Source organism: Rhinolophus sinicus, chromosome 2 (genome assembly GCF_057876585.1).
Source record: "Rhinolophus sinicus isolate RSI-liver-muscle chromosome 2, RSI-T2T, whole genome shotgun sequence".
In the NCBI taxonomy this organism is placed as follows: Eukaryota; Metazoa; Chordata; class Mammalia; order Chiroptera; family Rhinolophidae; genus Rhinolophus; species Rhinolophus sinicus.
Window position 1 is genome coordinate 68,839,978 of NC_142502.1, and position 144,179 is coordinate 68,984,156.

The 144,179-nt window shown below is 38.2% G+C and overlaps 1 protein-coding gene across 2 annotated transcripts; it reads right to left on the reverse strand.

Moving 5' to 3' along the window:
* Positions 1-13,608: 13,608 nt before the first annotated feature.
* SH3BGRL2 (SH3 domain binding glutamate rich protein like 2) lies at positions 13,609-72,610 on the reverse strand. Of its 2 annotated transcripts, none has more exons than XM_019729572.3 (4): positions 72,154-72,568; positions 39,683-39,868; positions 22,725-22,805; positions 13,609-18,441 (listed from the first exon to the last, which is right to left on the reverse strand). In XM_019729572.3, the coding sequence occupies exons 1-4, from the start codon at positions 72,196-72,198 to the stop codon at positions 18,430-18,432; spliced, it is 324 nt and encodes a 107-aa protein (XP_019585131.1). In that variant the 5' UTR covers positions 72,199-72,568; the 3' UTR covers positions 13,609-18,429. The 2 variants fall into 2 exon arrangements, with proteins under 2 accessions (XP_019585131.1, XP_088651722.1); XM_088795596.1 differs by lacking the exon at positions 13,609-18,441 and adding an exon at positions 21,149-22,201 and having other exon boundaries at positions 72,154-72,610.
* Between the last annotated feature and the right edge of the window lie 71,569 nt (positions 72,611-144,179).

The window sequence follows — 144,179 nt, forward strand, 5'->3', positions numbered from 1 at the left end:
TTGATTCACTGGAACAAGCACATCATACACACACACACACACACACACACACACACACACACACACACACGTTGTGAAAATCAGATTGCCAATTTGTTAATTTGAAATTAGAAAATAGCTGCTAAGTAATCCAGAGTATTATATTTTCTGATCAGTACATTTTTTTCAGAGAAGTTGGACAATCTACTTGGAAAGCCAAATTATATCAAGAAGTTGTACAAGGAGAATTAGAATCAGAATGGAGGAATAAGATTATCTTCTATTAAGGCTTGAAGGAAGTGCCTGCCAAATGGGCAATCACATCATTTGTACAAACTCTGAGCTAAGAGTGAAAGTGTTATAAAGAAAACAAAGAGGAAGATATGACAGAAAACATGTATGACCAGCAAAGCTGAAAATATTTGCTATCTGGCCCTTTACAGAAAAAGTATACGGAACCCTGAGCTAGACACTGAATTATTTGATGGAAGGTACTCTCAGTTTTGCTTAGATCAATGTTTACAAACTGCATGTCACAACCCAATAGTTGGCTGTGAAATTAAGTTACTGGGTAGAAATCAGGATGTTATGGGTTGAATGGTGTCCCCCAAAATTCATGTGTTGAAGTCCTAATCTCCAGTACATCAGAATGTGGCTTATTTGGAGAGAGGGCTTTAATGAGGTAATTAAGTTAAAATGGGGCCATTAGGGTGGGTCCCAATGCAATAGAGCTGGTGTCCTTATACTTGTAAGAAGAGGAAATTTGGACACAGACCTGTACAAAGAAAAGACCATATGAAGATACAGGGGAAGATGGCCACCTGCAAGCCAAGGAGAGAAGTCTCAGAAGAAACCAACCCTGCTGATACTTTGATCTCGGGATTTTTAGCCTTCAGAAACTTTATTTTAGCCAGTGAGAGAATTTCTGTATTCTAGCTATGCAGTCTGTGATACTTTGTTATGAAAGCCCTGGGAAACATATAGACAAGAATTTTAGAAATTAAATAGAAATGAAAAATATCAGGGAGCACTCTACATTGAAAGAGTAATAACATCGTTTTCTTATAGTTATATGATTTGTTTTTGTATGTGGGGGTCTTGATATGTGATATATTCTGAATGTGGCTCATGGTCGAAAAGTTTGAAAGCCACTGGTTTAGAATATAGTAGGTGCTTGACGTCTTTGCTGAATAATACTTGCATCATACTGTCTGGGTCCCTTCTGGGGCTCACTGACAGATTTCTGCTCTTTGTCTCCCCTTCTCTATAGGACTTCTTTTTATATTGTTTCTGGTATCATGTCATGATCAGTTAGGCTATGGTCTTTTACACTGCCATGCCCCTGACTCTGCCTTAAATCAAGTTTTGCTTTTCACAAGGTCTATCGCTTCTTGATTAGTGTGGCTTCTGATCATTTTCAGAACATCCTCAAATGGCTAATTTCACTCATTCTTTGGAATGTGGTAGACATCTGGTAGTTTCATCTGATCAGTGTCACTTCTGTTATCTGGCAATAGCCCTCCCCCCACCCCCCCAGCTTTCTTGTGGGGGAAACCACCCGTCCCTACTCCAGTGGTTCTGGTAGGCTGTCCTTTAGGGTGGCATGTGACCCAGAATGGCCAGTGTCTTGCTGATATTTGACATAGGGTCCATTGAGAACCTGGAGCTGTTTTTCCTTCAGCATGAAAGCCCGTCTGTGGAATGAAGCTAGACAAGACTCATGCAGAGAGTTGGAGAGAAAGAGCCCTGGCAACATGGCTGAAGTCCCGAGATGCAGCCATGCCTAACGTGTTAACTTCAGTTCTCAAATCCGTATTCTGTTATCAGTGCTTGGATTTAACAAAACAGGTTGGTCCTATTTGTCTCACAATCAAGTATATCCTTGGGCTATAAGTTGGCTCCAGGTGCTGGCTATGTGAGCTGACTACCCAATGAGGAGCGCTGGCATGGTAAATGAGGTAGGTTTAGGGAGCGACGATGGAAGCTGGATTTAGTACCTGGTGAATTCGATTATATACACGATGCACGTGGAAAGGAGACATATAAAGTGGAAAAAACGACAGTAAACAAGTGGAGTTACATGAATGAAAACCAAGTCTGGGAGGTCTCCCTGGAGGGCCAACAATAGAATTAAGCTAATTAGCAGGCAATTTCAAAATCACTCTGATTTATGATGTTTTGTTTAGAGGAGAAAAATTATAGTAAGCAAAGATTGAGGGAAAATTAAAGACTCTTACAAGTATAATAATTAGTCTCTCATTTTCAGTTTTCATTACTTTTTAAAAAAAGAACACAAAAATTGTGGGAACAAAAGCATAGCTTCAAATCAAGTTTCAGTGAGTTATTCTAAAACTAGGAGAAGGCAAAATTAGACATGGCCCGTCACCCAAGTGTCTGTGAGGTTTTGCTGTTTACCTGCACAGCAGCTTTCCTGTGGGTTTTGCTTCCAGATCCCTGGAAACAGACATTTTTGAAGACACTGAAAATAAATGACTGTGATAAAACCATCTCTCTGTAGCTCATGGACTGCAAAGCACTAAGAAAGTATAAGAACCTGATGAAGCCCACCCAGTTTCTTCTAATGCATTAAAGAATTACCCCTAGGAGTCAAGTGTGGAGAGGTCATAGGAGGCCTAGTGCTTGGAGAGTTTCCAACGCATTGTGTAGCATGAACAGACAACTGAGAAGCAATTAGTCATGGGAGACAATAGGTGGGATTGACTCCATATACCTGCTCTTAATGAGGTAGTTCAAAATTGAAGACATTCTTAATGACTACAATTTTAAAAAGACAGTCACCCTTGTCTCCATCACCTATTCCAATTTTCTTCTGTGTTCTTCTGTAAAAGTCTTCGTAGAGCCTCTAAGACCTCTGATCTTCATTTTCTCATTTTTTTTTCTTCTCATTTCTGAGTTCCCCATGCTTCAGTTGGCTTTTATAAGATTTCTGTGAAAGCATTCTCTTTTTCAAGTGGCTTGCCTGCTTCCATGAGAGTCCTTAAAAATCACACCGGCTACTAAAAGTCCACTTGCCCCAAACGTAGATATTTTTCTTTAGTTACTTTCTACATGCATGTACTGGTCCCATTCCATTTCTTTTCACTATCTCCCAATTTCAGCAATTTTCTTCCACATTTTTATTTATTTATTTTTGGCATGTAAGTAATTAAGGAGCTCACCCCAAACTTCCAGAATCTCAAGTCGAAAGGATGTGTTCTACTGTTTGTTTGATCTGTTCTTTCTTTGAGACTTCTCTGTCTCAACTTTCCCTATAACACTTCCTACTGGTTTTCCTACTTTTGAGGGTGGTCCTTCGTTTTGTTCTCCGGGACTGCCTGAATTAACTCATCACAGCCACTGTGCTGTCCAATGGTGAGTTTAGCCACCTGAGTGTTTCACCTGCACTTCTAACTCACAGTGTACACAAGCAGCCTCATGATCACCCGTTTCTGTTGATTACATCAATCAACCAAGCCAGAAAATGTGGGTGTCACCTTTTATGCCTCCCTCTCCCCAACAGCTAATAAGACATCTCCATAGTCATGATCCTATTTCAAACCCTTCTCATCTCTGAATTAACTTTCTAATTGGTCTCCCAACCGTTGTTGTTCCCCACGTCATCTTTCCCTGCACCCCATCTTTTTCTCTCACTGCCAACTGTGATTTTCTGAAAGTGCAGATATTTTTCTTTGACACTCTTGCTTTAAATCCTTAAATGCCTTCCCTTTTTTTTTTTTAGTTTATTTTATTAAATTTATTGGGGTGGATATTGGTTACATAACTTACATAAGAACATTATATGAGTTTGAGATGTATCATTTTATAATACATGATCTGTGTGCTCCATTGTGTGCGATGCCTTCTAATAACTGTAGCAGTGCTTCTCAAACTTCAATGACTCTGAATCACCTTGGAGCTTGTTAAACATGATTTTGACGTTAGTGGGGGTGTGACTGGCACTACATGGTGCTGCTGCTCCTTGGACCACACTTTGAATAGCAAGAGCTTCAGGTTCATGTCCAAATGTGAGCAGGGACCCCTTACAGTCTGGTCCCTGCTTCACATTATAGCTGCAATTCCTGACATTGCCTGGAAAACTCGTGTGATACTTGAGTCACTCCAAACTTTCACTCTGTCTTCATCCAGTGAGCCTCATGGTTTTCTAGCCATATTTCTCATCTTTCATCAATCAGTAAAATAAGCACCAGCTGGAGATTACTCCATATTCAAAAGACAAAAAGCCAACAAAATTTCCATAACAGCAGGGCAATATGTATGTTACAAGCTCTTTAGTGTGAAATGGTTCAATAATATCACATTTGTTTCACATTTCTTAACAATTCACCTTTGAGTCTTTACTCTGGTAATCTTTTTCTCTTAATGAAAATCTTACTAAAATTTTCATGAGACCAGTGGTGAGAGAACAGAATTATATTAAGAGCTTTATGAAAAATATATATCTTTCTCTAGATATTGTCTTTTAATATTCTCATTGGATTATCAGTTGCTTATCTTCATTACAGTTTTATAGTTCATTTTTCTTTTATCATTAGAAGTGGCTAATAAAAAGGTAGATTAAAACACATTGGCTTTCTGACCAGGGTTGAAGATAATTTGCTTCTCCACGAACACTGGGAAGCAATGTTTATGTAAGAGATCACCCTCCTCTTTTTTTGAGCCCAGAACAGATATTGTAGGAAGAACAATCTCTCATAAGATAGTGAACCATTAGGTTCAGGCTCATCTCCCATCACTTCTAGCACCACAAGCCAACATCTTATTAATCATGGAAACTGCTGAGCTCTTTTACATATTTCTGTGCTTTTGCATATGCTATTTGCTTAGCTTAGAACTCCTTTCCTCACCCCCTGTAGCTAACTCTTCCTGATCATTCAGAACTAGGTCAGATGTTACCTGGATTAGGAAGCCTGAACTGATTGCCCCAGCTGAGTTAGCTTCTTCCGGAGTTACCTATGATTACCACCATTTATACTGCTCAAAAAATCCGATGTATTTGCATGACCCCCCTCCCTCCCTCTTTAGAGGCAGGGACCTTGTATCCCCTGTGCCTGGCTGGCACAGGGTTGACTTATAAGATGCTTCTGGTAGGCAGAATAATGCCCTCCTCCTCCCAAAGATGTCCACATCCCAACCCCTGGAACCTGTGACTGTGTAGCTTTCAGTTGGCAAAGTGGACTGTGCAGAATGAATGAATGATCTTGAAATGGAGTTTATCCCAGATAATTATCTGGGTGGGCCCAGTGCAATCACAAGGGTCCTTTTAAGAGGAAGGAAGAAGTGTCCGAGTCAGAGATGTGAGGTGAAAGCAGAGGTTGAGGGATGCAGCCTTCAGCTGAGGATTGCAGGCAGCCTCTAGAAGCTGGGAAAGGCAGGAAAATGGATCTTCTCCTAGAGCCGAAAGAACGGAATGCATCCCTGCCAACAACTTGATGTTAGCCCAAGACCCATTTTGGACTTCTGACTTCCTAATATATGTGTGTTGTTTTAAGCCACTGCATTCGGATTTGTTACAGCATCAATAAGAAATAAATACCTGCTCAATTAATGTGCTTTCACAGAATATATGAATAGAAAAATGCCTCGAGGCTCATCTTCTATGTCCTTGTGTTCTTTCTACCTCCTCTTTCTCCTTGAGTTGCAAGGCAAGCTGCAGGTGACGCTCTAAGACCTGACCAACAGACCTTTTACATCTATAGGTGTTTCCCCTGCTGCGCTCTGCTGGCCCAGGTGGGTCAGTGCTTGGGAAATCTTATTTGGTCTCTAGTTTTAAAAATTTCTCTAGAACTCCTTGAGACTAAGTACTGATAAATTCAAGCATAACACTTCTTGCAATCAGCCGCTGCCCTCCACCAGGTCTCCACACTCTCTCTACCTCCTCCCCTCCCCCTGCCCCCACCTGAAGACAGGAACACCTACCTCTTTTGAGAACCCAGGTTTCCTGACCCAATTAGGAAACTTTCTGAAATACTGCGAAGCATTCCTTTCCTCAGGCCTTCATTTTAAATTTAATGTGTGTGAATATGTACTGAAAAATACGCTTTTTAAAGGTAAATTTCCTTTTCACACTTAACTTCACAGGTCTTCTTAATTAATGCTCATCAGTAACACGGAGTCCACTCTATAACATGTATTCAGCTATCAGGCCGCTAGGTGTCGCCACCACCCAAGTCCTGTTATCAAAGGGCTCCTGGCTCTGTACACACCTTACCTGCTAAGCCTTTAGTATTTTTTTCAAGATTATCCAGGAGAAAAATATACATATTTTCACCTATGTTATATATACACAAGATGCATTCTTTTTCACGTATATAATCACAGAACATTGCCATTTTTCTCCGTTCCACTCTAGCTCTGGTTTTCTGTGCAAAATTCAAACTAAGAAAATAAATAGTATACGTAACTACTTTTAAATTTTATTATTTTGTTTTGTTTTCCATATAAGCACTGGGACATCCTGGATTTTGTTAGACTATCAGAATATTCGTTAAATATGCACACAGTGCCACAGACAAACAAGTGGTTTTCCTTATACAACACTGTTTCAGTGTTTTCCCTTCCTCTAGATTTGCATGTATTTTTGGAGGCTACTATGAGTTGATTTGGTTTTCAAAGCAAGGGGGAAGCAGCAAACTTTGAAGAGTGGATCATTTAGAATTCTGGAAATACTCTGAAGTCCACTAGTCACTAACATTTGTTTCTTCTCCATTCTGAAATTTTTAACATAAACGTAAATATACGGTATTTTAATTTGAAATAAGAATTCCAAGTGGGAGAATTTAAAAGGTTCAAAAAGACTGAAACCCTCCCCTCTAGTTCTGCTACTTTCTGATTTTATGAAGTTCTTCTCTATATTGCCAAATTCAGAAGACTTTTCTGTCTTGATTTCAAAACACATGACAAACTTTCACAAAAATCACCAGTTCAGTTGCTCTTTTTCTCTTTATGCTAGAATGCCTTCTTGCTTATGTGTCCTTATTTACATCTTATCATTGCTACCACTTCTGCAGTCCTACTTGTCACTCTTTCCCTGTGATTCTTCTTGTTAACCGACTTTGTAATTATTAAATATTACTTCTGATGATGGCTGCTGTAGGCCACAGTTCACAGGCTAGGCCAAGACTTAAATGCAGTAACAGGAAGGAACATTCTGTTTAGAGATCCTCCTTGCCCCTCATTTTTTATTTTTAACTAAGGTTTAGTAGAACTAAAAAATGGAGACAAGTCTCCATTAAGATATATGTTTATGTATGTATACATACGCACATATAAAAAGGAGAGCTTTCTAAATCTTACATTTAATATTTATACAGTTACTTTCTGACAACTTTGAATATAACCAAAGCGATTGCTAGGCAAAGAACTTTGACTACAATCAAGGTTATTGTACAACAAAAGAACATGCTGTTTTTATCATCCACCCACTTGCTCTATTCAAGGAAAATACTGAGCAGCAGTTAGCTCGTATTAAGGGCCCTATCTAGTTACTGCTAAACGGGAAGAATTCTGTCAGGCTTCAAAAACCAATTTGTATTGATTTCTGACTTTGGAGTTAAAATTAATAAGGAGCCCAGGAAAACCAGGACATTTCCTTGAATAGAGAAACAACCCCATGGTTATATTAGTGACTGAATTGACTGTGATAGTCACGTGTTTTTGTCTGTTTGTTTTTAAACTATGTGTATAAAACAATATCAAATTGAAAAAATGGGTAGTTACATAATACAAATATCATATTTTGGTCTGCTTTCATTGTAAGCCAGCACTAACCCTTCCATTGGGCTCTTGGAGAAATTAGAATGTTTAGTGAACTAACATTTTTGTAAATAATAAATAGTCACAAACCTCCCTGGCATCCCTATTATTAACAGGTGACAAAGTCTGAGCTTATGGAGTAAGGGTAATTAATTCCTGAAACTAACACCAACGTTACTACTGATTTACAGACACTGGTAAAACCCGTATCATAGAACTAGAAGGGAGCAGAAGCTCTCTAGCGCAGGTCCTCATGACCACAGAAATCCTTTCCACCTATGGGCTTGGTGGCATCACGATGACATCCACACTGTAAGCTCCCATGACAGAGCCACACAGGAAGTTACCTTTTTTCTCTGACCAAGTTCAGAACAGTGCCAGGGCTCTAGTATCTGTTATTCTTGATTTAGTAAACATGCCCTGATGGCACACAAACCCTCAAATACTAAGGAGAAAATCGAAACAGGAAACGGGCAAACCCAGTGACCCAGTAGTGAGCCGAGAGTGGCATTGGTAAAGAGCAGAGTGTCCTGGGCCCGCCATCTTCTGAAGCCAATTACTTTCTCAGTACAATTAATTTTTCTTTCACTTCAGGTTCACTTAAAAGTTAATAAAGGAAGGGTATCTGGCAGGATCATCTCTCTCCATCTGCCCACCTGCTTAATCACTAGCTGCGACGGACTGAGAGTCTGGGAATGCACAGAGTCACTGGATTTAATTGGATCTGGCACCTACCACTTCCTAATAACCTTCTGCCTTGTCTTCCATGAGAGGTAAGATCTTTTTAGGGTGAGTGAATCGGTCAGACTTTGCAGAGAATTTTTCCCCATTTTCTGTTTGCCACAGGAGTCGATTAAAAACAAAAAAGAGAAAGAGCCAATAGCTAAGTTCTTTATAAAAGTATTGGGTCCTCGGTATGTGTTGTTTTGGAATTAAAGAGATATTTTAGCGCTAAGCTAAGACCAATCAATGCTCTAAAAATAGTTTGGTGCATAGCCTCTGAATAACGGATTACATGGAGTCATTTCTAGAAGCTTTAAATATATACTTCAGCATCATGCTTTTTCTTTCAAATACAATTTCAACAGCTTTGTAAAACTGAGAACCCCAAAGTAAAGATGACTAGAATGAGCTTTGCATCTTCCTGTGACATTTATATTTGTGACAAGACCCTCCACAGCTTAGTTAACTGAGTTGCTAGCTCCCACAATGACATTTTGGATGCTGGACAGCAAGGCATCAGTACTGTCTATAATGCAAATTTTCACTTAAATTACCTATACTTCACAAAACACGGATAAGCCTTTGGCTCTTAATGAGCATGGCTAATTGCTGATGAGAGGTCACTAAGAGAATTCTTTTATGATACATGTCAGTTATCAATTTATCATGTTTTTAGCTCTAAATTCACCCTCCAACACGTGTTCTGTAATAATGGTCAGAATTCCTGTAGGCATCCTTGCAGTGAGCACGTTAAGCTTTCTCAGTAGAGGGTGCCGGAGGGACACTGCAGGAAGGGGGCCTTCCCCTGGGGCTGCTGCGCGGTGGGTTAGTGGTGTGGGCCTGATGGTACTGACTCGGCTGGGGGGTTCCAGAACACAGGGTCCCTCAGGGACTTTGCAGCTCTGGTCTGGCCTGATGATAACCTCCCCACAGCCTGCTGATATGGACACATGTTCTAGGTCTCCTGTCTGCACCTCCACTCCCTAAGCAAGTGCACACACCAGGCCACAGCTCATCTGGCTGCTGCCTGCACTTCCTGTTGCCAGTAACTGTAAGCCAGCCCCTCCCAGGGACACCAGGGAAACTGCCATGCTGTGGGCTGCAACTAGCACTTCTCCAAGGAGCTCTGAAGCCTGGCCTCCCTTTCAAGTTTGTCTTTCCTTGGGTATTCTCCCTCAGCCCCAGGGTAAAATATAGTTTTCTTATATCTGACAGTCACTCTTTTATCGAAGTTTGATAATTCTATTTAATACCCAATTTAAATCACTGTGTGGTGTTTCTCTCCTGATTGGTCACAGACTGATACATTTTATACTTGGCAACTGGTAATTGCCAGCAGAAAAGACATAAGGAATTGACGTTATTAGTGATACAATAAGAAGTTACTAGACTTTTAAGTACATGGCTATCTATTTAATTATCAAATAGACTTGACCATATACTAATAAAGCATGTATTTCATTTGACTGTAGGGTCAGCTTTTATGACAAATTTATTGTATATAAGTAAAAAAAGAACATACAAGTAATGCCTGTCTCTTAATACAAACCTGGCCCAAACCAAATAATATAAAACACACACACACACACACACACACACACACACACACACACACTCACAGCAGCTTCTGAGATGTTAAGCATTAAAGATTTATGCTCACAAAGAATACTGTACTTTCCTCAACATCATGCAAATGTAAACATCCATCCTTGGTATCAACAAACTCCATACAATGGTCTTACACAAGATAATCGATAATGGATCTGGTTTTTATGTCATACTTGGGCTTAACTGGTGATTGGTGTAATTATTCCCTTACTGAAATAGAAAAGGGCTTATTCTCTCCTTTCTCAGACGTTCACCAGGTGAAAGACACAAGCCGAGGTATAAAGAAGAAAAAAAAATGACTCATTAGCAGAGTTCTTGGGCTTTGGCTGGAGAGCTCATTTGGTGCCCCTATGTCTCTACTACCAAAGTCACGCAAAGGATGCTGTTCCAATCAGCAAAAAATTACAATACAAATTAAAACAATACGTATATTGAAAATACGGCCCAATAAAGGGCCATTTGCAATAAGAATGACTAATAAACAGTTTTCAGTAATGATGACAACACTGGAGAAAAACAGATCTTCACCAACACTTAAAATCCATTCTCTACTAAAATAACCCATTTTTAGAAAAACGGTTGTCTCTTTTGATAGATACAACCATCCCAATTCCCCCAACACCACCTTGTCATTTTGCCTGTTTATCTATGATTCCAACCTCATTGCAGATGTAACTGTTTATGTTTTGGGGTTCCGGAAAAGCTGTCCCTAGAGAACTGCGTCACTTTAGAATGGTCTCACTTAGAGGCAGCCTGTTCCCTAAACGAGTCAGTGATAGGGAAACCTGTCAGTGTTCAGCTTCTCATTGCTGGTTGGGATACACTATAACAACATTTATGAGGCACGTAAAATAGAACAGTAAGGGAGGCTGCAGCTGGAGTCATTCCTTCTGGTTGCCAATCTGGGCTGTAAAAATACTGCTGCTGTCATCACGTTTGCTAGTCCTCATACTAGTGAGGTAGGTAGGAGGTGGCTGGGAGCAGATTAACAGTGTTTTACTACTAAAGCCAGGAAAGAGTGAGAAAAGGATAAGTCTGGTCTAAGATAACAGAGTCAATGCCAAATTGCTGGTCTTTTTGCCTCAGCTATTGATTTCGGAGTCATCTTTGAGCCTAGATGTGGGCTGTCCCAGAGCTCAGAATCCGTGTAACATAGTGATGTTATTAGTACAGGACGTGAAATGGATTGACAGGGAGAAAAATATTATCCCAGTTTAACAGATGGGATAATCATAATCAATAAACTAAATCAAACTAGCGTGAAAAATGTTTGTCTATAATTTATCTCAGACAAGTTGTTCCACCCATCCCAAAGGCTAAATCCTACATTCCGGTGGTAGTTCATTAGAATGACAAATAATGAGCCCCAAAGCAACATGCAAAGCAGCCACAGGAAACAGATGTTTGGCATCTCTTGACTGCAAGGGCTGTGGTACAGTCACTCGCTTATTTCAGGGAAGGGTCCTAAACAAAATCATCCCCCCAAACACTCTTCTACTTAACGAGTACTGTTACCGGCAATTTACTGTAATGACAAAACTAATACAGGGTTTCCAAAAAAACTATTTTGCTAAGAAAGTAGCAAAAAGGAAATGGTTAAAACCCCTGGGCAGGGAAAGAAAGATATTTTCCTCTTAATACTCATATTCTGTTTTCATCTTTGGCAATGAGACAAGAAAGAAACTTTGAAAAAGCAGATTATCCATATGCTCTTACGAGCTCAAGTGATTTTTTTCAGATATAGAGGATTAACATTTTAGGAAATCTAGGAAAAATCCTATTAATATCCGTCACTATTGTGCAGATTATAGACGGTTATCTGTGTGGTTCATTAAATTCCCTCTTTAACAAAAGAAAAAAAATGCCACATAGCTTAGTTCACAGATGTGGGCCAATTGAACAGGGACATCAACTTTGTAAAACAATAAAGGAACAAGAGGCTGGACACACAGAGAGATGTCCCATATTATAATGGACACACATTATGCTTTATTCCAGGAAAAAAAGATCCCACCACACTACAAAAATGCTTCAATCTAGAGTCACAAAGAGAAAAATGAGAAAAGCATTTATCTTGGCAGCACTATTAGAAAATTATATTCCAGAAGAGGTTCACATTTCCTTTCATATTACAAATGAAGGAATGAGATATTTTCCCAAACCCCCCCCAAACGTTTTAAAGGTATTTATGCTTCTATTGAAAATTCAGGTAAAGAGGCTGGTACAGAACTGTACTGTCCAATAGAACTATAATGCAAGACATATATATAATTTAAAATTTTCTAGTGGCCACATTTTTTAAAAAGTGAAATTAGTTTTAATGTTTAATTTAACCCAAAATATCCAAAATATTATCATTTAAAAATATAATCAGTATAAAAACTACTAGTGAGATATTTTACATTTTTTCATACTAATTCTTCAAAATATACTGGAATATACTGGGGGTGCCAAAAAAATGTATACAAGTGGACACTTGGGTCAACGTTGCTCAAGCAGCAGTTTGCCACAATCAGAAGTGTCTGGACGCTGATGGTAACCACTTTGAGCACCTCTTGTAATTGCAGAAGTCAAACGTGACTCGTAGTCATCTTTTGTAATTGGTATATATGGCTACAATTTTAAGTTTTTTCCTTTCTTAAAATGTGTATACTTTTTTTTGGGGGGGGGCGGCACTCTCTGTATTTTACACTCATAGCACATCATAAATTCCACTAAGTACATTTTAAGTGCTCAATAGTTCTATGTGGCGTATTGGTACCATACTGGACAGCACTATTCTCTACTATAGAGCTTTCATTTCTGTTACATCAATGATGATAGATATATGCACTACAGATTTTTCAATGAAAAGTTTGGTAATAGTGAATTTTATTATAGAATCAAAAATGATGTATATTTTAGAGTATGGAGTACTGTTTTATGAAAAGGTGTAAATCTTTGTGCCATTCATCATAAGCAGTTTCGAGTTTTTAGTTAGTATGTTTTCAAATGCCGGGGCCCTTAGCGTATTAAAAATACTGTCCTCTGGTTAGCAGGAGCCTCAGAAGATAAGATTGCATTGTAGTTTCTTGTTTTTATACCTACCAGTTTCCATGCAGGAAAATATGCTACTGCCACAACACACTGGATTATAGTCACATGATCCTGATCTCTCTCAGCTTAAGGATTATTTAGTTATAAGTCCAGGTTCAATACATTTTTTTACAACATATTTTTTTAATTTATTTTTTTAACATATAACATCATTTTGGTCTATTGATGTAAGCCTATTATATATTGATATACTAAGGAAATGTGCACATATAAACATACAGGCTATATAAAGATTTTCTTCTGGTGAAATTCTATAGCAGAAAACCAAATCATAACATTAATTTCCTTACCAAATAACTGGAATTGATGAGCCTTATAATAGCTTCAAAGGAGGAACACTCCTAGAGCATACAGAGGTTTCCAAAGTACCTCTTCTCTTGGACTGTTATGCCGACAAGCTGAAAATTAGCACACACACACACAAAAACACACAATATATGCATTTAACTTTATTTTCTCCAAATAAAATAAAGTTCCACATGCTTTTCATACTTCTGGAAATAGCTTCAGAAGATTTTTCTACTCTAAATATGTTTTCTCTTTAATAGTTAAATAAGTGTTAACTGATAAAAGGTTTAAATATAAAGAACTTTTAAAAATTAATAATTAAAAATACAACACAGTAGAAAAAAGGTAAAAGACATGATGGGGCATTTCCACGTAGAAATACGAGTTCTCATAATAAAAATGCAACTTATTAGTAATTCAATATGTGCAAAATGAAATCACAATGAGATACCATCTTACACTCAGGTTGGCAAAAATTTGAGTCTGACAATCCTAAATGTTGGTGAGAATCTAGAGTACTGCAAATTCTAATACACAGGTGGGAGTGTAAGTTGATACCATTACTCTGGAAAACCATTTGGTCTTATCTATTCAAGCTGATGATGTGCTTTATTGTACAACACAGCAATTCCATTCAGGTATATATCCACTTTAGCGTACGATGTTCATAGCAACATTTCCTTTTTGTTTCCGAGAAAGATACACTTCAACAACCAGCAAGAGAAGGGAACATTGTGATATAGTCATACAATGAAATAAAGCTTAGCAGTGAAAATAAACTAGGGTACTTGTTTCAAAATGATAATGCCCAGTTGTAATAAACATAAAAAGGAAGTGACAGGATACAGTTTAATTCCATTTAGTATGATTTAAGGAAACATACATAGAGGTAAAATAATAAAGGTCAGAAAGATTAACAACACACAAGGTTCAGGAGAGGGGCTCCCACTAGCAAACAGGGGTGGGAAAGGGTCAGAAAAGAGCACACACACAGTGCCTCAAAGGAAAGACAGCAAGCTGGTGGCAGGCTGTACACAGGGGTTTATTATTCTTTATGTATGTGTGTGTGTACATATATGAAATACATGATGAAATAATTGCATGTATGAACTAATTTTAAATTGGAATGTATGTAACAAACACAGAAAAAGAAGACACAGCATGTTTCAGATGATGCCCAGCTCCTGGAGCATTAAGCACTTACCTTAACTATCATTCACCCCTTGGCTGTAAACTGTTGCTTTTGCTTCTCTGTCTCTCTTACCCTTTTGGGTGGAGACTATTGTCCTACTCAGATAGTACCCATAACATTCTAAGAGCTCAACACCTGTTCATTGAAATGATGACCAGATTAACCTGATGTGCATTTCTAGAGACTTAGGAAAACTAGGAAACTCTGGGTTACAAGTGGGCTGTGACTATTTGGCTTATTTGGTTTCATGATTTAGCACATTCTGCAAACTTACAGCCAGCCAGTCCTCTTTTATCTCCTCCTTCACCCTCCCTGTCTTGGTGTTTAAGGTTTGAAATAGTTCAGAGATGAGGTCAACCTCAGATACTGCCTTTAGAAATATTTTCTTCTGCTTTCAGAAGTGGCTGCATCAAAGGGGGCCCTGCTATTAAGGGTTGCAGTTACGCTGTTACTTGTTTTCTACCCCCAATTAGGGGAACAAATCCACCAGCTCATGGCTTCAGTGTACTCAGGAAACCACAGTTAACGATTTGAACCAACCGAGGGACCAGAGATTTTACACCATCCATGGTCCTGGTCACTGTCTGAGATGATTCTGTGGTCACCTCCCAACACACACTCTCTCTCTCTCTCTCTCTCTCTCTCTCTCTCTCTCTCTCTCTCTCTCTCCCCCTCCCTCCCTCCTTCTCTCTCTCGCTCTCTCTCCATGTGCGTCTCCTCAAATGGTCAAATGATATGTCTGCATTTTTACAATTAATCGGCAGGTATGGGGTGCACAGATGGGAACAGAAATACAGTATTCCAACTAAACAGGAAGGTTTCAACTAAATACAGAACTAAAATTAGGAAAGGTATGGTAGGGAAGATACACTCCATTTTCAGAATGTGTTTTGTCAATTTATTCCTCTTTAATGAATATAAAATCTGAGATTTCACCAATGCCTTTAGAGACAAATGCATACAAACTGAAATCTAAAAACAATAATTATGCCGAGCAAAGTGGGCCCTGATACTTAAGGAAAGCTGTTAAATGAAAAGCATTTCTAGAAAAAGCAAAACCCTATATAGCAAAATCAAATTAAACACAACAAAACAAAACAAACAAAATAGAAAGAGGCTTTGGTACCTTTCAATAACAAAGGACAAAAATAAGTTTAGTTCATTATTAAATTCATATAATATAAAAACATCTAGTGGGGGTGTTGAATAAATCTATAAAAAAGAAACAAATCTAAAATATATTAATGTCTGAGAGAAAAAAAAAAAAAATCTTCCTTTTCTTCTCTTTGATTTTAATAGAACACCAGAATTTGGAAAAACAATTATTTCCCCTACTAAATTTCCTTCTGGTCTGCATATACCTAGCAGGATGGCACTCTGTATTTTATCTCATTTTTAAATGGCATACTTTGATTTTTAGCAGCACATTTTCTTTGCCACAACAAGCCTACTACAGGAAATAAAAATTCTGTCTTGAAATGCCCTTTTGATATTACATCTATGCCTGCAATTCCCATTCAGTTCTTTCCTAGGCTTTTAAGACTGTAATTATCCCAGTCTGAAGGCAGCTAGTTAAAGGAAACAAGAAAGTCATTACATGTTTGCAATCAGCTGGTAAAATAGTATAAGCAAGGACAAAATATTCTCTGAACACAGTGTGGTCCCAGAGGGCAATCCCTCAGTACTCAGCAGAGCCTGGGTACTGAGTCAATGCCACAAACCAATGCTTCTCAGTCACTCATAACAGGTCTGGCACCAGCAGGGGCTGGTCTCTCCCATTTCGTTGTGATCAAAAAAAAAAAGTGGGGCTGCGAGTAGATGATGTGTAACTGCAGTAGTAAGTCAGCACTACTATTTAGTCAGTTTAGGAGAATCATACTTGGCCTACTATGACCATTTTAATTCAAAAGTGTTAAGACAAATCTGAGTAGCTTTCTTTGTCTAGCAAGTATGGTGCTGATCGATCCTACAACCCCAGAATTTAGCTTACAAAGCCTCAATTTTTCCCAAGTTGGTTCTTGGTGCTCACTGGCAAGAGTAGACTAAATATAAGTTAGATCACTGTACTATTAAACATTTTTAAATTGCTGTATTTTAAAAAGAAATTCTAAGTCTTATCAGAAGATTCACATACGCAAACACAATATCCAGTTTAGGGGAAAAAAAAAAAAAAATTCCTGGATAGTCCCTGGGATTCATCTAACGCAATTCGACCTGGATGTTATTTAATGCCAACTAAGCAATAATACCCATGATTTCAATAGCTTTCCTTGGAGACAAAATTGTGGATCATGTATTTGTTCCAGTCAGGTAGAAATCTGTGGCGTGCTTTTCTTCCAGTTGTAGTCCTGGGTTGCAAATCTCAGGCTGGGGTTTCAGTTTTAGCATTCAACAGGTTCTTTAGAATAGTCCACATTTAGCAAGTCAGAGGGTGAGATAACCCATGTGACAGGCCTTTAATGCTTCTGTTCTTTCAATTTCTTACAAACTTCCTGCTCAGAACCTCAACAGCAGGTCCAGCATCGGGATGCTGAGAATAGCAGAATATTTTAAGCAGCTCTCTGATAGTTTATCCTATTCAAACTGTTCCCACATTTGGCAACTAAAAACTCTATGATGCTCTGAAAATTTCCTGGACTCATATGGAATGAGAACATGTATCTACATTACTCTGAAAAATCTGTGCATTGGCCAGACATATGAACTAGCGAAGTTAGGGGACCAATAAACAATAATACAGGGGGGAAAATTAAATTGTACAGCAATGTTAGTATCTTTTAATATGCCTCATCAAGGGTTCACAAAATATATCTAACCAAGATCTTCCTTTCTCAAAAAAATATAATCCCTTCACAAAATAGAGTAAGCAGCTATTAGGGGAACTGCATTTAAAAATAAATGTGCACTCATGCATAGTAAGTTGCTAGAGCTAAAAATGCCTTCGGATATGGGTCAGATAATTTTCCTATAAATTTACTATCTAATTAGTGCACCACTTAAAATATATATTTTAAGAAGTCTTATGCATTTAGTTGAAACTTTCCCCTTACAAGAGATAAAGAAGGATCTATTTTTCAAAATAAGTTATTTCCATCCCTGTAACTTGGTTCTAATCACACATTGTTGCAACAGTGATTTCTGGAAACATCTGTAGAAGCTTGAAGAATTTATGGGGGTAAAAATTTACATTACCAAAAGGAGGCTAGAACATCCAGCCTTTTCTATAGGTCTTATGACGAAGCACTGGAATAGTGACATTTGTGATTCTGCAGCAAAAATCTTTATCCCTTTGCCAATCAGCCATTTCTTTCCTTTTTTTTTTTTCCTTTCTGATCAAAGAATTCTGACAGCCTGGCAGACTAAGTTTAAAGATACAATCTAGGCGACTTAAAGAGAAGCAGGTCTGAGCAACACTGGCATCAACTACAACCTAGGGCAGATTCAACATTTTGTCTCTCTGATGGCGCCACCCACTTATCTTTCAGTCATTAAGGAAGCACACCTGTAACAGGTTACAGTACCTCCAGGTGAGTTAGGCAACTGCAGGCAATTCTGAAAATAAGAAAAAACCCACCACAGTTTTGATTTGGTTTAAAGCAATCATGCAATCCCATTATACCCACGTCTTCCAAAAACACCTTTTCCAATGCAAGCAAAGTTATTGATGATGCATGTGGCTTTTGTCACAGTGATGCATTAGGTAAGCAGGTGTGTGCTGAGTACCAGGGGGCGCTCCAAAATGCATCTCCGTCGCCTTCTACTTGTCTTCCCTAAGGTTCTGCCTATTTATTAAAAAAGAAAAAAAGTCAGTTATTGCACCGTAGTGACAAGAAAATTCACCCTGGCAGTGATATTGTAAATGTCAGGAACAGAGATGTTGGAAATCACAGTAACTCCCATGTGACTGATAAGAACAAATTCTGGGTTTCAGGATCAGAGCCCAGATTTAAATTACACACACCTAACCTACCAAAGGTAAAAGTGGAAAGAAAACTACAGGCCCCCTCACCCAGGTGCTGGTTAAACAGTACCCCCTGAGAGGAGTCTTTTCAACAACTGCCGAGACTCCTCTCAGGGGTACTGTTTAACCAGCACCTGGGTGAGGGGGCCTGTAGAGTGTGACCCAAGATGAAGGACAGCACTGGTATGGTCATTCCTGGTGGTGCCCAATCCTCCAAGTGCCACCCTGGCCTCTCTGCAGGATGGCTCTATGATTCAACCACTAAACAGACACCTGGCATAGGCGGGCCACTGAGACCCTCTCCACTCCAGCTGGTCAGTGCCCAGGGTTTACCAGTTGCTGCATATTTTGAATATCACCCCCAGATTAGCAGGAATCCGAAAGCAGAAACTATCTACTTCAGGTCCCGCTTTGAGTCTCTTAACATAACAAACGGTAGTTTTCTACCTGAAAATTATTGGTAAAAGGCCTCCTTTACTCTTAGGTAGGCACCATGGTGGGCCAGCCACTGCTGGCTCCAGCCAGCCATAAGAGAAAGTGGCTTGCTCAGTGTTTCCATATCTTCCAGCTTCTCGAGGAAAGTAGGAAATCTGTATTTGAAATATTAGCAACCCATTTAAATTTTTTAAAAAGTCTGGACAAACTCATCCAGTCAGTGTGGCCTGGAAGCCACCATTTTGTAACCTCCCATCTTCCTCTGGACTGTCTCCTTTTGAGAACTTTCCAGAGTCTACACGGCACTTGTGTCTTTTGGGTCCTTGAACATTCTTTTCCTACCATTTCTTTTCTTTCTCTTCATGGTGTAAGAGCAATTGCAGATACTAATGGTGTTTTTGTATGTTCCCTGGCAGGCTTCCTAGTCCTGTCTTTTATGTGTGTATACTGTAGAGAGAGTAGGAAAGGAGATGAGAAAAGGGGGTGTCCATCTTGTGGTACATTACACCTGTGAATGCTGTGTCTAGGCCTTAGAGCATAGATTATATAATAAATTACAACCAAGGTAAAAAACAAACAGAAATGGGGAAAACGCTGAATTGCTCTTAAAGATAATTTTAGCTCTCTCCTATGAAGATGAAATACAAGTTGCTATTGACCCTTAAGGCCCCAGCTGGTTCATGAGAGAGGGTGGCACAAACCCTGCACCACAGGTTTCCATGCTGGTTCCATGTGCTCCTGCTCAGGTGTGACTGCCTCAGGTACCTGAAAGTGACGGGATGAATGGGTGGGGATGCTGAGCCCTAACTGCCTTTGGAATGGTCTGCTGCAATCCAGTTGACGGCATCAAGACCAACTTTAATGTGATAACCACAAGTCATGTGAGAATGCATATTTTATAGATCGTAGGTTTCCTGAGGAATTTCTGAGAGAATAAATATTTTTGAAGAATAAAAGTCTCAGCCAACAGTGTCTCTAAGGAATCTATATCTTAGGGGACAACGAGAGCAAAGAAAGTAAGCAGGCAGTATTTTTTTAAAAGGCTTTTGCATCGACAAAGATGTCCACTAGATTTATGCATCTACTACATTACTCCTACTTCAGTTTTTTTCCAGTTCTTTGAACATAAATCTAAATTATTTAAAATCTTTGGATGAAACATGTTATACAAATACTATAATTTTCCTAACCAGTATTCCAATGTTCCATCTTTATAAAAATAGTTTTAAGAACCTTTTAATATTGTATGTGTGGGTTTTCCTTCTGTTTAAAACATGTGCATGGAAACCACCCACAACCATCTGTGCACTTACTGAAGTAAAAACAAAGCAATATTCCACGTCAGCTATGAACTACACAGGTGCTGGTATATAATTTATATTACTGATAGTCACTGCCTTCCTCCCACAGGTATTCCAGAAATGGTACAAATCCTGGGTAGCCTCAAAAGACCTATTACTTACAGACATCAAAGGTCCCAGTAATGTACTTTCATTTCAATTCAATGTTAAAAATAGATACTGCAGAATTCAGTCTCTGTAAAAAACAGTCAAGACCTCAATTGCTATGTGCACCAAAACTGTTAATGTGGTTATTATCTCTGGGTGGTGGGATAACAGGCAATTTTTATTTTCTGCTTTACATTTTCTTTGTATTTTCCCAATTTTTCTAAATGAGCCTAGATTACTTTCATAAACAGCAAAAAAAAGGTTGGTTTTTTTTAGAAGGGGGAAATAATCAAAATAATACCTTATTTAATAAAAAAAGGTATTTTTCATTTTGAAATTAAATCCACGTGCTTCACAAAGTTGTGATAATATATGTCTTTTCTAGGTCTAAATATTAGAAAAGTTTGAGCCTTTTATGTTCTCTAAAAGACACTGACATAATAAACTAGCTTTAGAAACATTTTGATTAGTTTAGGAATTGTGTTTTTTTGAAGGTTGACCATTTGATATTGCAGACCATCTCCCTTTCAATGTAAATGACTTAAACATGCAAAAGGCCTTAAAATATGGTTTAATGCTGCTATTAGGTTGGTGCAAAAGTAATTGCAGTTTCGGACCGTGAATTTTAAATCATTATAACTAGGCTCAAATACATTTTTATTAATCAAAATAGTAACCATTACAATCAACACATTTTTGCCAATGAGAAATAAGTTTGTTTATTCCTGTAGCATAAAAATCTGTGCTTTGGGATTCGAAGAACTCTTGGAAAGCATTTTCTGCATCCTGCTGGTTGTGGAAGTGTTTACCCTGCAAAAAGATATCGAGATGCTTGAAGAAGTGATAGTCGGTTAGCGAGAGGTCAGGTGAATATGGTGGATGAGGCAAAACTTCGTAGCCCAATTCGTTCAACTTTTGAAGCACTGGTTGTGCGATGTGTGGTTGGGTATTGTCCTGGAGAAGAACTGGGCCCTTTCTGTTGACCAGTGTGGCTGCAGGCATTGCAGTTTTCGGTGCTTCTCATCGACTTGCTGAGCATAATTCTCAGATGTAATGGTTTCGCCAGGATTCAGAAAGCTGCAGTGGATCAGACCGGCAGCGGACCACCAAACAGTGACCATAACCTTTTTTTGGTGCAAGTTTGGCTTTGGGAAGTGCTTTGGAGCTTCTTCTAGGTCCTACCACTGAGCTGATCGTCGCCAGTTGTCACATAACATCCACTTTTCATCACACATCACAATCCGATCGAGAAATGGTTCATTGTTGTTGCGTAGAATAAGAGAAGATGACACTTCAAAACGACAATTTTTTTGATTTTTGGTCAGCTCATGAGGCACCCACTTATCGAGCTTTTTCACCTTTCCAGTTTGCTTCAAATGCCAAATGACCGTAGAATGGTTGACGCTGAGTTCTTCAGCAACTTCTCGTGTAGTTGTAAGAGGATCAGCTTTGATGATTGCTCTCAATTGGTCGTTGTCAACTTCCAATGGCCGGCCACTACGCTCCTCATCTTCAAGGCTCTCGTCTCCTTTGCAAAACCCCTTAAACCACCACTGACTGCACTATACGTTTGTTAGCAGTTCCTGGGCCAAATGCATTGTTGATGTTGTGAGTTGTCTCTGCTGCTTTACAACCCATTTTGAACTCGAGTAAGAAAATCGCTCAAATTTGCTTTTTGTTTAACATCATTTCCATAGTCTAAAATACATATAAAATAAACAGCAAGTAATAAGTGATTAGCAAAAAAACACAAAGCGAGAAGTGCGCATTAAAATGATATATGAGAACCACATTTATTTAAGAATGTATTTCAATATCAAAGGCAAATTTCAACAATGCAAAAACCGCAATTACATTTGCACCAACCTAATATTTCACAAAACATAAAGTAATGTAAACTTGCACTTTAAAACAGAAAAACACCTAGTACTACTTTCTGCTACTTTAAATTCTTCTTGGAAGGAGATATAAATTATAAAACTAAATTATAAATAAAAATAAAGTCTGATATACAGCAACAAATGAAAATTTTCTAGGAAAAAAACTGAGTTTCTTTTTATGTATTTACATGGGGCAGTCTCTAAATTGTGCCTTTGAAAAAGTGAAAGCTGAATATTCAGGAGACTATATGTACATTCCTCTAACATCTTCAATCTCAATTGAGAACAATTAAGAACAATTCAAGAACGATGAATTTTAAAACAAGAAAAGATTTACCTACCTTTGATGCCAAACGTGATTTCAGGCCTAAGAATGAAAAGACTGTGTTGCTTTCCTTTGATTCAAAAAAACTGTCATAATCCTAGAAAAACAACGGGAGGAGAAAATAAATGAAAGCAAACATTATCTTTGTATTGGTGCTTTTGACAAAGTCTTTATGGAAATAAAAAATTTACGATTGCTCCACCCAGGCCAAGGAAAAGCTACATAAATCTACTGGATTTTCTCTGCTTCTGCCTAAAAATGTCTTATAGTCTGATGATGATGTTACAAGTTTTTAATCTAAAACCTCTGACAAGATTAAAACATAAAACACTGACAACAGAATGAAATCGGAACACACTCCCTTTCCTTTATGTGCCAGACTAACACTTATTTGTGTGAAATCACTCTGCCCTGAGATTTTATTCTAGCCCTTCAATATGAAAGGCTGCCTTCCAATTCCAGTCTTGCTATTTTATCTCAGGCTTTTACAAAAATCACTGGGTAAACAGAAAGCTGTAAAGGTCTCCATGTGTCAGTGTGAGTGCTTCTATTCTGCTTTTGAAGTTTTCCACATTCTTTAAACTGTGTCTTCAGAAAGAATAAAAAAGCTCAAATAAAAACTAGAGGAAACTATATTCTCTATAACATTTACCTTTGATTTACAAACAGAATCATTTTTCTCTTCCTACTTTCACAAAAGAAGCCATTAAAGAATTTTGGTCAATATGTTCATCAATTGTTTCTTTTCAAAAGTTTGCATATATAGTACTAGTACTTAGTTTCTAAGTTGATACAAAGCAATCTTAAAATTTGGTAGAAGTCCGTTTGACAACTTTATCCTAAGGATAAATACTGTATGCAGACAAGGATCAGAATCGTTTTTAGACATCTGCTTTGTGCTAGGCGCCTTATAAGAATCCATCATTTAATCACCACCACAGCCCACCAGGTTGGAGACAGGCTCAGAGCAAAGAAAAATGTTGCCCAAGGTTGACAGCCAACACATGAGAGCCGGATTTGGGCCCAATTCTCACTGATGTTGTGAGAGTACTTTTTGTACTCTCTGACGCGTCTTGATCAAGAGGAAACCACATATGGGGCACCCTGTATATGAGTCAGTGCTAATGAATACACTGCTAAGCCACACCAGGGCTATCACAGGTACTTTTGAAACCTGTCTAGGAATCTAAATGAGAGTCAATGACTTCTAGGGATTCGCTTCTTGCAAAGCATGCCTTAGTAGTTGATAAAAACATCTTTGAATTATTTGACTGTGTAGATGCTCTCTTGTCCAAATGCGTTAGCAAGTTGAGTCTCATGTGACTTTGAAGGCAGCTTCAGCCTCAGACCTTGTACCCAATGTTCCTTCTGTAGATCTTCACGTGGTAGCTCCCTCCATCATTTATGATCAGCCCATTTAGGAAGAGAGGCCTTCCTTGACCATTCCAAGAAGGAGCAATAATACATCTTAAGATGGTGGCTCACCAAAGGCCGCCTTGAAAAATGGAGTTTTAAGCTGAAATCTGAAGAGTAGAGTTAGCCAAGTAAAGGGTGGGGGTGAGGCATTCAGGACACAGAATAGCACTGGTAAAGAGCAAAGCTGGCTAGTTTGACAGAAATCAGCATATGCCTGACTTTGTAAACAAACAAAAAGATATTTTAAATTTTATGTTAAGTACAAAAGCAAATCAATGTATGGGCTCTGAGAAAGGGAGCAGAAAGATCTAGGTTTCCTTTAAGAAAACACCTAAATTAACTGTGTGAAGAATGGCTGAGAGAGAGAACAGCAAGAAGGGAAGCAGTGGGGAAAGTAAGAAGACTGCTGTGGTAATTCAGGCAAAAGATGGTGGCAGCCGGAACCAGAGCAATAGTAGTGGCATGAGCCAGAAGTGGACAGACTGGAGATATAATTAATCATAATTGATTGTGGAACTAGTGTAGGGGGTTAGGGAGAATTAAGAATTAAAGCAGTTCTGAGCTGGGTGACTTGATAGAAAAGACCTGAGGAAAAAGACATTTGAGGGTAAGGTTGGAGTTGAGTTTCAAAATGTTAGGTTTGAGAAATTGTATGATACCCAAGTGACGAAGATATGAACTGAGCAGTTGGGGGTTCCTAGTGACTCTAAGATATTGCAGATTTTGTAGAATTTTTATGGAAAATCATATTTTTTTTAAGTAAGAAAATCTATGTCACAAATAATACAGGTCTAAATTTGATCTATAATTAAAGCAAAATCCCACGAACTGAATACATCACAAGTATTCTTTGTAACAAAGGTATTTCCAAATAGTTGAGAGACATTTAACTGATCTGGGTTCCAGAAATAATCCAGTTCGATACATACATCCTCTATCTGATCATTGGTTGCTTACATTCAATGTGGTAACAGGAGGAAGAGAGCTAAACTACGGCCAGATTTATCTCATCTTTTTAGATATCCACTATAAGAAAACTGGTATACTGTTCCTCTTCATACCATATTGTGCCACTATTTGGTCTAAATTCTTTCCCTAGGGAATCTCATTTACAGTCATGGCCCTAATTAAATTCATACCTCTAGCTCTGATTTCTTCTCAGTTCTGGTTCTATATAAACAACTAACTGTTGTTCATAGACTCTTAAACATAAGAGGGTATAACTCACAATTCATGATCTCCCTTCCACACATGAGATGGACCTCTCAGAAAAACGGCACCACCATCTAATGGGCTCCACCAGTCAGAAATCAGGGCACCATAGGACTCTTTCCTCTCTTCCCTCAACCAATAACTACCTTACATATTCCTTCAACCCCTCCAGTTTTCAACATCTGTCTCAATGCCCTAATCCAAGCTAGACTTCAGCAATAGCACCCTAATTTATCAACCTTCTCCAGTCTCACCTATTTCCACCCAATCACTCTCAAGTGAGGACAAGCTGATCTTTTAAAAATGAGAATTTGATCATACTCCCCTCTGCTTACATCCTTTTCTTCAAGATTTCTCATTGCTTTTACAGTAGATTAAAAATCTTAATATTGCATAAAAGGCACTAGGTGATCCAGCTCTGACAGTCAAGACTGGGGAGAAGAGAGGTCTTGTACTTCCACCTGCGCCAACCACCATCTGGCTCAGAATCATTTCTGGGAAACTGAGTGGTATTTATGCTCAGTCAACTGTAGATGCGATGTCCAGCCATCTACTGTCTGAGTTAAATGACTTTGATGAACTCAGCCTCTTCAGACTGTTTCTTCCTTTCTGCATCAGATCCTTCCACAGACTCCTGAAGCTTCCAAATTCTATGAAATGATGGAGCATTCAGTGGAGTTGCTCTTAAACGGGCTGTTAGCTGTGTCCAAGTGTAAAGCTGCCTACATAGTCTAGTTACTAGAGATACCTATTTGAAAAATGTACCCCTCTCTAGTTTAACTGAACAGGAAAGGGAAGAGAAAAAAAATTTTAGGACTAGTGACTTAATCATCAAAATGCTGTCCTTGTTCTTGAATTTTGAAAGGCCGTTACCTGTTTCTAGTCAATAATCTCTGATGTCAGTGTGAAATGCAGGAATGAAAAACTAATAATGTAAGAAATAAAAAATGAGAAACCATGTCTGACTCAATCTCTACAAATGTAGTGTGAATTCTACTTTAAAAGACTGAAGTGCTCACTAACATGAAAATATCACACATGTAAAAGATCAAAAGGCAAGTTACAATGAAACTTAATGTGTGTAATTCACGTTTCAGTGTTTATATTAAAAATCTTACTCTTAAAATTCTCCAAATAACAAAACTGAAAATGTGGTCAATTCTCACAAGAAAGTTTCATATGTATAATAAACAAAACATATAAAAATATATATATGCAGAGAAAATATGTAACATTATGAGCAATCCGTTTAACTAAAATGAACCAAAATGGTTCTCATAAATTTTAGTCACCAACAAAGGTACTTAAAATTTCAGATATTTAGAAATCTCAGAATGGCAACATTTCTTATTTATATAAATTCTTTTTAACTGCTTATTTCTGTCATAAAAATTATATGCATTATTTTTATTTTATGAACCTTTATAACTGTGAGCCACACGATTATAGCGAGGAGGCTTCTTACCTGAATATTGAATTGGATCCTCCCAATAGTTTAGATATTGTCACTTAAGGCAATTAACTCCTTCCAAAGTGACAAATATAATATTTGGTAATTAACTTTCAAAGCAGAATAATTTAAAGGAAATCATTTTTAAAAGTCAATGTTAGAACAGTACCTGACACACCAGGTTACCAATAATGCTTGTCAAGTGGATGAATTAGTTGTCTATTAATTACTGATTGATGTGCCATGTTTTAGGTTAATCTCATGCTAGTAACATAATGTGAGTAGGTCCTATATCTACTCTATTACCATGGGTTTTAAACAATTATGTACAAAATTACTTTCTGACATTCAAAAACTTTTGAGTGGCCTGATGAATCTCAAAGTGTAAATGGTTAAATTATTTTCTTTGTCATGTTTAGGCAAAGAGTATGTGATCGATAATTTAAAATCTAGAATTTCTTGATAGTTAATACCTCCTTTCAGGTAACAATACATTAAACAGTATGATGTGAAATAATTTAAGAGTAAAATAGTATTAGAAATTTTAAAATCACACCCTATTAAGACAAAGTTCTTATATTATGGTCTTAGGCATTCCTTAATAAAAGAGAAAGATCTGCTTTCTTATCAAATTCATTTCACTTACCAGGTTTATACAGAGGGTGCCAAAAAAAATGTATACACATTTTAAGAAACAAAAAAAAACTGTATTAAAATTGTAATAATATATACCGATAACAAAAGATGAATACAAGTTATGTGTATACATTTTTGGTACCCCTGGTATTTAAATATATATTAGGTTTAAATACTGGGGGGACCAAAAATGTATACACATGACTTGTATTCATCTTATATTATGTATAGGTTTCATCTTATATATGTATATATATATATAAAGGTTTATACTGCAAAAGTTAAAAGCATTGTATTTTAAAAAGTCACTGTAAAGTTTCTAAATAGGCATGCAGAATTCTTTATAGTCAAACACACTCTGAAGTGTTTGTAAATACACATCTCGAAATTGCACATTTCTGGACAAACAACTTTCTGTTAACTATAGAATATAATGATCATTTAATAGCATCTTTGGAGAATGATACAAACACTCAAAGCATATATATTCAAGATAAAATTGCCCAGTTTTCAAAAACTGGTACATTTTTATTACATTAAAGAAAAAGGATGAAAAATTCATTTCTAGTGTTGTCTATGAAAAGAAAAATTTCTGGACTATGGACGTGAGCATCACTAAGTACTGTGTCTAATGGAACATTTATCTAAATGCTGCAATTTTAAGAAGAATAAAGCAAGCTAAAAAGCCGTTAAAAAGAAAAAGGAAAAAATAACTTCCATCACCTATACTTCTGTTTGTGTTCAGGTGAAAACCAAAGTTAGAGACATTTATAATAAGCTCACGATAAAATCAACAACAGGTAGAGTTCACAATAGTCTCATTCTTCCAAAGAGCTTACTTAAGGACATTACCCATACACTATGATTAGACTATTATGGACTAGACAAGCATTTGAGACAAAGACCTTAAAGTTCTTTGCCCTTTCAGTGTTCCCTAAGAGAACAGTGAGGAAAACCCACAACAGCCACTCTGAAAAGCTGCACCGCTTCCCACGCTAAGTAAATGACAGTTAAGTGACAGACCCATATTATTTCTACATGCCAAGGGCATATCCAAACAGGAGGTTGCAAGGAACAAAAACAACATGTGGCCTACAAGGAAATGGTAGTAGCAATTAGTTCTAAATGAGCCAAAGCAAATTTGGTTTACCCAAAATGTTTTTTAAAAATTCTTTTTAAGACTATAAGAGCTACACTGCTGCTGCTTAAAATGGGCAGAGTCTCCTTCTTCTTCAAGTTTCTTTCAAGCCTGAGGGTATCTCTGAGCAGAATTTCTTGACAGTTAGTGCTATATCTTATTTTATAAAACCCTGAAATAGGAAGGAAAAAAGTTTGTACTTCCAATACTGGTAGGACATGTAAGATGTTAGTTGTCTAAAACAGCTTCATTCAGCAATTTTTATGCCAAATATAAAAAATATGAGTAAGCCCAAAGCTAAGAATTTTAAATCCCTAATTCATGTTTAACATTTCCAACCATACCGGTACAAGATGGCACAGCAAGCAATACATCTATCCAAGCACCAATTGAAATTGGATGGAACATTTTTTTGTGCTAAACATAGGAAAAGGAACCAGTAACAAAATATTAATAAATACCCAGAGAAGTAAATGAAAAGGCTAAACTTAATTAAGAGAATCTCTTAGTTATTCACATTCATGTCATTCTCCTTTGAGCCACAGGGATTTAGTAAAATAGGGTTATATAACCTCCTCTATGACTGCCCACACAACTAAACAGTTCCATAGAGAATAGTATTTATGTGTTTAAAACAATATAAATATGTTTATATAATAGTTACTATCGTTAAAGAGAATGTGACCGTTATAAACTTTAGCAATGCTAAATGAAGTGTGTGCGTGTATGTGTGTAAATCAAAATGGAGGAGAAATGAGAAGCAATAAGAGTGCCGATTTTTCTTCATCTTTCAAAGAGAAAAGTAAATACTGTTTACATTTTAAAATCAAGGAATATAGATATTAGTATATAAAAGAGTGGTGATAACTTAAGAACTTCATAAAAGAGGTTAGATCTTGGGAACCAGGGGGAACCATAAAGAAGGGCAGAAGAAAACTGATTCCTCACTTTTGCCCCTCCTGTCAACAGGCTTTGTTGTCCTAACATTGATATCAACATGGCCTCAGTGTTTTAACAGTTTTGTTTTCTTTTCATTGATTTTATCTGCATAACGCTCAGAGAGAGAGAGAAAATTTTTAACAAAAAGAAAACCGCCCGTTTGGATATTAGTTAATATATATTGCAAACGTGCAATTGGGGTGGCCTGAAACTGGATGAAGGTTTTCAATATTCATAGCACAAGTCATCATTTTTATGAAAGACATGTCCCAGCGACTCATCATTATAGAATGAAGTAAACATCTCAGCAGGGTGAAAATGGGAGATTAAACATTTATAGACAGAAGAATAAAAACTAGGGTTATATAGAAGAGATGAAACTGCAAAGAATATCTAATTAAATTGTTATGTTTCTAGGCATACAGCCGATCAGCAATCAGTGATAAAGAGGAATTTATATCACCCCTTCCCCACCACCCAAGGTGTCCTTTCCTAGTATCTGTAAGGATGCCATATAAGGTTATTTACAGTAAAACGTGTGAAGAAGATTCTCCTTGAGTAGATAAGTGATCTTTTAGACAGAAGGCCTTGGAATACAGATTTTCAAAGTTAGATCATGTAACTGTGGGATATGTGAGCTGCTAAAAGAGGTGGTTTCCCAAATAGATTTGACGGTATAATTTAGAAGAAGGTTCAATAAGCTTGCTTTTGAGACATCTGTTTTTCACTTTTACTAATAAAACAGGAATGCAAATGTTCAGAACCTTGACAAGGCACGACCCAACAAAACGGGGCAGCTACCTGCTCAGCTGAAAACATCTCTCTTACCCATTCACAGACCCAATTTTTGTGAAGTATGTTCTATGTTCCCAGCATTCTGATAGGAACCAGGTGCTAAGATAAATGTGCCACGGCACCTACTGTGGGTGAGCACAAGGAACTCGGAAACTGGCTGATGGCAAAGGTATAAAAAAAAAAAAAAAAAAGAAAGAAAATTCTATGAGATGAATGTCTAATGAGGCACAGGTTTGCTATGTACGGGGGAGGGGGAAAATAAACAGAATCCTAGTTAATTAGAGAAAGCTTAATAACAAGACCCGTTTGAATTGAGTTTTGAGAGAGAAATAGCACAGAATTATGTAGGAGGTAAAAATTACAGGATTTGGTAACCAACTGGGTACTGAGGTAACAAAAATGGGTGTGGGGTGACTTTTAGGACTTAGCCTTAAGTACCATGTAGATGATTGTAGCCATTAAACCCACACAAATCACATCCATATTTTAGAGACAAAGCACAACAGCCTGGGGATAACAATGAAAATTTTGGACTTTGGCTTTCCTTTTTTTTTCTTTATTGACTCTAAACAGTTCTATTAACATGTAATTACTGCAGTCAGGCTTCAACGTTGGTCAAAATTTCTGTGCATCACTAGATTCTACTCCATTTTGCCAGAAGATACACTTAATTTTCATGAAGGGAACTTGGGAAACAGATAATCCTGTGTTTCTCAAATGTAACCACTGAAGAATCCCAGGAGACAGAGGGAAATGTGAATGGACCATCTAGAGAGGGGTAAACTATGCAGATACCTGTGAGCTTAGCATGGTGTTGACAGTTTTAAAGGGTTAGAAAACAAAACAAAAACAACCAAACAAACAAACAAAAAAATGCAGCAGAGAACTAAGTGGCCCACAAAGCCTAAAATATTTACCAGGTGGCCCAAACCACAATCTAGAAGATTGGAGGTTAGATTTTAAGGCACCACAACCACCTACAAATGTGAAATTTCTTTGAAGTCTTGTTTAATATTAAAATTCATGGAAATCGTGCATCTTGCCCCATAATATATCAATAGTGTTTGTTTTTAAAAACTATGTTTTGCAATGTGCTCAAAATCTTCAAGTCACATGGCTGCTCTAGGCAGATGGTAGTGTTTATTTTGATTTTGGGCAAAAGCACCCCTAAGCCCCAAGAAATCCAACTCTGGTTTTACCAGCAACACATATGATAATCATCTTGTTTTAACTTTTACTAGTTTTCATTAACCAAGTGACTTTTGCTTGACCTTGAACCTAGATTTGGGGCTACCAACAATAACCGTATCTTGGTAACAGTATACCCCCAAAATATTTTTGTTTTTTGACAGAGGACTCTAAGGAAAGGAAGAATGGAGTAACCTAAAATGAAAATGCACTTTCTGAAATAAATTCAATTTAATGCACTCTTCAGTACAGCTTTGTCAGTTACAAACTATTGTTTCAAGTGGCTGGAGACAAACTAAATAGCCGACAGTGAGGGGATGATTAAGTTAATTATAATAATCCACCCAAGGGAATAATATGCAACCTCTAAAGAATAAGTTTACAATGACATGGAAACTATTTTTGTTAGAGAACAAAGCAGGGCATAAAGTGGTATATATAGAAGGATAAAAAATGTGATTTTATAAATTTAAATCTACTTGTAAGAAAAGGGACTATGTATAGACCAAATGTTTGCATTCTTATTAGAAAGGTAAAACTATTTTCCCTTTCTTCCTCATTCTCACTTTTCAAATTTTCTCTACTTTCATATTCATTTTAATGCTGGGAAAAAAATTAACAGTAGTGATGATGATGATGATGTTGGATAACCAATTCAATATGAAAACTTTTAAATATCTAGATGTCTTTTTCCAACAACTACTTGTGAGACCTTTAGCTGAAGGTCATTTCTTGTATTTATGTGTGGAGAAATATACATACATACACATACACACATATACACAAACATGGTTTTTCGTTTTGTTTTATTTTGTTTTAAATAAAATCATATATATGAATCAGATATTTATAAAAGTCATAATTAAGGAAGTTGGTTCTTCATGCTTCCAAAAAGATCCCCAAACACAATTAAAATATATTATCCCAAGACAATCCTCTCAAAAGTCTTACATAAACACTGCACTTGGGAATAGTACAACTATATACACTTAGGTGTTCTTGTGGTGTGCTTCCGAGCCTCCACCAGATATCGCTAACACATCACCTTGTCTCCTTATGGAGAGAAAGAAAAGAAGAGGAAACACCACAAAGAATCACTGCTGGTCATTTAGCATTTCTGCCGCCCAATGATTAGTCTAACACATCTCTAAGTCTACTTTCAGGCTCCAATTAACCAAGATAATATGGGGAAAGACAGTCATAGTTTGCCCCCAAATCAATTGCTTTAATGTTACCTTATTTGGTTAGCAATACACCCAATGAAAGCTTGGGTACAAATTTAACATTCTTCAAGTATCATCTGAAAGTGCAAAAAAGTTAATTCAATAGTTTTAAATAATCTTATAAGTTAACTCATGGAAAATGATCAAAAGGTTATTTTTCTATAAAAATAGTCTGCTGTCTCTCAGCTGAGCTGTCCTCTCTTCATTATAAGCCAGGACTTTCCATGAGTAACTCCAGCCACACTCCCACCTCTCCATCTCTTTCCCCACCTTCACCCAATGCCAAGTTGAGAAATGGTATCCTCAGTCAAACCTGCACTAACTTATCTTATGACTATCTGAATGGTTACTATGTACTTCCCCCTTGATAGTTAATCCACAAGCTGGTTAATGTGACCTTGGTTAAATGAAATGGCTGTATTCCCATTTCTTAACTACCAGTTTTTAAAAAACAAAAAATAAAAGAATAAATTAATTCAGCAAAGTTGCACAAAGAAACAACATATAAAAATTACTTGTGTTTGTATAAACTAATAATGAACAATTGGAAAAGGAAATTAAGAACATAATTGTATTGACAATAGCACCAAATGAACAAAATACTTAGGAATAAATCTAATTAACTAAGGAGGTAAAACACTTGTACACTAAAAGCTATAAAACATTGCTGAAAGAAATGAACAGAGACACAAATAAATGGAAAGACATCCCATATTCAAAGATGGGAAAACTTAATATTGTTAAGATGATAATACCACCCAAAGTGATAAAGAGATTCAACATAATCCCTATCAGAATCCCAAAGGCACATTTTTTTTCAGAAATAGAAAAAAAAAAATCATCCTAAAATTCAAACAGAATTTCAAGGGACACCCCCAAATAGCCAAAACAAGTTTAAAAAAGGACAACGTTGGAGGACTCATACTTCCTGATTTTAAAACATATTACAAATCTATAGTAATCAAAGCAGGGTTACTGGCATAAAGACAGACAGATAGACCAATGTAACAGAACATAGAGTCCAAAAAACTAAACTCTCATGTATATGGTCCAATGATCTTCAACAAAGGTGCCAGGACCTCCCAAAAGGAAAAGGACAGTCTCTTCAACAAATGGTGCTAGGAAAACTAGACATCCACATGCAAAAGAAAAGAGTTGTACTCTTACATCATATACAAAAATTAACTACAAATGAATTAAAGGCCTAACCATGAGACTCAAAATGATAAAACTCCTGGAAGAAAATGTAAGGGAAAAGCTTCATGACACTGTATTTGGCAAGTAACGATTTCTTGGATATGACTCCAAAAGCACAGGCAACAAAAGAAAAAAGACAAATGGGCCTACAACATACTTAACAACTTTTGTTCATCGAATGATATAATCAACAGAGTGAAAGATAACCTAAGAATGGGAGAAAATATTTGCAAATTAGATATCTGATAAGGGGTTAATATCCAGAAAATACAAAGAACTCTTACAACTAAACAACAAAAAATCGAATAACCCAATTAAAAAACGAGTAAGGGACTTCATTGGATAGTTTCCAAAGATGGTATACAAATGGACAATGAGCACATGAGATGCTCAACATCATTAATCATCAGAGAAATGCAAATCAAAACCACAACGAGGTGTCACATCACAACCATTAGGATGTCTACTCTCAAAACAAGAACTAGACAATAACATATGTTGGTAGGGGTATGGAGAAACTAGAATCCTTCCTTATGCACTATTGGTGGGATTGTAAAATGGCACAACCACAATGGAAAAAAGTATGGCAGTTCCTCAAAAAATTAAAACTAGAACTACCATGTGATGTACCAATTCCATTTCTATGTATATATCCAAAAGACTTGAGAGCAGGATCTTGAAGAGATATTTGCCAACCCATGTTCATAGCAGCACTATTCATATTAGCCAAGAGGTGGAAGCAACCCAGTGTCCATCAAGGGAGAAACGGATAAACAAAATGTGGTATAGACATATAGTGGAAGCCTTAGAAAGGAAGGAAATCTTGTCACATGCTTCAACCTTATAGGGTGAATGTTTGTACACTCCCCCAATTCATTTGTTAAAATCCTGATGCCCAAAGGCCTCTGAGAAGTGATTAATGCCCTTATAAAGGAGATCAAAGAGAGCTCTCTTGTCCCTTTCACTATGTGAGGTCACTGCAGGAAGTTGGCAGTCTGCAGCCAGAAGAGGGCCTTCACCAGAACCCAGCCACACTGTTACCCCGATTTTGTTCTTCCAGCTTCCAGAACTGTGAGAAATACATTTCTTTTGCTTATAAGCTACCCAGTTTGTGGTATTTCATTAGCGCAGCCTGAATGAACTAAGACATACAACATGGATGAACCTTGAAGACATTATGCTAAGTGAGATAAGCCAGTCATTAAAGGACAAATACCGTATGATTTCATTTCTATGAGGTATCTAAAGCAGTCAAATTCACAGATATAGAAAGCAGAATGATAATTATCAGGGGCTAGGAGAAGGGGACAAAGGGGAGTTGTTTAATGGGTACAGTTTCGGTTCTGCAAGATGAAAAAATTCTGCAGATCTGTTTTAGAACAATGTGAATATACTTAATATTCCTGAACTGTGCACTTAAAAATGATTAACATAGTAAATTTTATGATATATGTTTATACCAGAATAAAATTTTTTAGTAAAAATACATAAAGAAATCCATATATATATATATATATATATATATATATATATATATATATATGTATGTATTTTTGTTATTGTTGAATAGGGAAAGAGGAAAGAAATGAAAAGGGAGTTAATTTTTCCCTTTTGTGTACATGAAAATGTGTGCATTTTCATTTCTGGGACATTCCATACATGCCAGTTCCACAGCAAAATTTAAATGTTGAACATAAGGATCTGAGTTTTCTAAAATCCAAATCAGACACTAAAACCTATCAGAATAACCTAGGCGTTGGAATGTTTACCTTTAGGACCTCATTTCCAGAGAAGAACCTTGCTTGTGGAAAGGCAAGAACAACCAGTCTATGCCAATTGGGTTCTTGACTACAAACAACTAATATAGATACTGGCAACTTAAAAGGGAAGGGATTTATGGAGGTACAGTGGGGAGCTCACAGAATCCACATTAAACTGGAAGATTTAGAAAACAGGAGGAATTTCCATGACTGGGTAGCCAAGAATACACCCAGGCCACCCCCCAGGATGAGTCTCATTAGGACACCAGCCATAGCTGTGCCTGGCCCCATCGTCACTGAACACTCATTGCCACCTCCAACTGATCATGCATTTCTGCATCATCCCCTCAATGTTCAAATTCTGGGGTGGGAAGAACTGATTGGGCATGCCAGGGAACTTCCATTCAGCAGGAAATTCTTCCCAATAGACAGAATATCCACATGCTAAAGGAGAAAGAAAAGGCAATTGTCCACACTGGTTACCAAGTAGCTTGGCAACTGTTTATGTCTCAAATACTTAGCTCATTCAGTTTAAAATAAAGCAATAAGCTTCTAACCAATTCCAGGAAATAAGAGGATCTTCATGCTTACTGAATCCTGTAACTTGCAATACAGCAGTTTTCCACAGGTTATCCAGTGAGAGAAGAACATAAACGATCACTGGGTAAAGCAAGGTACACAGGAGCAGGTGGGATGAAGGAGGCCATGGTTAGTTGCCCTCTAATGATTTCCTTTTGTCAAAGTCAAATTTAGTTGACCTTGATAAGAGCAGACACTGTCTTTAAAACTCCTGCCAGAACAGACTATAAAGACAGATAGTCTGTTTGCATGTACTAGCATTACTGTTACCATCACCATGAGACTCACACTGCTCAAGCAGAGCAGATGCCATTTATTTGGCACAGTTTAATCAATATGTAAGCCTCTAGCCAGCTTCCACACAGCCTATCAAAAATTTTCCATAGACTTCATAAGGCAAAGGTACACAGAGATTTAGAAAGTCATAAAGAGGTGAAAATAAAAAAAGAATTAACTTTATTTCATATTACACTTTCATTCATTCAATACACTCCTCCATTCAAAGGGTGCTGAAGAGTTTTGCTTTTATAAAGATAGACCAAAGATGTCTTTACCTCCTTTCTCTTGAAGTCAACAAAACAACAAAGTTTAAAAACAAAACAAAAAACCCAGAAACTCCACTTTTCAAAAATAATACTAGGAGACATCTATAGCCCTGAACTGTAACACATGCAGGAAGTGGGTGGAGAAATGGTGAGCGATGTTAGAGAGCAGAGGATGATCAAACCTTAGTGTCTACAGAGGTAGCATCAACAAGGAACATGCTGCAGGGCCCCCAGAAAACATCAGGAAGTGGAGACATTGCTACTGTGAAGGTGGGGTGAGTGGGCAAAATCAGAAAACGAGGAGACTGAAAATCTGTATAAGCAGCAGTTAGACTCCCAGAGTGCCTCACTCTCCCCAAAGAGGTAGAAGGTACACTGTTAATAAATATGGCTTCAGGGAAGCAACAAACTTATAAAACACCAGCACCGAAGACAGTGAGGGTGAAAACAGGGACATGAAGGGAAAACGTGCATGACAGAGAGTGAGACCCCACCCAGTTCTCTCACCCTACAGGGCCAGAACTCTAGTAGCCAGAGTGATATTCCCAAGCAAGAGATTGAAAGGCCGTTCTCTGAAAAATTAAACCATCATCTGAGAAAAGATCTACAGACACTACTATCACTATCTGTATCGAAAATGCTGACAGGCTACCTAGTCATCCTACAGAGAATTCCAGTGGGAAACAAGCCTACAGATATATAAAGGCACAAACACTGCTTCTAACTAGCTTTCTAGTGCCCCACCTCTTAAATAAACAAAAGACAAGGATCATCAGACATCTGAAGAAAGTTTGTCATACTTGAGAGAGAAGACCATACTAAAGTGAAAAAAAGAAATTAGTGGAAACATGGACAATACTGGTAAAAGAAGAAAACGTCAAAGAAATCATTTAATACCTCCATTGAGCTAAGATCTTGCATTCATCTCATAAAATCACAATGTTATTAAAAAATAATCAGAAATAAAAAAAGAGGGGGGGAAGTTGACATAAAAATTACAATGAAAGGATTCAGAGGTAAGTTAAAGAAATCTCCCTTAAAAAAAAAAAAAAAAAAAAAAAAATCTCCCAGACAGTATAACAAAAGTTAGAGAAGTGGACAATACAAAAAAAAAAAAAAAAAAAAAGAGATAAGAATATTAGAAAAATCCATCCATGTAAGAAGTACAATATCCAAATTAACAGGCACCCCAGAGAAAGAGAACCAGGAAAAAACCCAGGGAGAAAATTTTCAAGGAAAATAATATAAGAATATATTTAACAACTCAGTCATATAATTCTTAGATTATAAGGACCTACTGAGCACTCAGCACAGTAAATGAAAAATAGCTTATATGATGGTAATTCACCAAAAAATTGTAGGAATCACTTACAAGTAAAAAAGACATCTTCAAAACTTGCATAGAAGAAACTGACAAAAACATATAAAATATCAAGGAAAACGGCATTAGAGTTCTCAATTGCAGCACTGGAAACTGGATGAAAATGAAACAAAACCATCAAAATCCTTTCCAAACTAGAATTCTATACCCAGCCAAACTACCACTCAACTATAACACCAGAATAAAGGCATTTTCATATATGCAAAGTCTGAGGGACACAAAACTGCTGGATTTTCGTTTTAAGCCTTCTAGCACTATATTTGACTAATAGCTTTATTTTGAACTGTACAATTTACACATATTTTCAACTATTATCTCATTTTGGTCTGTAGGCACAAGAGTACATTTTTTTAGGCTCTGTAATCATGAATGGGATATGGCCTTGGTTACCACATTCTTCTACTAATAAAATATGAGATCTTGATATAAAAAAATTTCCACAAAATAACCTTTATTCTTATATAATAATGTACTTAAAAAGGTTTTTAGAAATAGTCATAAATATTCTATGAAGATAGATGTTATTATCCCTTGCTTAAAGATGAGAAAATTTAGGCTTAAAGAGATCAGTGACTTTCCAAAGGTGTCACAGCCCAACATAAAATAGTACTACAACTCAAATCTATGCCTAGTGCCATGTTCAGGATTCTCCTCATGACATGTATGTAAAAATAATCTTTAAGGCATTATGTTTCAGTATCTCATTCTCCTGTATACACACAGGGAACTGTCGTTTCAAGCCACTAAAAGCACTGTTATCCCTTTTCTCCACCTTAATGACAACCCAGCTATTCATTTCACCTCAAGCACCTCAGCACTATAGCCTAGCCTCTTGCCCTTTTCCAGGCCATCCTTAAAGAACTGTACTATAGGTTCCCAAATAAACACTGACTTATATACTTAGTGGTCTGGCAAAAGGCAAATCCTAATTATGATAACAGACAGAAACTTGATTTTTTTCCCCCTTAATCTAAGAGTTAGAAGGAAAATAGATAATTACACAAAAGGGATTTCATCTTCTCATATGCTACATGTAGCAGAAAGGCAACTAATGTATTTTAGATGTTCATAATGATCCATCTGGCTCACTACCATAAAAAAAATGAAACTCTTGTTTATAATCAGCTATTAGTTTTGTTATACTATAAAGGGGAAAAGATTCAAAAATAATTATCCCTTCCAGTCTGCCCCCCCCTCCAAAATGTATTAATCAAAAAGTGTACTTTAAAATTTAGAACACAATAAAACATGCACACAGCTTCCCTTCCCACTCCCTTTTCCAAAGCAGAGACAAGGAGACTGACAGGCACACATGTACTCACATTTACACACACTGTCTGTGACATTGGACTCATATCCCTCTCTCTCAACTTCATCCTCTGTTAGACTTGTGGACATGAATGGGCATTGGGTGAAAAGGTCACAGTCCTCACTGAAAAACCCCAACTGTACTCTGAGTGACTCTGAGATCTGAGTCATGCAAAGAAATAGTGTGATGACAATCTAGCTACTTACGCCACAGTATCGGTCACCATTAAATATCTGAGGTGGGAGAGGATTGCCCTGAGCGGGCTTCTTTTCCGGGGGGATGTTTTTGTACATCCATTGCCTCTGTTCTTCTGACATTGTGATATCCACCTCCTCAAACTCTATCTTGTTAGCTTCCAGAAATCTAACCACATCTTGCTGCTTCTTCTTTATCTAAAGAGAGAAGACAAATAAGGAGACATGCTTATCTGAAACAATATGTAGATATTTCCAAATTGAACTAGATTTGATGTCTCATTGTCAGAAGTCACTGACACAAAAAAAGAGGCAATTTACACAGGCACCATGCACTGTCCACTCACTGGCTATCCAGCAGAGGTTTAAGCAAGTCCTCACAAAGTGATTTCTTCACCTACACTCCCCGGAACTCTGGGGCACAACTCAGATTAGCTGGAAGAAACAGACTATGTATATGGTGAGAGAATCATATAGTTCTCAGGGCCATCACTACTCCCACCTCCCACCCAGGAAGTTGACATTTACAGTCATGAAAGCTCTCTCTGCTCAAAACCACTTGAAAACCATGGATAGCCCATCTGAGATGTCAAAATTTCACTGATTCCAGGAAGCAGCAACATTTTTATTCCCCTCAGCAGCCTCTTTCAGATATTCCACAGCTGTAGCCAATGTCATGAAGGCACCCTTTCATCAATTCACAAGAGAAAAATGTTCTCCACTTCGAAGGTGAGCATAAACAACCAGCACCATTTCACTTTGAACTCGATTTGTTAACCCTTTTCATTCCTCTGACCTTTCATGTTTCCTTCCTCAGTCACTAGGGGTCAGGTGTGCTCTTGAAGAGGTGCAAACACATTTGTAGTTTTCAAAATGTTACGACGAATCTTCTTAGTTTAAGGGTCTATATTCACTAATGTAGATGGCGTGATAATATTCAATTTCTTAAAGACATCGCATGTAAAACATGAGCAAACAAACTTGCTTTTTCTAAATGATTCTGGAAAATCTGCACGAAGAATGGCCAAAGAAAAGAATCATTTTGAGAGGTCAGGCAGTCAGAAAGACCTCTCATCAATAGAAAATATTAATAAAATGCTTGAAGAACAAACTTTCACATACCAACTGCCTCTACCAATCCCAACTTCCCTCCAAAAGTCTCAACGACAGGTGTCTGAGGTGGAAATCTGTTACGTGCCATGAGCAACGAGGTTCTGATCACTGGGCTGAAGTCTATTGGCATAGTATGGACGAAATAAAAAGCTGACAAAATAGGACATCTTTAAGTTCAATGATATACAATAAGAGAATTACTTTATTACAAATCCAAACTGATAATAGTATTATCTTAATTTCTTGAATGAAGCCATTTTTCATTTCTTAAAAAGTTAACTTTTTTCCTTCTTCACTATAGAAATGTTATATTATTTTGAAATTTCAGCTTGGAAAAAGTATCATCCATCCTACTTAATTTCCCCTTACAACTGTACAAGGTAGATTTTATTGTTCCTGAGGTCAAAGTAGACACCTATTTTGATCAAGATCCTACTGTGTGTTCTTGTCAAGACAATAATGTCATTCTCCTATTAAAACCCTTCTGCCTTTGGAAAATGTACACATTTCTTAGCAAACAGTAAAATGTCCTTCTTGATCTAGCTCCTTTGACTACAAAAGCAATTTATTTGTATATTTAAAAGTTTGGAAATTGTAAAACAAACAAAGAGTTACCTACAATCTTATTACCCAGACTACCACTGCCAAAATTTATTAGAGAAAAGTCTCTGGATTTAATGTCCATAGATGGAGTTCTATGCATCCAGCATATTTCAAATGTTCATGAGAGTGATCAAAAATGAAACTCCTGGTGCCAGCCCGGTGGCTCAGGTGGTTAGAGCTCCGTGCTCCTAAGTCCAAAGGCTGCCGGTTCGATTCCCACATGGGCCAGTGGGCTCTCAACCACAGGGTGGCCAGTTCAATTCCTCGACTCCCGCAAGGGATGGTGGGCTGTGCCCCCTGCAACTAAGATTGAACACAGCACCTTGAGCTGAGCTGCCGCTGAGCTCCCGAATGGCTCAGTTGGTTGGAGCGCATCCTCTCAACCACAAGGTTGCCAGTTTGATTCCCGCAAGGGATGGTGGGCTACGCGCCCTGCAACTAGAAAATGGCAACTGGACCTGGAGCTGAGCTGCGCCCTCCACAACTAAGATTGAAAGGACAACAACTTGACTTGGAAACAAAGTCCTGGAAGTACACACTGTTCTCCAATAAAGTCCTGTTCCCCTTCCCCAATGAAATCTTTAAAAACAGAAAATGAAACTGCTATGCAGTCAAACCTTAGTTTTCCATATAATGTATAAATATGGACCTCTTACCCTAAAATGAGAGTACCTAAAAAATTCATATTCTCAATAGTAGGCTACATCAAAGACACACATACATCTTCTTTACTTCTTCACCCTCCAGCCTATACACATGGATCACACACACACACACACACACACACACACACACCATTTATTGCTAGACTATAATCCCCTACAGATCGATTGGTCTCTCCTTTCACAGGGTTGCACTAGGTAAAAAGAGAGGCACTTTGTCCCTTTCACTCAAAAATATATCACAAATACTGTCCCCTGTAATTAAAAGTCTTCAAAAGTATGACTTTTAATATCACCTGGCAATTCCATCATGTAGATGTATAGTTAACCATTACTCTATTGTTGGATAGTTAGCACAGTTGTAACTTTCACCACTAGAAATAACATCATTTAGCAAACATCTTTACTTATAAAAGTCTTACTGTATCTTGGGATACTATTTTAGGACAAAGGCCTATGAATGAAACTCAGATCAAAGGGCAGAGACATTTTTCAGGCCCCTGATAGACCCAGGTTTAACTGCTTTTCAACAAGGCAACATCTGACATAAAGTACAAAGTTCCACTTATAAAATAAATAAGTCCTGGGAATATAATATACAACATGGTAACTATAATTAATAATATTGTATTGTATATTTGAAAGTTGCTAAGAGAGTAGACCATCCAAGAAAAATAATTTGTAACTATGTGTGGTGATAGATATTAACTAGATTTATTGTGATGATCATTTTGCAACATACACACAACTATTGAATCATTATATTGCCTGAAACTAATATAATGTATGTCAACTATACCTCAATTGAAAAAAAACAAGGCCACCTCAGTTTACATTCCCATTAACAATATTTGAAAGTATCCATGTCTCAATGCCTTTCCTTTCTTATAGCCAATGTTTGAAAGTTATATTGAAGAAAATTAAAGTTTAAACAATGCGAGGTGATGGATGTTAACTAAACTTAACTGTGGTCATCATTTTGCAATATATACATATGTCAAACGATTATGTTGTACACTTTAAACTTATACAATGTAATATCAATTATGTCTCAGTAAAAAAGAGAAATGGTTGCTGTTCTGAAAAAAAAAAAAAAAAAAAGTCAAATGTATCATTACATACTGACAATGCTCAGGAAGCAAAAGAAAGTTCCTTACTAACAATGGTGATGATTGTCAGTACTGTAAGGAGTAAAATGTAAGAACTATATTTCTATTTTCAAAAAGGGAAGCAAGGGCAGACATGACCAGGTTTGTGTTTGAAAGACATCACTTTAATACTATGCAACCTAAAAAGAATAAAGAAGAAATTCTGTATGTATTGTCAAATTCTGTATGAAAAAGAATTTATACATATATGAAAAAAGCAACAACAAAAACAAGAAGAACTATGCGTAGACTAGGCCCACTTTTCTGAAAAGAAAAGAGAAAAATAGGAACACATTCGTATTTGCTTATATTTATGCTTTAAAACACTCTTAAAGGTTATATAAGGAACTACAAAAGTGGTTGCCTAGGGGCTGGGGGAAGGGAACTGGGTGATGGGAACAAAGTTGGAGCAAGAGTTTTCACTCTCTACATGTGTAAACTTTAATCTTTTTTTTGAACAGTGTGAAAGTGTCAATAGTCAAAAGATTAAACAGAATTTATTTTAAGAGTGAAAGAGAGACCTTCACAGCCTGAGTGGAGCAGGAGCACAGGGCCACAGAGACGCAGTGTTTTATATAAATCAAGTTTCCCAACAGGACGTGAAGGAGGACTCAGAGCATTTTGTTACTCAGCCCCCCTGTTTCCTTACACTTATAAGAAAGGCCAGATGATGAAAACAAAAATTTTAAAAAGAGCTAAAGCTAAAATTTCTAAAAAGAGCTAAATTAATACTATAGCAAATCATCCAAATAAACAAAAAGGAGACATTTAACCCAGAGAAGGAGGTTTTCATGTGGATGTTTGCGATACTAGCATCAGGAAGGAAGATGAGTCATGCCACCAAGCACTGTTTTTACGATCTGCTGAGGTGAATGTGGCCTGGAACTAGGGGAGCCCAGGCTTCAGTGGCAGGGGACAGACCAACTTAGGAGACAGGGACTTGGGAGCCGTAAGGGCCTGAATAATAGAAAGGCTTCCCACGTGGCAACAGGAAGCCATCAAGGGCACTTCACTGGGCAAAACACTGGGCAAAAATCCAGTGTTCACATAACAGTAACATACTCATATATAGTCATTTCCTTAACACAAAGAGCTTTCTTCTCCCCACGTTTCAATTGTTCTGAAACAAAGTGTACCTCACAACCAATCTCAAAATAAGTTTTGGGGGGTAAATGGAAGAGAAGAATTTGTGGGGCAATAGTGGCTGCCTTCACCCATGTCAACTTAGCCATGTATAGAAGGAAGGAAGGTACCTATAACTCCTGGTTTGTTTGCTTTAAATACACTTAGAAGCCATGACAGATAATATTAGTTATTCACCCAGAAGCCATCTCCCTTTCTTTCTTAATACAGAAGCCTGGTTTTGTTTAGGAAAGCAATGTGCTCAACTACAAAATTTGTTTACCCCCACTCCTCTGCTGTTTGGGATGATCACATGACACAGCTCTGGCCAATGAGATATATGGCAGATGTTCCTTGGGAAGGCTCTGCATAATGAACGGAAAGATAAATTCCATTTTGCCCTTTGTCCTCCTCCTGCACCCCTTGCAGAAAGGCAGAAGTGGTGCCCAGAAGTGCAGAAGCCGTTTTGCAAATGTGAGAACAAACACCATATGCTAAGGATGGCCAAACAGAATGGCAGGAGCCTGGCTCCTTGATGACATTTTACAGGTGTCACACCAATCTTGTGCAGCCTACTCTAAACCTTTTTGTATTTTACAAATAAATCCCTAATTAGTTAAGCCTCTCTTTATCAAGTTTTCTATAGTTTGCATCTAAATGCAATGCTACTTGGTTGAATTCTTAATTGCTACTTAAAATGTCTTCAGAAACACTGTAGCATGATGGATTGAAAATAAAAGTTATTACTGCACAGCAGAGCCTGGAAATAAAAGCTGTAAGACATGAATTTAACATAAGTGAAATGAGTATTTGTCACTGAATAAACAGATGAATTTTCATTATTGTTTGTAAAACAAACAACAAAGTTGTTCGACCTAAAACCAGAAAATACGAAAGCATGAAAGTTGCATTTCATCTTATCATTCAAACATATACCATTACACATCATCCAAAGGCACTTAAAGGGACCAGCAGACACTGCTAAATCTTAGGGGAGCTCACAGGTAGGCAAACTATGACCCACAGGTCAACTCTAACCCACTGTTTTTGTATGGCCTACAGCCAAAAATAGTCTATATTTTAAACGGAAAAAAACCACAATAATAGTATTTCATGACAAGCAAAAGTTATATGAAATACATATTTCAGTGTCCATAAATAAAGTCGTAGTGGAAGATAGCTACACCCATTCATTTACATATTGTCTATGGCCTTTTGTCCCACGGTGGCAGAGCTGAGTCCTAGCAACAGAGGCAGAATGGTTCCCGAAGCCTAAAGTATTTACTAGCTGCCCTTTACAGAAAAAAGTTTGCCAACCCTGGGCTAGATCCCCGATCTTCATTTCCAGCGCATAGTTCACGTTTTCAGTGAGGCCTTTCCTAACCACCTGATTTTACATTTTTACCAGCCACTCCAGAACTTTGTACTCACCTTCAGTGCTTCATTTTTCACCTTAACACTTAGCCTCTGACACACTGTATGTTTTATGTATTTGTTTGTCCACCCCCACTCCCACTAGAACATAAATCCTCCAGGGCTGGGGATTTTGCTGTTTTGTTCACTGCTGTATCCCCAGGGCCTAGAATGGTGTCTGGCACATAGCAGACATTCAATAAATATTTGTAATGAATAGCCAGGATTCTCACAAGTGGAAGGGCTACTGTAACAGTGGTGCTGATTCTCTCATCATGTAGGATTGAAATACTTTTAAGTGTCACCTCCTCAGAGAGTTCTCTTTAACCACCTTAGTTGAAGTTTTATTTAAATTTATTAAAACTTTATGTGTTTACTTGTTTTTACTATCATCTTTCTGTCTCTCCACAACGTCAGGTCTGTAAGCACAGGGACTGGCCCGCAGAAAGCCCTCAGTAAATATTAACTGAAGGGATGATTAAAGAATTCACTCCAGGGCCGAACATCAAAGATTTCCAGGTGACGTTCAAGAGATCAAACTGAGTTGGTAATTTACTTTAGGAAAAGATGTAACTGAAGGTTAGCCAAACAGAGATGTAGGCCAAACACCAGTAGTTCTCAATTAATGCTGAAGTTGTATGAATTTAAAATCAGAGTGTCTAGAATGCATGTCTAACTGTAAGTAGCCTAAATGATTCACATGAATTTCTAGACCCTGACATTGACATTGATACTGATCAAAGTTGTATGTTTAAATAAATGCTATTGTCAGTTAATTTTAAAAATTGCAAGTACATAACGTAGTATTTTATTTTGCCCAAGGGATGGCTATTGAGAATTAAGCAAATATGTTGGTATTCCCCTAACTCTGGCTCCAGCTGTTGTAGGATTCCATCACCCTTAACCACTTCCACCAAAAATCTCCAGGAGCTCTGAAGCAAGCTCCTCAGATGTGCTTCAAAGCAGCCTTCTTTGTAACTGCCAGTCTAAATGTACCCCGCCCAACCCAAATTCATGTTGAAACCTAACCCCCAAAGTGACGGTATTAGAGGGTAGGGCCAATGAGCAGTGATTATGAGGGCAGAGCCCTCACAAATGGGATTAGTGTTCTTATAAGAGTCCTTGCCCTTTCCACCACGTGAAGACACAGCAAGAAGCCCTCAGTCTGCAACTGGGAGGAGGGCTTTCAGCAGAACCCAACCATGTTGGCACCCAGATTTTGAACTTCCAGCCTCCAGAACTCTGAGAAATAAATCTCTGCTATTCGTAAGCATCTCCCACCACAGTCTATCGTTATTTTGTGATAGCAGCCTGAATGGACTAAGACAATAAATCTTCACCCTTTCAACTCCAGACCCTGCAGGACCCACATCTGCTAAGTACCCCAATGCCTGCACCCAAGCCCTGGTGACCCACCCTCCCAGGTGCCTGGGCGATAAGCTGTCTGGGCTGGTGCAACTGAATCTGCTGATGCAGCACAGACACTCAGTGACCCATGGAAAGCTGTGTAGACACTTGTGGCTTTCAATGGCAACCTCCCGGCTCCACAAGTCCCTAGGAAATGGATCAGAGGACAGGCTAAATAAATTACATTGCACTTGACTTAGACTTACACCCTAGTCTGTGGCACTGACATCTAAGGAAACTTGCACTTCTCCATTCTCTTCTTACAGGGTTAGTTATTTCTCAGAAGGCTGCCAGTTAACTTATGTAATGAAGCAGCCCCTGCCAGATTCCTTCCACAGGCTTCTGGACATGTCTAGTCATGTTTGAATTCCAGGTGTACATAGTTGATGCAGCACCCTGGGACCTTGGGATCACTAATAAACAAACAATCAGGTTGAATTAAGGTAGATTTTTTAATTAAATTGAGATTTAATATGTGAGCAATTGTGGGAAAGCAAGTTTAAAGACAAACGTACAGATGGAGGACGAGGAAATTTTAAAAAGAGTATATATTTTAGAATTAGACTATCCTAATTTTAATTATGGTCCTGTCAGTTGAATAGCCTTGGAGGAATCACTTAGCTTCTCTCTCAAACTCAGTTTCCAAATCTGTGAACTGAACCCAATATCTTTTTTTCATCACTTTATGGCGAGGATGAAGTAAGAAAAGAAATAAACAACAATAGGCACTTGCTCCGTTGTTTCACTCCTTCAAACATATCAGCTTTTCTTTCTTGCCCCGGATGTAGCCTTCTACAAAAAGTATAAATGACCTCTGGGTACTTTCAAAGCCTTTGGGTATTCAATGCAACAGTTCTTTATTTCACCTATGTTCACACTTCAAATGCAGTTTTCTTTTTTCTGACCTGAGGTAAGGCTGATTAAGGCCTTTTATGTATCTCCCATGGAAAAAGTCAAAGACAGGCAGAGGAAAGAAAAAAGGACAGATTTTCTTATCATTTGACAAAATTTACAAAGGAGAGGCTGGATTGGACTAGCAGAGGTAGATGGCCCTGAAATAATTCCTTCTTTCAACTAAAAAGGATAGAAAGGACTGATGATCTTTCCCTTGTCAAAGACCCCAGAAACTTTCCATTGACTGAGTAGGGTACCTCAAAAATATATCATTTCATGGCATATTCTTTAACTAATACCCCACATTGGACTCACTAGGCTTTATATTGTAATAAAGAGGATGCAGATGGCAAATATTGTGGCAGACACTAAGCTAGTTATCCCAAAGCTATTTGTTACCTCTGCTGTGAAGGCTGGAAAACTAAAGCCCCAGTTTTCCCATCTACCCTTGCAGCTGGGGCAGCCATGTGACCCAGATCTGGCCTTTGAGATGTGAGCCAAATTCCACGGGGTGGAGCTTCTGGACCAGGCTTTGCTCTCTTGTTGAAGCAGATGGATTAAGATGCTAGGGCCCCCTGTGTCTGCAGCTACTCCTTCCTGCTGGGAACCCAGGTGGGAGGGCTACAGATGCAGAGGCAGCCTTTCCATTGAGAGGCAACAAGCATCAAGAAAAGGCCAACCAAGAGAATACTAGAAACACAAGCCCTGCACAAATCAGCCTCCAGGCTTACCAGGAGAAAGCAAACACTTGCATTCATTTAAAGTCATATTAGTCAGGCTCTCTTTTACAGAAAAACACATTCCTGACTAAAACTCACCAATATTTTTCATTGTTGGGTAGTAAGGTGGGTGGGTGTAGAATAAGCCCCAATAAGCCATCTGCTATCAACATTCTAATGCTGTTTAACTAAACATGAGATTACACATAAAGTACCGTGTCTCTAGTGTCCATTTCAGTTTATCTTACTTGAAAGCAAATACCAGGTTACCAAGCCAAAGATAACAATGAGAGAGACTGTCTTGCAAAAGATTGAAACTTGAGTTTTAGGGAATCAGTGTCAGAAAGATGGATTATGAAATAAATACAGGGTAATTTTTGAAAGAACTGTTATTATGTTATAAATGAAGCAATCTAATTTTAATAATGGAAAAGATTGTGCTTTTTCGTCTATGTATCATTAGCACAGTCCCTGGTACACACACTCAATATGTTTGTATTAGACATGGAAATATTATTGAACTTTAATAAATACTTTTAACATCTTTTTAACCAGTTAATATTTAAGGTCCTGTTTTCTTAACCAACTAACATTGGTTTCTTTTTTCTATATTTATAATATTAAGTCATCTTTTTAATGAAAAAAAATTTTATTGAAAAAAACCCATAATCTTATCATTCTGAAGTTATTTTTTGTATTACCTTCCAAGGAGTCAACAATTGGAAACATACTTTATATAGTTGCTACGACATACATATTTTGGGGTAGGATGTTGTGGACCTTCAAGTTGTAATATTGATCATTAGCTCACATTGTTCTAAGAAAAACTTTTTGAAGAGAGAAAAGGGAAATTTTTTAATCATTAAAAAATAAAATTAGGAATATTGTTTCAACTATATCCCATCACTTTAACTGCTATTTTGTGGACATTTTATAATACACATATTTTATTAGTATAGTAATATATGCATAAAATTTACTTAAAATATACATATATTGGGGCTATATCTTCAAATAATTTTTTTATTATTGGGGTATGCAATCAAAAAACTTTGCAGACCACTGTACTAGAGAACTAGGGGACCAGGAGAAATGCTGGTGTGCAAACAACAAGATTATATATTATTTCCTTTTATAATGTTTAGAAGCTTTCAAGCCAGAAGGCAAATCTCTATTCCAAACATGTGAGAATTATTAAACACTATTATTCTCATTTTTCAGTGCCTTTTTTCTTATACCAGGTTTTAAAAGTCAGTTTATAAATTACTACCTTGCAAAATCCGCAAAAATGGAGTGGAAAAAAAAAATCCCACTGTGTTTTCTACAAGTATGGCTTAAATTTTGATATCCTTTGCCTGGAAGCATTCTAGCATACCTATGAACAGGGAAATTACTAGACTCACAAAGAAATCCTAGAAAACTAACCAGTTTCACTGTAAATATAGAAATATGTATACTATACTGCTAATATATTTTCTAAATGAGACAGTAATAAATCTAGAGGCAGAACAATTACCATTGTTCTTCGATTAGAATGATGCTCATTTTCCATTTGCACCTATGTATTTTGGGAAAGTATCTTTTCAACAATATAAAAGCAGACCTTCAAATTGCAGTATTGATCATTAGCTCACATTGTTCTCACTAAGAAAAACTTTCTGAAGACAGAAAAAGGAATTCTTTTAATCATTAAAATATAAAAAAAAATTTTGATAGCAACATTAGCACATCCTAATGTGCTTGAATTAGGCAAAATGAAGACATCATGACATCTAGCAATATCCTTTATAATCTATTTTCTCTTCATACTTATACTTCTGCCCTTGAAGACATCACATACTTCCAGGACTTAATCTATCACCTCTATGAAGATATAACCAAAATTTGCATTTTAAAATTGACCTCTTTTACAAGATCCAATCTTATAGTTCCAAAACCTTTCTGGAAATTTATGCTTAAATGTCTCACCATCATCTCAAACTTGACTGGTAAAACAAAACAACAAAAATAATGATAACCTTGTTGTCACAAGGTCAAGCCATCATTCACCTCCTTCTCCTAACTTTTCCTATTAACAATACACAACTTTGTTGTTGACTCAGCATAACAGAATCACCTACAAGTCCAAAACTTAACATTGTTACAAAAATAACCTACCTAAATGAAAACATACACACACACACACACACACACACACACACACACACACATTATTAAATTTGATGACGGGAACCTCCCCAGTGCTCGATCTGGTAGCACTGAAACAGGGATGGTGTAGAGTAGGTGGGGAGGTCGGTCTGGCCATGGCAAGCTTGACTCAGGTCTGTGGGGGGACCTGGCTTTCAGTGGGTTTTCATGATGGTTAGAGCACTTTGCTAAGGGTGCCAAGGACAGTGAACTGATCCTCATCTGGGCCACTTAGCTTTGATTTACCTTCTAGTCTCGGACAGTCAGAAAGGGATGGATCACCCAGTGCAAGGTACTTATTCTATCAAAGCCTCAGTTTCCTCCTCTGGGAAATGCAGATCCTAATTCAGCTGAGAGGGTGGTGATGAAACTTCAATGACATAATACTCACAAAGTTCTTAGTGCATGGCATACCAAAATAGCTCCACACACACTAGTTACCATTTTTATTATAGCAATTTTTATTCTAAGGCTATTCTAAGACCTCAGCAGCTATTCTGTTCCTTAGCAAGCATACTACTGCTAGTCACGGGGGATCCCTGGGCCCACTACAATTCCATGGCAATTTGGCTTCTCTTTCTCCATTCATTCATTGTTTCACTCATTTGTTCATGCCACAAGGACATTTTGAGGGCCTAGCAGGTGCCAGGCAACACGCTAGGCATAAGTGGTACATACCTGCCTCTGCCTTACTTCAGCTCTCCCCACAAAAAGCTGTGAGTTACAGGGAGTCAATAGAGCACTGATAATGCCCGAACTATAAAACCTGATTTAAACAGAGAGGATCCACTCTCTGGAATGTACCCTTTCGTGAGGATGGGCTTCCCTTTAGACATGACCATAACACTGTACACTAGCAGTACATGTTCTGGAAAGGTTTATTTTCCACCCAGGCTCCTACTAACCCAGCCATACACCCAGCCCAGCCCAGCGAAGCAGGCTAAAGCAGACTGAAAGTGACGAGGGCAGAAAAGGGTCTCCGTGGGCACATCCTTGCACAGAGGCTTGTCATTAGCAGAAGTCCATCAGCCTCATCTAGACTAGCCAAACCCAGGAACAGATAGGCACTGTTCACAAGAGTAAACTTTATGATTTTTCCCATCTCTGCTGCATACAGGGAATAAGAACAGGAATGTTAAAGTTAAACCTAGAAAAGTGGAACCAGGGGACCCAGAGATTGCGGCCAGGTAAAGAGGAATTAACAAGTGTTCCCCATGGCAGTCTTAGGACTTAAGAGTCCATCCTGGTGTATTTTTAAGTTGACAACTAACGTCAATTTAAACGCATTTAGTTCCACACTCAAACTTTGGCAGGTGTCGGAATTTATGGTGTACTGTTCTTGGGTTTAAAGAAATACTTTAAAACAGATCAAAGAAAGTTTAATCCTGCCCTGCCCCTGGCAGAACGATTCTTCCCATGGACTTGAATCTAATTCACCATTAACAAAAATGTTACTGGATATATTTTCTCATTGGGAACCAATACTTTCAGGACAGTTTAGGCAACTCCCTTCACATTCCAGATCATAGGTTACGGAAATAATATTTGCTTCTAATTCTTGGTATAATTTTAAAAGACAGGTAAGTAGGACAATTCTCAAACTGAATCAAAATTAAGAAGATAAAGGAGTCTACAAAATCTGCTACCTCAAATTTAGTAACATTATTTTTCAAACCTACACTTAAATGTTTAATTCCAAGTACAGTTGCCACTTGAATAATGCAGAGGTTAGGGACACTAGCTCCCCGTGCAGTCAAAAATCCACTTATAACTTTTGTCCCCCCTAAAACTTAACTACTCATAGACTACTGTTGACTAGAAGCCTTACTGATAACAATTAACGCATATTTTCCATGTTGTATATAATCAAATGTCATCCAATGTGTTGTCTAGATTGAAAGACTAGATTCTAGGGAGAGATTTACCCATGTATTAGAAAACCAGGAAATTCAGAAGATATTGGTGATGGTACCACCACCCACTCACCTGCCCAACCCCAAAACCTAGATTTGACTTTCCCTAATGATATAATTAATCAAGTCACGAAACATCAAAGTTTCTGCTGTCAAAAATTTTCTTGAACCCATCTATGTTTCTCTCTCCATTTTCACTCCACTAGCCCATAGCAAGCCATCATCTCTGGTTTATATCTTCATGTATCTTCTAGCCAGATTACCCCAAAACTACTTTAGCTTTTCACAGAAAAGCTAAAATGGAAAAAAAGAAAAAAAAGGCATAGACCTAATGGTTTCATATCTCTATTTAAAAACCTTTCAGTAACTTCCCATTATCCTTGAGATGAAGGTAAAAATGTGTGCCTATGCTCACAGGCCCACCTCTCCAGCTTCATGCCCCTCTCACTCACCCTGCAGCAGTCGCTCTCCACCCGTAAGGGCATCTGGGCTTTTCAAAACACAGATTGTGACTATATGTGTGTATATATATATATATATATTAGTTGACACACAATATTATTCAGCCTCAGGTGTACAGCGCAGTGGTCAGACATCTACAGCATCCATGAAGTGGTCTTCCTAATAAGACAAATGCCCATCTGACTTCCTACAAAATCTTTACATTATTGATTATATTCCCCAAACTGTCTTTCATACCCCCATGGCTATATTGTGACCACTAAAAGAGTAGTAAAACAAAAACAAAAACACAGATTGTGGAAAGGAGATCAACTCCAAAGTTTTCGATTCAGTAAGACTTGGGTCGGGTTGAAGAATGTGCCTTTCCTGTCCATACAATGGAATATTCCGTGGCCACAGAAGTGCAGATACATGCCCCAATATGGATGAACCTTGAAAACATTATGCTAAAGTGAAAGAAGCTAGTCATAAAGGACCTTGTATTGTATGATTCTATTTATATAAAATGTTCAAAGAATAGACCAATCTATAGACAGAAAGTAGATGAGTGGTTGTCTAGGGCTGGAGTGAGGAGAACGGTGGTATTGAGAATATGGCTAAGGGGTGTGGGACTAGCACTTGAGGTCCCAAATTCTCCATGTGGTCTCCCAACCCTCCTTTCCCCACATGTACTTCCTCACCACCGTGACTAACGCTTGTTTCCCTTGCCTTGAATGCCCTCTTATCTCAACACTGAAGTCCTCCTCTTCCTGCAAGGCCCAGCTTAGACCCCAACTCTCGCGTAGTACCATCCAATCCAGTATACTCTCCACTTACTTCCTCTGAATTTGCAGGGAATAGGCTACCCATATTCAATTTGGGTTTAAGAGCTACTGGGTCTTGTCTAGTCCAATAATTTTAAATTCTGGAAGGTAGGGAACAGATGCTATACCTCTATGACTTTAAAGGTATGACCTTACATACTACGTCAGCAAATAATGAAGCCACAGAAACAATGGATGTGAAATTGGCAATGCCTGGACCATAAGCCTGAAATGAATAATTTGTCCTACAATTATTCGATGACCTGTCAAGCTATTCTTTGGATAAAATGATAAAACTGAAACACAGAGTTGTGTCAAGTAAGTTACCCAAAATAATTCACTATGTAAGTAGCAGGAGTCAGGACTGGAATCCAGATCTCCTAACAAGCAGCCCAAATCCATTCTGCCATATGATTGATATTTAGGAGTTGGGCAACCAAGAACTCTTGTCCCATGATATCATCCCAAATGAAAATACAAACCCGTAAGCTCCGTATTATTATTTTAAGCATTTTTTTTTCAAGATATTAGCAAGGAAGCAGTTAATAATCAAAAATTAAGCATTTCAGGAAACACACACTGTATCATGAGCCAGAGACGCAAACCAGAAGGAAAGGGGGGGGAAAAAGCAACCCACAAACATTTCAGATATTGAAATTATCAGATACGGAATATAAAAATGTTTAATATGTTCAAAGAAAGAAAAGAGGGGTGATTAAAAAGTAAGTGGCAGGTGGAATTTCAGCAAACTAACGTTCTTCAAAGCTTCTGGAGAAGACATGAGACAGGCCCATGGCCATAGGCTAAGCAGTCAGCCTACACAACCTCCCAGCAACGCTGTCCGTGGGTCCAAACAGGAATCCCAATTATGTGCAGAGAAGCACAGACCACTACCACCACTATAAAAACAGTTGTGTGTATCTGCTCCTCTTCTGCCAGCTTCCACTGGAAGATGAAGACCATGCGTGTAGCACAGCTGCATCCTCCGAGGGACTCAGGAGGGTAGCTGCAGACTAGCTGCTCCTCACATACTTATCAGCTCATGTGTCTCTTTTCCTACTTGCTTGATGAAATATAAATGGCTCTAACTAATTTCTCCATCAACATGTGTATTAAAACTAATTTTCGTTGGCATTAACAAAAAAAACACAAAAAAATCCAAACTTGTATTACTTAGTGAAGCCGCAATAAAACATTAGCAAAAGCATGGAATGAAAGATGTGGGTGGTTTGATTTTATAGTTTTTACATTCCCTGTCAAGATTACATGTTTACTTCCTTAAGGAAAAGAGCCAGCCAAGTATAAAATATGAATTTAGGATGCCGCTATGAAAATTATATACAACTGTTCATGCACATGCTTCCTGTTAATTAGAGGATACTTTGCAGAAAAGCTGCTCTGGCAAAACTTGCTATAATAGTCAAAATCCTCTGCAGTAAAGAGGAAACCCTGCTGAGCAGAGTATTTTCCACAGGCAAGAATACAGGACTTCAGCCAAAAGCTGTGCCTTTATCCATCGCAGGAGACGCTGCTCTGTAACAGTGCGTTTGGGAATACGTTCCCATTTCTACAGCAGTCCATCCTCGAATGTGTGAAAAGTGATCCTACAAGATGAGATAGAAACTACTTCTACTTATACTTGAAAAATAATCTGGGGGACAGCAGGTCATTTTCACAATTACATTTTACAGGGGATCCTATAATTAGTTCATATTCCCATAGTAGGTACAAATTGATACCTCTTAGAGAAAGTCTGGATGCTCTTACCCGCATTCTGTGGACCTTTCCCCCTCTCTTAGGTTGGCTGTGTCATCAGCTTTCTCTTCCCTCCTTGGGCTACCGAGCAATGCTAGTATAGCTTGTCTGCTGAAAAATCCCAACTATCTAACTTCAGCTGGATACTCAATTCTGTTCGAGCGGCACCACCGCCGCTAGCAGCTTTCACCCTTCCTCACATCTCCACATGCACTCGACCTTCCCACAAATGATCCCCATTCCTGCATTCCAGACAAGATAAAGTGTGTCTTGAAGAGTGCCTCCAAATTCTGGGTTCTCCACCTCAAATTTCTCTATATCTTCAGCCATATGATTCTGCATTCCATCTCAAGTCAAAAGAATACGTGGAGAAATTAAAAAGGAGGATTAGAGAGAGAGCACAGAGGACCAGCAGGAAGAAAAATCAAGCACTCTTTAGAAGGTCGACGAGCTACTGTTCACTCAACAGGTTTTAATAACCTGGAGACGGTCTGACGTGCTAGATGCTGCCTAGGAACTAGGGGCCACAGGTGATAAAACAAGGCCTCCAAACTGAATCACTGCATAGTGTAATGTAGGGCTGTATATGTGTGTGTGTGTGGGGGGGGGACAGGGCTTGCCAACAAGTAACTTCCCCATGAAACTGGCAATAACACAGGACTTCCGACAGGGCCAGAGCAGCCAAAAAGCAGGTGTTCAGGTAAAGTGCACAGGGAGGGCCGCAAAGCTAGTAACATGTAAGCAAAGAATAAAAGCACAGCATCAGAAATACTGAAAAAAAGGAATATAAAATAACCAGCTCCCAGGATGAGGAGGAAAGAGGATCCACAGCTATAATATCGGAAGGTAGACAGAAAGGAAAATGGAAGGCAAAAGAGGAGTTGCACCACAGGGACAGCTAGGAGCAAATAAATTACTTTCCCCTGGAATTGGAGATTGAGGTTTTCTGAAAATTGAAGCTCGTCCCTTTAACACAATTTATTACTATTTTACTTTAAACTATTTTTACTGTAGAAATCTTTCTAAACAGTACCATGTGTTCCTGCATTGTTGAGCAGACTACATCAAACCAAAACATGCCAGACCTGATTTAATCTGTTCTGGACTAGAATCACTATCATGATCCATTTTCGTACTTTGATGTGGGGCACTGACATTCCCGAGGCCACTTAGGTGTAAAAGCCTGCTGCTTTACTTCACAGCAAACGGCCAAAGCTGTGCTTCTGGAATTCTCCATGTCTGCCTTCCTTCAGAAGGCACCTGTCGATTCTCAGAACTTCCCGCTGGGACTGCCTCAGTGGGAAGCAACGATTGCCGATTGCTGAGGCCTGTTTCATTCACAGTTGTCTGGGTGAGGCTTTGAAGGGCCTGCGTGCCTGGCAGAACGTAGGACAGCCAGTTTGCTTCGCAGTGGCCTCTCTGCTTCTTTCCATGTGGGGGGTTCTAGAATTCTGGTCTCTGGATAAGAAAAGTAATACTATAATAAAATTATCCCTAATGACACAGATTCTTCATGCCACTTATTTAAGAAGCAGTGAAATACATCACGTCCCTCACAATCTTAGGTTTTCCAAAGCACACTTCCATCTGCAGGCTCCAGTCCCACGCCGGCGTGGTCAGGAACCCTTGATTAGCTTTTTACGTTTGATGCAGAAGCTACAGAAACACTTCTTTTTCACTTGTTCAATAAATACTATTTGCCAAGTTCTCTGATAGAAACTCTGGGGGGAATAAAACGATGAACGGAACAGTCCCTGACCTCAAGGAACTTATTTAGCACTTGTAATTCAAACAACCTGGGTACAAAATAATTATCACCAAGGGTGGAGTGTGTTGAGGATGCAAGAGAGCAGTTCACAGGCTGTGGCAAGGAGGGCTATAGGGAAACAGAGTCCTCTCAATTTGGAGGGTGAAGGGGGAATGGAGGGCCATGTGCAACGCTTTATCGGGAAACATTACTGGCACTGGTTTCAAATAAAAGAGGGGACTCTGACTAGTCCCAATGCAGAATGAACACAGTCAAGGCAAAGAAAATAACATGAGAAAAGCCACAGAAGGCCGGGAGAAAAAAAAAAAAAAACTCGTGTGTTTATGTAGTAGTCCAAAGAATAGTGAGAGAAAATGCTGCAAAGGGAGGTCAGACTCAGCTCACCGAGGGCCCAAAATGCCAGGCCAAAAAGTTAGGCCTTGAAGCTGTAAGTTCTCACCTCAGGGGCCAATGAGGTCTTTCTAAGCTTTCCGAACCTAACACACAGACTTAATATTTTAAAAGGATGAGGCTTTTTTCCTTCCTTTAATGGAAAAGGAATCCAAAAGGTGAATTATTAATCATCTCATTCCTGTTAATTATCTCTTGAACCAAGTTCACTATTAAAATATCGCTGTGGCACTAACTATAGAGCATCCATTTGTCTTGCTCTCACACTGCAGGAAATACATAGCAGTGGAAAAGGAGTCATTTAGTCTAAAACAAAAGGCAGCACAGATATACAAAACAAATTCACGTCCCTGACAGAAAAGAACGGAGACTGACATCTGTTTCAGTTCACAAGCTCATAGAAAATATTTGGGGGGAAAAAGAGTATTTTAATTTTCCAGTGCAGCCTTTTATTTAAGTGAAATTTTCTAGAATCTTAAAAATAGCCACCTTCCCAACTCAGGAGATGCTATTTTTCTGTCTAGCTCTGAATGTGACTTCCTTTGTCCTCATCCAAATAAAATACTGCCCTTGAGATATACCTACAGGATAGATAATTTTAGCATTATATTCCATGACTCTCTGTTGTCCTCCATTTTCTGTGTTCATCTTTTCTCCCCAGTCAGCTTATGAGTTTATTTGGTGTGTGGTGGGGGTGGTGTTAGAAAACATGCCATATACCCATTCTGCATCCTGAACATGACTGAGCACTGACTGGGCACTGACCTCTCACAAAATATGTGAGAACTGACTTAACTCAATTTGCAAAATATATATCCCCTAAAGACTCAATTCTGTGTTACTCATATTGGTTTGTGGGTGGATCAGAAGGAAAAAAAAAATTCTGAGCTAGGAGAGCTCTTAAAAGAGCTCTTAAAAAAAAAAAAAGGATCTAAACCAGTTGTTAAAAAAATAACATCAACATTATCAGTGACTAGAAAAATGCAACTCAAAACCACACTGAAATATCACTACACGCCCACTACAATGGCTATGATAAAAAAGACAGAGAATAGCAAGTGTTGGTAAGTATGCAGAGAAGCTAGAACTACCATACACTGCTAGTGCAAATGTAAAATGGAATAGCCATTGGAAAACAATTTGGTAGTTCCTCACAAAGGTAAACATAGAGCTACCATACGAACCACCAATACCCAAGAGAATCGAAAACATATGGTCACAAAAACTTGTACATAGATGTTCACAGCAGCATTATTCATAATCGCCAAAAAGTGGAAACAACCCAAATATCCATCAACTGATGAATGAATGTGGTATATTTATACAAGGGAATACTATTCAGCCATAAAAAGAAACAAAGTGCTGATACATTCTACAACATGCATGAACTTGGAACATTATGCTAAGTGAAAGAAGCCAGACTCAAAAGGCCACATATTGTATGATTCCATTTATATGAAATGTCCAGAGTATGCAAATCCATAGAGACAGACAGTAGACTTGTGGTCACCAGGGGATAGAGGGAAGAAGGAATGGAGAGTGACTGATAATGGACTTGGGGGTTCTTTGTGGGGTGATGACAGGTTCTGGAATTAGATAGCAGTGATGGAGGTACAACATGGTGAATATACTAAAAGCCATTGAAATATACAATTGAAAAGGGTGAATTTCATGGTATATAAATTATTATCTCAATCAGAAAACAACAAAAACAACACAATGAGAAACCTGAAGCCCAGAGGAGCTAAGGTTCTTATCCAAAACCACAAAGCTGACTGAATGGCATCACCAGAGCCACACTCAAGAGTCTCCCAAATCCCAGTGCAGTTATTCTAGGTCCATACCACACTGCTCTAGAAGTATGAGGCTAAGCAGTGCAGACTTGAATTAGCCATTTATCAGCTCACGCCGCAACAGAAGAGGAAGATGATTTAAATGATCTCTTCAGTTTTTTTCCAGTTTTAAAGCAATCAGAGTCTTCTCATCGTGTGAGCATTTTCTCTCTGGTACTGCAGATTAGGGCAGGGGTTTTCAACCAGGGCTGATTTTGCTCCCCAGGGGACATTCGAAAATGTCTGGAGATGTTTTTTGGTTGTGACAACTTGGGGGCAGGGGGTACTGCTAGCACCCAGCAGGGAGAGACCAGGCCTGCTGCTCTATGACTGTAATGCACAGGACAACCCCCCGTAACAAAGAATTATTCAGCCCAAAATGTCAATATTGATGCTGGTGACAAACCCTGGCTTGGGGTATGAACAACTTCATTTTTAAGCTTTTCAGGAAGTTCTGTCCTAGAGTATAATGACCTCAAGCAGCAATTCTGAGATTACAGAGTGACTGGGAGGCTAACACCAAGCACAGATGGGAAATAGGCACTTTTTACCACGCTCCCCTCCCCCCATAATAACTGACTTCCAGAGTCAAATATCCAAATGCCCACAGCAGCCAGGCAGTTAACATAAAGGAACGAAGCCAACAAACACCTAATAACCATTGAGGACTATTATTTCCTTCCTTTCACACACAGAAAAAAAGTTTGTTTCCCATTTTCATAAAACATACATGACACACACATGAAATCCTCTCAATATAACCTTGTAGTTTCCCACTTTTGATAGACATAGATGCCAAGAAATACTTTCTATATAAAAAGGACAGGACAAGCTCAATAACAAATGGCTCAGAGTTGGGAAGATAGTGGGAATGGTGGGGGGCTAGGAAGACCCCCAGGGTACATGCCAGGATGAGAGGTCATCACTAACCAGTTACGATGGATCCAGGCCATGATAGAGTGAGGCCCTGGGGTCAAGAGACCCTCAGACATCTTCAGAAGAGGGGGAAATCCAGATTACGTGTGTGTATGTGGGAAAGAAATCGCCCAGTATTTAAAATCTTGGCTCAAAAAATGTTTTTTTGAACACTGTTGTCAAAAACAAAGGGGTGCCAGCCTCTGCAACCAGACCGTGACCTCTAGCCTTCACTAACCCTAATAAACAATGTCAGTTTAAGGTCTTCCTATAAATGCACTCCATCAAACTCAGGACCTATTGTCCAATTATAAGAACAATTTTTTTTTCCTTAATTAAATCTTAATAGCTCATTTACAGTCGAGAATTCACAAAAGACAAGAGAATTATCGCTGGCTTAAATTTAAATGAAACTCATAAAATTATTAATGCCTGGCATTTTATTAAGCTCCAACAAGTTTACAAAAGGGGATACCGAGACCAAGAAGACTGGCCAAGTCATGGCTGCTGGTTAGGGTACCAGAGTCATTATTCGAACCCAGGTCTTTCTGCTCCTAAAATCCACATTCTTTCCACGTCGCACCTTGTTTGTAAATCCCTCAGATTTCTTCTATGTACTCAGTTTATGAGGCTCTCTCAGTAAATTACATGTAAAGAAACTGATCTTTGTGAAGCGTATGAACAGCAGCTTCGCAGCCCCACTCCTGCTGGCCCCTCCTGAGCATGCTGATCACATTACTCCCTTTGCAGCGCTGCCTGTGCCCCCACAAGCCCTTCTGCCCTCCCCCTAACCACAAATAACCCTGACTCTGGCCTCCCACTTTCTACTCACTCTTGCATTGAACTTCCCCAGTAGGTTTCAATATCCTGATGAACTCTTTCCACCCAGAGGACACTATTTGCAGGGTAGAAAACAGGGAAGTATCAGTCCATGGAGAAAAAGTCTTCTGGGAACCCAGGATCCAAGATGGAAACAACGAGGGCACTCACTTCCACATCCACCATTTGTCCCAGTAGATTTCATGTTGCCCAAAAAGTCCCACGAAATTAAACCCCATCACCGGGGTTCAGCCACCCAGCCACGCCTTCCTCTCCCATAGTCCCCTGTTACCCTCCCATCCCAGCCTGTTCAACATATCAGGCCAGTTCTACTCAACTCTGTCACACAAAGCAAGAGAATCATACTTGAAGCAAATCATACACCTGGTTTTAGGACATCTAACAAAACAGTCAACAGCCCCTTCAGAGCACTGGCTATTCTAATCTCTGATTCCATCCTTTGGGACACGGACATTAGGAAATAGGATGGCACAGATCTGGGTGTCTGGACCTTCTGGATTCTATGACAAAGCAGGTTATTTAAAGTTTCTGAACTTCAGCAGTTTCCTATTCTATTAGAGTGGAAGACAGAAGGAGGGAGAGTGGGGGTGGAATTAATATGAGTATGACTATGAATGGTTACCAACTGAGTCACTTTAAGGACTAGAAATAACAAACACAAGGCCCCGAGTGCTTCCTGCACATGGTGTGACTGGTATTGTTATGATGACGGTCATGACATGATGCTATCCTAGCTTTCCATTTCAGCCCGTACTCCTAATAGCTTTTATCAGTCTCTGCAGAAGCACAGCTACCGCTTTCACATGCCCTGAGGACACTGTGCCTACGACTACATCCTCAGTGGCTGAGTGGGGACCCCTGGGACTGCTCTCTAGGAGTCCTGCTCCCCTCCCCCACACCCGCACTTTTTTAGCTTGAGATTACACACTGTTATCTTAGCCAGCTGACCCAGGTTCTCACTGGTCTCCAATCATAGGCTCTTCCAGTGGGCAATGTGGGGTAATGGAAAAAATACTGGACACAAAATCAGAAGACAGGGGTTTGAATATGGATTTACTGAGCTGAATGTTACTTAATCACCCTGTACCTCAATATTGTCATCTGTGAAACAGGTATAACAAACCACAGTTTGTAGGGTCATTGTAGGGATTAAATAACCTGCAGAAAAAATCCTATCACATTGCTGGGCACAGGTAAACCTGAACCTGACTCTTCAGTGCTCCAAGGCTCAGCACGGTGGACGGGCATACCCTAGAGTCCACCTATTCCAGTGTCTTTCTCCCTCTCCTGTTTCCACCACCTTCTTCCACAGAGTCCTCTTACCATCATTCATCTGCCCATCTGCCCACCTATGCATCACAAGCATCAAGATTCAGCATTCAGTTTCAGAGTCAGGATAATCACTATCTTTTCTGGGAAGTACCACTCATTTTCGTTCAACACAGAAATCCTGGCCCTTCTCCACCACCCTCACCTCCAAATTTGGTGAGACGTTTGCAGAGGATATTATCCATCAATGCAACCCAGGGTTTCATATTTATCTTCCCTCTTACTCAGAGACTCAAAATAGTCTACATTCAGTTACCCAAATCTAAAGACAGACTCCAAATGCACAAAGTCTAAGACAGGACTGGTAAACGAGTGGCATAAGCCCTGTTCCTCCCTCCTCTGGTGCCAGAGCAGATATCAACTGTCAATCACACTGTCTGTCTCCTAGACAGGCTCCAAAATCCCTTTCTCAGCTCTCTAGGTAGTCACTGTCCATCAGTCCGAGCTGTCATTTGGGATGAAATCTACTTGCCAAGTTTAGGAAGCTTTAAATCAAACCAGGACTCTATAAAGTCCTGTCCTACCATGTTTTCCCAAAAATAAGACCTAGCCGGACCATCAGCTCTAATGCGTCGTTTGGAGCAAAAATTAATGTAAGATCCAGTCTTATTTTACTAAGACCCGGTCTCATAGTAAAATAAGACCCGGTCTTATATTAAGACTCATTTGAGCTGATGGTCCAGCTAGGTCTTATTTTCGGGGAAACACAGTGTGTGCAACAAAGAATAGTGTTCATTTGCATAGTAGTAAGCACTTTATAGGCAGTGAATAAATATTTAGCAACTCAAGCACAACATGCTGTATACCTATGAAATGTTCAAAAATTACACAAGTGGTTTGTTTGGGGAATGAACTCAAATTGTAATGTTTTTGTTAATTCAAATTTCAGTTGAAAACTCTTTATAGTTAAATTTACTAAAAAAAACGCTCCAAAAATTATACCAACATACACCCTCAGCTTAGTTAAGTACTATGTACTGTACACAATATTTTGATGATTAAAGACCTTACACAATCCAAGGTTATAATTTTTATTTTTTATTACTGCTATTACTACTATTGTTGCTGCTGCTGCTGCTGATATAGGTATAATAGACAATATACATTAAATATTTGCTATGTACCTGGCACTTGGCTAAATACCTCATGTGGAATACTTCATTCGTTCAATGTTCATAGTAATTATATGCAGAAGGTACCATTCTTATCTCACTTTTACAAATTCAGAGGCTGAGGTTATACTTGCCTAAGGCCACATCCCTCATCAATGGTAGAACTAGAATTTGGACTCGGTCCTTGCCTTAACCATGAGTCTACACTACTTTCCAATGATAGATAATCCATAGATAGGGATGGGGCAGAAGTAGGTGCTTGGGTTGAATATAAAATAACTCTGGAAATAAATAAATCAGCAGATATTCAACCCAAACACCTACTTTGGCTAGTAAGTAGTTTATCATAAAAGGACAGTGCAACCCAAAACTCCTGTCAACTGGGGGTCCAGGCTTATAGAAATGGCCAATTCCCACTCAAAGGAACTGTCCTAATAAATATAATTAGGAAAGTAGAAAACCAACAAGCTTCAGTCCAAATGGGAATGTCATGAATGAAGAAGACCACACTCCCACTCCTTGTGCAACTCCCAGAAGGAAAACAAACTCCTCAAAGCTATGTTGGTTATTCTTACTTTGGGTTCTTTGCTTTTAATATTGGATTGGTATGCCGCAATATCTGCTGACCTTAATTCTATTTACATTTACCAAATACCACTGAACTGACCTGTCAAGCAAGTCACCTATTTGGGCCTCTCTTACTCTCAGTCCTCCACTCCCAAAGCAACCTAGATCCAAGGTGACAAAAGCCATTTCCCGCAGGAAAACGAAATACATCCACAAGTACTGAGAACCCTGTACCCTCAGTCACAGCCAATGTTCCATTTCCGGCTTCTGGAGCTCTAAAGCAATACTGGCAGAGCCCCCAAAGGTCGTACAACAGGGCAGACATAACCTGATGTGCACCTCTCCCTGCCCTTCCACTTTCAGGAGTCACTTCCAGGAAACACCTTTTGGGGTTCTGCCAGGTACTGAGCCAGCCCCCTCAGGAATAAATAAGCTGTCAGTGGTAACAGAGGGAACCAGATCCAGACCAAATTGTTCTCGAGTTTCCCAGGGGCCGCACCAACCTATAAGTACCTGGGCATATAGGGAGAGGCGGCCCCCATCTGCCAGCTTCTAGTTCCGCTTTCAGTCCTACAGCAAAGCTGTGATGAGTCCAAAAGGGAAATATTCAATTCCCAGTTGATTTCTTTTTTTCAGAGTTTGGGGAAAGAAACAAACATAAAAGAAATAACATTAACTTTAAATTATTAGGTTGGTGCAAAAGTAATTGCAGTTTTTGCAATTATTTTTAACCTTTTAAACTGCAATTACTTTTGTACCACCATTAATACCTTACCCAGAATTCCTGAGTAGCCAATGCTGGCTGATAAACTCAGATAAGCCTATTGAAAGAAGACAGAAGGGAAAGTGCACTGCCTTCAACTAGATTGCTCAGTTGCATGCAGCTGGTATAGGCTATCACTCTCCAACTCCTCTCTCCATCCCCACTCCTCCCAGCCATCCCAACGGTCACCTACACCCCTGCCACCCAAAAAGAAAAAAAACAACTAGGCAATGGTACATACTGATCACTACTGCCCTAAGAAACCACAAAACAGAAAGGTTCAATGACGTGTTTTTGAGCTACATCTATAAAGAGAACCCAAAAAAAGACAACTGTACATAATCGGAAGTGGAAAATTTCCCTCAAAAATTAATACGCATTTGCCATTTGGTAGAAAAAAATTCACTAAATTTCTAATTTGGAAAGCTAAGGTCCTTTTGTATAATGGATACACAGTATAACAAAAATGAATCACAGAACAATAACAAATACAGGAATGTAATTTAACTCAGAACAACTTAAGTTTCTACTAACCCTGCACCTACAATAACAAAGACTAGAGCAATTCCTGCTGAAAATTGCTGAAACCTAAAAGTGTCTCATTCTGAGTTTAGAGTTTGGAGAGTAACTTTTTACAAAATTTGACATTTAACAGCTACACTAATAATTTCTTGATCCCAGTTTTTTTAAATCTTCATTTCAAAATAACATATTTTAAACTTTCATATGTAATGATCAGTAAATTATGCTAATTTTCATTTTTAAAAGTGAAACATTCATTAAGAATCTAGACGTTTTATTCTGTCATCGGTTTCTAACTTTCCTGAAAAAAATCATTTCTGAACTTTTAATAAATTAAATTAAAAAAAAAAATCTAAAGAAGAAATATTTTTTAGAGTTAGTATCTCTCATTGGTTTCTCCTGAATTGTTGGGGGTTTTTTTGTTTTGTTTTTTCCACTATAGTTGTTTTCCTTCTCTATTTTTTATCAAAAATTGAAAACCAGAAAACAAGACTCAAGCAGTCTTATATTCCTGCAATGTGGAAACCACCTTACACTTCATATTATAAATATTTGTCAAAATTTCATTTCCTCAAATAGATAGAAATGTGTATTGAAAGTGTCCTAAAACAAATGGATAAAAATCCCCCAATTTCATATAAAGAAGTCCATGACCTTGCTTATATTTATATTTACAAGTTCAAAATATTATTATACAACAGAGACTATCAAATTTGGGGAATAGTAAAATGAACTAAAAAATCTGAGGTCAGGTCTTCACTTGGGAAATTGATAAATCTCCCCTTCTAGCAACAGACCTCATACATTGACTACAATTCCATTTAATTCCATATCCAGCGGCTACCTTCAAGATTCCAGAAACTGGTCCACAGTCTTTCCAGTTAAAGGAGAATATTCCATCAATTAGTCTTTCTTTCAACTGCTGTTATGGGTCAAACTGTGTCTCCAAAAGATGTGGAAGTGCTAAGTCCCAGTAATTATGAATGTGACTTTATTTGGAAACAGGGTCCTTGCAGATGATCAAGTTAAGATGAGGTCATTAGGGTGGGCTCTGATTCCATATTACTGTGTCCTTATAAAAAGGGGAAATTTGGACACAGACACACACACACACACACACACACAAGGACACCATGTGAACATGAAGGCAGATATCAAGGTAATATATCTACATGCCAAGGAACCCCAAAGATGGCTAGCAAACCATCAGAAGATAGAGAGGCTAGACCAAGAGTCTCCCTCACAGTGCTCAGGAGGAAGCTACCCTGCCGGCACCTTGATCTCGACTGCTAGCTTCCAGAACTGCTGCTCAAACCCTCCAGTGTTTGGTACTTTGTTCATGGCAGGCCTTAGGAAACTGACGCACATGCCTTCCCAGCCCGGCCTTCCCTTACAATCCTCGTCCTGGTGCCCTCGACTTATTTCTGCTTCTCTTGATCATTTCACATGTGCTCCCACCTCTTCCCTAACCTCACTCCACACCCTCTCCTGCCAATCAATGCCCTTTGGCACTGTTTCTCGTCAGGGGTACCCCTGTCATTTTGCATGGGGCAATTCTTATGGCGGACTGGCTGGCACACTGCAGGAGGGCGAGCATTTCTGGGGCTCTCATTCCCCTGCAGCTCCACAGTGCCCACAGTGGACTTCTGCTCTAGAAGCTTTGAAGCCACTTGCCTACCAGAGTTTGACACAGGGTCTCACTATCTACTGTTTATGATTTCATCAGGTCAGTTCTCTTCAGCCTCTTCATCTGTAATATGGTATGGCCATGGGACTCTGAAGATTCAATTAGTTAAATATGCTAACGAGCCCAGGCTTACTCTCACTAGCTCCTTCTGTCATTAGAATCACTTAGGAATTAACACCCAGTCTGTTCTACACGGTCACATGCTGACTTGAACCCGTCAGAGGCTTCCTCACACAGTGATGCTTCACTGAATACATTCTGTGGAGATGTAACTGCTTAACAGGTCATGTTTAAAATAGTTTAAGTCACACAATGCAGCTGGGTATGCCTTCTACAGTTGCAAAGAGCAAGACAATTCTGAGTATAGTTTGAATGAGTTCTCCCGCCACCTCACCCCAACTTGAAACCATAGTTGCAGCCCTGGGCAAAGTTCCATGTTGTCCAACTTTGCTTCCAATTTCTCTGTAACTTTTGCTCCCAGTGAAGGTCTATCTTGTCTCCCTTATCTGGGGATATACTGCTGTCGAGCTCATTTCACCCTGCCCCATGGAAACATTCCCCAAGTCAATATCAGTGCTTCATTCTTGATCAAATGGTTTCCATCCCAAGACTTTGAGAGGCAGCACTGATTTGTGCCATGAGGCCACAGTCTAAGTCTGTTCTCCTGACCACTACACACACCTAGCACCTAACAGCACCTAACAAATTGTACTTAGTAGGTTTTCAATGATTGTTTGAAGAATGCAAGAATCAATCCATGCATGAATAAATGCATTGCTGAATGAATGCATGAATGAATATATTCAGGAGTCAGGAGACCTGGCTTCCATTTAACACTCAGCTCTGCACTGACTGATATAAATGACCTGAGGGCAAGCCACTGATTCTCCATGCCCAAATTTGCTTCTCAGTGAAATTAGGTGGTTGGACTTCACGAGAAATCTCTTTAGGTTTTCTTCTATCTCTAACAACTGAACCCATGAAGTTTAACAACTTTATTTCTTTTTTGAGAAATTTTAGTCAAGGTGGGGTGGTCAGATTTTTCTGACATCACCTACCAGGGGTCCCTCCCTGCCAGAGAGGGCCTGGATCCCTGGGGACAAAAGGCTCTAAAGAGCATGCAAGCTGCAGATACGAAAGAGATCTCTGAGATACCAAGCACTGTGGAGTTTGTTATCACATGCATCTTTCAAGGACTTAGAGTCCACCTTGTTTTCAAAAGAGGTCCATAGGGACTTCTGCTGCCTGCTGTCTCCCACCCAAAGCACCTCCCATTCCAGCTTGAACAAGGTGGGCTCATGCAGTCTCTCCCAGTCTCCAAATCTAACTCAATCCCTCTCTCTGCCATCTGCCTAAGGCTCCCACATGCATATTTCATGATTTCTGGCACATTTCCTCCTTATCTGACATCCTGCAATGCATCCCTCTGCTGCCTATATTATTTCTATCTCTAGTAAGAATGTTCCTGAAAGAGGTATGTGTCCTTGCTGTACTTTATTACTGGTGGTTTTACCTTTCCTATCTTATCTCCCCACCTGGTCCCTACCTGAATTCCTGGAGGACAGAGACCGCACCCTCTATTCTCCTCCAGTCTCCACAAAACCAAGGACAGAGCTAGCCAGCAGCAAACCCTTAGAAAATACTTACTGAATGAATAAAATAATGAATGAATGAAATAATTAACTGATTTCCATATTTGCAAATTAAAAATTCATATAGTTCCTGGATAAAGTTACCAAGACCGCCCCTTTCAGGTATACAACCAGAATGAATTCAATTTTAAAATGACTCTTCGATGAATATACTATTTTCTTCACTACAATATGAATGACAGCAACATTATCAGCTGCATAAGAAATCTGATTTTTCAGGTATTCATAGCATAATAATGTGGCATTGCTTTTATTTCCTAGTAAAAACAGATTTTTTTAATTATTCCAACTATCACTGTTCTGTATTGAACCCAGGAAGTTCAGGGAAATCAGAAACAAGATATGAGGATTTTCTCTACGGAGACTGTTTAAATTTATTGCTGACTGGGGCAGAGCATCTTTTTGGAAATTCCTGGGACTTACTTAGCTAAGTCTAATTCTAGTCACATTCCTTCCTTGAGGTTTAATAAACATCAGCTAAAGTCAAACTGATTCGGGAATCGAATTGTTTGTTCTCCCGAGCACTTGCTGGTCACGGTTGGTCACCAAATAAAACAGTGCCAGTGGTCAACACAACACTGCTGGAGGGAAAATACTAGGGCTATGCCATCAAACTTAATATAGCTTACTGCTGTAAAACCCATTAGCTTCCCCAGCCCAAGAGTTGACCTAAACAACTTCACTATCTCTTGGAAATCATTAGTCTTGCATATAAGCATAAAATTATCGCCAAGAGTTTCCATATTACATAATTACAGAAAAACTGTGTACTGATATAGGAGATATTACAATTAGAGCGACTCAGTGGCTAAGGATTGACTGAGACCTGAAAAGATTGGGTCCATTAAAGTAGATAATTAGTGTATATGGGCTGGACATATGTGATAACAGAGTACGTCTTCCAACTCAAATCAAACCATGTCAGAACACACAGTATCAGGTGAGCAGTGAGAGGACCTGAGACTTTACAGTAAAACACCGAAGGGAAAAATAAATTCACTTTGAGGCTAATATGTATATTGTTAAAGTAAAAGAAGCTGTTACAAGGATTTATCCACATTTACCCAACTGATGAAGCCAAAGTAATTTAATGCTAGGGTGAAATTCTGAGTTTTTCATCATAATCCTTCATTCTACAGAAGACAAACTCAGGCAGAAACGGAGTACCTTATTCAAGCGTACACCACTAGTCAGAGATTTCATTAAAACTTAAGTCTCTTAAGTCTAGCCTCATGTGCAAAATATAGAGTATTAAATTTAAAAATTAAAAAGGCACATAGCAGGTAGGCAATATATATTTGTTAATGAAATCGAGGAAATAGTGATGCAGGGCTCCAGAACGGTCTTCATATACTACCTACTGACAGGATAAGCCAACTAATTACCTCAAGTTTTTACTTTGACTTGTCCAACATACCCTAGGCTGTTAATACGATAAAGCATCCCTAGCGCAATCAATAAAATGCTACTGGAACAATATTGAAGCATGCAAGTTGGTGGTGAAACCACAAGCTTTGTAGCATTCTCACGAAGGAGTGCATTTGAAAAAAATTTACCCACAAAACAGTACGGGTTTCCAAACACATTGAGTGTAGCTACAGTGGAGAAATCTATAAAAGGCAGGTATGACTAAGCAACCACAAATAACTAGAAACACCAAAACTTTCAGGAGTCTGGGGACCAGCGCATGCCTGTATATAAAGATAAGTTGGCATTTCTCATCTGTTGTTCCTAATACAAAAGGGAGGGTTTTTTGTTTGGTTGGTTTTTGTATTACAGTGTTCGTTTCTTTTTAAATAAAAAGCCTCAGTGGTTTATAAGGATTTGCAACCAATAGTTTACTTCATCCTTCATCCTATGTGCTTCAGAAACAAATTTGGGGACAATCTGGTTGACTTGCTGGGCAGGCAACTGGCCAGACCAAACTGTAAGCAATTAATATTGCACTTTTTGATGTATATGATTACGTATCTCAACAAAGAGCCTCTTAAATCTATTGTTCAACTCTTAGCTAAGGAAACCAAGTCTTAATAATCATATAAAACATATTGCTTGCTACCTGTCTTACTCAGTGGGCTATCAAGTATAGCACTGAATTTTCCTTAAACTCTGACATCTAACTATTTAACTTCTCTTCTTCCCGAAAAAATTATTCTTCTTTAAAATACTCAAGAATATCGACCAACAACACAGCTTAAAATAATTAGAGACCACAATTTATACAGCCCCAAGATGAAATTGACCACAGCATTACAGGGGGAAAGAAACCAAACATACACATTTACATAAAGATGTAAAAATATTTATAGCACCTTAGGCCAAAAAAAAAAAAAAAAAAAAAGACAAAGCAAACAAAAAATCTTGTCACGTCAGGAAAAACTTGGTTTGCCGTTCTCTTTGCGCAGGTATAAAACTAAAGAAATGTACTTGGGGAAGGGAGAGTGGAGAGCAATTACCACTTAAACTTGTTTCATTGAGAAGGTAGGTTAGCAAACTAATCAGCCGAAAAGCTCCCGCACAACACATAACCAGGTTGAACGTCCCAAATCCGGAAGAATTAACACCAAGGAAAGGGGAACCCCGAAGCTCTTGGACAAACAAGCACTTTTCCCAAATTCCAGCGGCACACAACTGGAGCGGGGGCTTCCCGAGTCGTCTCCCTCGCAGGCGGTGCAGAGTGGGCATGGGTGTGAGCCCGGGTCCCCCAGCCACCTTTGCTCCCGCCCTTTTCATTGTTGTCCAAGGGTGATGGATCACCTGCCGGGAGCCGGCTCGCGCGGCCGGACGTGAGGCGCGCCGACACGCGCAGGGGCGGGCGCGGCGCGCCTCCCGCAGGACCCGCGCCCGGCGTCCCCTACCCCCGCAGACCCGACCCCGGCCCGCCGCGGGTAACCGCAGAGCTCACCGCCACGAAGCCCGAGGAGGAGGCGATGAACACGCGGATGACCATCCTCTTGCCGCGCCGGGACGCACTGTCTGCTGCTGCGGACTCTGGACCGGCGCGGACGCGGAGGCAGAACTCGGCTGAGAACCGTGGCCGCCACCGGGCACAGCGCTCCCTTCGGGTAAGACCGCGGAGATCTGGATCCCTCCCTCCGGGTCCACAGCTAAAAGCTCAGCGCCTCCCGGCCGCTGGCCGAGGGAGTGGGGAAAGAGGGGGAGGAGGGAGCTGGGTGCGGGGCATGATGGGAAATGTAGTTTCTGTGCCTCCCTGGAGTGGCTGGTTGCCTGAGCTCATTCAGGTTGCCTCCAATTATTGCGCGTCAGTCCCGTTTGCGCACAGGTGGCTGGAAGGGAGCGGGAGGCAGGGGAAAGCCTGTAGCAAAAGGTGGCGAGGATGCTGGCGACACGAGGAAAAATAAAACTGGGCAAAAAGGCTTGGTTCAAAGTCCAAGCTTAGGTTCTGTGTTGTGGTTTACTGGTTTTTGGAGCATCCCCACCCAGAAACGCAAACAGGCAAAGATCGTCTCAGGGCGGTCTCCGTGGGGCAAACCCCAGCGACCTGCGGCTTGGGGCGGGCCGGGTTCTCCGGAGGCGGCGGCGGTGAGGGCGGTGGGACTGGGCGCGCCTCTGTTTTTTTCCCAGCGGCTCTGGAGATTGCAGAAAGGTGATTCTTTTAGATAAATGAGAGGTTTTCTTTTTCTGTAGACGTTGAAAATTAGAAACCCAGATGAAAGCACAACGGATATTTTATTTTTCTTAGCAAAACTGTAATTGTAGTAGAAAAATAAATACCAAACGAAATTAGAATCCTTTTTATCAACATTGGGAATCAGGACCCCACCCGCTCCACCCCCTACCTTTCACAATGGTTTTGACTCAGTGCACCTAATATTTACAGTTGAGCCAAATCGGTGCTTTTTTTCAGACCTGCTGCGCATTCCAGCGCAGTCTCCCAGGAGGATGCTGTTAAATAAAAAAGCTTTCATGTAGTTGCTAATAGTTTAGGAATAGTTCTCTAGCAAGTGCTTCTGTTTCACAAAAGCACAACCCTCTCACAGTTTTGTGGAAATGAACCAGTTTTCCCTGCAGGACTGTATTTACTTTCTTCCTTTCAGCAGGGGAGCTTAGCAGAGTTCTGGGGACAATGTTAATTAATAGTTCTAAAAAAAAAAGAAATTAGATGATGATGTCTCTGGCTTTCTGAAAATTTCGTGCACAAATACTAATCATTTTGGAGCATTTGTTTTCAAGCTTATAACCTTCCCTATGACTTAAGTAATTTCTGTAGTATTCCTTTTAATTTAGTAAAATAACAGAAGATACAATCTTAATGGGACTTTATTTTTTCTTAGTATTCAACAATTTTAAATGTAAGTTTTGCTGTAATTACTGTCTCTCTGCAAATGTACTTTAATTTGGCTACTATAATGTGGAAATGAACATTTATAAAATGGAAAATAATTTTCTTAAAGGTAGATGCTAATTTTCTGTATCAATGCAACTTCATAAAAGTCAACATTTTCTTCAGTTTGAAATTGTTCAGAGGATAAAGCTATGGTTAAACTTAACAAATAGGAACTCAGAGTCTGTCCTCTGAAATGTACCAGAATGGATGAAAAGTTGAGTAAGTCATTTTTTCAGTCAGCAGAGCACCTATTGTCTGCAAAAGAAAAAGGTACAGAAATAGCGACAGAAGAAACACTGTACCAATAGAGTGTTGTGTGGATATAAAGGAAAAAGGGGGAAAGGATGACCTTTTAGAAGAGACTTTTAAGATGAGTAGCATTTCTGCTGACGGGTAGGGGAAGAGTGCAGAGTGCAGCGTGAGAATATGCAGAATAAGTGAGAATAACCAGGAGGTGGTTTTGCTTCAGAAAGGGAAGTGAGGAGACTTACAGGGGATAGGGTTGAAAATATAAGTTTGAATGAATACTACAAGGGATTCTTCTTGGTTGTCTGTCCAGCCTCTTGCCCTTTTCTGGAATCTGGTCCTCTGCTCTGATCTAAGAGGTTATAGGGATAATGCCCCCAAAAGCCCTGTTAGTACAGCATGACCCAGACCCTTGGCGACAGCTGACTGGTCTGGAGTGAGCGCCTGACATAAACAAAGTCAGGCACATCTCTGACCTAAGAATTTGGAATTAGGACTGGGAGAGAGAGAGTTTGAATTTTAACTTGTGAGATGGAAGCTCAGAGCTTTCAGAACCGTGTTCTACCATGATAACCAGAGAAGCTATAGAAGCTAGTCAAGAAGAGAAAAATAAAACAGATATGTGGAGGGTGACAGAGAAGAGTTTCAGAGCATCCTGAGTATTAGTCCAGGGGTCCTAAAACTATGACCTGTGTTTCAAATCCAGCAAGGGTTTTTTGTCAATAAAGTTTTATTGGAACACATTCTTTTTCATATTGTCTGTGGAGAATGACAAAAACCACATGGCCGGCAAAAGCCTAATACATTTACTATCTGGCCCTTTGCAGAAAAGTTTGCCAATCCCTGTTTTATGGTTCAACCAGCTCGTATATCCCTGTTCTTGAGACTTGTGTAATATCCCTGTATGCATATCATAAACCCCTCATCTTACTTAAGCTGCCTCAAATAGATTTCTGTTTTGTGCAACCCAAAGTGCCGTAACTGAGAAGTTTGTACTTAATTTGTAAGCATTCTGACAAAGAGAAGGATATGATCGGAGCTATACTTTAAGAAAATTATTCTGGTAATAGCTCTGTTTTTTCCACGTTGGATGAAAAAGTTCAGAGCTTGTGTGGAGGACAGAGTGTAAGCAGTCCAGGAAACCTCAAAATTCAGCATGGAGATGAGACCTGGAGTTTGTAAACAAAGTGGAAGAGTGACCAAGAGTAGAAAGCAATCTGGGATATAAGCTAGAGGTCCAAGATCAACACCAGGGTATCATATACAGGGAGGATTAGATGCCCATCTGACAAGTAACGGCTGCAGATAAAGCAGGCAGCTGAAACTCAAAGACCAATGCAGAAAACTGAGTAGGTCATTAGGTTTTAGGGAAGTTGTTCCTGCATTGCCTAAGACTTGATCCCTTTTACAAGTCAAGATAGACCATCTGGCTAGAATTCTGTTAGTTTTTTTTCCTTAGCTTTATTGAGATATAATGGATATATAACATTCTGTAAATTTGAGGTATGCAACATAATGACTTGATATATGCATGCATTGTGAAATAATCACAATAGGGTTAATTAACAGGCAAAGTGTTTTAAAGCAAGGTTTCTTAACCTTAAAAAAATGTTTCTAAATACGGAAAATAAAAGAGACAAGATTACAAAGGAAACTACTTATATTGCAAAACATTTATCAAAATATTAAACAATTTTTGATATGGTAATAATATACATACTTCTTTATTGATGCATTAAATATCATGATTTAGTAGTGAGTCGAGTAACCACCATGATTTTGAAGTATAATTGGAAAAAATAAAATTTTGAGGTATTTGCAATGATTGGAAAATATTGAAATATCTGTGATTTCTATTAGTAACAAAGTCACAGATGTTTGCTGCTATTACGGTTTGTTGCCTACATTCATAATTGAAGGAATTGGTAAATTTCAGTTAGAATTTAGTGAAAATATAAAGATGTTATGGTGTTTGGTACCCGTTCAAGTTCATGGAACTCATTCAAGTTCATGAACTTGCTAAATTCTATCTACAAGTTTCTTGTGGGGTGGGGTTGGGGTGTTCAAGAACCCCAGGTTAAGAAATGGTGATGTCAGACTGTATTCAAATCTGCAACAGTTGATGAATTTGCCTATGAAGAAAATACAGAAAGAAAGAAGAAGGAGCCAGGAAGAGTCCCTTGGAAAACTCCGACATTTAAGAATTGGAAGGAGAACGAGGAATTTAAAACAGTGGAGGAGCAATTACAAAAGTACAAAACCAAAAGTACAATATCATAGAACTCAAGAAAAAGAGTTTTAAGTTTCAGGAAGTAGAGAATAGCAAGAATGTCACTCAGCCTGGAAGTCAAGAAAGATGATAATGAAAATGGAGGCTTTGAGTGTGTTAGTTAGGCAGCCTGAGTTTATATTCCAGCTTTTCCACTTAAAACCTTGCGCAAATTTGTCACCTCTCTAAGCCTCGGTTTTCATGTCTATAAAATGAGTAAAAAATAATGGCTCTCACTCAAGATTGTTGTGAGGACTAATTATGCTTAGAGTATTCTCTAAGTTATGCCTCATAGATCTGTCACCACCCAGCCCACCTGGTTACAGATGTTTGCACCACATCTACGACTTCCCCGAGTGTGACCTATTACAGCTTAAAAGTAATGTATGACCTATGACCAACCTTGAAAATACAAATACACGTTGGTCCTCTTTCGGGAATTTATGGTTGGAAAATTGAAAGATGAAGGCAATCAGCAGTAGGAATACAAAGGTATATGAGGGCAGTGCGACGGTGATGAGAAGCTTTGAGCAAGTTGAGTTAATGAGGGAACTGAAATGAAGAATAAGAAGAGGAAGTCAGGCTGTGACAAAAGGAGAATGGAGCCACAATGGAGTGAAGAGCAGAGACACCAACGAGCAGGCTGGCGGCTGTCTTACTTCCAGTCTCAGTTTCCATGAATCCAGGTCTGGTCTGCCACAGGTCCTGCCCTTGGATTGCTATTTAATAAACCTGGTTTTTAATCTTGAGCTAGTTTAAGCTGGTCTCTTTCCTGGTGACTATACACTCCTGACCAGAATGTCCATGTAAAACATGGATAATAAATCATGTTCCTATAGGTGTTGGGCAGGAGACATCAAATGAGAGAGGCAAGGAAAGTCCACGTGCACACATACTCACTGTGAGGACCGGAGCAAACTGCATGGCACAGCTCAAAAATGTGGCTCTTTGTCTGAAATATTTTGATTTTTCAATTTCAACTTAATTTTTAAAACTGAGCCAACTATGCCAAAACCATCTGCAGGTCCTGTACAGCCCCAGTGTTCTCCAGGTTTCTCCCTCCAATGTAACTAAAGCACGGAGCCCAGTGTTTGGTACCCAGTAAATCCACAAGAAACACTAAGTGTGATTATAATGATGGCTTATCATTGCTGACCTTTGCGAGAGCACTTCCAGTGGAATGGTGGAGGCAGACGCCAGTTTGCAGTGACTTGAGGATTGATAGCTAATGAGGCAGTAGAGGCAATGGTATATGTAGTCTTTTCTAATTGGAAGTTGAGGAGTGATAAGAGACGACAAGCAATGGCGGAAGTTTAAAGTGGAATCAGGGAACATAAACATTCTGCATTAAGGTTTAGCTACAGATTAAATAAAGAGCTCTTTTAAGCAATCTGGAATATCAACTGTGCAGAATTGATTTATAGAATGGAATTAAATCTGATTGATAATTCTGTTCTGTCGGAGCTGCCTTGTCCTTACTTAACAGCACTTAATCCAATACTGTCTGGGTCCCCAAGGGTTTAAGGAACTTCAGTCACCACCATGCCTGTCACAATCCCTGCCCTGATCCAGGCAATTGCTCCTCTGAAAGCTGAGTCGGCACATTTGGCTGTTAGTAGGTGACAGATTTGTGGGAGAGAAGGCTATAAGCCAAAGGGCAGGGGTAGGTCAGAGTCCTTAAGGAATGAGGCCTCCGAGCTGGATCTCGATTAATGTCAAAGCTGTATGATCTTCGATAGGCAGTTTATTTAACTTACCGATATCTCACCTTCCACACTGCTGTTGGGGGGCTTAATGAAGAAGATATATGTAAAGTGCTTTTTCACACAGTACCTGGGACATAAAGAGGACTAAGTATTAGCTATTACTAATCATGCAAAGTAAATCAGGGATGGCCTTCATTCGCATAAAGCATATAAATCGTATAACTATTTCTGTTTCATGACTGTGATTTTAACTTTTTAAATAACAAGGATCTGGTTGTATAAGCGTCTTTGTACAGTGCCATGTTCAGTCCAAGTACTTAACAAAGTTTTTTTTATATTAGTGGAATTTAGCGGCCATACCATATTTAAGACAAAAGGAGTATTAGTGAAATGAGGCAGCAATAAAGACCAATAATGTGGGTTGAATTTCCTAAGAGAATTCATCTACTGCTTTTATATTGCTTCATCAGTCCCATTCTGTCTGTTCTTAATACAATAAAATCTTAATTAACAGGAACCATACTAACCAATCCCTGAACTGGATGGAACTTTTGGGACTCATGTTTAAGGACTGGAGGCAAATTATAAAGTAAGGAATTAGGCTTGAAACCAACATTCAGGACGTATTCTTGAATCAGTTCACATTCACTCCAACCAATAGGGTCCCCTATCCTCTCAGACAGGAGAAAACACTTTCATTTCCCCGGTGCCTATTCCCACAAAAAAACTGAAAATAAGTATGAGAAAACAGGAGAATGGCACAAGCCACCATCTTGGAACTATGACAAGGTGACTTTGAGATCTGCTGGTAACGACAGGAAGAACTGAAAACCTTGTGTGCAGTTCATTTTTTTTGCAGCTATGTTCATTCAGTATGTGCCAGATGCTAAGCTAGACACTGTGGATTCAGTAGTAAAGCAAACTTGGTCTCTATCCTCGTAGAGAGTATGGTTAATTGGGAAGATGAACATTGAACAAGAGTATGCTAGGTACTTGCAGGAAGAGACTAGATTTTGTTGTTTTCTTTTGTTTTTTAATCTTGTAGGACTCTCCTAATCAACTTTTTTTTGATATATATATATATATGTATATATGTACATATATATATATATATATACACATATATATATACACACACACATACATACATACAATCTCTACCCCCACCCCAAGATTACATCCCATGTCAGGAGATGGTATTGCCATAACAAATAAAGTTTAAAAGTTGCTTAAATACAGAGGGTGCCAAAAAATGTATATACACTTGAAGAAAGGAAAAAACTATATTAAAATTGTAATACTTAATATATACCGATAACAAAAGATGAATATGTCATGTGTGTATATTTTTTTGGTACCCCCGGTAGTTCTAGGCAACACAAGTTAGAGGAACTTCTAATACTGTATAATATTTTGGTTATTAGTTTACTACTTTATAAATGATTATTATAATAAACAAAAATGTATATTTAGGTTATTGTTGAATTCTGAAACATTTTGAATCTTCATGAATGTATTACTAATGAGTTTTCAGTTCATTATAATTTCTTATTATGCTAGGCCTAAAGGCCATTTAGAATAATTGCAACACAGGAAGTATAAAAACATGTTTATATATAGTTATAATTAGAGAAATGGAAAAGTCAGGTTAAACAAAGTGTTAGTGTTATAGCAGTTATTTTTATGATTGTTTTTTCCTATGATTTTGAAGGGCCTACTGAGTGGAAATTATGAACATTTGCTTTTAGTACCTTTTAATACTTTGAACCATAATGATTTGGAAAAGAATGATGAGGTCTTTACATTTAAATTCCTCGACTCCTTCCTAAAAGTAAAATCAATAAAATCTATTAAAAAAATAGAGAGCACTTTAACGTTAGGTTACCACTTCGTTTCCTCAGTTCTTTGCCTTCATCTCTATCCGATTCATTCATAGGCAACTTAAATTGTGGATATCATTCTGTAGGACTTTGGTCTCCACTGCAGTGAGAGCCTTTGGTTTTAAATAGCATCTTCCAAGAGGAAAGCATTTTTGTACTAAGTGAAATTCCATTTAACACTGATGTCAGGGAGCAAGACTTCCTTACAAATCCAGTTCAGTGTACTCAGAAGCCATGAACGGGCCAAGATATCACTACGTTTATGACAAAATGAAGCACTTAATATATACTTAATATATACCGAGTGAAATTCTAGTCCTTCCAGTGTTAATTGCTTCCTGGTTGTAAATCAGACACATTTGAAAAATTCATTAACTTTTTCTTGCCACAAGAACAATATAGTGAAATGCCTTATTTTACTTTAACCATAGCTTACATTTGTCCAAAACACGTAGCGTTTTAAAAGCCCAATCCATTCAGTTTAATTTATTTGTTGAACATCTGTTCTCGATCAGTAACTTATCAAACTTTCTCTCTTCAGCAATTTGCATTTATTTAAATTTTTAATAATTATTAAGAAATAATCTCTTAGGACCAGAACATTTTTAATATGCCCTTGTAATTCCTGAGACGTCTATGACTTTGATAGCTGTTCAATAGATGGGATATTATAATACAATTTTAATGCCATACCATAAACATTTATTGAGTTTCTGCTAGGCACTGGACATTCTACTAGATTCTGGGGATATGAAGATTAATTAAGCAGGGTAGTGTATGGGGGGTGCAGTGAAACCATTTTAGCACAAACTGAAGTTCTGGGTGGAAGTACAAAGGTCAGTGAGTGAGTGGTTGTGTGAGAATAATGCAGAGAGACATGGAATATGGGTCCCTTGAAAGGAATCTTTGTAGTAAGAACTAAAGTTTACTTGTAATGTATCATTCTTGTTTCTGTTTTAGATATTAAAGTAGAATACTATTTTAGGTGGTTAAAATCTCATCAGTGTCTATTTTCCTGTAATTTGCTACATTTTGCCTTTGTTCCTTGGTTAAGAGTAACAGTTAGATACTGGAAGTTAAGGTTGAGGGTGAGAGGTGCTGTACTGAATAGCAACTTACGTATCAGCCTAAAACAAAGACAAGCTGTTCATAATCCACTTCTGTTCCCATATCAGTTGATATACATGCAGCTACAAATTTGGCTCAACTTGACAAATTTACAGCAGTCATAGTGACATCCGATTATTTCACATAACAAGAAGATTGCAGGTTGGTGAATCCAGGTTTACTGAAGCAGTCCAACAATGTCCTCGAAGCCAGGGCGTGTTCCACTTTCCGTTCTGTCATCCTTAAAATATGTTCTTCCTTGGGCTTGTTGCCTCATGGCTGCAAGGTGGCTGCCACAGACGTGAATATGGCATCTTCATACTACCATCCAAGTAGGAACAAAGAAGAAGGCAAGCAGAAAATATGCTTTCCTCTTATCACGAAAGAAACACTTTCTCAGGAGACCTTTCTCAGGAGACCCCTAGCAGACTTCTCCTTAAACCTCATTGGTCAGAACTAGGTCACACAGCCACCTGTAAAGGAGGCTGGGAAAATGTAGATCAGGAAGGAGAATACAAGAGCCAAGATGGATTTAGGACTGTTGCCATTCATGCCCTAGGAATAGAGTGGAAGTTGGCAACCCCAAAAAATACAGTTGTGCTTGCAAGGAAGAAGATGGGGGTGGGGTGTGGGTGAGTGGCAACAAATAGTGATGCTACAGTCATTTGCTTGGTGTGACGTTGGGTAAATTATGTAGCATCTGTGCCTCAGTTTCCATTTAGTAAAATGGACATAATAATAAACCTAATTCCTAGTGAGAATTAAATGACATAATCCATGCCAAGTGCTTGAATAAATTAACACTACGTGTAAGCATTCATAAATATTAGTTACTAATAAAAAGAGGCACTGTATTTCCCAAAGTACTTGATTTCAACCAAATTCCTCATATTCCCTGGATAGTACCATGTGCAGAAGATACAGAACTGGAAAACATGGCTTCCAAGCCTCAGGTGGAAATGGTTCTTTCCACCAGACTGTTGTCTGTGATACGGTTTAGACCCTTGCTGTTCTTTCCCTATTCCTCTCCCATGCTCCCATTCTCTCCTCTCCCTCTTCCCCACTTTTTCTCTTCTGTCCTCTTTTCCCACACTACATATTTCTTTTCTCTGTCATGATTCCCTCCCCTTCCTTTTAGGCCAGGAAATTATCACTATTTCACCCTGCTTCTGACTCCAAGGCTAAAAAGGATGCTGACCCTCACCTAGGACTCTCCAGATTCCTGTGAGACAGTTGTCCTTCAAGGACTAATGGGTGATATATTCAGAGCTAGGTTAATTTATTCTGCATGTGCTAAAGCATAAGTAATTCACAAGCCAGGGGATAGTCACGCACCTCGCATGTGTGGATTAGATGATACGCACACCTCCTTGCATTAGTTTCTTTTTCCCGTGTCACTCTCATAAAGGTCAGAAGAAAATCATTTAAGAAAAAGGCAAAAACATTTTGATTTAACCAAATTAGTTTATTCACGTTTTTATTTTTTAAAGAGTGGGACATAAATAGGACAAAGAACTTAAGAAATGAACTTTGAACAAATAGATTTGCAAATCAACTACCCAGCAAGAAAGAACATTTGTTTATCATTTCAAAAAAGGCAAAACATGGCTCCTGTGAGATGGATGAATGGTACATGTCAGAAAAAGAAAACCAGAGAAAGTGTGTGTGTTATGAGCTTTGAAGCTGAGTGGGGCAGGGAAAGTCAGGATAAAGAGAACTCACATATACCATATTTAAAGCTATTCTGACAAATCTAAAACACTTATTTTTGAAAATGGAAGCTCAGCTTTAGTGTGCAAGAAAATCTTTCTTCAGCCATATGGTATGACCTCTGAATGTTAGTAAAATCCCATGTTCCTTTTTTTAAATGCCTTTAAATTAGCAGAAGAGAGAAATGACTCCCATTTGTGCCTACTAGAGAAGGGAAAGTGAATAGACGCAGAAGTTAAAACCAAGCTGTGTTAAAGCCACACCCCTGCCCTCATTCATCACTCCCCACCTCTCCATCTAAACAGGAAAAAGCCCGGGATACCTAGGGCTGGTATCTGAGGGAAAATAGCTGCAGTGTGGTTCCTGTTTACCCTCCTCTCCATCAAAGTCAAGTGGGTTGATGTGATGAATCCTCTGGGAATCAACTGTACCTGGTGTTCTCTGCCTCCACCCAGCTGGAAAGCCTTAGTAGGTCAAAACCTCAAATGCCTGAGAGGACCAGAGGGCATAAACAAAGGCAAAAAGGGTCACCAGTAAGATTATACAAGCTAAACTGTTTGTTTTAGACTAAGTAACAGCAGCAGTATAGCACTGCCGAATAAAGTATGCCGTAACAAAAATGAATGAGGAAGATGTGTATATACTAATATGGATTCTCAGGATATGTTATTAATATTCTTAGCAAGGAACAAAAGGCATACAGCAGTGAGTATAGTTTGCTTTCTTTTGTGTAAGAAGGGTGAAGAAATTACACATACAGGTGCAAAATATCAAGCCAACAGAAATAAAATAATTGGTTACCTATAGAGGTCAGGTGGTAGGGAGGAAGAGGGACAGTTAAATGACTATATGGATGAATATATTCGATTTTCTGACTATATTTTTATGTAATTTTAAATTTAAGCCATATAAATACTCAAACACGTTTTACCTGTCCAAATATAAAATTTAATCACAAAGAAAAATAAAAACAAACTATATTTGAAATAAAATGAAACAAGTGACGCCAAATGTATGTCATATGGGTGACATAAGATACATAGAAAATAATTATTTCAAGTGACTTTGGAACACAGTACTCTTACTGTCCATCTTTCACTGAATATATTCTAAAGACAAAAAAGCAATGCTCTCCCCCAGTCCCCCCAAAAAGTCTAAAATTCACCAAGAAATTATCTGGTATTTCAATTTTAAATCTACTTTATATATATTGTAGACTATGGCAAATAAGTAAATATGTTATTGATATTTGGAACTGAGATTTTCTATATAAGAGAAAAGAAGTACAAATATAAAATCAAAACAGTTAAGAAAAACCATGTAATATTAAATTTGAATTGGAAATATCATATAAACTCATAATTTAAATAACTATATTTCTTAGCTTTGGCCACAGAAAGAGCTTAGAGGCAATGACGCTCCAACGGCAATGAGCTCCCAAGTTCAGCTCCAAAAAATTGGTTTTTAAATACTATTTTCCAATGAAAGGTCCTAGGGCTCTTTGGAGAAATGGCTGATTCTCACTTAAGGGCATGGAAAGTACAAGGTAAGCCCAGGAATCTTCTTGTGCCAAAAACAGAGAAGTGCTCAAAGAATGATGGGACCATCTGAAAGGACACAGGATCGATCCAACTTGAAGAAGCTCCCTCTAGCCCAATCTGGGGGCAATTTGAGAACCAAAAATGACAGCAACCAATGATAAAATTTGAATAAAAACCCACAAGTCCATAGGACTGTTCAAAGAAACACAGAAAAAAACTAATTTGTCACCATTAAAAGTGACTATAGCAAATTCTTACTCTGAAAATTAGCAAAGAGAAGAGGCTCTTACCCCACCTTTTTAAAAGGAACTATAATTCACTTAATTCTGTACCTGTAGATAAGGAAAAGCTCTTATTGACAGAGGTATGCCTGCCAATAAATGAAGAAATGATAATTTACAAAATCACCATTTTGCAACTATCAATTAAATCTATTAATACTATTAAATAAATAGTGGATGCTTCTATCATTAAGTACAAGGTTGCTATGGACAGATTATACCCTGCCAAACAGATTTTCCAAGGAATCCCACACCTTTACATTGGAAGGACCTGTGGGTCATCATGAGCCAAGTGATCGTATTTAATAACATCACTACTGGTGGACAACCTGACATTTTCTGTCTCCTGACTGAAGCGATATGGAGCCCAAATCACCTATGAAGTATCCCCGCCTAAAAGGCTTCACCTAAGTCCAATCGACCTTTAGAACCAATTTCCGGTTTACAGGAAAAATTAGGGCAGGGCGGGAGGGAGTTAAGTAACTTGAAGAGGAAACAGTCAGAGAAATCCAGAATATAGGTTATTCTACCAAACTTTGGCCTGCACTCTTCTAAAAGTCAGTGTCATGAAACAAAACAAACATACCAAAGGTTGAAGAACTATTCTTGTTTAACTTGTTTAACCAAATACAATGAGTGAAACTTGATTGTATCTTGGTTTAAAAAAAAAGCTATAAAAGCTTTTGAAAATAAGGAAAGTTTAATCTGGACTGGCAATTAAACTTGGATATAAATAAGAAACTATTAATTTTCCTAGGTGTGATAATGCTATGTGGTTATGGAAGAAGATACTCTTATTCTTAGGTGATGCAGGATGAGATATTAGGAGTGAAATCTCAAGATGTTCACTACATAATTTCAAAAATTCAGATAGGAGGGAGAGAGAGAGAGAGAGACGAAAGAATCAAATATGGCAAAATTTTAGTAATTGTTGAATCAAGGTGTTGGGTATTTTTCATAATCAAAAGTTGGTTGGAAATTTATATATGAATTAAATAGAGTAAGAGACAATACCCGACACTTAGTAAATAGATATACTCCATGCATTTTTCCTTTTGCCCTGGGTCACTGAGCATAGCTTCCCAAAGTGACAAGGGCAGTGTGTGAGAGCTAGAAGGGACTGCAGAGGTCATCAGTTCAGCCCCTTAGTGTAACCATAAGAAAAATGAGGTCTGGTCTCTGAACACGGTGGTTGGTGCAGATTCAGGAGCGACCTCCTTGAGGCTTTGTTGTTGTTCCCAGTAAGAGAATGAGCTCTGGAATCAGAAAAACATGGATGCAAAGCCCCTGTGTGATCTCAGCAAGTCACTTAACATTGCTGAGATGTGTCTTCTTCCTAGTCTTCCTAACAGGATAATAAACATTCTCTCACATGGTCATTAGAGGACGATGTGAGAAAATGTGTATGAAGAGCGTAGAGCAGAACTGCCACACAGCCCAGAATCGCTGTAAAGGTTAGTTCTTGTTACTCTTGCCTGCAGCAACTCATCACCCTCTACTTTTCTCCTTCCCCCAGCTTTTCAGCATCCATCTCCCTTAGGCTTTCATGTGAGAGGTCAGGTGCAGAATCACATGGCAGCGGGGTCCTGCTCCCCCTTTGTGGCTGTTCTTTCCCTGGCATCTGATGTAAGGCATGCTATGCCATTGCACTAAGGAACTGCCATTAACAGCTCTTCAGGGCCTTGTGCCTCCCAAACACGACCAAAGAAGGTGGCTTCAGCCCAGAGTTTTACAAAATAAAACCCTGAAGAAATGAAGGGTGATTTACAACAGATTTTTTAAAAATAAAAATAAAATACTAAGAAAAATATAAATCCAGAAATCATTGTACAATAAGTGGGCACAGTTCATTGTGTGCTACAAGTCATCGACAGCAGGAGCCAGTGGCTCTTGAAGCAAAGTAGTAAATAGCCACGACTTGTGAAATGTTCAGTACGTATTGGTGACTGCACTAGGCACTTTCCAGATGTGAGGACACTCAACCCTCATAGCAACTCTTTGAGGGAGATGTTGCTCCTCCTTTACAGATGAGAATACTGAGGCTCCCACAGATGCAGTGATTTGTCTAGTAAGCTGCAGAGCTGCATTTGCCTCTGGGTTCTACTAACCAATGTGGTGCGGCAGGCTGTGGAGTTGCCCTGCACAGAAATAGCATCATGAGGTCACTGTGGTGATAAGGGTCCATTCAACTGGACTCTAACAGCTCTTACTGACCGACCAGTCAGTCAGGGAGTATAGGCAATGTGCAAGCTCTCTATGTAGTCCACCCCCCCTTGCTGATTGGCTGAAACCCAAGCTCCATTTGAGCCCCTCACTCTTACTTCAGGAGCATGTGGTCCCTGCGGTGGGGTTTCTGAACTTAAAGCAACGGGGAGGCATCATGGCCTCCTGTGCAATGAGGGGGCTTCCAAACAACCTAAGAGTGTGTGCGGGTGGTGCCAAGGCCAGTGTTCACTACAGATGCTAATAATGAGCCCTCTGGGCTGCCAGTGTCCAAGTCAATCTCTTATGCGAGCAGACTTTCAGCTGAGCTCTTAGAGGGGACCCAGGAGACGCTCACTTGGAATAAATCCCCAGGCCACCTTCAGGCACTTCCATTGTTCTTCCTGTTTCTGCTCCTGGAGTCCCACCAAATCAGAAAGTAGCGTTTAGCCCTCCCCTTCTCCATGTACCCTCTGCAGTCCGTCCTGGCTTGCAGTCCCAGTCCTTCCTGAAACTACCTTTTTCCTCTCCCATGGCCACTGACCTCCATGAACCAGGAAACACATACTTCCTTTCCATCAACAGACCTGAGTGACTCAGGGTTTGTCTCAGTTTGAATCAGAGGCTTTCCTAAACAACGTGCCAAATACGTACTCATAAGCTCCCTGAATCCTTCCTGGAACTACTCGGGTAAATAAATGAGTGTCTACTCTGTGCAAAGCTATGCTCTTAGGTTCACAGGGGATGCTTAAACCCAGCAGAGGCAGAGGTGGTTACAGTGTGAAGCCCAATGTAAAAGAGCCTATGACCAAAAAATAAAATAAAATAAAATAGCATGCCACACTTTAGTCAGGCTGAGTTGATGATACGACTTTTCTGAATGACCACAGCAGTACCTGACAGTTCCAGTGCAGTTCCTAAGAGCCAGGCACTGTGCTAAGTTCTTTACATGAACTCTTGTTTGCAACAACACTATGAAGTGAGTACTGCCCACCCTTAAAGGTGAGAAATCTGAGGTTGAGGAAATTGCTGAGGTCATGCAGTTAGTATGCGGCAGAGCCATGAGCCAGGTAAGATTTGTGGCTCCACTGTCCCCACCTGGAATATCTGCACCACCCTGTCCCTCAGGGAAATAGAAGCCTAAGCAGCACAGGAGAGCACGAAGTGTGAAGACTGGACAAAGAGCAAGAAATGGGACTGAGAAGGAAGCCTGGGGATACTGACTAGAAATATTCTTTATTTTAGTGTTTTTCTGTCAGTTGCCTTAGTGAGAGAGAGGAATCCAGGCATATTATGGGGCATTTATTGTGAAACAAAATGAGGGAAATAATACTTACAGTTTCAATTTCTAGTTAAAATAAGTGGCTTTGTCATAAAGAAAAGAGTCAGGACTTAAGAGTATGAAGATGGGGGCTAAAACCAGGTCTGTGTCACTGTGAAAACAACACAAACTTTTATGGAGCTTCTGCCATAACACAGGTAATGACACCTTTACCATGACCTCTCACTTTAGCTCTCAGTTTCTCCATCAGCAGAAGGGGTATAACAGTACTTCATAGAGTTGCTAACAGTATCAAATCATATTAAATGTTTGAAACTTCCTTGTGAACCGTAAAACGCTTGACAAATGTTCAGGGACATTACTATCAATATGCAGTACCATCATCATCATCATCATCATCCCCATTGTTTGCCTAGCGTTGCCTAGACAATTCACAGATGGTATGGCCGTGGAGCCCAAGAGTGGAACAGCCAGAGACTGAATATCAGTACCTCATTTTGTGCATGGCTCCTCTCAATTCAATAAGGCAGCTTGTTAATTTCTCAGATGAAAACCTGCAGGGTTGGGAGCTTAAATAAACTTCCCAACCTCATATGTCTTTTAAAAAGCAGATCAAAAACCAGAAAAGCATTCTTCTAGTGCCAAGAGCACTGAATGTGCTCCTGCAGATGAAAGTGACATTTTTGGTGAAATACGAAAGCTAGAGAAGAGTCCCATTCTTACATTTGTCATTACTTCTGACATGTGAAAATGGTGAGATTCTCAAAACTTAAACTCAAGGTGGTTTAAAAACAGAAAGCCACCTATTCCTGCTGATATGACTCTCTCTCCAAAATGTATGTAAGTGAGGAATATTGTGTTTCTTTCTGTTATCTATTCATCAAGTTAATCTTTACATCAAGCTTCTACCTGAATAGACCTGAAATTCCATTTATTGGGGCCCTTCGTTCCCCTTCCTGGGTTGCATGAGAATCTGGGAGGGAGGCTCACGGAGAGCTAAGAATGATGAAAAGTTCTCCAAATAATGGTCTTTGACACAGTCCCTATGTCTCGTGGTCAGCTTGTGCTGCTGTAACAAAATACCAGAGACTGGGTGGCTTAAACAACAGACATTTATTGCTCACAGTTCTGGAAGATCAAGATCAAGGTGCGGGTAGGTTCATTTCCTCATGAGATCGCTCTTCCTGGCTCATCGAAGGCCACCTTCTCGTTCGGAGCTCACATGGCCTCTCCTCGGTGCAAGTTCCCTGTGTTTCTTAATCTTCCTACAGGGACACTAACCCCATCATGGTGGCTCCACTCTCGTGAAATAACCCAAACCTAATCACCTCCTCAAGGCCCTGCCTTCTCATACCATCGCCTTGGGCGTTAGGACTGCCATCTCTGAATTTTAGCAGGACAGCTGTATTCAAGCCGTAACACTGTGCCAGCCCCGAATGGCCCCAGGCCCAGAGTCATGTGACTGTGCCTCGGCCACATGTCTGGCACCCATGCTGGGCATTTGGGGCCTGAGGGTATCCTCCTTAGGAGCTATCCACCTGAGGCTTCGTGCCCTCTTCTGAACGGGCCCAGCATTCTTGTCCAGTTTCCAGCAGGGCCCCAGAGTATTCCTTCTGCTCCTGGGCAGAGGTCTGGGAAAATCCCTCTCCGATCTAGGCAGAGGCTTTTTCTCCCTTTGATGTCCTCCAGGCCTCTGACTCTCCCTCAAACCCTACTCTCCTCCATGGGTTTGGCTTTTGGAAAACGAAATCCAGACAGGGCTACAGACCCTTCTGCTTCCCATCTTGCCCTGTGCCTTCTCTGAGGCAATGAAATGCGAACGGGGAGAAGTGGGTAGAGGGAGGGAAATGTTTATAGAGACAAAACATAGTAGCTCACACTATCGTGCAGCCACAATATTATGCACAGACTGTCTTCTTGACACTTAGGACAGCAGATGTGACTTCTCCCCTCTCACTGCCTCATGGCTGGACTCTGGTTAGAGCTGCCCCTGCTTCACGTCCCTTAATGCCCCAAACTCACCTTCCTTCAGGGACAGGACAGTGATGTCACTAAAAGAATCAGGTTCAAATAATTTGCTTTTCAGGAGTAACTGAAGTAGAGTTATCTGACAGGAAGTGATTCCAAAGTTCATCCAGACCTTATTTCTAAAGTTTACATAAAGCTTTATCTCGAGAGTACGAATACTGTAAGCCTTTGAGAAGGAGTAAAACTCCTCTATATGATTTCTGCCGAAAGTCCCCAGAAACTATGGGGACTTAAGTTTAAAATAAAATAATATTAAAAATGAGTCCATTTCACTCACGTAGGTGAAGGCAGCTCTTTCTTTCCCTAGGTCATTGCTTACCTATTTCAGGCACTTTCGGAACAAAGGCCTACTTCAGACACTTGGACAGCTGGGCTTTGATGTGGGTTTTGATGCTACAGTAAGAATGAGGAGAGATGCCCTTCAAAACATCACTCTTTTGAGTCGCAGGTTCTTTTGGTTATGGCCCCTACAAAGGACAGACTGGTTGATCTTTTATTAGCTGTGGTCTAATGAGGGTGCCGCTTGCCTTCGGGGCTAGCAGCCCTGCAGAGATGTCCCCATGGTTAACTGCCTCTCTGGTAATGAAAGTACCAGCCTATCTGGCCTTCCTCAGCGAGCCTGAGGTCCTTTGGGCAAAGCTGGAGACAGCAGGGTCCTCAGTCAGATGCACGTGAGGGCTGCACCCAGGCCCCTAGATGGCCAGGAATGACAGATGCATGTGAGCGGGACCGGCCAGCACCTGCTGAATCCACAGAGCCAATGCTCTACCGATTTCCCACTTGATGAGCAGACAGTTTTTGGTTCTATGCGTTTTATGGATTGCTGGAGAATTTCTGTGGCAAATATTTAACATTGAGCAAGGTGGGCTTCTCTGTAACCAAGTAGGTATTTGAGCTGCCTCTTCCTGCTTTCAGTTGATATGAGCTCAGGAAATGGGAAGTGACTTTATCCAAAGCAGAACTTACTTAGAGAGGAAGTTTGTTGATGAATCTATCCTACGCTTCATTTCAAAGTCAAATCAAAATGATTTTTGAATTACTTACTCACTGGTTTGGATTACATAGATGTTCCAAGCTTGTATTTTAGCATCACTGGAATACAGAGTAGGTTGCAGAAACCATCCTTATCTTATCATTAGAACTGGGTTACATTTGTCACCCACTTATCAGATCCTTGCTAATTATCTGCAAGTTCCCAGATAAAGTGGGGTGAGGAGAATAAAACCGTCATGGGGAATGCTGGCAGAAATCATTGTAGGCTGCAACTGGGAGAATGGAACTGAAGACTACACATACCTATGCTCTCCTGTGGTGACGTCATAAAAAAAACAAAACACCTAGAGCCCAGCCCTGCCTAACAGCATGCACTTGCGATTATAGCTGTGCACGGTCACCTGTTTTTTAAGCCACTCTTATGCCATATTCTTTGCATATAATTAATCCTCACAGAAAACCAGCAAAAGAAGCACAGTGATCTATGCTTTACAGAGAAGGAGACTGAGGTTCTGAGTAGTGAAGTGACCTGTCCCAGGTTACACAGCTAGTAAGTGGCTTAGCTAGTATTAGAATCTGGATTGGCCCAACACTGGAGTCCATGGCTTAATATTTCCAACTAGAGACTTGAGTTATATACTGTAGTTAATTGAAGGTCAATTGATGTAGCAGAGCTCCTTAGGTAAAGAGTAGAGGAAAAGCTGTTATTTAATAATGAAAATAGGAACAACTGTCATTTATTGGACTCCTTTGATGTGTCAGGAATATTTCTAGGCACCTCGTGTCCCTTATTTAAGCAACAAGACAGCCCTTGGATTGTTGTCCACCGTTATAGACAAGGTCAGGGAGACTCAGAGATTACCGAGCACCCGTTCATGGAGCAGTTCAGGGCTGTCAGCCACATATAGAAAGATGAGGCCGAAAGGCTAGTCAAGATGACCTAGTCTAACTCGTCTGTGTTACCTGTTGGAAAACTTGGGTTTGGAACCTTGTCCCCCCAAAGCACACATCATCTAATTAGTTGTAAATGCAAAGCTAGAATACAGGCTCATTTTAATTAATCAGTTCTGATTTGAGTGCCTATTATGCGACCCACATGGCCAGGTGCCCTGTCTCCCAGACCCAGGGCATTTTCTGTTAGATGTTGTAGACAAGGCAGGATGTGGGGCCTGAGGTCATGAAGCTCACGCCTAGCTCTGCAGGAATAATACTGTGGCCTAAAGAGGAAAGAAAGCAGGTGATGACAAGGATTGAGGAGGGAATTGTGACCATTCATTTATTCGCTCTCTCCCCATTCATACACTGCACCTCTTCTGAGGGCCGACTTGCGTGCCAGGCACCAGCCTTTTCTTGAACTGTGAACTATGACAGATGTACACGTAATTCCTGAGCTCTGTCAGACCTTGTATAGAAAGTAGGACATGTCAGACTTTGTATAAGAAGACTGTGTACAGGCCAGGACATGAGCTCTCAGTCATGGGAAAGGCCACAATTAGGGAGAAAAATTTTCCACCTGCCCTTGAAGTCAGAGGGGAGGGATCGGAGCTGGAGCATGCGTTATAACTGGATCCTAGATGTGAATATCAAAAATACCATTCTGAGTTACTTTTGGTGGAACTTGTCCTACATGAAATTAAGCTCAAGCCTTTTGACTAGATCCTCACTGGGTGATTTATTAATACAGTTAATAGGAATAATGAGAAGCATCTGTTTCTGGAACAAAGGGCCGTATTCATCAAGTTCAGGACTTGAGAATTACTGGGGGCATTTATGAAGAGAAGCGTGTTCCCACTGTGCACCAGGCAGGCCCAGGGTATGGCGTCAGGGGCGTGAGACCTTCTCTGTCTCTGCAAGCCGAAAGCATGAACTCCCAAAGCACTTTATTTATTGGCTTTAAATATTTGTATACTATTTAAGCAAGTATGTTGAATGAAACAGTACATGACTGAGAAAAGTGAGCTCAACGAGTTAAGTAACTATCCAAGGTCATATAACTAATTAGCAGCCGTCTTGGATTTGAAGCCTCCATCCAATTTTTATTTCATTTTCCCAATTTGCTTCTTTGGAATCTTTCAATACTATAAATAAAAAGAATAGTAATACTGTGTTTCTATTTTTTCCAAAATAAGAATGTCAGGAAAATGTCTTGCAATCTTTGAAGAAGCAAATGGAAAGTCAGTGTATGGAAAGGCAAGCATTATCTCAGGCCGCCGATCTCTGCAACTATAATAAGTTGCACAATGACATTTCTGAAATTCTCTAATTTGACATTAGAAATGTGCAGAAATGCAGTAATTCTCTTTGCTGGGATACATGAGAAATGAGACTTGAATGGCCTGCCTTTCTTTGGTCAGATAAATGGATGAGAGGATTCTAGCCAGTTTCTTCAAACTCTGTGTCCACAAGCATATTTGCCGCATTAGTGGTAAATAAGACTGTGTATAATTTTAGGCGGCTAGGCTGAGGTGTGACTGATTCAGTGTTTTGGAATCCTGACAGCTAATGGAAATATAGCTATGTGACTGCTTGGATCAATATGGCTATTGGATTAATTGTGGATGAATAAACTATTAATAATTGCCATCGATACAAGGATTGTGACAACTCAGATGCCTCTGTTGACTTAACCATGCTGTGGGAGTGGGGGTGGATGAGGCTGGGAGAAACGTGAGGAATGAAAGACTCTCCTCTCATTGGGAGAGCCGCCTGTCTGTGGGGGAGAGGGCAGGGCACCTACAGATCAGGACCCTGGGCTTGGAAAGGCAGGGCACATTCTTGAATCAAAGCCAGTATCAGGTATGGCCATTCCTCCTCTTCAAGTCAGACTCGTCTGGATGTATCTAAGCAATGTCTGTGGTAGGCAGACACACACTTTGCAAATAGGACGTGCTTCCTGCCCTTTATGTACATTTTCCTCTCAAAAAAAAGTTTATTTGGCAGCCCATGAATGCTACCTAATTACTTTAACTATCAGCACACCAGCCTCAAATACATATTCCAATGTCCAGTGTCATGAATTGAAAAGGAGCTTCTCACACAAGGGTAAAAATTCTGTTGCTTGCCTATGAGGAGGCACCTCTAGCACCAATAGTAAACATAGGTTTAGTGTAAATGATCAACTGGAATCCCCACCCCACCCTGTTTCAGCCCTGATAAGGAGAAGATTGTTAAACCATAGAGTGCTACCCTCAGTCTCCCCAGCAATTTTGCAGGGTGTGGGAGGTTAGTCTTACCATTTTCATAGCACATGGTTCTGCATTTCAGCATCTCTGGGGGCAGTGTACCCAAACCTTGCCAGGCATGGGACAGTCACCTAGGCAACTTAAAATAAATGCGTATTTTCCAACTGTGTCCCATATCTAACGAATCAGAATTGGTTGTGATGGGAATGGGAGTGGGGGTAGAACAGCTGAAGTTCCATTAAACACTCCAGGTGGTTCTGATCTACAGCCAGAATGGAAGCTGGATTTCTAGGTTGAATTTTGGGGGAGGGGGTGGTAATGGATTTTGTAGGTCACAAGACAGAATTTTCCCCGAGTAATAACTGCTGAGACACTCTAGCAACGTTTATATAAATGGTCATAATGCCCTATGTCACTTATGTTGCTGCCATCGGTTTGAATTGTAGTATTTTTTTGGATGTAGCTCTGGGTCCTATTAAGTCAGACTTTCTTGAACACCTACCATGTGCCAAGCCCTTTGGGCAACATAGTGGGTTAAACATGTTTCCTGTCTGCAGAAAGCTAGCACTGAATCTAGACTATAGGAAATAAGACTCCTACACATGAATTATCAGATGATAATCTAGAGACAGAAAGAGCCAGAGGAACTGAAGGGATGATCCTGGCACATGTTGGTCCAGGTGCTGTTGGGAACTGTCCTCCTAAGAGGCCAGGGACAGCCTTTTCCCAGTCTCCTGCTGCTTCTCTCTTTCTTGTGATTGATGCAATGCCCAAGGGTGCAATGCACGAGTCCTGGGTGCATCTGTCCCCACAGGGTTGGAATTAAGCAGTATGGAAACATCCCAGTCTCTCAGGGAGGAATTGAAGGAAGGCTGGGATATCTAATAAGGCTGTAGGTCTGGGGAGTAAGGACTCAGTAGGACTGTGGGTTTAAGGAATGGGGGAGATGGTAATAGTAAAGATAAGAGAAAAAGAAATGAGAAGAGCTGGGAATTCTGCCTTCTGCCAGGTACACCAGGAACCCAGCATGTGTGGTTTGCCCAGCTGTGCCTTCTGAGCCTAACATTCCAGTGCCTTGCTTTCCATCCCTGGATATGTCCAGCGGACTGCTAATTCTCTTATGTACTCATGCCTATTGCAAGACCAGAGCCCCACTGCTGTGGTTTTCAAGCTACAGAGAATCAGCTGGTAGGATAGAAAGCTCCAAACTGCAGGAAATGTTAAGACCAGGTGAACCAAACTGCGTCAACTGAGATGACAACGAATGGGAGCAACCAAGGACCATGTACAGAAGGGTAGTTGTGACGTGAGGTTTATGGACATCCTCATAAAATGAGTGCTGGGGGGAAAAGATGGATGGGATTCTGGTGGTAAAGTCAGCAGCGAAGTCCCTGTTAAATTCCCTGAAGAATTCCAAAAATGTACTACAGAGGGGTGTTTGTTTCTCTCTGTTCTACTAGAGAAGCAAAGTATGTTTTCCTTTTAAACAACTAGAAAAAAAAAATTATGTCTATCTCAAAACTAGAGCCCAAAGTTTAGTTCTGAAAATAATGAACGTCCAAAACTGAAATAGTTTTCTTAAAAAAAAAAAAAAAATGTTGTAGGCGGTAACAGCGTTACTTATGCAGAACTTTCCATCCAGATTTTAGTGTGTAAATAAATGACAAAAGTTGTCAATTTATATAAACTCAACTGAAAAAGGAAATTGTCCCGAGTTTAAATGACAAAAAAAAACAACAACCAAAAAAAGTATTTAGTTAAAAAAAAAAAAAAAAAGTGGGGGCAGAGGTAATGTAGGTTTCTGATTTCTTAAAAGCCAAAGATCAAATTTCCTTGACACAGTAAACTGTGACATTTTAACCAAAAAAGCAGGTGGCTTCTGAAGGGTCTGCCAGCTAGCCAGACAGGCACCGAAAGTCAGATTGTTTTTTTTGTGATGCAGCTGTGTCAGTCCCAGTTACAACCACCCAGCAATGCTCAGCATGATAGGAAAGATGCAGTGGAACCATTATTGTGAAAGCAGGAAGGTCTGAATTCTTCCAGCAAGAGTGTCTAATGCCCAACATGAAGGAAATAAGTTTTCAGAGACCTGAGAATAAAAAGAAGGCAGCTATGGCTGTATATATGACAGAGAAGAGTTAAGAAAAACAAAACATGTGCCCTACCACCTAGAACGTAAAAATTTGTGTTTGGATTGTCCCGAGACTTCAGGCACACCCTGCGATCTGAGCAGGCACACTTGCCCTTTCCTTCAGCAGAAAGGACGCTTTGAAGTCCCACCTGAGACCAGTAGGATGCCAGGTGGTTTGCGAGCACTCCCTCAGCCAGCCTTTCTACCTGACTATCTGCCACCCCTGGAAAGTCCATTTCTTTCTCCCCATCAGCCTCAGTATTCTAACTTTCAAAGTCAGGTTTTGAAGAACCATCTAATAGTACTATAAAGTTTCCTTACATTATTGTTTATTTTAAATTGGACGCCTCTAGATTCTTTCCGTTAGGGATTAGTAGGATTAAGTCAGCAACCTGATGTCCAGGAGAAGAATTAACTAAAGTAAAATTTTCCACCAATATTATATTTCCAGGTGAAATTTGCTTCCTAGTGACCAACTCGGCCATAGTATTTTCTGACACTTGTTTCGTTTCCTGATTCATTCTGCAGGAATAACTTCTCTGTTGAATGTGTTTATCAAACTGACTTTAATAACCATACACATTCATGTTTTCTTTACAAAACTTGCATTTGACACCAGCAGTCAGTGGATAATAACCATGATTGTTTAGGTGCTTGAATCCTATACCACCGATTCATATTGGCACTTATTAACATTTGAATCTAAATATTCATTAAAATAATTCCCCACATTTTAAAATTTCCTATGAATGTCACAGCTTTACCACAACATTCAAAATTCAAGGTGGTTTTGTATAATACTCTGAAGAAAGTTATGGTCTTAATATTTGTCTAAATAACTCCTCATGCATCTTCAAGGGCAGGGAGTAGGCAGTTAAGCTATAATGGAAGATTGGAACACAATTATCAAGGTACGGTAAGTCCTCAGTTAATATGGTTGATAGGTTCTGCAATTTTAAGCAAAATGATCTATAACAAAACAAATTTTTACCACAGGCTAATTGATATACATAAGAGTCAAGTTTCTGCATCTCACCAACATTATAATGAAACGATGTTGAATGAAAGGACATTATTCGAGGACGTTATTCATTTCTATGCTTAATAATTCAACAATATATTTTTTTCCTCACAATCTGTGGGTTGCCCGGGTGATTCTTCTGCTGATCTCTCCTGGCATCTTGCATGTGGCTGCACCCTGTGGCAGATTGGCTGTCAGCCAGGGCACATTGATCTTACCCCATGTTGCCTCTCCACATAGCCACCTTGGACTTTCTTACAGTGTGGTGGTCTCAAGACAGCGTTCTTAGAGGGAGCATTCCAGGAGTGTGCAAACAGAGCTATAAAACCTTTTAAACAGAAGCCATAAGACCTATGTCACTTCTGTCATATTGTATTGCTCGAAGCAAGTCACGAAGCCAGCCCCGATTCAAGACGACAGAAAACAGACTCCACCTCTTGAGGAGAGAAGTGGCGAAGTCACATTGCAAAAAGCTTGTGAGATGGGAGACATTGATACAGCCATTTTTGGAAACCATCTACTACACTGCACTAAAATAACTCACATTCCTCCCACATGCAAAATATACTAACCGCCACCTCCCTCCATGGCGCATCCTATTATGGCATCCGCTCCAAGTCCAGGATCTGATCATCTCAGTGAGGTGCACATGTGGAAGAATGAGTTCCTTGTGTTCTGTGTGCAGCTGCTCAGGTGTGCTTCTCTCTGTCTGGGAACTTAAGAACTAAAAAGACACGTTTTCTGCTCCCCATACACTCAACACACGATAACACAAGGACATGCAAACTGCGATAGACAATGGATTATATACTGTGCACCACAGAACCCTAAAGGGAGCAGAGAGTAAGCATGGAAGACGTGGAGAAGTTCTGCCCTCAGGAAGATGGATTAGGGACCTATGCAGTCACCTGAGGGATAAGAATCGTGAAACCACCACCATTTCCTGAACATTTACCAGTAGCAGGCGTTGTTCTGAGCACTCTTCACATACTTTCTCATTAACTTCGTCACCAACTTGAGAAGGAAGGGACCTATTTGGCAACTGAGGAAAACCCAGGCTAAGAAATGATAGGTGACGTAACATTGTGGCTACAGTGTTTGGAGGTGGGAAAGTTGAAGGTAGTTTTAACTTTCTAGCTTGGATAGTAAGTAGGCTAGGGAAAGCAGAACAAGTGATAGGAGATGAAAAAGTTGGATTAACTTTTGGATATGTGGGTTCTGAGATGCCTGCCTCTCAGAGAATGACCGAGGACAGCAAATACCGACTTAGGAATAATTGGTTTTCATGGGGCCCTAATATTATTTTTCCCAGGGAGACTGAGAAGCAGTGTGAGGAGGAAACGCTGGCAAAATCCAACACCTGCCCGATTCTAGCTTGTCATGACTGAAAGCTGCTGAGCTGTGGCTGGCATTTCTAAAATTTCATGTTGTGAGCAGGGGTAAGTGGGATGGTTCAGGGCTGGTTTTTCGGCCAGTTGTGATACAACAATTCTTATCATAGAACTTGCACAAGCAACCTCTATTTCTAGTGAGAAATATGGATTTAGAATATTCTCTTGTCTGTGCTGGGGAGAATGCACTCTTTATACACTCCCCCATGTGAGGAAAATTGTCAATTTTGTCAATAGTCTCATTTCTTTGTAGAGGACAGTTTTTGTGTTTTATTTGTTTTATTTGTAAATCAGTTGGTTTATTTGTAGATCAATTGGTTTATTTGTAAATCAATTACAATTAAAAACATATAAATGTATCAATTGTTGTGACATAGTTTAATTATAAATGAAATAAAAACAATAGCCTCTCAAGAATTGAAAATCAAGGCCACTATAGTACTTCAAAGATTCTGTGATGCTCTCAAGGGAAATTGAGCTTGCATCCCAGAGTGCTTCACGTGGAAGCAGACATAACGAGCTGTCGTGTAGTGTTTTATTTTGATTTACAACCACCCTTTTTAAAAAATAACAAAAAGAACTGGTTTCACTGTTATGTCCATTTTAATATTTAGCTAGTTATCAGGTTGTACAACCCTTTGGTGTATGGTAGGCAAGAACACAGATGGTACAGTAACCATAGCAACAGCACTTAGCCTTGTTTTCTGCCTGTCAGCTTTTTTCAACATCATATTGCTTTTAAAGCAGGGGCACTTGCTTGCATTCTCTGTCTGTCTGTCTCTCTCTCTCTCTCTCTCTCTCTCTCTCTCTCTCTCTTTCTCTCTCTGTCTCTTTTTCTCCTTCTACCCTGCTTTTCTTCCATCTTTTCCCCACTCCCCTTGTACGTTCCCCTTCTGACCACTCTCTCTCAGCCAACTAAAAGAGAACAAAGAAGTTTCATATAACTTCCTCCTGGTTTTTCAATCTCTGAATTATCCAAACTTTCATACGAATCTGAGTTTCCATTATAAAACTGCATTTCTTACTTTTCTCTTTTTTACTTAAATAGTAGATGTGGGACAAAAGCAATTGTAAGTCCAAAACTTGCCAAGTAAGACCCTTTTTCTTAACCTTTGAGTTCAGGCAAACTCACATAAGTCCATGTACCATCAAGGACTCTTGGAAGCAGATTCTGCTACTTCTTTAGAGAAATCTAACTTTCAGCCACCCTCACATTAAAGGTCTTCCTTGACTCTCGATCCCAAGGGCTTCATACTTAGGCATATTAATTAAAAATGTTGAGCCTGTGTTATAATTTGCCCCTCTGTACATTGCTAAGCAGAATATCTGATGAGCACATTTGGAGTTTCTGCACCTGGAAAATCGATCTTCTGTACAAGTACTTCAGGGCGGCATTCTACCCTGAAACATCTCTGTGCAGAAAATACATTTTATCTAGAGTTTTTAAAATGTTACCCTCTCAGAGAAGCCTTGCTGAATCTTGGTTATTTTCTTAGTTCTCTGTACACTTTTTCAACTGTGATTTATATTTATTTGTTTGATTACTTGTTGGTATGGTTTCTGTTTCCTTTTTACTTTGGCTGCTAGGAAGCTCAAGTTAGTGCTCAGTCAGTGTAGCTGTATTTGCTACTAACCTAAGAGTATTTCTTTCCTTTTTTTTGCATGGCTTTATTTTCTTGTACTGTTGTAATTGCATTATTCTTTTTTAGTCATCTTTAGTTTTTAGACTTTAGTTTTTAAAGTTATCTCAATCTTCTTGAAATCAAGTACCATATAATTATAATAATAAATAAAGATGCTTCATAGTAAAATGATTTTTCAGGTATTTCCCAGAGAGAAGGATGTATACTATGAATGGTTTACTCTTAAGTGTTGACATAAACATGAACAGTGACCAAAGAAACTTTAAATAGTAGAAAATTGAAAAGGTTTTTTTTTTTTTTAACTCTTCAGCAATGTTACAGGGTATTGAGTGAGAATAAGTAAACACTGCATATAAAACTGATTATGTTTATCAGTAAAACAGTTGAATTTTAAAGGGTAAAGTCCACTTGAATTGCTGAAGCATAACTTTACTATATTTTGTGTGTTTATATATACATATATGTATGTACATTCTTGCAGACCCACTTAAAACTGCTTCTCTCTGGGACCTGTATGGCTCCTTGCTGCCTTTCTTAGAGAAGAAAAACCTGTCTGAAAATCATGATTCATGAGTTTCACCACCTTAAGTAAACAGTGTTGCCATATGACCCAGGTTTGCAGATTCAGGATATAAAATCCTTCAGCTGACTCTGAGATTTGTTTGCAGTTGACGGAAGGAGAGGAGAGGAAGCTTTAGGAGGGACTCCTGAGACACTTTTAAATATCTGTGGCCAGAAGAGGAAGCTGTGGTGAGGGAGCAAATCAATGACATCAGTGTCACCTGGGAAGGTGGTGTGACAAGTGAGGATTTATTAATAGAAAGGACAGTGTCACACGGGGAAAATGTCACACTTAGAAAACAAATGATTAGTGGCAAGAGAAGCTGGGAACCACTTCAGATGAAAGACCAAGTACTTTCACAGCAGTAAGAAGACAGATAGTATCTACTTCTGTGCCTGAGGGGACAGGACTGAAAATAAGGAGGATCAGTTTGGTTTTCTCCCCGGCCCCGTGGTGAGTGGGCGGCGGGTGGAAAGATGGTGAATATGAATAATGCAGGTTCTGAAACGTCTCAAGAATGGAGGGTCCAGTGGCTCCCTCTGTACCTATTCCTAACTCTCTGGACAGGGAGATATAGCCAGGGGACAAATGGAGAGTGATCTGCCTTCTGCTTACTGTTACTTTTCCTGTCTGCCTAGCAAGGGACAGAGTGTCCTTCACCTTACAGAGTCCCATCTTGCACCTTGGAAAACACTCAGTCACCAGGCCCCATTCTCTCTACCATCACATTATTTCTTTCTATGAATCTGGGCTCATGTTGGCTAATACTAGGATGAATTGCTTTTTAGAAGTTTGAGAGAATTAGGTAATGCACCCATGTTCCCTGTTTGGAACCAGTGGGGAAAAAAAACTCACCCAGTGTATAGAGGCTACTTGTTTTGTGGTGGTGGTGGTGGTGGTGGTGGTGGTGGTGGTGGTGGTGGTTTTTTTGGCCATTCCCTTTCCTAATAGCACCCAGTTTCTATTTACAGAACGTCCTCTCCTCTATTGTAGGCAGTTTCCAAGGGAAAATTGGTAAAGTGCTCAGTCCCAGCCAATTGAATCCATTCCGTAGTTGATGGACATGTGTGTTGTACCCGTCTTTTGCTGTTATGATAGAAGCTGCTATAAACATTATTACACGTTTCTCCTGGTGTTTTTGTGTGCAAAGAGGGGATTTGCTAGGTCATAGGGTATGTACAACTTATTGCCAAAGTTTTTTCCAAAGTGGTGCCTCTAATTTTTACTTCCACAAGCAGCCGATGAGAGGTTTCATTATTCTGAGGCCATGCTAACACTTGGCACTCTCCAAAATTTGAATTGTATTCACTAGGTTGCCATAAAATGATATATCATTGTAGTTTTAATTTGTATCTATTTGATATTGAATAAGGTTGAGCACTTTTTAATTTTTTATAACCACTTCTTTAGGATATAATTCACATACCTTACAATTCACTTATTTAAAGTGTATAATTCAATCCTTTTTAGTTTATTTCCAGAGTTGTACAACCATCATCACAAGCAATTTTAGAACATTTTTATCACCCCACAAAGGAAACCCTGTACCCATTAGCAGTCATTTCTCATTTCCCCTAGGTCCCTCTGCCCTGGTAACTTTTTGTATCTCTGGATTTGCCTACTCTGGACATTTTCTGTAAATGGAGTCATGTAATATGAGGTTCTCTGTGAGTGGCTTCTTCCATGTTTTTAAGGTTCATCCATCTTGTACCACGTACCAGTATCGGTACTTACTTTTAATTGCCAAATATTTCATTGTATGGATATACAGCACTTCATTCATTTATCAGTTGAATGTTGTATAGAAATATATGGGTTATTTCCATTTTTGGACATTTGTGTATAAATTTTTGTGTGGATATATATTTTCATTTCTCTTGGGTATATAGCTAGGAGTGGAATTGCTGGGTCATATAGTAACTTTTTTTTTTTTTAATCGTATCTCTTTACCCTACAGTTCCTTCAACAAATACTGGGGATACCATAAAAATGTATACAAGTAGGCACTTTGGTCAACGTTGCTCAAGCAGTAGTTCACCATATTCAGAAGTGTCTGGATGCTGATGGTAACCACTTTGAGCACCTCTTGTAATTGCAGAAGTCAAACGTGATTTGTATTCATTTTTTGTTATTGATATATATTATTACAATTTTAATTATTTTTTCTTTCTTAAAATGTGAATACATTTTTTTGGCACCCTCTGTATTTATTGAGCACTGTCCTGATTAATTAGGCATGTTAGGTACTGGTGACACAACAGTGAACAAAACAAACAAAAATCCTTGCCGTCATAGAGCATATATTCTAGTGTGAGGAAAGCAAAAATAAACAAAATGAGTTAATTTATATAGTATGTTACAAGCTGTTATATGCTATGGAGAAAAATAATATGGGGAAAAGGATTGAGAGAAGGTAGAGGGAACTGCAATCAGGCCACCTGCATATATGGTCGTGTCCTGCACAAGGATGTTTGGTGAGGCGTAGGTAGGGGCTGAAATCCAGCCATCTGCTGGGGAGAAAGGTACCTTTTCCTGACTAATCAGGTTGGGACTTCAGGACGCTGCAGGTGGTGACCAAAATACCTGACATTAAATGGGGCACTTCCTGAAATATCCTTCTGGCAATACTGAGTTCTTGAGCTGTTGAACTCTTTGGATACAAGTCTTTACCTAAGTTTTACATACCTGATACTACCCTGTTTCCCCGAAAACAAGACCTAGTCAACCTAACCTAGACCTAACCTAGTCAGCTCTAATGCATCTTTTGGAGCAAAAATTAATATAAGACCTGGTCTGACTTTATATTATATTACATAAGACCCGGTCTTGTCTTATATTAGTTTTTGCTCCAAAATTGTTTTTGCTCCAAAATTGTCTGGCTAGGTCTTATTTTCAGGGAAACATGGTGTATCTAAATTTTTTTGTTGATGAAAGAATCAGGCACTATAGAATTAAAATCTTAGTCAAGTCCACAACATTCCATCAGTTGTATTCACCCTGTCTACACAGCCTGGCAGGCTGTCATGGCATAGCAAATGGGTTTGACGAGATTTCCTTTCACAGAGTCAGGCTGAGCATTCTCCCCCTGATTATGTGAAGCTCAACCCCAGTAACTTTCTGGGACTCTAAGTGAAGCTAGATTGTCTATAATTTTGAGGGCTGTAACAATTTTTCATTAAAAAAGGAACATAAATAACTTTTGACCTTTTCAAGCACAGCATATATGCCTTGTCCTTCCAATGTTTCTTAATAAGAGTTAATGGCTTGGCAGTAAGCTAATTTCTTGAATATTTTAAGTCGCATGCCAATTAGCCCTTCCTATCTAAAGCACATTTCACCTTTTTCTTCCCAAGACAAGTCATTCTTGGCTTGTCTGCCAGTCTCTTGTTACAGATGGTACATATTACATGTATTAAGTTTCAGTTACTTTAAAAAATTAACATTAAGGTTTGAAAACTTCTAGTCTACTTAGAGATATCAGTTGTGACGTATGCCATGTAAAAAGAAGGCAACATTTTCACTGTACTTCTTTCTCTGGATATCATTAATAATATTTTCTTTCTACCTTTTCTCTGAAATTTGTTAGTTTGCTTTGTTCAACTGATTTTTTCCTACTGTGTTTCCCTAAAAATAAGACCTAACCGGACCATCAGCTCTAATGCATCTTTTGGAACAAAAATTAATATAAGACCCGGTTTTATTTTACTATAAGACCGGGTCTTATATAATAGAATCTAATACCTGGTCATATACTAATTTTTGCTCCAAAAGACACATTAGAGCTGATGGTCTGGCTAGATCTCATTTTCGGGGAAACACGGTATATCATGTATGTGAGTATAGGGACTCAAACATAAAGATACCAATTTTAGTTCAAATTTAACACAATTCCAAATTCCACCAGGTTCTTGTTTTGTTTTATCTTATGGATCTTAACAAGCTAATCCTAAAATGAAGGATTCATTAGAATCCTTCCAACGAAATGGAAGAGCAAAAATCAAAGAATAGCCAAGTTACTCTTGAAGAAAAACTATTAAATGGGGCCTGTTCCAGATATAAAACTTAAAAAATATATATGATAATTAAGTTAGTGTGGCATTAGCAAAATAATTTTTTTAAAAAAAGACAAAAATGGAAATAACAAAGCATCCAGAAACAGAGCCAAGCACATAAGGAAACTTGATCTGTAATCAGTGGCATTGTGGATCAGCAGAGAAAGATAAGCCTTTCAATAAGTGCTGCTGGGATTATGGATATCTATCTAGAGGGGAAGTGAAACTGGATTTCTACCTCGCACTATACACAAAAATCTGTATCAAGTGGAATAAAACCCAAAAAACAAAACTCAAACTTTTAGAATAAAATATAGAACAATATTTTTGTGCATTGGGGGTTGGGAAAGATTGTATTATCAAGAAAAATAAATTCAAGTCTTTAAGGAAAAGACTGTGAATCAATTCGACCACATTAACATTTAAAACATTTGATCATCTGAAGACACTATTTTAAAAAGTCAGGGAAGGGTTTTTAGGTCCAAGATGGCAGATTAGGTAAACACTATGCCTACTACATCCCAGGATCACACCAAAATTACAAATAAATATAGAACAATTAACCTCAAGAATCATCTGAAGACTAGCTGGACAGAACCCCTATAACTAAGGATAGAAAGAAGAGGCCACATCGAGACTTATTTTAAAAAAAAAGTGAGAGAAGATAAGCCACTAGAGAAGATATTTGCAGTACATACTGTCAACTAAGATTTAATATGGAGTATAGATCTACAAACCAATACAAAAAAATCAAATAGTAATGTATATGAACAAGCATTTCACAAAATGGGAAACCCATGAAAAATGCCGAATCTCATTAATAATAAAGAAAATGTGAATTAAGATAAAAATAGGTGCTATTTCATACCCATGAAATCAGTAAGTATGTAGTCTGATGACACCAAAAATTAGAATGAATTTGGAGCAGTAAGAATGTTCATTTATTTGTGAAAGTGTATGTTGCTATAAGTACTTTGAAAAATACGTGTTATGTATGTATGCACAATGATACCATATGTGTACACAAAGATATCATGAAAAACTGGAAACAACCTAAATATCTATCAACACAACAATAGAGAAATAATTTTTAATATAATCATACACTAAAAAAAAAAAAGAATGAATACTAAATGCAAAGTGATAATCCAGATTAGATTCTGGAACAGAAAAAAGGATATTAATGGGAAACTGGTGTTATCCAAATAAAGTCCATAGTTTAGTTATTTGTAATATACCAATATTAATTTCTTAGCTTGGACAAAATTATTGTTGTTTGGGATGTTGACATTAGGGGAAGTTGGGGACATGGTATATGGGAGCTCTCTGTACTCCGCAACTTTTCTGTTAAGTCTAAAATTATTTCAAAATAAAAAGTTTACTTTTAAAAAAGAATGATTAGAGCTGCTTGTACCATTATAGATAAATCTCACAAACATAATGTTGAGAAAATACCAAATTGTAGAAGACACACATAGTATGTAACCAACTATACAAATTTAGAAGCAGTCAATATAATATGTCTTATTTAATGACACATACATATGTAGTATAACTTTAAACATATATACGAGTATGTGAATGAGAAACACCAAATTCTGAATATCGATTTCTTCTTGAAGGTGGGGAGCTAGTATATGTTCAGGAAGGTTGATGATAGAACTTAGATTTTATTTGTAATGTTTAATTTCTTAAGTGGGGTAGTACGTACAAATATAGATTTTGATACACTTCTCCCTTTAAATTATCAGAAATATTTGATAATAAAAAAAATGTCAGTTTCTCTGGAAAGAAAGAAGGGGAGATGGTGTGAAAGGAAAAAGCAATGGGGTGGGGAGAGAGAGAAATTCAGTACTAAATACAAAAAGGTTTTTAAATACTCTTTTCTAAATGCTTTGGAAGTCTTACTGAGAGCTAGTTTAACAACCTCTTGTAGTATCTTTTGAGAACTGGAGGTTAAGGGATACTTAGGACAACAGCCATCTGAATCAGAATCTCGGAAGCTCAAATCAAAGTTTGATTCCTAGGCCCAAGATGCCAAAAGATTTGAGCTCAAATAGGACCCAGGAACTTGAACTTTTATCAAACTCTCTAAGTGTTCTTTTAGGTTACGGCTATCTGGGTAAACTAATTTGGTTTATTTCAGCCATTAATTGATTTCAAACATTTGTTTATTTATTTACATACATAAATACTTTGAGTATGAATGTCTGTATGTAAGATTTATAGGTAGCCTGACTTAATGAATGGTCCCAGCTCGGAGATAATTTGATCAAGAGATTAGCTAGGCAAGTAGTTAGCTATCTGATAGTGTTCTTATACTTAATGGATCCTTTGATAGTCTGGTGAAGGTTTGGATCCCTTTTCAGAACAGTGCCTTTAAATGAATACAATACATTCTGTAAGATTATAAAAGAAACCAATTATAAGTGTCGTTATTAAAGTAAACAAATGTGTGATACGTTAATGTTTGCTTTATTTTAGGCATGGGATAACAAGATGTACTGCAGATATAATAACTATTCTAATTACAAAGTAGTGATGAATTGTAAATGATATTTGGCAATATTTTCAACAACCATAATGTCCCATGAAAACATCTATAATTTCTACTGGCCTCCAAGTCACAGAAAATGCTTTACACTATTGTAGTTTGTCGCCTATGTTCATAGTTAAAGAAAATACTAAGTTCCAGTTAGAAATGTGTGAAAATAATAATAATCTGTAGATCAGGACCAGATCTAGAGTGAAGTGAGGGAAGCAAACACACTCAGGCCCAAAATTTAAAAAACTCAAGTTATCAAAATATCTTAATGCAATACTTTTAAAAAGTCAAAATTAAGGCAGAGAAAATCATGATAAACAAAATGTCAACGTTTTTAAAGAAGAAGAGCATCAATATAGATGCCCTGAATTCTAACCACACACCCGAAGTATTCTACCCATGAACCCCCTCCCCAGATTAAGAATTCCTACATTATAGGCTGGTGTTCTCACTTTTTTCACCTTTCCACCACTTATTTGGCATTGTTTGGGCAGAACCATCAAAATATTCCAAATCTCATTTTTGCATCAATAATCTTTATTTATGGCAAGGAATACAAATATGTTTCTCTGTTTATGTGCTACATAAATTCTGTAAAGTTTCAAAATCTAATAATTCTCTCCCAGTTCTCTGGCAGTGATGACAAAAGATTTTAAAAAACAAATGGTAAAAAGTAATTTTCACATAATACAGGTTCTGTGTTTGTAATCAATGAAGGCAAGTCATTCTAAAAATAATTGTGATTATTTTTCTTATAATGTGAGATTTTTTTCCTATAAAAATAAATAATTTGGTGGTGGTATCTCTACAAGGAGCAAGGAGAAATGTTCAGGAGAGCAGTGCTAACGGGTTAGGGACCCTTCCTTCTCCCCCACAAGCTGCCTTGTAGAAATGCCATCAGAGACAGGAAGGACAGCAATAGCAACATATATGTTTTTCAACAAAACGTTGCAATTGGTTATGGAATCTTTGGAGAACTTTGATTTATTTTATTTTCAGTGTGTTTCTTTCATTCATCGCCACTAGTACTGAAGCTCCACCTAGGGCCCTTTTCAATAATTACATTCATATTCATTAAAGCTTATCTCCCTTGTGAAGGCCATGTGGAAAACAGTTATGCAAATAAGAGAGAGTGGTTGAGTCTTTGTTTTGTTCCAAGCACGCGTTTTACACATACAGATTAGGTTTGGTCACTTCCAGGAACAGAAGGAACACTAAGACAGTCTACCACCATGGGCCTCTGGCCAGGCAAGGATATGGTTAACACCTTATCTCTGGCCTTGAAACATTGGCCTCCAGGAATGCGGCTGGCTAACCTTTGTAACAGGTGGTCCCAGCCCGGGCAGGGTGGTAAAGTGGAGAAACAATAACCTCCTGTGCATCACTGGGAAGGCCAGCTAGGAAGGGTGGGAGAGGCTGAAGTCAGATGACGGCAGAAAATGATCAAAGGGCAGGCCTGCAGAATTTGGTTTACAACTTACAATATAACAGTGAAAACCTTGGTTGTCTACCTTTTGCATTTCTTTTAGGTGAATTTTCAGCATTTTACTACTAGTCCATTGGGCATTTTGTTTTTTTGATTCCCTCTCTTTCCAGCAGTGAGTAATGTGGAATGATTTGAGCTAGCACCCCAGAGTGTTTTGACTCACACCTGCCATCTGTCTGCTTACTCACCATGCAGCCATCCTTCTTCCCCTAACTGATCATTTTTCTTTGATATAAGAACTGGCAGGCAACAGTGGCTGTATTAGGAGATTGTTGGATTCCCGGTTTTCTTTATTCTTGTGATGATTGCAGCATGGCATATTAATGTTTCAGATCTTCACCTGGCATTCTCTGGGAATTACCATATGTTCCTAAAGATAGTGTGGGTGAGTTGTATAAAAGGAGAGGTAAAGGGATTACTTTTTTTAATGTTATTTTAAAATGGTAGACATGTAGACCATTCGACTCAGCACAGAACAAAATGGAAACTCCCCAAATTATTCATATAAGAACTAATATAAATCCCAGCCTCCAATTTCAGCAAAACTACCCTGACTTGCTGCATGTTCCCATTCACAGTCATACTCTGTAGAGTTTGGGTGTAAATTCTCTGTGAAGGAAGATAAGACTGTAAAGAACTAATTCTCTTTACATACAGTCATTGAAACCATGGGTACAAAGCAGAAATTGTGCTTAAAGTAACCAATGTAGGTACATATCCGGACAGTTTAGGCAAACAAACCCACTTTAAAGTCAAGATGCAAACCAGAAGCATGGTTATTTAGCTAAACATCTATTACATATGATTTAAAAAAATCATTTTTAATTATTTCACATATGAAAGAACATATAATATACATGTACAGTATATTATAAAGTATAAATAAATACAGTATAAATAAGAAAAATATAAACATTCTTATACCCACCACTTAGCTTAAGAATGAAAACTGTAACATATTTTGGAAGACCCCTCCATGCATCTCACCTAGTGTTACACCCTCTAACTTACTCCACTCCTTGCTTCCTAGGTAACCATTATCTTAATTATGGGTTATCCTTTTTTTTTTTTTTTTTTTTTTGTAGTTTTAAAAACACTTATGTATCTCTAAATAATGTTTGTTGGATTTCGTATGTGTTTGAACTTTATATAATTGTAACTGCAATATATGTATTCTTCTGTCTCTTTTTTCATCATCATTGTGTTTCATTCATGTGGATACATGAATTATAGGCCATTTGTTTTCATATGTATTAACTATTCCATTATATGTATCTACCACAACTTATTTATTTAGTCTCTTGTCAATGTTCTTTGGGTTGGTTGCAGTTTTTTATTATTAAAAACAGTGCTGCAATGAATATTTTAGTACCTGTGTACTGTTGCACATACGTGAGAGTTTCCCTAGTCTAGGATATTTATCTAGAGTTGGAATTGCTGGGTATTAGGTTGGTACATCTTCAGCTTTACTAGATAATGTCAAATTATTCTCAAAGGGGGTTGGACACATCTTCCCTCTCATCGCTGTATTTAAGAGTTTCTGTGGTCCCTCATCCTCATAAGCATGTTGATCTGTCAGGCTTTAAAAATTTTGCCAATATTTTGAATGTAAAATGGCATTTCAGCCTTTTCCTGATTACAGGTGAAGTTGGACATATTTTTACATGTTTACTAATCATTAGTTTTTCCTGTTCTATGAAGTGGGTATCCATGTTTTTTGCCCATTTTTCTATTGGTTTGTATGTTGTTGTTGTTGTTATTGTTGTTGTTGTTTTTGACAGGAAATATATATACACACACACAGGAGTAATATATATATATATATATATATATATAAAATACTGGAAAATTTCATATATATATGTATGTATATATATATGTGTGTATATATATACACACACACATACATATATATGTATAAAACTTGTTCTAAGTATGTCAGAAATTGGAACACATAAGCCCCCTGACTTATGTTTTATCTTTTCATATTTTAAAAATGATGTCTTTAGCTCTTTAAAGGGCGGCAGGAGGACATTTGACAGTGGTCAGTGTAAGCCCCGTATGCATTGGAGTAAAACTACTCTTTAGTGCTAGCTGCCCCCAAATAATTGTTAAGCTTAATGGTTAAGCATGGTGGGTAAACCTAAATTTTTCCACTTTAAATTCCCTTTTGTTTTGTTGCCCAAACCTAAATAAATATTTTTGCTAATAGATTATTGCTCTTTTACTAACAGATAATCTTTACCTATAGAAATGTATTTTGAAAACTTATTTTACACAGCAATTTTGTAGCAATAAACCTTTTATCAATAAAGCACTATTGTTTAGATGTTAAAAAAATAACATTGTGTCTTTTAATAAACAGAAGTTCTTATTTTAATAGACTTATATTTATCCCTTTGACTATGGATTCTGCCCCTTTTTTGTCTTAAGAAATTATTTTTGTAACACAAGGTTGCAAACATAATCTCCTATATTTTCTTCGGTAAGTTTAGAAACTTCCATGTATTTAATCCATCAGAAATTCAGTTTTTGGTTATGATGGGGGTCCATATAGAAAACAAATCGTCCAGGCATTATTTATTAAGTTGCCCATTACTTCCACACTACTCTAAAATTGTAGCTATGACTTCTTTCATATATGTGCGGGTCTGTCTCTGAGGTTCCTATTTTTGTTTCTTTGGTATATTTGTCTGTCTCTGCACTTGTAACACACTAGTGAAACTTTCAATAACCCGGGAAATCCAGTGGGCACATGCTCTCCATCCTCATGTACATTTTTTATTTAATAGTGTATTGGCTATTCTTTTTCCTCCTTGGCTATGTTTGTTCTTTTGCTCTTTTGTATAAATTTTACAATCAGCTTATCAGACCCCCCAAAAAAACAATTTAATAAACTTTTTCTTCAGGTTTACTTCCTTCAATTATAATTTTTCTATAATATATTCATAGACTGAGTCTGCACAAATATGTTGCTAAATCATTTTAGAGGAGTGCTGAGAGATTAAGAAAAGAGTTATAACTCAGTAACATCAATCTTAAACATTTTAAGTATTGAGTTTCATTTTGTTTATAAAACATGAAACATCACAACCTATAGGAAACCAGCAAAGATCAATGAATGGAGATCTTATATATTTTATCCTAGCTAGCTCATATTTGAATCAGGCCTATCTTGGGAGTGTTACACTTTCAATAAAATCAGTGAACAAGTGTTTATTCATAAGCAATTATAATGTACTCAACCCTAATCTAGATAATATATAAAACATAAATTGAGTAAAATATGATTTAGCTCTTCCAAAGATTTATAACTTATTGTAGAAACAACTGATTATCAATAAAATTCCAAAGTTTGTAGTTTTGACTATGAGTAATTATGGAATAACAGTTCAGAGAAAAGAGAGAACAGTGTTGACTGAAGTAATCAGGATAAATTTAAATAAATAGAATTTTTTTTTTTTTTAAGGAGGGTGCAGCTCACAGTGGGTCATGCAGGAATCAAACCAGCAACCTTGGTGTTATCAGCACCACGCTCTAACCAACTGAGCTAACCGGCCACCCCATAAATAAGTAGAATTTTTAAAAAATAAGGAAAGAAAGAACAAGGTCTGGTATATAATAGACTTCCAATAAATATTTGTAAAATGAGTGACATCAAGGAATATTTGGCCAAATAGGTACAGAAAGCACATATATGGTGGTCCAATGGAAAAGTCATTTGGTAAGTTAGATAGAAGGCAGAATGAATCAAGGGTAAACTGAACCAGGTAGTTGATTAATAGTTTTAAGGCAACAAAGGTCTGAAAAAAGTGCCATGGCAATGTGAAAAGAACATAATCTGGTGACTTAAGAAAATATTTATAAAGGAATCAATGAAATTAGTGACATATTTGGTCACTAATTAGGAATTATTAACATATAATAATTAGTATCTAATAAGAAATAAGAAAGGGAAGAGTCAATTACCTCAAATTTTCTCACCTGGGATCATGAATTATGATTATACTACTGATTCCTCTCCTTCTTCCACAAATTAAGAACTTGGAAGGACTTTCTAGCAGGTTTGACAGAAAGAAAAATACTTTTGTTCTGGACATACTAAGTTTGGGACATTAGAAAAATATAAGCAGTGGGAAGCATGAGATGAGAACATAGTTGAGATGTCAACTAAGTTTTTTAAAGCTAAAATATTAATAGGGTCTCTCAGCCTGAGAATTTAAATAGAACTATGTTCGGATGGCATACTTTTGAGGGCATCTAAAGATCTAGTAGAATCTACTGCTTAAATCAGGAGGTTTAATGTATGAATTCAATATAATTGCAAGTCTCAAATATTTGACACCGTCAATAAGCCAGGTATTATTTGTTCCTCAGAAGTCCTTGCTCTTGCTCTTGCAGAATCCAGAATCTGATAGGCACTGAGAGGCTCTTGGGAAGTAACTCATCCTAAGGGAGGAGAGTGTTGCACAGGTCCTGGGATAAAAGGAGAGAGCTCTCAGCTCCATTACACCTCTGCTTTCTACCCTCCTCATCCCCAAACTAACCATGGGGAACACCTCAGTACTTACCATATGAATGTGGAGGAAATATGCAAGTTCTAAGAAGCAATTTGTACCAGTGCATATCTGGAAAGAGCCATAGCAGGAAAAAGCACCAGCAATGATGAACTGGACGTTATCACAGAAAACTGAAGCAGGAAGGAGGAAATGAGTTGCTGCCTTGTAGATGAGGAGAGAACTATTTCAGGAGCACAAGAGAGATGCCCTTTAGAGAGTCCCATAATTCATTGGGAGAAATTTAGAGAGGGGAAGGAGAGAGTTGTAGATTTCTCAAATTTGCACTATACCAAAGCATCTCACTCAATTAGGGACAATACCATACCCCAAAAGAGTGATTTTAAATGTGTGTAGACATTTTTACTTATCACAGTGACTCGGGGGTCCTATAGACATTTAGCGTGTTGAGACCAGGAATGACAAGCTAATGCAGTGCTCAGAACAGTCTCACATAAGGAATTATCTTTCTGTACCAAATGCCGATAAACAGTGCCTCTGTTGAGAAATCATGCCCTGTAACACTACCAAATAATATGGTAAACTCTGAAGCATGGTGTCTTCTAATTCTTTCTTCTACAATATTTAAAATCTTTGATAAAGGACAAAACAACTACAGTTAATGGGCATTAATTTTTACATCAAGTATCATGACAGAAGTAAGAGACACATAATTTTCAAACTCAAGGAAAATATAAACTAATGTTGAATTTTTTTAAATTAAAAATTGAATAAAATACAGTGCAGTTTTATATTCTTAAAGTTTCTTCTGCTACACATAAAGGTCATTGTAGGAAGCCTAATTATTATCGTATTCATGTTTTAAAGAGAGAGAATTTTTTCTTTTCCAAATCCCAAGAGAATGGAGATTATGAGGAAATTCAGAGAATGAAGGACTTAATTCATCTGTGGTTTCTGATTCCAGGGAAAATAACATATAAGTCGTTCCAAGAATAGAGTTTTCTTTCCTTTGTGGAGGGGGAAAAAAGAGCAATTATCTTAACTGAATGTATTCCTCCCTTCCTAAGTAGGTTTAAATATTATATCCTCCTGTCATTGAAAATCCATTTCTTCCTTTTTCTTGCAAGGAAAATTCCATTTCATTAATTTAAATGGGAATTTTCCGAACAGAAAGAGAGAGAAAGCTTCCCCAGAAAAAAGAAGAACATACTAAATCAGAAGCAGCAGGAGATCTACCAGGAGAGCATCACGGGTCAGATATCAAAGAGAGTTCACCTTCAACAGCACAAACTGCTGGGGCATAATAATTTCCTCTCTATTATAATTACAAAAGTGGAAAGCATAGTCTAGCCCTTCATACATAATGTATCATTTTATCACCCATCTTGAATATCAAAAGGATTCAGTTCTGTGAGTGTCTTGTGTATTTTTTGAGAATTGTTATAAGTGAAAATACAGTATACATTTTAAGTTAAATAACTCGTAAACTGGAAGGCTGTCCTTGTTGAAAGAATTTGGGAACTGGGAGAGGGAATGAGTGCACTCATTTTGAATCCAGAGATAGCTCAAGATCAAATCCTGGCTTTGCTATCTGCTGTGTAATTGCACAAACTTCTCAGCTTTGGTTACTTCATCTGTAGCCTCAGAGATTAGCATTTCCTAAGAAAACTTCATGGCAGAAATTAGCAAAAGATGCAAAATTTGCAATATTGAATTCAAAAAAAACTAAAAATTGAGTAAAATATAGTGCAGTTTTACATTCTTAAAGTTTCTTCTGCCAGCCAGCAACTTATCTATTTATAAATTGAACAGTTCTTTCTTCAGCTTATCTTTCTTACAGTACTTCTAATATACAACTAGCAGAAACCAGTTGACGCTGCCTGGACATCTTTTTAGTCAGTTTCACAAGTTCATTAGGTATATTTTCTATCTTCCAAAGTACCATAGGTGACAGTTTTCAAAATTGTTTCACTACTATACAACATGACTCACCATTTTTTCACCTGCTCTAGCAGTTTACTTAATCGTTGTCCAGTCTTCACTACTTGTTTGTTCAAAAATTTTTCCAGCCTTTGCTAACAGTTTTCTTTGCTAACAGTTTTCTTTGCTAACAGCCTTGGTCCACAGCTTTTCCAGCTTGCACTTGGTGCCTAGTGCTAAAGCCACTGTCACACATTTTAAATATTTGTTAGGCAACACCCCACTTACAGAGAGAAATGTTTGTATCAATTTTTGTTTATAACAAGCCACTCCAAAACATAGTCTCTTAAAAGCATAATCATTTATTAACTCACAAATCTGTAGAGAAGCAATTTTGGCTGGACTTACGGTATATGATGGTATCACTTAGACTCACTCAGGTGGCTACATTCAGCTGGTACATCCTGCGGTCTGGTTGTTAATAAATGACCTCTGTGGCCAGGAGTGCAGTTTCTGGGCTCTCAGCCTCACATGGGAAGGTGCTGGCTCCGGTAGTAAATGGCCAGCAACTGTAATTGGATGGCCATCAGCTGTGGCTAGTTGGCTGTCAGCTGTAACCAGTGAGCCATTGGCCACTAATCTAACTGCCATGGCTACGCTAGCAGAAGATGGGGGCTAACAAGAAGATGGTGGCTGAGCCTGCAAGCCGCACAGTGAGGGTTGCGGATCGTGTGGCTCCTGTTTCCTGTTTCTCCAAACCAGCTGCCAGCGAGACTATAGTGGTGTGACTCCCCTATCTATGGCTCCATAGGTGTTCCTTTTTGGCCTCACCATATCCTGCGTTCTTATGTGGGGAGCGGGACTAGAGACCCCGCCTGACACCCCGCACAACAGCCTCACTCACATACATGGTGGGTGGCTGGAGCAACAGAGGCAGTTGGCTCACCTGTCTCCAACATGTAGCAGGCTACCCCAGGCTTCTTGTTGCTGAGTTCCAAAAACAGAATGAGAAAGGAAGTTTCAGTGTATAATCACTTTTCAACTCTTTGCTTGTGTCACATTTGCTACTTCCTTATTGGCCAAGCAAGCTCATGAGTCAAGCCAAAAGTCAGTGTAGAAGGTAACTATCCAAGGTCATGGGTGTAAGGAGGGACATTTTGAAAACAATCTGTAACAGGTGGTGATGCCTGAGTTTGGTTTTAAAAGGCACGTAGGATTTTACAGATAGACAGTGGGAGGGAAATTTCATTGCAAGAAGAGGGTACATTATATTCAAAGACACAGAGGAATGAACATCATAATCTATTCTGAAAAGGTGTGGTTTTTTTTTGCTTTTTCTTCATATTGACACCATTCAACCTTGCATATTTCAAACTTCAAAATTAGAACTAAGGTTACATTTTGATGTCAAATTTGAATTCCACTCAATTTGCTTATCTTTAAAGATGATATCTTAAAAATTGTGAAGGGAACAGTAAAACAAACAAACAAAAATATTCATATAGTTGACCCAGCTTGCCTTTCAGATTTCAAATTGTCATCACTTTCTAAATATGATAAAATTTAAAGAGTTAACACACCACCACCAAGTAAAATGAATCATTAATATTATTTCCATTCAAGACAATTCAGATTGGAGTGGTGGTAGTGGTGGGCCATGCATGAAAACAATAAGCACACCAGTGGAATTCCTTGAAAAAAAAAAAACAGACTCTGTTAGCTATCCTGGATTTTGCATAATTAGATAGAAGGAGAACCAATGATTAAGTAAAGTTTGTTGGTGATGGTCAGTTTTATGCAGAAAATAGTTTAGCCAGTGATAGTAATTGACCTGTTATGTTACACATCCTACTCTATGCTTAAGTGACATTACACAACTCTCCATATTTAATGTTCTGAAGTTGAAAGAAACATATGTGTTAGACACATTTCACATTTAACTGCAGGGTTAGAAAAATTTGCTACCGTGTTTCTCCAAAAATAAGTCCTAGCCAGAAAATCAGTTCTAATGCATCTTTTGGAGCAAAAATTAATATAAGATATAAGACCTGGTGTTATGTTATATTACATTATATTATATTATTCTATACTGTACTATATTATATTAGATCCGGTCTTATAGTAAAATAAGACCCAGTATTTATATTATATTATTTATAATATATTATTATTTATATTATATTATTTATATTATTTATATTATTTTATATTATTTATATTATATTATATTCCTGGTCTTATAATAAAACAAAACCAGGTCTTATATTAATGTTAGCTCCAAAAGACACATTCAAGCTGATTGTCCAGCTAGGCCTTATTTTCGGGGAAACTCAGTACCACATCTATTTTATGCCACTGTCAAGGTGTCTGTTTTTCAGCATTTACCTCTGTGATCTAGATAGCGAAAATTGTTGTTCAGAGCAGTTGTAATCCAACTTTGTACCTTGACTCCCTCATGACCTGTCTGATATGACAATTTGCAGAAGAAGAATGTCATGCATTTGAAAATAAGTTAATTACTAAGCTGTTACATTTGGAATCTTGCAAAATTATTATTAATTCTTTTTTTGACAAGGATGTAGGGAAATTAATCTTAGAATTAGAATTGATTTGGAGATTGGAAATATGGTTCAATTGTTCATCTTAGCATTTTCCAAAGACTGAAGGAACTTATCCAAAGCCACAAAGCCAGTAAATTGCAGAGTTGAGACCCTAACGCAGACCACCCATATTGGTCTACTGCTCTTTCTACCACATCATGCTGCCTCTGATCAAAATAACATTTGTGGTTCAAATAAACCAGCATTTCATAACCATTTCAAAAAGTTATGTAAATATTTGATATTAGCCTAAGATCTAAGTGCTTAAGATAGGACAGTGAATAAAATATAGTACTTTCATCTAGCTTACAGTTTAGTTAAAATAATCACATAGCTGATGATTTTGACATCTTGTAACTGTTTGCCCCTGCATTCATTCTTTCGACAAATATTCCATAAGCACCTAATATATGTCATCACTTTTCTAGGTACTGGGAAAATGTCAGTGAATCAGAAAATAAAATACCTGCTGTCATGGAGCTTACAGTATAGTATTCATTTTTAAATGTATTTTCTTTAGAAATAAATATAATAATATAAAGTATATAAATATAAAACATAAAGTAAATGTTAAATAAAATAAATAATACATATCACACACATAAATTATATGGCATAGTGCAAAGGTAATTTTCTAGTAATCAGGAGATGTGGATTTTAATTTTGGTTTTTGTCTGTGAACAACTGTATGAGTTTAGGAAATTTACGTAACTTCCCTGGGTCCCAATTTACTAGTCTGTAAAACAAGGAGAATAGACTAAACCTGTACTATCCACGACGGTGGCTACATCCCAGCCCTGGAATTAACCATTTCTCCTAGAAGCCCTGGTTTCTTGCTGCATGGAATGACATTAGAGACCAAGATCTAGCCACTAGGTATACTTGTTGGTACTGGAATATTTTTGCTTCCAGGGCCCTTTTACTGACAGAGCTCTTCCTGTTTCTTTTCCTTAAGAGTACTTGTCTTGTCCCATTTATCTCAGTCATCCCTACTTGCTTCTGATTCTTTCATCCTGTTTGTCTCCTTTTTGCATCTGCAATACACAGTTACTGTACCAATGAATCCCCATTCCTAATTTGCCCTTCTTTTACAGATCCAAAATAGCTTTTCTGTTATTCTTTGGAAAGTTGATGTACATTGACCTACTTCTTTTATTCTTTTATTGTGGGCCCTGGAATATAGATCAGTCTACAATTTTTGGTGGGGGAGGGTGGTTAGGCAGGGATGAATGTATGAATGGATTGTGATTTGTTCTATTTTCACACTTTCATTTCACCAGTTCTTACATCAAACTGGTCATTTGGCCTACTAGTTAGAGTGCAATATTCTTCCAGCAGCCACCTTAGCTCTTTTTTCCTGTTATAACTTTCTTTACTAAATCCTTTTATTTTTTTAATTTGAAATTCATTCATTCATTCATTCATTCATTCATTCATTCATTCATTCATATATGTATCATGATTGTGCTTTGTATTCCAGATAAGATGAAAGAGATATACACACACTGCAATAATAATTCTAATCAGAATCTTTGCCACCAAAATATTGATAATTACTTTCACTCAGTGATAGATACATGGAGAGTCATTATGCTAGTATCTCTATTTTGGCATATGTTTGAAAATTTTCCTAATAAAAAGCTAAATTACAAAAACACCCAAAGTGCCAAGAATGCATCTTATAGGTTCACCTCAGTTTGGTATCAAAAACTTCTGCTGAGCAAAAGCTGTTGCACCCTTGGTGAGAAGATCACTGAGGGATTTTTTTTCCCCCCACAGAGAACTTAAGTTGAGTTTTCATTTTTAAGTAAATATATAACTATATTTAATGAATGAATTCTGTGGTTTAAATATCCTTAAATAAATTGCTTCCTCTTTTTAAAAAGGATTCTAAAAATAACATTTCTATTATGTATTTATGCAGCCATAGAAAGCTGGTTTTGAGGCCAGGATCTAGTGCTGTCCTCATGTATGCAACACCCTAAGCCATTGCCTATTTATTTGACAGAGGTTGACCCTTCTGTGTATGGATGACCTGTGCCCAAACTGCTGATACTATAGTCCATCCATCTCCAGAGCTGAGCTGTCTAGAGGAGTTACAGCAGCAGACTGCACACACCCTCTTCCCTGTTGTTCATTTCCCAGGCTGTGTCACCTCCTTCCTTGCATGCATTGCTCATTCAAGTGAAACTCATTTGACCCTCATAACAAAACAATGTGCTGAAATGTTTAAATTAGTTTTCTCTTTTAGGAGATTCTCATTTACGATATTAATTTGCATGGTAAACATTTTCTTCTTTGATGATTCCAAGCAAAACAAGAACCCAGTCAGATTTGAATGATCATAAGTCCTCGATCGGTGAGGTTCAAAACAATAAACTGTAATGTACATAATGGTTTGTACATTCCAGCCTGATTAACTCCAAACTGCCTGCAATCACAGTAACTTTTCTCCTGGAAGCATTCTGGAAAAAGTTTTGCATGCCAAATGAGACATGTAAATGAATAATTGTCTCATAAAATACTGAAATCTACTTAGAAAAAAAGACATTCTCTGGGCAATCCACTGTTTGCTGGCTGCAGCAAGGTTGTGTCCTAGAAAGCTTATCCACTACTAATTATAATGCATTTTCCTCCAGTGCACATTTAGTCCAAATGTAAATATTCCAAACATAATTACCCTTGGAAGGCTATTGCATGGTAATGGTTGTTACAATCTGGGAACATTCCCAGTGGAATAACTCCAGTTCTCTCATTTCTCTATTAATAGTTGCCCACATTTTTTTTTTCTTTTCGTGTTACAGATGTTCTGAAAACCTACGCTGGATGCTTTTTGTTGCTTAGTAAGAATTTAAGTATTTTACAGTGTAACAATAATTTGAAAAATTCAGTATCTTCTTCATAGTCACAAATTTTAATTTTTCTTGTCATGAACCACTAAAATGATCATAAATTGAAAAGGCAAAAAATATTTATAGATAGGTATTAATTTCAATAAAAATAAAAATTTGACCTATAGTTATAATTCTGTATTTCTTCTTTTCCCAATCATCTTGTTTATTATTGGTTAGTTTTATAATTATCTATAAAATATTACTTAAAAATATTAATTGTAGATACTGCTTATATCTGCAGATTAAAACTAAAAAAATTTCATGTTTTTTTGTCAAAGTTTGTTGAAATGTATATAATATCACTCTATGTGGACACCTGGGAGTCTATAATTATGCATGTGGTCAGGGAAGAAATACAAATTGACACTGGTTGTTTCGTATATTTCTCACATACCCAGAAAAGCATGAACTGTAAAAGCAAATATGTTACTTTGGGAAATTTCCAAAGTACTTTACCCTTTCCTAATCATAACAGTTAAATATGTTCATGATAGATGAATCAGAACATATATTTAAAAAATAAACACAAAGTGACATCAGAAACATGGCAGCATGAGGGCTCCCCCTTGGTCTCTCCCCTTGAAGTTACAACAAGTTGAACAGCTATGATTCAACAGAGGATTCCCTGTACAACAACACATAAACACGTCTGAGAGATCTGCACATTGAAACATCTAAAGGTGGGTGAATCAGGGCAAATGGGAGAAGGGAAGGGAGAAGTGCAGAGATGGGGTTTGCAGACGCAGCCTGGAGCTCACTGCCGGTCCAGGACAGGGGAGGATTCAGGCTGTAGGTGCACTCTCTGTGGCCCAGAACAGTCCTCCCTGAGTGATCATATAATACGGCTGAACCCAGCGATTGGGGCAGAGACCTTAAGGCAAAGACCGAATACAGGAGTGTGACAGCTGTGGTCTAGCAGCCTCCACTGCCAGGCAGAAAACAAAGCCAGGGAGCCTGGCTTCCTCCACCCACCCTCCCAGAGCTCGCCTCCCCCACACACTCCCAGGGCTAGCAGTGGGCCCCACAAGAAACTGTAGCAGTGTCAGATTAAGGAGCAGAATATCTACAGCCCTTAGAACTGGAGAGAGTTCCTGAGTGGAGGAGCTCACTGCAGCTAATTCCAGTGACAAGGTAAGAGATATAGGGGTGAGATAGCTGTGGTCTGCCGATTGCCATTACTGGGAGGAGAACAAAGGCCCAAACACCAGCAACTTCTCCCAGCCCACCCCTCCCCCACCTTTCATGGCTGATCCCAGTGGGAACAACCAGGACTGCTGAGACTCAAAGCTCTGCATCTGGCTGCAGGGGGAGCACTGGGATTTCAGGGGCTCAGAACCCCATCACCTACCACATCCTCCAACAGGGGTGGTGTCCAGAGACTGAAGCAACCTGGTCACAAAGGAGACACCCACCTCCCCAGGGAATCTTCCACCATGAGAAGCCAGAACAGGACAAGAGAAAATACAACTCGCCATCACTACCTACTGGAAAACTAAAAACAGACCTATTTGTATCAACCTGCTGCAGAATTTGTTTCTGTAGATGCCCAGGCAGAGAAATAATCTATCGATTACTATGAATAACCAAGGTAACAAGGCAGCTCAGAAAGAAAATGAAAAAATCTCCAGAAAATAAAGACATGGAAATATATGACTTAAATGACAGAGAATTCAAGATTGCTGTTCGGAAAAAAAAACACAACAAGATGCAAGAAAACACAGGTAGGCAGTGAAATCAACTCAGAAATAAAATCAATGAACAAAATGAATACTTTACCAAAGAGAATGAAATTTTAAAAAAGAACCAAACAGAAATTCTGGAGCTAAAGAACTTAATAAAAGAAATGAAAAATGAAATCGCAAGCGTAGGAAATATGAGGTTGGACAATCAAGTTCACAAACTCATCCTAGAAAAAAATGCCACATACCTCATTGCTGACTATCACTGTGGTCACCTTCGAAGTACTCCCTTTGGGAAGCTATGCACCTACACCAGCACCTAGTCCACCCTTCAAAGCAATTTTGGAACTCTTTTTCTGGAATGGCCATCAGAGCTGTCGTCATATTCCCTTGATGTCCTGAATGTCATCAAAATATCTTCCTTTCAATATTTCCTTTATCTTTGAGTAAAGAAAGAAGTAATTGGGGGCCAGATCAGGTGAGTAGGGAGGGTGTTTTGATACAGTTATTTGTTTACTGGCTAAAAACTCCCTCACAGACAATGCCATGTGATCTGGTGCACTGTCGTGATGCAAGAGCCATGAATTGTTGGCAAAAAGTTCAGGTCATCTAACTTTTTCATACAGCCTTTTCATCACTTCCAAATAGTAAACTTGGTTAACTGTTTGTCCAGTTGGCACAAATTCATAATGAATAATCTCTCTGAAATCAAAAAAGGTTAGCAACATAATTGCAGCAAGTTCACGAACTTAATTGTCAGACATCATAGAGCTGACCAGATGGAGGAAAGAATTAGTGATATCGAAGATAGAAATCTAAAAATGACACCAATGGAAGAAAAGAGAGACTTGAGAGTTAAAAGAAATGAAAGAACTCTACAAGAACTAGCTATCTCCATCAGAAAGAGCAATATAAGAATAATGGGCATACCAGAAAGAGAAGACAGAGAGAAGGGAACAGAGAGTCTATTCAAACAAATAGTCGATGAGAGTTTCCCAAACCTATGGAAAGAACTGGATCCTTGAATCCAAGAAGCAAACAGAACACTTAATTACCTCAATCCTAAAAAGCCTTTTCAAGGCACATTATACTGAAACTGTCAAAAATTAATCACAAAGAAAGAATTCTCAAGGCAGCCAGGGGAAAGAAGACAGTAATCTACAAAAGAAAGCCCATTAGACAATCAACAGATGTTTCAGCAGAAACTCTACAAGCCAGCAGGGAGTGGAATCAAATATTCCAACTATTGAAAAAGAGAAATTACCAGCCAAGAATAATACATCCAGCAAAGTTATCCTTTAGATATGAAGGCATAATAAAGACCTTTCCAGATATACAAAAGCTGAGGGAATTTTCCACCACAAGCTCTGCATTACAGCAAATACTGAAGGTTATTCTACCTAAAACAAAAAAGACAAAAGGATACAAAACTATAAGTAAGATTAGGAAGAGACAGACAAGAAACAGGAAATGGCAACCCCTGCACAGACTAGGGCACTAGACACTTAAACATAACATAAAGGTAAGGGAGATAAAAACATAAAAGAAAAAGAAAAGAAGACAATTTGCTACTGCAACTCAGAAATGAACTCACAGCATAAATAGGGATAGTTTGTGACAACAAAGCATAGAAAGGGTGGGGGTAAAGGTCTGAATTTGCAAAGGGGAATAGAGATAAAATGCATGCTGAAGAAAAAGGAATACTGTATATATGAAAATTTACTTTACATAAACTTAATGGTAACCACTCAAAAAAATACAGAACTGAGACACATAGCATAACAAATAAGAGGAAACAGAGAGGAAAAAATCATAGCATACCACCAAACTAAAATAACAGACAGAAACACAAAGATAAAGAAACAGTGGAGACACTGAGCTACTAAAAAACAAAAGATAAAATGGCTAGAGGAAATCCTTATATATCAATAATCACCCTAAATGTAAAAAGGCTGAACTCCCTAATAAAAAGGCACAGAGTAGCAGATTGGATCAAAAAACAAAACCCAACCATATGCTGCCTTCAAGAGACATATCTCAGCTGCAAGGACAAATGTAGACTCAAAGTGAAAGGGTGAAAACAATACTCCAAGCATATGGCATCCAGAGAAAAGCGGGTGTAGCCCTACTTATATCTGACAAAACAGACTTCAGGATAAAAAAGGGAACAAGAGACAATGACGGGACATTTCATAATGATAAAAGGGACAGTACAACAAGAAGACATAACACTTAATCAAGATACGTGTATATGCTTCCAATCAGGGAGCACCAAACTATATAAAGCAACTACTAACAGAACTAAAGGGAGAAACTAACAAAAAATACAATTATAGTAGGGGACCTAAATATGCCCTTGACAGCTATGGATAGATCATCCATCCAAACAGAAAATAAAGAAATATCAGCCTTAAATGACACATTAGACCAAATGGACATAGTTGACATTTACAGAGTCTTTCATCCTAGAACACCAGATTATACATTCTTCTCTCGTGCATATGGAATATTCTCAAGGATAGACCATATATTGGGACACAAAACTAGCCTCAGCAAATTTAAAAACATTAATATCATACCAAGCATATTCTCCTACCACTTGCTTTAAAATTGGAAATCAACTGCAAAAGGAAAGTGGGAAATTAAACAACATGCTACTGAAGGAGGACTTGGTCAAAGAAGAAATAAAAGGAGAGATCAAAAGATACATAGAAATGTATAATAAAATGAGAATAAAAATATATTGTATCAAAATTATTGGGATGTGGCAAAAGTGGTGTTAAGAGGGAAATTTATATCATTACAGGCCTATCTCAAGAAACAAAATTCCAAATAAACAACCTAACATTACATCTTAAAGAACTAGAAAAAGAAGAATAAATGAAACCCAAAGTCAGCAAAAGAAAGGAAATAATAAAAATTAGAGCAGAATTAAATAGAGAACAAAAAGACAATAGAAAAAATTAATGCAACAAAGAGCTGGTTCTTTGAAAAGATTAATAAAAATGACAAACTCTTGTTTAGACTCACTAATGAAATACGAGAAAAAACACAAATAAAATGAGAAATGAAAGAGGAGAAATTATCATGGATACCACAGAAATACAAAGGATCATACAAGAATACTGTGAAGCACTATGTGCCACCAAATTCAATAGCCTAGAAGAAATGGACAAGTTCTTTGAAATACATAACCTTGCTAGACTTAATCACGAAGAACTGGGAAAACTAAATAGACCAATCAACAGTAAGAAAATTGAAACAATCATCCAAAACCTTCCCTAAAGCAAAAGTTTGGGACCAGATGGCTTCACTAGTGAATTCTACCAAGCATTCAAAGATGATTTCATATCTGTCCTCCTCAAGTTCTCCCAAAAAACTGAAGAAGAGGCAATACTTCCTAAGTTATGAGGCCAACATTACTCTGATACCAAAACCTGGTAAGGATAACACAAAAAAAGAAAATTACAGACCGTATCTCTGATGAATACAGATGCAAAAACCCTACACAAGGATAGATTTCAACGTACGCAAATCGATCAATGCAATACATCACATAAACAAAATAAAGGATAAAAAGAATCATATGATCATATCAATAGTTGGAGAAAAAACATTTGACAAGACACAACATCCATTTATGATTAAAACGGTATAGAAGGAAAGTACCTCAACATAATAAAAGCCATATATGACAAATCCTTAGCTAATACCATACTTAATGGTGAAAAACTGAAAGCTTTTCTTCTTAGATCAGGAACAAAACAGATATGCCCCCTGTCATCACTGTTATTCAACATAGTACTGGAAGTCCTAGCCAGGGCAATCAAATAAGAGAAAGAAATAAAAGGCATCCAAAATAGGGATGAAAAATTTTAAATGTCACTTTTTGCAGGTGACGTGATTATGTAGGAATCATAAAGACTCCACCAAAAAACTATTAGAAATAATAAACAAATACAGTAAAGTTGCAGGATACAAAATCAATATACAAAAATCCATTGCTTTCCTATATACTAACAATGAAATTTCAGGAAAAGAAATGAAAAAAACAAAAAATTCTTTTTGCAATTGCAACAAAAAAGATCCTTCACATCCTTTGTTAGAAATAAATTTAACAAAGACCTATACACTGAAAACTATAAGACAACAGTATTAAGACAGTATTAAAAGAAGTTGAAGAAGACACAAAGAAATGGAAAGCTATTCCATGTTAATGGATTGGAAGAATCAACATAGTTAAAATGGCCATATTACTCATAGTTAAAATGGCAATATGCAAGTTGAATGCAATCCCCATCAAAATTCCAATGGTATTTTTAAAGAAATAAAACAAAAAATCAGATTTGTGTGGAATCACAAAAGACCCAGAATAGCCAAAGAAATCCTCAGAAAAAAGAACACGGCTGGAAGTATCACACTACCTAACTTCAGTGAATACTACAAAGCAACAATAATCAAAACAGCATGATATTGTCAGAAAAACAGAGACACAGACCAATGGAATGGAATTGAGAACCCAGAAATGTATATATATGGCAGATAATTTTTGACCAAGGAGACAAAAACACACAATGAAGAAAGAAGCCTCGTCAATAAATGGTACTGGGAAAATTGGAAAGCCAAGTGCAAAAGAAACTAGACTGCCGTATGTCACCATATACCAAAATTAACTCAAAATGGATCAAAGACCTACACATAAGACCTGAAAGAACAAATTGCATAGGAGAAAACATAGGTACTAAACTATGGACCTTGGGTTCAGAGAGGATTTTATGAATTTGACCTCAATGGCAAGGGAACTAAAAGCAAAAATGAATGAATGGGACTACTGGTAAAAAGCTCTGCACAGAAAAAGAAAACCATCAACAAAACAAAGAGGAAACCAACCGAATGGGAGAAGATATTTGCGAACAACACCTCTGATAAAGGGCTAGTATCCAAAATATATAAAGAACTCACACAGCTCAACAACGACAAAGAAAAAAAAAAATCCAATTAAAAAAAGAGCAGAGGATCTGAACAGACACTTCTCCCAAGAAGACGTACAAACGGCCAACAGACATATGAAAAGATGTTCAATTTCACTTGGTATTAGGAAAATGCAAGTCAAAACCACAATGAGATACCACCTCACACTTGATAGAGTGGCTATTTTTAATTAGACATGTATGTAACAAGTGTTGGAGAGACTGTGGAGAAAAAGGAACCCTCGTACACTGCTGCTGGGAATGTAAATTGGTACAGCCGCTATGGAAAACAGTATGGAGGTTCCTTGAAAAATTAAGAATAGAATTACCATATGACCCAGCAATCCCTCTTCTAGGTATGTACCCAAAAAGTCTGAAAACTTTCATCTGTAAAGATATATGTATCCCTAGGTTCATTGCAGCATTATTCACGGTGGCCAAGACATGGAAACAAATAGTCCCCTTTGGTAGGTGATTGGATAAAGATGATGTGGTACATATATACAATGGAATATTACTTGGCCATAAGAAAAGATGAAATACTGCCATTTGAGACAACATGGATGGATCTTGAGCTTATCGTGCTAAGCAAAATAATTCAGATAGAAAAAATTGAGAAGCATATAACTTTACTCATATGTGGGATATAAAACTGAAAGCAACAAACAAGAAACAAAAACTCATAAACACAGACAACAGTTTAGTGGTTACCAGAAGGTAAGGGGGGAGGGAGGATGGCAGAAGAGAGTAAAGGGGGTCAAATATATGGAGATGGAAGGAAAACCTACTCAGGGTGGTGAAAACCCAATGCAATATATAGATGATGTAGTATAGAGTTGTACACTTGAAACCTATATAATTTTACTAATCAACGTCACACCAATAAATTTAATAAAAATAAATAAAATATAAAAAAATGAAAAGTTCACACTCTGCAGCAAAACTAAAAAATAAATAAATAAGTAAATAAACAAATCCCCATAGTTCTATCATATAAAGACAGAGTTAATAATTTTGTACATTTGCTATACTTTTATATTCAAGTTTGTTTCATTTTTTAAAAATTATATTTCCAGTTATTATAAATTTTATAACTTTTTTTTTAAGCAAAGGCCGTATCTTTTTTATTATTATTATTGAGGAAGGGGAACAGGACTTTATTGGGGGAACAATGTGTACTTCTAGGCCTTTTTTTTTGTTTTTTCCAAGTCAAGTTGTTGTCCTTTCCATCTTAGTTGTGGAGGGTGCCGTTCAGCTTCAAGTTGTTGTCCTTTCAGTCTTAGTTGTGGAGGGCGCAGCTCAGCTCCAAGTCCAGTTGCCATTTTCTAGTTGCAGGGGGCACAGCCCACCATCCCTTGCGGGACTCGAGGAACTGAACCGGCAACCTTGTGGTTGAGAGCCTACTGGCCCATGTGGGAATCGAACCTGCAGCCTTCGGAGTTAGGACCATGGAGCTCTAACCACCTGAGCCACCGGGCCGGCCCCTATAACCATTTTTAATGTTTTCCAAAATTTAACCAGAAACCATAATATATTGAACCACATTATTTATGGTATCTTCAATATTCTTTTGAAATAATTTTGTGATACTGTAAGTGTGTGTTTGCACTTTACAATTTTTTGTATTTAGGAATTCCTTCAAGGAGAATAATTCTAAAAGTCAAATTATTGGGTTAAGTGATAAAGTGACTTTAAAACTTTTGATAGATTACTAACAAAAATGTTTAAACCAATTTATACTCCCCGAGAGTATGAGAGTACCTGTTTTATCACTTCCTTACCAGCACTCAGTATTTTTATTTTTGAAATATGAAATAACTGGAGAGATGAAAGTGGAATCTACTTAGATCTAATAATTTTATTTTGGAATTTAAAAAAATACTTCTAATAACATTAGACTTTTCCACATTGGTGAACATGTATTAATTTCTCTTTGGGCAATTGCCCGTTCATATCTTTTGTTCTTGTGTTTAGTGGAGACTTTTCTCACCATTTTTAATTTTAGGAAATTTCCTCCTTGTAGAAATTTGATAAATATTTACTTTAATTTTATGCTTGCTGTTTGCATTTTGAATTTGTACACTTAATTCTTAAATTCATTTGGTATATAGTTCATGAAATGGTATTACTACAGGTTATAAACAAAGATACCTACACCCATGATTTTTTTCTAGAATCATTTCAGAAATAATCTTTTCTTTTTTTCTTTGATTAGAGAACATTGTCATATATTTTAATTTTTGTAGCACTATAATATTTTAATATTTGGACATGTTAGATCTCTCATAATTATTATTTTTCATTTTAAAATTTACTTTGAGTGTTTATTTATCTAAATGTATGTTAAGATCATTTTGAAAAATTTAAAGAAATCGTTTTTGGATGTCAGTGAGCCTGTAAATCAATTTGGGATGATTTGACATCTTTAAATTATTCAGTTTGCCTTTCCAGAGATATAGTATATTTTTAGTTTTTTCTTTATGTAGGTCATGGAGTGTCACTATTGTGAATGAAATATCTTGTCTTTTACATTATCCAGCCAGATATTGGTAGATATATAATAACAATATCTGTAATAACAATATTTATCTACATAATAACATCTATCTCTTTTGTGGTCTAGCTGGATAAATATTGCCAGGTACATAATGATAATATAATACCTAACATTCATTAGCCTTGGGATTTACTAAGCAATTATCTTACTTTTCAAAATAATCTGAGGAAGTGGACATGATTGTTTCCATTTTACAAATAAAACAACTAAAACCTTACTTGCTCAATTTATAACTTCTGAGTGATAGGTCCAAGTGTGTCTGACTCTGACTTCAAAGTCTATGCTCTTAACTGCAATACTCTGCAATATGAAAGCTATTAAATTTTATATTTTTAACATATTCCTATTGACTGGATTTGAGGATTTAGAGAAAAGTACATTTGCATTACAGATTTCAAATCAGCATTCTTTATTCCCTGTTGCAGATCCCTCAATAAATCCTCTATTGAATTTCAAAGAATACTCCAAAAACAAGAACTCTCAAATGACTGTCAGTAGAATTTGTCAAAAGAAGATTAGGAAGGCTCTATTAATATTTTTGCATACATTTTGTTCTTAGCACAAACTTTGTGGTTTACAAATTATTTTCCTCCCACCCCTGGAATTTCTTATATAAAAAAATCTAAACATTTCAGAAATTCCTACTTAATTTTTTTTAATATATTAGACAACCATCATGGTGGCATAGTATTAATACACCTATTGTGGTTTACAACAGTAAAAATAAGTGGGAAAGCCAGGTCTTTTGCCTCTCCAGAGGCCATTGAAAATTGTTCTCATGAGCTGCATTTTCTCAACACAGCTCACTGACTACATAATTTTAAAAATTACTTTTAAGAAATGGATGATGACATATCAAATCATAGCTTATAAACAACTGTAGCATTTCTTCAGAATGAAGAGGAGTCCTTATAAAATGGGACCAGACCATATAATCTTCTCAAAAAGCTGCATTATCAAAGATACTTAATGAAGAGGAAGGAAAATGGCTCAGTCTGACAAGATTAAGTCACCCAAGATCTCTGGTGCTCTGATGGTTTTTCTCCATCATGGCTACAAGAATCACCTTTCTTGTTTTGATACATGATGTTTTCATATTTGTTTGAGTAATTAAAAAAAAACAAAAAACATAGAAACAAACCAAAACCAAAACACACACTTAATTCTTGGATCCCTTCACTGGGACCACAAACCACAGATTATTTTCATTTAGATAATGAACTCTTTCTTTTGTACTGAGTTCATATGAATATGTGTTTATTTCGTCTAAATCTGAGGTTTTGTTGTGATTTTGAAGAGGTTCCTCAGAATGCAGTCTTGCAAAGTATTTCCATGTGCAAGAAAACATACGAACACCATCTTCCTTAGCATTCTATATTTTTGATCAGAGTAAGATTGGGACTGGCAGGTGCAAACTCAGAGCCCAGGGCAAATAAGATGGTAAAACTAGAACTTTATTCTTTGACTCACATCAGCTATGAACTGTCTTTTCTTTCTTTCTTTCTTTGCCTGTGTACATTTTGTAACTGCTTCTCCAAGGAAAATTCCAGCAATGACTGAAAAGCAGCTTCCATACCAAAAACTAGATCTCTTTGGGAGATGGAATTCTCTCTGGTCTACTGCAATCACAATTAAAAGGGTCTGCATCACCAAGGCAATGAAGAGGTTGATTCCAAACCCTAGGGCATAATGTCTTATGTTTAGAGTAACTACCGTCTGAAATACTGCTGTCAATATGAGAAGCACTAACCTACCTTGAATATCAAATAACTAGTATAGCATTCTCAATAGTTATGAAATTCATAAGATGCCGTGCCTCTGTTTTGACAGCTGAAAGCATTCCCAAAGCAACCTTTGATTCTCCTAAGCCAGTACTTTTCAAACTTTGTTGTGCATACAAACTACCTGCGATGAAGATTCTTATTCTGTAGGTCTCAGGTGGGGCGTGAGTGATTCGCAGTAATGCTGACACTGCTTGTTTATGGACCCCCCACTTTGAGAGGCAAGACCTTGGCCAAAAAAGACTCCAGCTGACTTTTATCCCACTGTGAAGGCAGCCACAGCTCCCTTAGTATTTCAATAGCTTCTACTGCTCCATTATATATTAAAGAATTTGGGAATGAGATTTGGTAATTCCAAAGAATTTATATACATAATTTAAAATGTCTTTATAATCGGCGGTGGAAAAAGCCCACCAGAGGGATCATAAAAAAGGTCCTTCGAAAAGTAATGGTTCTTTAGATTTTGGAAACATTGCACAAAAATTCTCAAATGGCCTTCATTAGGGCTCCTTGACATGGTGGATTTTTCTAAAGGGGCTCTTTCCCTGTAGTAGTCTAACGTGCTATCCTTTTGATGTTCAATTAACACTGTATCCTTGACCACTGACTTGTAGAAAATCTTTGCTGGATAGTGCATGGAAGAATATGCTCTTCTGGGACATTGGCAGAAAAGGTATTAAAAGAAAGGCACGGAGACAGATGCCATGGTCATGACATTGAAGTGTATGTGTAAGATAGGTTTGCTGGAGGCACTGATAGTTGAGGTAGCATGGAGGCTGCCGTGCAGAGGTACTCTTACAGTAACCAGTTACTCTCTGATAATATTCTGCACTAATAACACCATATGTGGTGACCATCCTGTAGAAAAACTCGACAGCCTGCATGGCCCTGCAGGAACAGCAGTCAGGTGACCATGAAGCAAACGCTCTAAGAGCATGTCTGGTTCATAGTAGACATGACCAGTGAGTACAAAACCAGGAAGCAGCAGCTCCAAGGAGAGTATGTCCTAGTGGGGAATGTCTCATTTGTGATCTCTGCAGTGATTAGATTTTTATCTTGTATAAATGAGTGAAGAAAAATGGATATGCATGTCTCGCCATACAGAAAAATCTAGATAAGCTGACGATCACAGTGGGGAAAAATCCAGAAGTGGCTCAGTAAACACCATGGCTGGAGTACTTCCCATGCCAGTGTACATTCAGAATTTATTCCTTTCTGAAACTTGGGCCAACTTCCCCTCTTCAGTTCCAACTTCTGCCTCTTCCTGTTAGTTGTAGTTACAAAGTCCAGCCTTCTGTTGGCCTCTTTGAGTCTCCTCCCTTCAGCTAAAGATTGTGTTAAATTCTTTATTTGCATGTGTAATACTTTACAGCAAACTCATGGTCATGACATTCTCTTAACAATTTTTTTTCTACTATAGAAATAATGGAGACAGGAAACTTGGAAAATGTAGAATTGTACAAAACCCAAATAAAAATTGTCCATAATTCTTATCCTTCAAAAACAACCACAATTAATACTTTAATGTATTGATTTACATTTTCCTCTTACCAAGCATTTAGATATTTGTTTTTATAAAGCAATATCAAAACTCAGAAAACCTTTTAAATTATATAAATGCATCAAAGACTTATTTCCTCTCCCCCACCTCCTTTGTCAAGTCTCACTCCCCAGAGATAATAATTTTCCTCAGTATCCCACTGAATCCTTTTAAGGGATTTTTGTTTGTCTGTTTGTTTGTTTGTTTGTTTGTAGTAGTTACTCTTTAGCCTCAAATAATACATTTCACTTCTATTTCTTTACTTACTAATTTTAGACAGTATTCATCAACTCGTTATGAAAGATGAGGAAATTAGGAAACTTACAGCTATTCCTCCACCTTCCCCTTTCCTGATTTCTGTTATATTTTTAGTTGTTGAAGTTTATAATGTTGGTATTGTCTCATGGCTCTAAGTAGGTGTTGTATGCTGTGTTTATAGACTGCATTTGGAAATGTAAACCCAGGGGAAAAAGAGGGAAAGGGGAGTGAGAAGGACGCGGTTGCCTTAGCACTTTAATTACACCGATAATATCCCTGTCCCAAACTGACTTTTGCTGATGTTGTCTCTGAATTTGGAATATCTCTGGGCATCCTTTAGAAACGAGTCCTTTTACCTATGAAGTTTGAGGCTGTAGTTTTTCATTCCTCTATTTACTTCTTTAGTCTGATCCTATTTAGTTTCTATCTCCCAGAATTTCCTCAACCATTTAGTCAACTGCTATCTCCATTCCATACCCTGACCCCTTAATGTTATGTTTTTAAATCTTTAAACATTTTTAAGTTTACTTAATGGCTTTTCTGTTACTTCACTGAGACATTGTAGGGATGTGTGTTCAGTCCACCACTTGGCAACACTAGGAATCATTGGGCAGTGCTTGGTTTCAGTGATCTTATAATGAGCCTGATGTCTTACTAATTGGATTAATTTAGATCTTAAAACAATGCCGTAAGATCACATGAATATTTTTCCCGATGTCAGGGTCTTGAACCTCCCTCTTCTCCTTTGTTTCTGTCTTCTGCTCTAGGCCGTGCCTCCTCTCATTATTTCCTCTGTTAGACCCATTCTTGCCCTAACCACCCACCACTTACATGGTTCCCATAAACCTCTTCTGCAAAAACCAAAGGCAATTGAGGAATAATAAGTCGCACTACTACTTAGAATTACATTCATTTATTTTTTAAAAAAGTATTTGTGTGTGTGTGTGTGTGTGTGTGTGTGTGTGTGTGTGTGTGTGGCCTAACCTGTGCTGGGCCTTGCTCTAGGTGCTGGGCACACAGCAGAGAATAAAACAGAGACAAACTACCACCCTTGTGGTGCTTATATAAGAGAAGGCAGGGATATGTGATACACTGTAGGACTATATCCATCAGCTCCACCCAAACTGGCAAACACTAGAAGGATAAAATGTGCCAGGTTAGTAAACACATCATCAAAACTCCTGGTTGACTTATCAATACCCCAAACTGTCTTCTAATGAATCACTAGGTAGTCAGAATCTCTTTGTCAATAGATCAGTGGATATTTAACAATAATAATAACAGTAATAATAATAATCATATTAAAGGGACGAATAAATATAATTCAATTCTTAAAATTTGAGAACACTAATGTCCTACAGTAATGGTTACATAAATTATGATATATCTATAAAATGAAAATATGAGATTATTATAAATAGTTATGAAGATTTTTGAAGATGAGAAAATTATTAAGTAAAAATAACAATATAAAATTATGTACATAGTTTGACTCTATATGTTACTGGAGTTATTTCAGCTCAGTGGAACATTAATAAAAATAGCATTTTTTATTTTTTATTTTTTTGCCAATTGCTATTTTCAGCTGTGCTCTATTGAATTCCAGATTAACATCTTAGACAGATTCTATAATATTCTGGTTACTTTTAGGTTTTGAAGTATAGTCCAGTTTTAAAACTCTAGTCTCATTTCTGATTCTATTTCTTTTCCTTCCCCCATGTAGTAGAAGCTAGAACTCTGAACACGACAGAGGTAGGGGAGGCAGTGTAGCAGGCTGTGGCTGTGATGGGGGGAGAGGGAAGGAGGTAACCACCTTAAGTGAATGGGGTCAGAGATGAGGAGGCCTCAGTGGCCTCACTCGGGTTCAGCATGTGCCCAGAGGAGGACATGGTTTCCAAGCCAGAGAAGTGTGGTTCCCTAGGGGCAATGCTCAGATTTACCCAGGTTCCTTCTCTTGCTGTGTGGAAAAGAGGGTCAAACTAGCCTTCCCTCAGGTCAACCAGCAGTTCATCCTCCTAGCTTCTCCTCTGGGCTGTGCATCTACCACCCAGCAGCCTCCTGGGCTTTTCTGTTTTTCTAACATTTCACTCCTTCACATGGACTCATGAAACCTCAGATATCCTTGCCATGTCCTTTTAAGGTTATGGTGAACCAGATTGGGGGCAGGAGCCCTCATCTTCTCCTAGTTATATCTTTAAGCCTTATTGGCAGTGGGTTTTCTACGCCCACCTTCAGAAATTTCCAGACTAGAAATGAACATTAGTTTCTACGGATGCCCCATGAACAATGGAAAACTTTTCCAAGAACTCGCAAATGTTTTATTCCAATGGCAGCACAAAGTTACAAAGGAGTGGGACTTAGCAGGCATCAGTCAGGAGCGAGATACCAGTTTCCCTTTCTTCACGGCACCTATGAATCTCTATGAATTATTCTCTTGAATTTCTTTCCTCTCCCCACCCACTAAGCCTTTCCTTTGGTGAGGCGAAGGTGAAGAGAGGAGTTTCTAGTGTGTTGGTTGATAGTGAGGTTGGTTGTGTGCTTCTTTATAAGACCTGCTAGAAGGGTTTTTTTTCCTCCATGAGTCATATTTGCTAATTTATATTTGCCTGAATATCATCAATTTTATTTCAATTTTCAGAACATTAGAATTGATTTTTAAAATGCTATTGTTAGAAAATACGTCTTTATCATTAGAAAATTTTGTCTTTTTATCTTGATTTTTTTGTTAAAGATCATGTTTAAGTAATTCACTTTTAGAGACTCAATTCTACTGCTTAAATTTACTTTTTTCTCTTTTTAAGATAATTGATTCCCAATTTTTGAATATTTAATATGCTTATATTAATTATTTCTTATTCAGTTGATAATTTATTACTATTATTATTTCTCCCTTCACCATTATTTTATTCCCATCCCTTCACCACTTGCCCCTTTGGCAACCATTAGCTTGTTCTTTATATCTGTATGGTGTCTGTTTCTATTTTGTTTTACTATTTTTTTATTTTATTTTTTTTAGATTCCACACATAAGTGAAATCATATGGCATTTGTCTTTCTCTGTCTGACTTATTTCACTTAGCATAATACCCTCCAGGTCCATCCCTGTTGTCATAAAAGGCAAGATTTCATTCTGTTTTATTGCTGAATATTCCACTCTATATGTATACCACACGTTCTTTATCCATTTATCCACTGATGGTCATCTAAGTTGCTTCCACTTCTTGGCTATTACTAGTAATGCTGCAATGATCATAGGGGTGCATATATCTTTTCAAATTCGTATTTTTGTTTTCTTCAGATAAATCTGGTGGAAGATTTTGAGTCCTAATTATTTATGGCTCTTTAGGGAATGATCTTAGCTATGGGCAGTAGCCACAATTCTGGGGCAACAGGAGAAATCCCATGCAACATTCCACTTAGCAGGAAGTAGGAAAAAGGAAGGCTAGAGACACTTTCAAGTTTAATACTTTTACCCCACTACTTGTATTGTTTATATTATCTGAAAAAAAGGCTTAATTCCTCCAACTATTATTCATCCTAAATGTCTTGGGTAATATCATAGCGTTAGAGTCTGTCTGGCTTCTGTTCCAGGTATTAATTTTGGTATTACAGGCTGGATCAAGGCACATGAAATTGCTACCCTGTTCTCCCTACCCCGCCACCTGGTCCAGATACCATGACCTCGGCCCACTCTTGTCCTGCCACTAAGACCAGGCAATTGGCCACTATGCCCTTGATAAGAGGAGAGATGAGTGATGCCAAACAAGACAAACGAGCTTATGCTTCCTGCTGTCTGATTTCTTACCTGAGCCTACACAGCAGGGTCCCTGGTTCTTGTCTCGGGATCCAGTAGAGTGAACTGCACAGTTACTGATACTCAGCCACAGCCTGGACTTGCCACAGTCCTGCTTTGCCTCTGAATTTTTGGGAAGGACATCCTGGGCATGTCAGTTTCACTAAATTCCAATGCCAGATTATCACCCATCACTAGCCTCTGCCTATGTCGAATCACTAAAACTTCTTTTACCAACGATAACAACAGCCATAAATTGCAATATTTTAGAAAGTTGGGCTAAAATATACATACGTAAGTATACATAAAATTTACCATTTTAACTGTACAATTCAGTGGCATTAAGTACATTCAAAATGTTGTATAAATACCAACACTGTCCATTTCCAGACTATTTCATTATCCCAAACAAAAATTCTATATCTGTTAGACAATAACTTCCCATTTCTCCCTCTCCTGTCCCTAGTTACCTCTATTCTACTTTGTCTCTATGAGTTTGCCTGTTAGATACATTTCATATAATATTACTTTTTTTTTTTGTTTATTAACCTCTGGATACACTGATCATTAAGTGTCCAGACTTTTGAAGCAGTAAAATAAGAGATAATATTTAACTTAAGAAAAGTATACAAAGGTATGCACCACCCCCCTGCCCCAACCCAGACCCAGAAAGAGAGGCAAGATCTTGGCTGTTGATTGTAGCACAACTGTTGAGTTTCCCATGAGTACTACCTCCATGACTTTTGCTATTTATTTGTATCACGTATAGTATTGATTACATCATGTTTTAATACAGGGACACTTTACATCACTGGAAAGTCAGTGTCATTTATAAATAGAAAGAAACTATAAAAGTTGATAGAATTTAAACACAGTTATTACATTTTAGCTAGATACTATCACATGCAAAGTTTGTGTACAGCAAAAATCTGTTTTTGTTTATTAAAAATGATTAGCAAGTATTAGTAAAGTGCTAAAGACTACCATCAGGTTGGGGTTTTCTCTTTCCTAATTCAGAAATATTTGAAGCCAGTTATTTAATATTATGACTGTAGACCACTAAAATTATTTCAAGTACCACTAGTATTAAGTTGGCAACACTACTTTGTAAATGTTTCACAGTTTTTGCCATGTTTTCTGTTGTGTTATATGGATCCTCCACACCTAGCCTAATACAAGTTACTTATATAGATGTAGTGAGAAGGAACTTTAAATAATATCTTTCATAATTTATTTTCCTTTGGGATCATATTTCAGAAATTATTTTCCTATTGATTTAATTATCAAGAAAAAATGTTCAGGTGCTGAGATCAAAGATTATTTGAATTTACCAAGGCATGAAAGGTTAAGAAAGAAAAAAGGAAGGAAAGAAAGGAAAAGGAAAAGCATGTTACTTCCTTTTTAATAATGCAAGTATTAGGGGGAAAAGTCACCTGAGTAATAAAGCATGCATCATTTGAATGGATTAAAGTTCAAATCACTGCAAAGCAGCTTATTTTTCATCCATCACCATGGATACAAAAGGACAGCTGAAGTGCAAGCATCTGACATCACAAGCATGCCCAAACAGGCCTGGGAGGAGAGCTGCAGCAGAACCACAAAGGACTAGAAGAAAAGCAGTGAAGGGGAGGGAGGGAGAAGCAGAGGGAAATGGTCATTGTTAAGACTATGAATCAGAAGTTCAGCTGGGAGGATTAAATAGGAGGAGGCGGGAGGCCAACAGAGAAGCTTAGAGACCAGCACTTGTTTACACCGACCTTTTAATACCTTCTTAGCCAGAAATAGAACCAGAGGGAGACTGAGGAAAGGTATATCATATCATTCGCTACCCAATGGCAGTTTTGATAGTTTCTTTTATGTTCTCCTTATTTTATGTTTAGGCTCTAATTTTAATTCATGTCCTAAAGCTTTTACCGGCCTGGCTCACCTCACATTAAAAATCAATCCCCAAAGTAGCTGAAGCCTCCAAGTAACAACTTGAAAGAATCAAAGGAACCAGTACCTGTAAGACAATAGAAAGTGGTAAACATTGAGAAAAATTGCTATTTTAGATATTAAGTTCTTCATGAACAGGCACAATTTTTACTTTATTTAAAATGTTTTATTAACGTAAAATTTTGTTTCTTATCAAAAGGCAGTGCATTTATTCTCAGGCTGCTGCATAGTGTATAAAGACCAGGACTCAGGAACCCTGGGTTCAGAGGTGAGCTGGTAAATGTTTTACAACTGGCTCTCCAGGGCAAGTCCTGATTTTCAGCATTTGCTCATTTCTGTAATGTAAATACTTTCACCATGCCCTATTTCCAGCTACCAACGTGATGTCAACTGGCTTGCAAACTTTCTGAAAATGTAACAGTGAGCTCTAGGATATTAGTGACTGGGTTCTGTGCCAGCCTTGACAACTAGTGGTGGGGCTTTGAGTACCTCACTGGGCCTCAGTTTCCTCTTCGAATGAAGAGGCTGGAACTGAGTTTAAACTTTGTTAAAATTGTGCAATGGTTTGTCTTGGTAGTTTGAGAGAGGATTCTTGGGGGGGGGGGGGTGCCCTGGGAGGGGGTATTTGGGAGATGCTGAGCTGTTAGGGTTCTACCTCCTCACAGCCGCTTCAACTTTGCACGGCCCTTCTGACTATCAGAGAATTTTAGATCTCTGTATAAGGTGCTGTTTGAAGAGAAGCTTCTGTGACAAAGGGAAAAAACATCAGAACACCATTTGAATAATTGATCTTAACGACCCCTTCCATTTTTAAAGATTGATGATCTGTGAAACTAAAAATGTGAGTCAAATACCAACATACTGATGTCGGTGGACTGTACTGGACTTACAATAGTACTTTCTCTTTCTTGGTTAAAGCTGAAACTAGATATTGGCTGAAAGTCAACCATGCCTGAGTGGAATTATATCCACAGAATCAAAGACATTGTTAAAATGAGGAGTTTAGAGATAATTTCCTCCAAGGATTTTCAGATACGCCCAAAGGGTTCATCAGAGCCCCTCAGAATATGCCTCTGTGTGTGTGCATGTGTGTACACAAGTGCATGTGTACACTAAACAGGTTGTAATCCACTTGTGTTCCCTCACCTCCCATTGCCATGCATCCTTCGAGAGAGAAGCAGTTCTTACGTATTAAATAATGCTTGCTGCATTTTAAATATTGGGCTTCCATACAAGATTTCATTTGTGGAAAAGCTGGGGTTGGGGAGGGGAAGTAAGTAGAGACATCTGATTCATGCCATTTGCTTTAACAAACCAGAAACTAAGCTTTAAATAAGACAAATGTCTTGTCCTCTGTCCCCACAACCAGTTAGAGGCAGAGTCATGTCTGGAACTCAGGTCTCTAGGTTTCCAAACCATTATTTCCCTTTTCGTAAGCCTGGATACCTGGGACCACTAGTTCCTGTTATATGCCTCTGAGTAAATAACCTAACCCCATATTGTCAAATAGGATAGCCACAACCCACATGGGACTACTGAGTACACTTGAAGTGTGGCTGGTCTGAATTGAGATGTGTCCTAACTGTAAAATATACACCAAGTTTCAAAGTCTTAATACCAAAAAAATGTGAAATATCTCATTGATAATTTTTAAAAATTGATTACATGTTGAAGTGATAATACTTTAGATATATTATGTTAAACATGTATTATAAAAAATAATTTTATTTTTTAAACTGTTTTTCAATGTGACTACTAGACAATTTAAACTTAAATATGTGGCTCACATTATAGTACTTTTAGACAAATCTGATTTAACCTCACAGCCAGTTTCCTCATCTGTTAAAAGTGGAAAATATCTGCCCATTGTATTTCTCAGGGTGTTTTAAAATCAAATGAGTAATCTTTGTAAAGTGCTTTGCAAAATGCTACCCAAGCCATTTTGATATCTGTTTGGCCACTTACTGTGTTAGTTGCTCCCTGGAAGGTGCTAAAAGTTCTGTGGAGTTTTATCTTTTGCTATTGTTTGTGTTGTTGTTTTTTTGTTTTTTTTGAGGGGGGGAGGGGAGTTATAATGTAGGCTACAAACCTAATAATGAGCACACTCATTTAGTCTTCTCATTTATATTCTGTGTGTGTACCCAGTCCATCGACTCATTAGCCTCCGTACTGAGCCATATAGATTGTAGATGCTACTTACATGCAGTGAGGAGTTCAGCTTGAGTCATAGCCCTCAAGAGCCCTCCTGAGAAAGAACTTACAGAAGGGAAAAGCATCAAGCACAGGTATCTCAATCAAGGGCTGTCAGAGAAGACAGTGTCTGGCTATAGCATGGTGACTATTACTCATAGCCACCCCAGGCCAGCTCCCCACTGTGTTTCTATCACAAGCCAAAAGAACTGAGAGCACTGTTTCACTAAATTATATAAAACATCTGGGCATAAGAAGTGCCTTCGTCAGTTCAGGCCACTATAACACAAATTCTATATAATGGTGGCTTTAACAACAGAAATTTACTTCTCACAGTTCTGGAGGCTGTGAAGTCCAAGATCAAGGTGAGATGCTGGCAGATCTGGTGTCTGGTGAGAAAACTCACTTCCTTCCTGGTTTGCAAATGACTGTTCTTGTATCCTCACATGGCCCAGAACAGAGAGCTAGCTTTCTGGCCTCTTCTTAGGAGGACACTCACCCCATTCATGAGGGCTCCACCCTCATGACCTTATTACCTCCCAAAGGCCCTACTTCCTAATAACATCACATTGGCGATTAGATTTCAACATATGAATTTGGGGGGGTCACAATCAGTCTATAACAGGAAGTAACAATTCACTGGGACCCATCTAACATGGTAACTATAACAACATATAAGGAAGGGAGTATTTCACCTTCACCTCCAAAATTTGGCTCTAGGGTTCTAGTTCAGTCAGGATGCTGCTGGGAAAACAGAAACAACACTAGGTTTAAACAGGTTATTTGATACAGAGAATTGATACAGATGTGTTGAGACACTAAAAGATCACAAAGGGACCACTGAGATAACCCAGATATTTGTAACTGCAGCAAGCAGTTAACCTGCATCATTAAGGGAACAAAAGAATAAGAGCTGGGGCCATCTAGGAACTCAGAGCAAAGGTTGCACAGGGCTGGTGTCTGCACCTCTAGGGGTAGCCCCAGGAATCTAATCCTAGGAGCTGCAAAAGACACATTAGACTAAAGCCAACTTCTGCTGCTAGAGTAGTATTGATAGGAACAAAGGACACCAAGAAAGAAGTTATTTCTCCCCAGTTCCCACCTTCCAGCCGTTCCCTAATGCCTCCTTTTGGCAGAACCTAACAGTGAGCCAACCAGTGAGGGAGTTTGGGAAATACAGTTTGCCAAGTAGTACTAGCCCCAGTATCACATAATGGAATATAGAAAGGCAGGCTGGGGTCTGAGAAACAAGGCATATAACTGGCACTATTCCAGTTCAACTTTGGCACTGACATAAGTGGTTGATCTTATCTATTTATAGACTGGAACACTTTGAATTACCTGTGTTTTTCTTAAACGAATTTTACAAACATGTATACCAGACTGGTCTAGGAACCGATTTCAATAAAATTGCCATCACCACTATTGGTTTTGGAGAACCATCTCTCTCAACTCTTCTGGGAGAAAATGAAAATGCGTACCCCTGTTCATACGCTTTCCTCCTCCCCCAACCCAAGCAATCATGTGGCTACAGAAATTAGTTCATGTTCAGGTATGAGCAGTCGGAGTCCCAGGATTTCTGCTGCACCAATCAGAAAAGAGGTGTTCTTTTTCCAGTGGGATTGTTAGGTGAATAGAATGCAGGTTTGGGGCTTTGGTGGTCATACCTGGCAGGGAAAACTTGCCTGATGTAAAACCAACACATAGGAAAGTACATACAAGAGATAAAAAAATGAAATTTTAATGGCATTGAGCACTTGGATCTAACCACATTTTGAGCGAGGTTTACTTCTAGATTTTTCTATTATATAAGACAATGTTTTGTTTGTTTTTTTAAGAAACTAAGCCATTTTACAAAATTGAGGTAAAATTCACATACAGAGGAAAATGCTTATCTTAAATATAAATTTTGATTAGTTTTGATAAAGGAAAATCTTTTAACTACCACTTCAGTCAAATATAGTACCTTTACATCGCTCCAAAAATCTCTTTGATTCCCTCCCAGTCAATCCCTTCTCCTATCCCCATATTCAACGGTTCTTATTTTCACCAGTATAGATTAAATTTGCGTGTTTTTGAACTGATTATTAATGGAAGTATACAGAATATATTCTTTCATGTCTGACTTCTTTTGCTGAACATCATGTCTTTGAAATTCATCCATGTTGATTAGTAGTTAATTCCATTGATTACCAGCATAACAATTTAAGGATATACAGTAGTCCCCACTTATCCCTGGGGGATATGTTCTAAGACCCCATCCCCTGTGGATGCCTGAAACTGTGGGTAGTACCAAACCCTATATATACTATGTTTTTTCCTACACATATATACCAATGATAAAGTTTAATTTATAAATTAAACACAATAAGAGATTAACTTACTGTTAATTAACTTAATAACTAAAAATAAAATAGAACAATTATAGCAATATACTGTAATAAAAGTTATGTAAATATGGTCTCTCTCTCCCAAAATATTTTATGTACTCCCCCTTCTTCTCGTGATGATGCGAGATGATACAGTGCCTACGTGATGAGAGGAAGTGAGGTGAATGATGTAGGCATTGTGACACAGCGTTAGGCTACTATTAGGGTTACTTGAACATATGCACTGTGATACTGTGATAGTTGATCTGGTAACTTAGCTAGCTACTAAGTGATTGAATGGATGGGTAGAGTATACAGTGTAG

What these genes read in the sequence shown, in the direction of transcription:
- SH3BGRL2 (XM_088795596.1), bottom strand. Translation starts at nt 72,198, where the DNA reads ATGGTCATCCGCGTGTTCATCGCCTCCTCCTCGGGCTTCGTGGCG. An exon ending in ATGGTGACCGATACTGTGGC is followed by an intron (nt 22,806 to 39,682) that starts GTAAGTAGCTAG and finishes TTGTTTTTCTAG; the next exon opens with GATTATGACAGTTTTTTTGA. An exon ending in AATCACGTTTGGCATCAAAG is followed by an intron (nt 22,202 to 22,724) that starts GTAGGTAAATCT and finishes TATGTATTTTAG; the next exon opens with ACTATGGAAATGATGTTAAA.